We start from the raw sequence: 144179 nt of genomic DNA on the forward strand, positions 1-144179 counted from the left end.
GCTGGAAAGGTAAAAACTAAGTAACCAGCTAAATAACTTACTTTGCATGACTATTGCTGGGGGAAAATTCCCTGTTCATTCAAGTCTGAAGTTCAACTTTTCTTTTTTTCTTTTTTTTTTTGTGGTAGTAGTGATGGAACCCAGGGCTTCGTGCATGCTAAGCATGCATCTACCATTGAGCTACACCACAGCTCTGGTATTCAGCTCTAGAACTGGCTCAGAACTTTGTCTGATTCATTTATTCTTAGAATTCCCCTTCAAAAACAAAGGCAGGTTGCCTGAAGAGGTCACATGTGTAGCATGGATAGAGTTTAGAACACAGCAGGCATTCTCTGTTATGAGAATACTGGTCCTAGCAGGTTCACTGTTCCCAGATGAGTCAGACTTGGGCTCCCAGGCACACCAAAACCTTCCCCCAGCCAGCTGCTTATTTCAGCCCTGATGTCACCAACACACATCCCCCCTGTCTAGCTTCATGCATATATCTTCTTTTGGACTCTTACCTGACATTCTGATGTTAATTTGTGAACTCAGTTAACTCTGTATGTATTCCCTTTAATCTACTTTGTACTTGTTCTTAATCTTTCTAGAGAGAGCTCTGATCACGTTGCTCCTTTGCCTGAGAATTTGTGATTTCCTAATAAACACAGTTCTAAGTCTTCAGAGCTTCTATGATCTGGTCCCATTCTTCCCCTTCAGGGATGTGTTAATATTTGGCAAATTAAACTATTTTCGTTCCCCACCACTCTTCCTCTTAGGCTTAGTGCTGTTTCCTGGAGCTGTGTCCTTCCTTATTTCTGTCTGTACAAATCCTTGTCTTTTCTTGAGAAAGATACAGCTCAAGTGTCAGCTGCTCCATGGTGCCTTCCCTTACCTTCCAGCCAGCTCGCTCCTCCAAATACCCAAAACATGCCTTTTGCTGTTTCTCTCATGGCATCTTATTTGTTATTTTATTTCTCTAATTCTTCTTCAAAAACCATAAGCTTCATAAAGGCCAGAGACTCCACTCATTCAATCATCCCTAGGTCTGGGGACCCTTTGGGACAAAAGACAGTTATGGTCAATTGTCAGGTAACAAAAGTGCAGGGTGTTAAGTGAATGTAAAAATGTGTCCCAATTGAATGGAGGTGGCTCTTGGAGGAGGGTGTCATGGAAAAGTGACTGAAGTATGACTTGATGGATGAGGAAACCAGGAGAAAGTGGTGGGTAGTTGGGGGACCGGCAGACTTGGAAAACACTTTGGGACAACTCTGGCTGGCTGATAGCAGTTGTTCTGAGGATTAAAGTCAATATCCATTCATAATTGCCATAGCCTTATATTTCAGACACTCATTTAAAAATGAGCAAGGTTCTGATGCATTTACTGACAAAGAGAGTTGAGGCAAATCATCAGGCAATGGGATGAAAATAATTCTTGGTATTCTGTCCCAAAGTTCCCTGACAAGTACCTCTAAGCACTGCGGTGAGTTCTAATCTGCCAGCTTCTGCAAAATATGCTACAAATACAAGGCATAACCCCTGACTGTGAGGACTGAGTCAGGTGAGGAAGACACACCAGTGTGCATAATACCAGTCTTTTTTTTTTTTTTGCACCAGAACTAGGGAGCACTCAACCACTGAGCCACACCCCCAACCTTATTTTGTATTTTATTTAGAGACACTTTTGCTGAGGCTGGCTTTGAACTCTCAATCCTTCTGCCTCAGCCTCTGGGGGCTGCTGGAATTATTAGGTGTGCGCCACCCTCGCCGGTAATACCAGCCTCTTGTAATAACAGACAAGACTTACAAAGTAGTTACTATGTATCAGGTTCTGTTGTAAGTACTGTATATATAATTAATTCTCACAACTACCCATGAGGGAGATTTGTAAGACAGTGTGACAGAGAAGTGGTCTGGCAGAGTTAAATATAATTTGTCATGGGAATGGAAAGGAAGGACCCCCCAGTCCCAGACTGATGGAAGGAGGGAGTGGGAAATGAGGACTAAGGGATGGGCTCTCAGAGGGGTGAGGCCTGAGCTCTTTTGAAAGTTCAGGGGAAACAAACTTGGAAGGGGTTCTGAGGGAAAGGGAGGTGGGAGATTCAAAGCAGGGGGATGGCCTGATTAGAATTATTTTAATAGTAATGTGAAAAATGAACTGGAAGAGGACCCAACTTAGGAGAAGGACTAGCAATTGGGAGGCTGTGGTTATTAGGCCAGAAGCAAGAGCTAGAATTAAGTTTGTAGCAATAAGGTTGAAAAAAAAAATGATGGAAAATGTTATGAATGGGGATGGGGAAGATAACCCAGCAAAGATACCAACTAGGCAAGAATACATGGAGCAAACAAACAACAAAAGAAAAAAACAACCAATTCACATCTTCAGAAAAGGGTCATGAGCAGCCAAGTATGGTGGCACATGACTGTAATCCCAGGCAAGTGGGTCACAAATTCAAGGCCAGCTTCAGCAATTTAGTGAGACCTTCTCAAAATAAAAAATAACAAGGACTGGAGATATAGTTAGCAGTTGAGCACCCTTAGGTTCAATCCCCAGTACCACCAAAGAGTCATGAGCAATTGTTTTCACACTGTAAGAAAAAGTTTACAACACTCCTCTTAGAGCACTGGATCCTGGCATAAAAGATATAAAAACATCCACCTGCATAATTTAATTCACATTTCCCTCCCTCAAGGCCTTGTTTCACAAAATGCCAGTGCTCCAAAAGAACTATAATGTTAGAACTGGCAGGGCAAAAATGTTCCTGGCTTCTTTTCCAAATCCCTGTGTTTGGGAGGGAGCGAAGTCCACCCAGATGCAGATTCTGCTCAACACTTCTGAGATGCCAGCCCTGCCTATAATCTCTCAAAATGGATAGAAAGGGCACTGACTCTCTTCGTGGATCATACTAAATTTATTACTTTTTCAGCTTATTTCATTGGGTTTCTGAAGACCAAATTGCTTTATAAACTGTAAAACCTAACAAGGCTTTTCCACTAACTTGGAAGTAGATTTAACAAAGAGCTCTGCTCCTGTAGACACAGGTCTTACTATATAGTGTGTACTGCTGTTTGGATTGCTAAACAGAACATTTTCTGCCTCAGCCCCTAATTTAAAATGAATTCTGGGGATTTTATTTGGTTGTGACCTTTTCTTGTTATGTTCTAAAGCAGTTTTCCCAACAGAGGGTCTTTAGATGGCAAAACCCACCAGAGGCAATTCAAAATTGAGGCAGCCTTATCCTAAGGGTGTGTGTGTATGTGTGTGTGTGTTAGGTACTAAGCCTAAAATTTCTCAGATTCTCTGATAAATGGGACTCATTAAATGACTTCTAGTTAAAAGCATAGAAAAATGTTAATTGTGGGAAAAACTAGGCATGGATAAAAAAGTGGGGGATTTATGCACGGATGGTCTGAAAAATGATTCTAATGCTGTGTTCACAGCCTCTGCCGTTCTACCCCAAAAATGGGTAGATACAAACATTCCAATATTTTTGGTAGGAAAGTTCAAGTAAACCAATTGGAATGTAAGGGAAGGGCAGCAGCATCAACAAAACAAATTTATCTTTGTCTACAAGGGTGTTTAATCAATAGTTTGCTTAAATTTCTTACTAGATTGACTACGCCCTTACCTTTCCCACTTGTATAAAAGTTTACTTATGTTTAAAAAAATTATAGTTTGGGATTTGGTGCAAGTTACCCTTCCTTTAAACTCTTGGTGTGTTTACAGTTATAATATTCCTATCTTTGTCAGTTTAGTACTTAGAATAAACTTTTCTGTTCAAAAGAGAAAAACTCCAATTATTAATTTCTAGTCTACCAACTGAGATACACATCTTCGATTATTACTTTTATTATTATTCACAGAAAGGAACATGCACACCACAAGAATAAAATTATTTTAAATTCTACATTCTACACTATCCTCTGTGGCTCAAGCTACTGAAGAACAAATAGTTTGCTGACCTTGAATGGTCTGATAAACTTGTTAAAAACACTCAATACACTCACTGAATGAAAGAGCATTCCTTAAAATTTACCCTCTTCTCTGAACTTTAACTAAAATGCTCCTGGTTGCTTGAAGTCAATAAAAGAATTGGGGATGTGGCTCAGTAGTAGAACATCTGTTAAGCACGTGTGAGGACCATCCGAGACACCTAAAAAATGAACAAAAAATTATTTGCCTGTTACTGTCAGTATTATAAAAAACTCAACATAAATCTAGTTAGAAAGCCCTTTCTGGGCTGAGGGTGTAGCTCAGTGGTAGAGGCTAACATGTGTGAGGCACTGGACTCGATCCTCAGCACTTCATAAAATAAAAAATAAAGGTATTGTGTCCATCTATAACTAAAAAAGTTAAAAAGAAAGCCCTTCCTTTTGGCTCTCATAGGCTACTTACCTAAGTTATGGGACTGCTTTCCTTGCTATGTACCTATACATCCCTGTTTAACTTATCACTGAAATGACAACAATAGGTCTCTAGTCATTATTAAGTATGAAATATTTCAGAAAAACTCAGAGCAATGTCTATAAGAGGCAATCCATCATTCATTAAATAGCTTTTCACAGGAAGCCGGTTCAAAGCTCCAGGACCTGATGACTTCCTCTAACCAGTGTCCTTGATAGCCCCTCCCAATCTTGGGTTTGGTGTTGTGAAAAATCTGCACTTACAGCTCTTTTCTTACTTGACCAGGAAACTGATGCATGTTGTCCAATATTCTCTATAGTCTACACACACACACACACACACACACACACACACTGGATATTAGGCAGTGAATATTGTTGATTTCCCTCATCCACTTGACCTTAAACAAAACTGCCAATTCTTCCTTCCAGCCAATAATAAATAACAACAGCAGGAAGTCTTATTCCATAAAGCATTAATAAGATATTTTAATGAGGAAAAAAACAAAAACAAAAACAAATCTTACTCTCATATTTCTATGCAAAGACACTCAAAACTGTTTTTTTCCCTGTCCATCCTTTCTAACTGCAACTTTGTTTGTGACCATGTAATAAAGGCCAGTTTGAAGATTTTTTTTTTTTAAGTTTAAACCTTTTTAAAAAAAGATTAAACAATCAGGCTAGCAAAAAGGTACTCAATACATACTTTCCTTATATCAAACAAGCTAATATTTCAGTACAATATAACTATACAGGATATATACAATACACATATGTTCACAAAGCAAACACTATAGGCTCAGAACAGATTTGAAAAACCATGATATTCACATTGATTACAATAACTCTAAAAATGATTGTAACGTTTAAACGGCACTTAGTTTACAAAAGTCACAAAAATATATATATATATATATGTAGTCACCAAGAACTATGGTTCCTGTAAAATACTAATAGCCGGATACTAGTATATAAAATGTGAAGCTCTGACATTGTATACATTTTTAGGAAATGAAATAAAATCCAAAACCATTTTTGTTATTGTCAAAAGTCAAACATGCCAAGTAACTTAGCTATGGCCACTGTCACCAAGTAAAGCCATACTTGAATGAGATGACAACTGGATACAAGCTGGTGAATCAGGGACTGGCACAGTTGAAGAGTTGTACTGGTCCTAGGAGAGGAGTGGAGGACATAAAGACACCATCTATGTAATTAATTCACATTTTCTCCCCAGCATTACCCTTCCTTGAGGGTTTCACAAGATGCCAGTGCCCCCAAAAGAATCATGTTATAGACAGCAGGGTAAAAAGTTTCCCCAAGACTTCCTTGCTGCTGAGTTATAGACAAATATTAAAGCATGCATCAGTTACACAGAGCAATCAGTCACCCTCTGGAAGACTGTGATACAGTCTCTTCCTAGGCTGCTTGCATTAGAAAGGACTCCAGTTTTTAAATGAAGCCAGGTTTATTTGTTGGCCCTGTAATATATTGAGCTACTATAGCAGCAAATATGAAATCACACAAATAAAAACACAGTTTTATTTAAAAATCCATTTCTGTAACAGCAAAGCAACTTCCCCCCTTTAAATCTGTCCCCCTTATGAATTTCTTTTGTCACTGACTCCTGGCCTGTTACCACAAACTTTCTCTTATGCTGCTCTGAAAAAAGACACTTCCTAATCCTGGAAAAACTTAAATTTACTCTTAAAAAGGGGAATACTAGAATTTTAAAGTAAAAAAAAAAAAAAAAGTCTGTTCTAAAAGTATCTTTCACAAATATATATATTTAAATATTAAAATAGGCTACCTAGGATTTTTATAAAATGGCTTTTGAAAAGACAGTAGTGGCACAAAGAAGCCATATACTATCCTCCAAGTCAGACATAAGGTGCCACAAGGGTGCCCTACAAAGAGGCAGGCAATCTCTATCTGATGCCACACGAGGCACCAGTAACAACAGAAAAATTATATATTATTGGGAACTTGAATCAAAATCAAATTTTACTCTACCAGGGGTGGTTGTTTTCCTAAAATATATCTTGAAGTAGAAGAATTAGAAGCCATCACTTGGTACAAGGAAGATAATGAATAGGTTAATGATCTTACTCCTTCCAAATACCTGATGTCATTCATTTCAGGTACTTGAAAGATGAAAAGTAGTGCAACTTTCAAAAATTTAGTGGACTACTCTCAGTATGAGAGACTTTACATAGCATCTGTCAACTTGAAAATTAAATTGATACTTCAAACAAAAAGAAATCTAGAGAACACACTCATAACATAATCATAGGAAAGGTTCCCTCTGGAAAGCAGGTATTTCTAAGATCTGCACAAAAGTCAATAATATCAAGGACTCGACATGTATCTGGAGATGACAGGCTTCTCTTGGAGTAGGAAAGATTTGTCCTTTTGCAGGTGATGGACTTTCATAACCTAAGCTTTCATTTATAAGATGATTTTCAACATGTTTTACTGAATAAAATCTGGGTATGATTAGGCTAGTATTTGGAAAACAAGAACAGTTTAATAAAAGTCATGACACTAGCTCCTCAAATAATTAAGCAGCAACTGTATCAAATCATCACAGCTGAGCGCACGGCTTTCAGCCTGATCAACAAACTTAGTCCATTTAAAAGAGAAAGGAAATAAAGAATTTGATTTTATAAACCAGGCACTTTTAAACTAAAATAAAAAAATTTAAAGTTTTTATTTTTTTAAAAAAGTTTTTGTTTTCAATTCATGGTTTGAACTCTTTAAGTTCTTTGTAAACTACTATGTACACAGGAACCTTGGTATTAGCTGGAATTGGTCTGGGTCCTGTAGAGAGGGAGCTCAAAGTAGCACAAACACTTTAAAGCAGTCTCATTTTTTCAGATACTGCCAAACACAGATTCCAATAACATTGTCTGAAATCATTGCAGAGACTATTTTTAAAAACACAGAACTAATTTTCTATGATAAAAATAAGACCATGATTCTTGATGTAATTGGTATTGTCTTCATTCCCTACCTGACGTAGGGTTTAATTCCCCATAAATACAATAACAAGAATCTCAACATATCTGTAATCTAAGGTCAATAAAGCATTCCTTAGCCAAAGCTGAGGACTGGTTCAATTTCAATTCATTGTTTTATCGTTTTTGGCTAATTTGTCTTGCTGAGGACTTTTCAAATAAAAACACCCTATATCATCACATTCTAACAAGAAAAAAATGACACAAAGATAAAAATGGGTATAAACAAAATACAACTTAAATTTGACAATCTTAAGCCTAAGAATATGCTTATCTATAAATATTCCTCAGACATATTCATAACAGCTTCACTGTTTTGTACTGCTTCAGAAAAGAAAATCTGGTTTCTACATAGTCTCTTCCCAATAACTTTTAAAATCTAAATATATTATAAATAAGGCATCTTATGTCAATAATTTACAGCAAAAACCACATTTATTTCCTTTTAGCAAGTTGGGGTTTGTTCCTTCCAAATGTGAACTTTATTTCAAACTCCTTTCAGTTAAAAATATAAAAATTTTTAGGATTGTTCATTCATCAGGTGATAGCAATTTTCTCTCTGTGGTATACTAGTATAGAATTGCCATTACATCATATCGTAATGTATTTTTCAGTGACTATAAAACTAAAAAATAGTCTAAAACACAATTTGAGAATCTTCTAAGTAAAAGTCACTAAATTAGATAACTGGCCTCTATTTAGACTAAGATAAGAGAATAAAATAAGGAGAGAGAAAAGACTGAAATATTTAATATAGCTTCTAAAGGTTCTCAGGGAACAATGTGTAGACTGGGAGAGTCTGGCTCAGTAGTAAGAGGGTAACTGTGTTACCACTGATTTAAATACAACAGATATGTGAGCTCATTCCATTTGGTAAAATATTTTAACAAAATGAAAGGCTTTTTTTTTTTTTGGTTTGTTTTTAAAACCAAAGGGCATGTGTTATAACATGAAACCTAATTACTGTAAACCAGAATGGTTGTTGAATGAAAAAAAAAAAATGAATGAATGAGGTTAAACATTTTAGTATATGTTTTTTTTTCAGTGAAATTGCAAACTTTAAGAAAAATCCATGTTAAAAATTGTGGATGTTAACCTCCATCTGTACCCATTTGTAGAAAATTTAAAAATGCAAAAATAAAAACAAAAACAAAACAAACCCCCAAAATCTGTATAAGTTGTTTCTGAATTAGAATTTCTGACATGCTAGATGTTGACTATTACCTTCAGAAATGAGAAGAATGAATGTAGGAGCTACTATATCCTTTATCATGAATCTTTCTTTACTTCTAAGTGTATCACATCTATTTGGTAGTTAAAAAATTGAAAATAAAAGCTTATCTTGTATAAAATGCTTGGTTTTAAAAAGGCAAATTATCTTGCACTCTAAAATTTAAGCCCTTAAATATCACAAAGTTACCCTCTTTAGCCTTGAGAAAGACACCTATGCTTAGATATTCTAAACTATAATATTTTATGTTTTGTTATGCTGGTAATTTCTATGGATGAGACAATATAACTGGCTTTCATCTCTTTGCAATAGTTTCCATAAGTTCTCATAAAAACTGTATATTCAGACATTCCTCTCTTAAAATAAATTTTAAATAAATCTAAATACTACTACATATATAATCATCCTTTGCAGCTCTGTTTTCTAAAACAGATTCATAAATGAAACATTCTTAAACCATGTATCAAGAAAAAAGTAGAGCCTTACTGAAGTAGAAAAAGACCTTTGTTATCACTTTGTTAAATAATAAGCAGTTACCTGTATTGGTAAGATTTGGGCAAAAAATAATTAACCAGATGTTTTCACACAGTATATTCAAATTTCAGTAAAACTTTGAAATATATACTATTTGTAATGAGACAATGAAAATTTAAAATTTCCATCTGGGAAAGAATCCTTAGTAATGATAATTCTTTACTGTGAGCACAGTAAGAATACCTTGGAGGGCTGGGGCTCTAGCTCAGTGGTAGTGCATTTGCCTGGCATGTGTGAGGTGCTGGATTTGAGTCTCAGCACTGCATATAAACAAATAAAGGTCTATCAACAACAACAACAACAAAATACAAACAAACCCAAAAAGAATACCTTGGAGCTCCCAGTTTGGCGCAGGGCTCTTTTATGTAGGATTTTCAGGATAGGGGATGTGCTACAATATTTTCAATCAATAAATCGACAAATTTCTTAATTCTTACTTCCTTCCTTTTCTTTTTTATTATGATTCCTGGTCATAATTTTACTTATGTAGGATTCTGAGATTAATTTTAAGATTATTTATTGGTAGGCAGTTTTCAATGACATTAAAAGCTGTTGACCTTTCTAGTTGAGACACAGCACTATCATGTAAGTATCACAGTCTGTGTGGAAAGTAATTCAGATCTATCAGAGTAGAAACATAAATGGTGGAAGCCCATTATAACCTATATATGCTGATTTCATGAAGGTGATACACCTGTGTTTGTGTGCAAATGGGTAAAAGCCAGGTTCATAAGTAAGGTAGAAAACTAGAAATGAGGGCTAGAGGGTGCAGCTCAGTGGTAGAGCATGTGCTTAGCATTCAATCACCAGTACTCTGCACCCTCCAAAAAAAACCCCCAACCCCCCAAAGTCCTGACTGTAATTTGTTTCTTTTTTTCTAATTCAACCAGGTGCTTTCATATTAAACTTTGGACATTTTACATATAGAAAAAAAGCTACACAAAAGTTCATTAGGCATGGACCCATTTCAGATCAGTCAGAGATACTTTAATGGCATCAGATGAAAAGTATACCTCAGCCTAGAGCATTATATAAATTTCACTTTTTAGCAGCAAAAAAGATGATATTCATTATTTAGGGTTTTTAGTTTTTTGTTAAGATTTAATCCCCCTCTCCCCAATTTATGAGTCATACGTCATTATTTTATAGCCTCTTCTCATCTTTTACATTATTGCTTACATTGTGTAAAAACTATAATAATTGCTCTTAATAAACTTGGCAATGTCTAAAAATATTGGAACAAGTAGCATATATCACTTTCATATAGGGCTTTGTAAACACTCTTAGTTGGGTTAAGAACGTAGCCTCAACACAGAATTCTTTATTTTGTCCAAAACAGCACAGTAAAAACATCCCCACCAATACATAAACCTATATATAAAACATAGAATATCTTCAATATTTTTCCTTTATATGGCAGCATACCAGTATATGCAAGAGAAAGTATTGATGATGGGGCAAAGGGAAAATTGATTGGGGCAATGACCTAGTTAGCCGGGCATTAACATTCAAAAACCAGGTAAACATCAATTTTAGTTAGAAAAGCAGTATTAAAATAGTTTCTATGAAGCAGGGATTTACATGCTTCATTCTACATTCCTGATAGCCTGACTTTTCTTAATCATGGTTCTTTACCTTTGGAGTGGTACTATAAAGGTACAGAGAATGCCTACCTAATACCAAATTTTCACCATGAAAAATCATAATAGAAATGACAAAGCTTAAAAAAAAAGTATGCTGGATTTCAAAAGTATTTACCTTAATAATTTTTAAGAAGGCTTACCATAAATATTTCCAAAACAATAGGCTTTACAACTTCCTGTGTATAGGAGCAAACATCTACTTGAGCCATTTGTCAAATTCTGTTTAATAATTACTCAAGTACCCTTTCATCTCAGAAGGATCAACAGTCATCTGATTTCTTCTTTACCTAATGATCCGTTGTCAGCCTACTTTTAACAATGGAAGGAAAAACTGGTATATAGTTTAAGTCAACTGGTTTTCCTTAAGTATCATAGTTCCTATTATGTTTCCACATCATGTTGCTGTGTACTTACAGAAGCAATCTTTCTCTTAGTTATGAAAAATAAAACATTAGTCAAAGGGCTTACAAAGTGAAAAGGGAAGTTCTTTCCCAAACCCTTTCTTGTTTAAAAAATTAAATTAACTTTAAATGTACAAGACCAAGCACAGGCACTTTCCAAAAACCAAAAATGAAGCCAAATCACAAAATTACTCAATAGTTATAGAAGACAGCTCTGATTTTGGGGGGTCATCTCTGGTAGCCTCAGTACAAGCACTGGTCTTTGGCTGCTCTGGCATTTCTTCCTCTTTTTCTGCCAGCCCACCAAGAGACCCCAAGGAAAAAGTGCTTTCACAATTCTGGGTCGAGGAGACCTGTGAAATTACAGGCATTTGAACAGAGGAGTTGCTTTCAAAACCGTGTTCTCCAAGATCATACTGAACAAGGGTCTCTTCTTGCTCCTGGTTTAAGTAGTCCGGTACTAGGAAATCACTAGATAAGAGGCAAAGGATGAAATACAGAGTTAATTTTCAAACCAGTAATAGATAAGCTACAATTAAAGGATGTAATATGTAAAACAAGATAGGGACTTTTCATTTCACTAATTCTTCAATGAAGGTTAAATCTCAGGAACTCTCAACTTATAAATTTTCCTGAATATGAACCAAGGTCATCAGTAGAACCAAAGTGCATCAACTCTCCCTACCAACAATATATAAGATTAATGATCACTTCAGTGACCCTTTGGACACCTAACACAGCCTTTCTTGTTCTATGTAGAGGAGTGTCTGTATACCAACAAATATAAGTAGCTCCTTCTAGAGAAGACCTTAGCTTAAGCAAAGATTATTTGAGTAACTTAAATGCTTAACTTTTCTTGGATTACACTGAGAAGTATATAAAACCATCCTTGTATTGCTAACTGGATACAAGTTAGTTAATAAACTAAGTTCTTATGCATAAGTGACCTTACACATAATCTACTATATAGAGAAACAATTTATCTTGCTATTAGATTTGAAAATGGTAACAAATTACTGTGGAATCAGAATTTGGAAATAAATACCTGTGACTGGTTACAGGTCAGTCCCCAAAAGTTATTTAATTATTAATTTCCACAGGAAATATAGACAGTAAAGTATAATGAAATTTAATCAAAAGTATAAATTTTCCCCAGAAGAGACAAAAGATTTTAAAATTTCTTTATACTTTTCTGTATTTTTTATTATACTCACTTTTTGGTAGTTAAAGAATAAACACTGTGAAGTAATTATTATCTTAGATGCTATGTGTAACTCTTCATTATTGAAACTAAAAAAGTTCAATATACCAGGACTGTCAATAAGTAATACTTTTGATATGGCCATTTTATAATCTCATTGTTCAATATTAGTAGCAAAATAAAAATCTGGTCATTTTCAAAGCAATTTCAAATGTTCTGTATTTTAGTTTCTAAAATGTCTTCAGGATTAGACAAGATGAGTGGAGGACACAGGGGAGATACAAACAGAGGAGTGGTTAGCTCCAACACTATTTTATTTCAGAATGACTGTTTAATATGGTATGTGTAATATAGGTTGTGATATGACAATCACATTTAGAATTAGAAATGATTAAACAAAATCAGTATCTAGTTTGAAGGGGAAAAACAAAATCTATGCAGAAACAGTTTGGAATCTATTGAAAAATAAGGTTTTAAAAACAGAAGTAATTTTAAATAGATTTATATGAGAAACTAAGGATTCCTACAGAGGTACGATTCTTATAAAGTATTAAAAAAAAACACAAATAGAATTTTATTTCTAGAGAAGGCTTTAGAAACCATTCTGTTTACAGCTTACATTTTATCTTTTGCTAAGTTTCAAGTTCTTCATCTGTAAAGTGACATGCTCAATCAACACAATTAGTGGCAGAGCTAGGACTAGAACCTGATTTCCCTGGATACCCTATAAATCAAAAAGGTCACTCTATTATAAATTATTATTATTAAAAGCTGGAGCTCTAAACTGAAAGAAAATAAGAGAGACTTCATTGGATCTAAACAATCATATCCATTATAATTGCCATCAAAGTTTCCTTCTTATTGGTAAATGAACATTCCTTTACTTAGGATTAAAAAAAGGGAAGTGGGTAAGAATTTTACTACTATCCAGAGTCTGAAGTAATGTAATATTACTAAGTATCACCTGACATGGTATATTTTCTAAGATCTATTCCAGATCCACTACAAAAGTACTTTAATTTCATACTTAAAAAAAAAAAAAAAAAAAAATCAAGAGGATAAGTAATCTACATCTGTAGGAATATATAAGTGTGTTTGTGTGTGTGTGTGTGTATATATATATACATTAAAAAATATAACTTTTATTGTTTAGGAATATACTTATAATACCAACTATAAAATATTAATAATTTTATATATTTAGGAGATCCAGCAAAAATTTTATCAGATCAGGAGATCAAAGTATGGATCCTGGGAATTTAAAATGAATGTGATTGATTAGCTGGCAACCTGATTTAAAATAACACAACAGGCTGCCCTAAAAGCAGGAAAAGAGAGTTTAGAAAGCAGTTTTCCTGGTTGGATTTTCGTTGTGCACCTCACCTGCTCTGGAAGTAGTTTGCTAGCTCTGATGCTTCATGGTTCAGACTCCTCAGGTGCACGATTAAATTTCCAGAGTTGGTGAACATGGCGCCACATGTTTTGCACTCGTAAATCCGAGGCTTGCGGATAATGTGCCGGGAAACCCTCATATGGTGTTTATATTCCCCGAAGGAAGTGAAAGTAGCACTACATATCTGGCACCGGAAACAGCGTTTACCTTCATGCTTTAGGCGATGCATCTTTAGCGAGTAAGCCCTGGTGAACTTTTTCCCACAGCGGTCACACTGAAATGGTTTAATTCCTAGAAAATAAAGCAAATCAAAATAACATCTGAGAACAAAATGAACTGAAAAGGTCAAATACCTCACAAATTTCTGAACTATAATTTCGTAGATATAATTTAAAGACAAATGTTATTAGAAAAAAACATTCTAATTCAGTTACGCAGAAAAGGTGCAGAGTATTTGAAGTCATTAGTGCTTAAAAATAAGAATGGAAGAGGGCAAATTAGGTAATGTATACTGAAATTGATCTCTGAATAATCTTCTAAATCATTTCATTTACAGACCTCAAAACACATTTTAACTACTTAGAATTTAGATAGAACCAAAGTTTCCACCAAAGAACATATTCATTTCACTAAAGAGACTTAAACTGAAAATGTCCCCCCGCATCTCAGACAGAAATGAGAAGAAAAAAGGAAAATTCTAGCATTACTGTATGTCATGATCACAACAGAACCATCATTTGATGAAATGGCTTTTTGAGTATTTATTATGCTATTGATAAAAAATGTTGAATTATAAAACATTGTTTCCTTAAATTCATTATCACAGTTTTATGGAGAAAGAAAAACAAACTAAAACATCTTATAAAACACAATCATGGATTTAACAATGTCTCAGAGAACTGGCATTAGGATAGGAACTTTTAAGATCTATCTACAGAATGAGAAGTGAAGTACTAACATAGCTGAAAACAGCAGCAAAAATCTCTTGTCCATCAGAGGGCAGTGTTTTACCCATAAGAATCCTGGTAAATTTATGTCGTCACAAAACTTCATCAAAACCGGATCTACCATTTACGTAAAATCTTATACTATAAAAATATAGCTATACTAATCAGAGCAGAGAGATCAGGATTACATAACAAAATTATATTAATAATTAAATATTAAATCTTTTGAAGCATTTTTTTTGTATTTTCAAATTTACAGTAGTTAACCTAAGAATGATCAAAAAATACATATACACTCTTATAAACCCATTTGCTTTGCCATCTGTGCAATTCTCTATCTTACATATGTAAACATACCAAATAGACCCAATATTTTTTATTATTTTCCCCAGTATCTTTTAATATACATATTACACACTGAATATTGAATCAGAATATGTAATACCTGTCAGAAATGCATTAGACAAATAGTTTCCTGACAATGCACCATTTCAGCAATGAATCTAAGCTAATCTGTTCTCATTTGATTTCCAGAGTTTTTCCCTTTTTTCTTTACTCAAAAGCACCTGTTTTCTATTTTAATTAGGATTCAAAAATAAAATGTTTTAGAACACTCACTCATGAACCAACAGGGAAAATGGCATTACCTGAGTGGATGAGCATGTGCTGTTTTAGGTTCTGAATACGGGTGAATCGCACCCCACAGGTTGGACATTGAAAAGGTCTGTCTGGACCATTTGGACTTGGTCGTTCTGTACTGCTGGTGGAAGGAGCAATGTAGAGTTGGTAGGGATACTGAACACTTTCCAATCTAAAAAAATAAACCGAAAAAGGCAACCAGGCTCTGATTTTTAAGTTGAAAAAACATTTCTGCAGGTCAACTTTAAAAGAACAAAAGAAGAAACACTTAAAGACTTCTTAGAAAACAGTTTGACTGTTAGGAGTTTCACCTAGAACAATATGAAAAACAATGTTACTGACCAGAATATGTAGCATCTTAAATTGAGCATGGACATATAACTACAAAACCTATCATAGACTATTTTATCTTAGATATCATTAATCTCTCTAGTCCCCTTTTGCTACTACTTTAATTTAGGCTTCCTCCATACAAACTTGAATTAATAACTTTGTTTAGCACCACACTCCCTTCTCATGGAATCACAGAACTCTGACTAAGTCAGTCTTCCTTTAAAAGCCTGCAAAAACTTATCTTCACAATACAGTCTCAACCCCTTTAAAAAGCATACAATACTCCTTATATCTGATTTCTGTCTACCCTTTCAGCCTCATTTCTTGTCATACTCTCTAAATATATCCTATACCAAATTATCCCTCCACTGTTCCATAATCTCTGCCAATTCTGTGCTTTTAGACATTTAATCCCTTCTCTAACCTTATTTGTCTAGATACTGCCTAATCATTTTATAAAATGTAGCTGAGGGGGCTGGGGCTGCAGCTCAGTGGCAGAGTGATTGCTTAGCACGTGTGAGGCGCTGGGTTCAATCCTCAGCACCACATAAAAACAAATAAAATAAAAAATGCTATCCATCTACAACTATAAAAGTAAAAATAAATAAATAAATAAAATGTTGCTGAGCTGTCACATCCTCTTCCTTGAAGCTTTCTTTATCAGTAGCTTAGCTGGATATCATCCTAGGCAAAGCAACCCAACTCTCTGCAGATGATTTAATGATGACTTGTTTACTTGTCTATCCTTCAACCTCTCTTTTTCTCTGAAAATGGATGGAGCTCCTTGAGGGAAATGGCTATGCATTTCAACTCCATATGCCTATCATTCAGTACCATATTTAATAAACAACAGAAGAACTGAGTAATATTTGAAATTACGGAATCTGGGCATACTTCTGCTTACTTATCTTTTTATTACTTCATGCAAATGATTCTGGTTGATAATCTCAGCCGGATTTAGCTATCCAAGAACAATAATCCTTACTGGGTTCTTTGAATCCTTTGAATTTTTCATCAAATATAATTTTTAAGATTGTCCTGAAATCTCTATGAGGAGGAATTTAATCATTCAGTGGGGTATATATATTCAGTGGTGAGAGGCAAACAATAATCAACAAAATGATCAAAGCAGAGAATAAAAGTATGAAGATCTAATAGTGATGGGGTGCTGGTTTAGACTGTTTATCAGGAAAGGCCTCTTTGATAACCAACACTGAGACAGTGATCTGAAGGCCCAGAAGGAGCCAACAACATGAATAGAAATAGAAAAGAAAGCATTTCAGGTAAAGGACATAGAGAGGCAAAAATGCTCAGAGGCAGGAAGGAACAAATATGAGGTATTTCAAGAACTGAAAGGGCAATGTGGCTAGAATGTAGTATACAAGAGGGAGAATGATTTCATTGGAGCAGGCAAAAGCTGTATCACACAGTTGTTTTAAAAGGCATAGTGGGCTGTAGAGTACAGCTCAGTTACGGAAAGCTTGCTCAGCAAGTGCAAGGCCCCAGGTTCCCTTCTAGTACCACAAAACAACAAAATACAAAAATGAGCAAGCAATTTTAGGTTTTAAATATGAATGAAGAATAGCAAGTATCCACAGCTTGCAACACAACCTAATCTGATTAAAAAAAAAAAAAAAAAGATGATGATGATTTTGGCTACCACATGGAAAATAAAGTTGTGGAATAATGAAATCAGGGGCAAGTTTGAAAGCTACTGTAGCAGATGAGGCAGAAGACGGTGATGACTTAAACTAGGGTGGTTATGGCATAGAGAGGAAAAATAGACTGGGGCTTGGGGATATATTTTGGAGGTACAGTTGACAGAATGTAAGGATTAAGTATAAGAGAGAAAGTGGAGAGGGAAGCAAAAATCATGAGTAATTTTGAGATTGTGTTTAAAAAAATGGGGGATAAAAATGAAAGAAAGAAGAAAGAGGACTTAGATAGGAAGTAGAAATCAATAGTTCTGTCTTGGTGTTATGTATGAAATCCCCCTTATATGTCTATGTATAAGTAGGAAGGGTAAAGTGAAGACAGTGACTTGGGAACCAGGGTATACAGATCAGAACTGGTACAGTTTTTGTAGCAGGCCAGATAGTAAATATTTTGGCTTTGCATACCATATGATCTCTGTTCCAATCACTTAACTCTGCCACCCACCAATGATATATAAGAAATAATGTGGTTATATTCCTCTAATAGTTAATTTATAGAATAAAGATGGCAGGCTGGAACTGTCCTGTGGTACATAGTTTGCTAACCTCTGATATAGATGCTATTTAAAGCAATGGACTAGATAATTTTGGAAATGCCAGAAAAACAAAAATAAAAATCTATAACTTTTATAGGCAGTCTAATGTGATGATGCTACCTCATTACTCTGAAAAGTATACACGAGGTCCTGATAAATTTCTTATACTCTTTTGAGATAAAACATTTAGAGTTGTAAGCACAACCCTTACAAGAAAACCACATATTACATTAGAACTAACCGATCATCATCATCCGCATGAGCATTAGTGCTAGAAGTGCTTTGAAGTGTAGGCAACCCCTCAGTAACGCCTTCATCTACTGAGCCTGTGAATAAAAGAATGAAAACAGGACAGTTGTCAATACTTTGGTGCAAATAAGCCAATATATTACTTGCAAACCACTTATCCATGCCTCTGACGTGTATTTTCTAGTATTAATATGTTGAGTGATTAACCAAAAGCAGTAGTGTTCTATATTATATTTTTACTTTAATTAAATGTTTACATGATTTTAAAAGAAATATGTAAGACAAACTTTAGATTACTATTTAATTTCTTTAGAAAATTTTCAGAAAACAAGCAGAGTAATTTAAATGCAAAATAGAATTCACATAAAACTAAATGATATTTAACTATTATTTAAGGAAGCACTGGCAATTTTTATTTTATTGTTTTTGGTACCAAGGATTGAACTCAGGGACACTTGAACACTGAGCCACACATCCCCAATCCTATTTTTGTATTTTTTTTTTTTTTGGAGACAGGATCTTACTGAGTTGCTTAGCACCTTGTTGTTGCTGAGGCAAGCTTTGAACTTTCAATCCTCCGGCCTCAGCCTACAGAGCTGCTGGGATTACAGGCGTGAGCAGCTGTGCCTGGCTGCAATTTTTGTTTATTTTAATTTTTTAACCTTTAAAAAAATTTATTTGTTCTAATTAATTATACATGACAGATGCATTTTGATTCATAGTACACAAATGGAGCACAATTTTTCATTTTCTCTGGTTGTACATGTGCAATTTTTATTTTTAAAACTTATCAAATCAAATCACTCACTCTACAAATTTAAAATACAGGGGCTGGGGTTGTAGCTCAGTGGTAGAGCACTTGCCTAGCATCTGTGAAGCCCTGGGTTCAAGTCTCAGTACCACATATAAGTAAAATAAAAGTTCATTTACAACTAAAATAAATATATATTAAAAAATTTCAAATACAAAGCAAACACCTAGGAAACTCCACACAAGTCACAAGATAATACTGCTGGCATTCTAGATGTTCCCATTTATTCTTCCCTAACAACAAACCCTCCTTCACAAGCTTGTCTTATATGGTTATCATTTCCTCCTCCACTCTCTCCTTTAAAAAATACTTTTATCTCAAATACATGCACCCATAAGTTAGGGATTAGTTCTTGCTGGAACACAGCAATGGGCAGTCTAGGGCTACTCTCACATTATGTATAGTGTAGCTGTGGTTGCAAAAAAAGACCCCAGAGCAGTTAAATCTTAACTATCTACTAGCTGGCCTTCAAAGAGGTTTGCCAACTCTTGCCATGAACAATATATTTCAGGGTTGCCTGGTTATAAAACTTGATATAATTATAAAATGAATTACACTGTATGTATTCTTATGGCTTGTTTCCTTCAACACTGTGGCCTCATTCATGTTGACAATTGAAGTTTATTTTCATCATTGCAGAATATTAAGAATTTCTCCATTTTACTTTTTTATTGTGGGAGGCACTGGGGATTGAACCCAGAGGTGCTTTATCACTGAACTATATCTACATCCCCCCTCTTTTTAAAGGTAGGGTTTCACACTAAGTTGCTTAGGACTTCAATAAGTTGTTGAGGCTGGTTCTGAACTTGTGATCCTCCTGCCTCAGTCTCTCAAGCCACTGGGATTACAGGTGTGAACTACCAGGCTTGACTCATCCATTTTGCCTTAAAAAAAAAAAAAAAAAAAAGTATGTGCATGTGTATATATATGTGTGTGTGTGTACATATACATATAGTCAATGGACCTTTATTTATATATGCGGTGCTGAGAATTGAACAAGTGCCTCACAAATGCTAGACAAACGCTCTGCCACTGAGCCACAACCCCAGTCTCTATTTTACTTTTGATGAAGTTTCAAGCTATTATGAACAATGCTGCTGTGACTATTCTTGTACTATTAATACATTTAACTTAAGTGCATGCTTTTTCTCTAGGGTATATACTTAGGAATGGGATTGCTAGGTTACCTTTATTAGAAAATGCTCTTTTTCAATGCTTTAAATTTATATTACTACCAGCATTTAATGACAGTTGTATTGCTCCACATTCACACCAACACTCAGTACTGTTGGATTTGAAAAATTTTGCAAATTTGGTGAATACTTACCACATATTTCATTGTTTTTCATTTTCTTTCTTACAAATGAAGCTGAGAAACATTTCATGTATTTATTGAAACTCTACCTTTGTGAAATGCCAGTCTTGCTACTGAGATGTCTTGCTTTCTCATCATTCTTTTTTTTTTTTTTTTTTTCATATTTTGGATACAAGACCTTTTGTCAGTAACAGACGCTACAATATATTTCTTCATCAATGGCTTATCTTTTTATGGGTCTTCTGATGGCCAAAGATTTTAAATTTTAATTAAATTTATTAATCTTTTCCTTTATGGCTATGGTTTTTGGTCTTATTAAAAAATCTTTTCCTATCTCAAATTATCACAGAAGATTTATGTGTTGCTTTTGATATTTAGGCCTTTTAGAAAAAAATCCATCTGGAGTTGATTTTGTAACCAAATGCATTTATTGAAAAGTCTCTTTCTCTTCTTTGCAGTGTCATCTCTGTAGTATATCAACCATACATAAGTACATCTGTCTGTTTTCAGGTTCTCTTTTAGTTCCATCTGCTGATCTGTCCTTGCATTAAAGCCCATCTTCAGTTATCAGAGCTTCATAATAAATCTTGATCTCAAGTACAGCGAGTCCTCTGAGTCCATTTGCTTCCTGAACATTTTGTTTTTGGACCTTTCATTTTAATATACATTTTAGAATCAGTTTGTTGAATACAAAAGTTAATGGTCATTCCATTTCTCTCTTCTATTAGTTTGGAAATTATATAATATTTTCCTTTTTTTTTTTTTACTATTACCATAGAAATTATACACATTCTGGGTCAGGCCCTGGTTTCCTAAGTTGCAACCATAGTGCAAGAAAAAAAAAATAGGTATGTATTTATTGAAGTCTAAAGTTAATCAAAACCTTTACTTCTTCCTGATAATACAAGGATCTTGGTGGTTTTAACTATTTTCTACCTGTTCCCATTCTGCAATTTAATAATTATTGTCTGATATTTTAGGTGTTTGTTCTGATTAGGGCCCCACGAGGCATTATTGCTCTCTTATATGAGCAATGTTTACTTACATTTATTCACATATTCACCTCTTCCTTTTGCTCTTCACCTCTTATATGAGCAATTCTGTGTTCACTTTTACTTCTGTCTGTTGTCCATCTTTAAGAAGCTTCTTTAGTGATTAGCTGATAATTGTGTTTCTTTAAAAATGTCTTTCACTTTCATTCTTGAAAGATTTCACAGTGTGTAGAAATCTACATCAGCAGTTATTTTCTTTCGGAACACTTGAATATCATTGCACTGTTTTTTGATATTGAAAAGTCAGATATTCTTCTTTTCAAGGTAATTTGTCATTAAAAATTTTTTTCTGAAGAATTTTCTCTATGATGTCTCTAGTTTGTGTTTTCTTTTTATTATTCCTGATTTGTGATTTACTGGCATTTGACTGACTGATATCTTTCATTAATTCTTGAAAATCCTCAGCCACTCTCTTTTCCTTTCAGGACTTTTATCAAATCTACATTTGCATCCTTCACACTTCTTCTCTTCTCCACTGTAATCTCTTCTATTGTGTCTCTCTGTGCAGCATTCAAATAATTTCTTCTAACTTATCCTCTGGTTCTGAATTATCTTTTGCTAAATCCCATCTATTGCCAAAATGTTCACTGAGATTTTTATTTTGGTTATTTTTTCCTTTTCAATAAGTCCCTCCCCCCACTCAAATTTGCTATGTTAACTTTTTAGTTTACTGTTTTCTGCAATTATTAAGATTATTAATTTGTTAAACTGAATAAGTATATTTGTTTTATATGTCTGAAAACCATGCTAATTGACAATGCCAATTTATTTTTGCTGTTTTAAAATTTCCCTGTTAGTGGTTCTCTATTTGCCTTGTTTCTTATGTGCCCTGGTTATTTTTGACAGTGGTTTCTACCCTTTATAATAATTTGTAGGGGATTGATTTGCTTCCAGAGAAGATTTATGTCTGCTTCTGCTAAGCTCCTGGGGAGCTTGACTTAAAAACAAGTCACTCTTTGAGACTCCTTGGCCTAGTCACAATAGGTATAACCAGGATGTAAATGTGCAAGTGGGCTAGTAGTGACCATAATTTCTCAGACATGTCTGCCACTGGCAAGGCAGTCTTCCTATAGTGCACCAGAGACTGAAGGATGGGGAGCAGGTCTAGTTTTAGTTAGTTAGTACCTTTGAGGTCCCTGCTTAATGTATGGTAGCAACTTTCAATCTTCACATGCTGTCTGGACTTTGGCTTTCATTCCCCTTATTCTCTGATGAATCTGCACCTGGCATTTGCTTGGCAAATGTTTTGCAAAGCATTAAACTTGTTTTAATGCTGATAATGTTATCTGTTTGGCTCAAGGTCCCCTCCCCTTCTAATTTAACCTGGCATCTTCTTGACCATCTTTCAGGTTTTCAAATACTTTTAGGGTGGTCTGTTTAAAAAAAAAAAAAATATATATATATATATATATCAACAATCTGTTGTTTGTACTAGGGACAGTGGATCCAAACGACCTACCCTCATCAGGTAATAAACTTTGTCAATTTCTTTACTATTTGCAATCAATTTCTTTACTGTCTGATTTGTTCATCAAATGGACAAATCTGAGCTTCCGAAAAGGTCTATTTTCTTAATTGTAAACAAATTTTGGTTACAATATTTTAATGAAAGTTAAAATGTACTAATTGTAACAGTTTGTATAATATTATATACATGTGAACATTTAATTAATATCATCTGTTAGCATACATAGGATAAAATTTACTCCTGATAAAAATTTACAATCCAATACTTCAGTTTTTCCTTTTGGAACACTTGAATTAGCTGGCATTATTTGGAAACAAGTACATTTTCTATTTAAGTAAGATTTAAAAAAAAAAAACTAACCTAATCCCTCTTAAGGCATCCAAAATTACTTGATCATTTGTGCTGGAAAATTTGTTACAGGGCTACAATTTACCTTGCCTTTTTACATAACACGAAATATAATTTAGTTTTTGTTCTTGATGATTCATGGAAAACCATCAAGGTCACTAGTTATTATACTATATTCTAATACACGGAAATACTCAGAGGCTTTTGAAAGCAGACAGGACTACTTGCTTCTACACTCATTCTGAACTGTATCCCGTTCTACCTTACTGGTGTGTTTAGCATTTCTGTGCATGCCTTTTACTTTTCCTCTTTCCCTTATTATCAAATAACATTTATGTTTGTCCCCTGTGTCTACTTATCCAACTTATCCCTGATCCTTCTGATTTGTTTTCATTCCAGATGGGTAGAGAACCAGATGCTGTCTTTTGTTGAAGAATGAACTGCTTACTTCTCAATCTTTCCATTCTCACTTTTTTTCCTTAAATAAAACAAAGCAAACGAACAAAAAAGAGAACTAAACACTAACATTTCAATTTGTCTTAGGATAAAAACTAGAAAAGTCCCAATAGTTGAACTTTTGTCACCACGAACACAAAAACTTACTTTATATTTGGAACTTAATCAGAGTAAAGACAGTACAGAAGCTTACAGGAAATTGTAGGTATTGTAGTTTATGCCAAAATAAAACAACACCCACCTGGAGGTTGATAAGGGGAGGACAGGAAGACTCTTTTTTTTTTTTTTTTAGAGAGAGAGAGAGAAGTTTAATATTTATTTTTTTTTTAGTTATCGGCGGACACAACGTCTTTGTTTTGTATGTGGTGCTGAGGATCGAACCCGGGCCGCATGCATGCCAGGCGAGCGCGCTACCACTTGAGCCACATTCCCAGCCCCAGGAAGAATCTTAATTGGCATTTTGAAAGCAGACAGGACTACTATCAGGCAGGTTATATTACTTCTAAGAGTGAGTGAAATCTTGGTGAGAGGGAAATAAAGACCACTCTGTTTTTGGATTGATTCTAGAATTGTCAAGGGTTTGTTTAAAAAGCGGGTCAAAAAAGAACTAAATGGGGGTATAAAATACATATAAAACAACAACAAAAAAATCCATTTCAACATGCTTAAAATGTCATCAAAACATTGGCTAATAGATCCCTAATTCAATGGATACTGGGGATGCAAAAATTAAAACAAAAACACTTTCCCCTTACCAAAAGCTAAAAACAAAAATAACATGAAGACACTCCAAGTTAAACTGAGTTAAAACACACGCTTTAGAGTCTACCCATACTGTGAAAGTTATAATATAAAAAAGTGTTATGACTTATGCAACTATCAGAAAAAATAAAATTTTATCAAATCTTTTTCTTGAGATGCCAGTGACAACACAGTAAATTACATGAACTAGAATTTAATTTACACTGATTTAACTGCAGATGTTATTACTTTTCTGAGGTGACAGTGATGCTTCTTAAGTTATTAAAATAAAGTTTCTAGATGTGGGGGGGACGTGATATAGCTCAGTGGTAAAATGCTTGCCTACAATGCATGAGGGCCCTGGATTGAATACACAGCACTACAAAAAGAAAAAGTTTCCTTTCTTCAGGGACAGTGAGAAGGCTAAGAATTCTGAACGGACCCTTTCACCTTGTGAAACAGTAAAGGTGATTTATAATGACAATCAACTTGATATGACAATTTCTGTTGTATCAAACACACACTGCTGCTACCACTGTTTAGGTAGGTACTCAAGATGTTTAAACCCTCTGGTAATGAGAAATAATTATATTGGTTATCTCCTACTGAGCACTAACTATGTGCTAGGCACTGTTCTACATGTTTTCAATAATATCCTACTTGATACTTGAAAAAGAGAAAGTAGCTTCTCACATTCAGGACCTGGCCATTCACTCGCTCAGGAGTTGGCCTGGCACTCAAAACTAGGCGATGTTGTTCTCCTGTTGGACATAAACAGTCTCATGGAACACCAATATCAGACTAGGTTACTCTGTGAGCCTTATTAAGCAAGAACCCCCAAACCCCCAACATTACTGTTCAAACATAGGCAAAACCAAAATCACCATGCAATAACAAAAATACCAACATCCCCTACTTACCAGCTTAGTCACTATTGAATGTTGTTGCACTTTAGTCTGCATTTCTAGGTAATATTTATTAAGACCTTGCTCATAGAATAATCCCTACTTTCTGATATAATAAGTACTAAGAAAACCTGACTTCCTGAAATCCCTCCTAAAATCATCTAACACAAGCTCAAATCCTCTGCTACATCTTTTCTAATACCCTCTCACTAAGAAGCCCTAAAAATCCCATAGTGTGCGATCTCCCTTGCAAATGACAATAAACTCAACTTGCTCAATTATAAGTGACTATTGGCTATAGGGCACTAACAGAAATGGAAGTCTCATCAAGATTCTGCTTAAATTCCTACTGCCTTGCACTAGGACTATTGATAACAGAATATAGATCTGAAATACCTTTTGAAGTGCAACCTGCCCTTGGCTAGAGGATAAATTCAAGCTGAACTCAGCTAAATATTTCAACGAAGTCCTTTACTGTTGAATTTATTTGGTTCTCCTAGAAATAAGGTCTTTGGGATTATTTTGGTTATTCAATCAGATTTGTTGTTCCTTGGTGTTAAGTGTTCCTATGCTGTATCTGCTGAGGAATAAACTATAATGGAGAGCATGAACATGGGCTTGATTAGAACCAGCCCTGCAGGCTGAATTAGATCTGTGACTATCAAAACCATTTCCAAATTTTAAAAAGTACTACAGTACTACATGGATGGACTGAAAAAAACATGGTAAGGACAGAAGCCAGTCAGAAAAGACTACCTACTGCATGATCGCATTTACATAAAGTATCTTGAATAGATAAATCTATTTACAATATATTAATGGCTACCTAGTGATGAGAGAGTGGGGCTGTGAGGGAATAAGAAGGCATTCTTAATGGGTACAAGGTTTCCTTTTAGGGTAATCAAAATATTATAAACTTATACTGTGGGATGGCTACACAATTCTCTGAACATATGCAACACCATTGTGCACTTTAAACAGGTAAAATGTTATGGCATGTTAGTTATACTTCAACAAAGATATTAAAAACCTTATAAGAAATTCTTCATTTTTATCTTTGTATTCCTAACAAATGCTTAACTAATAGTGTCACATGCCCAGAATCAGGAGGTTTTTGGTCTGGCTCCTGGTCCATGACAACTCTGAAACAAAGAGTCAAGCTCTGGAAAGAAAAAGTTACACAGAATTATTCTTATGAATTAATTGTTGTAGCTTTTATGGGTCATCTCAATCCAAAACTACATTTTCCCAGGCCAAATATCTGTTCCCTTCATGTTTTTTTCTCATGTAACAATAACTTGTACATTTATCTCTCAACTGATGCAATTTCACCAAAGATAATTTGAAATCATAAGGGGCCACTTTGGGGGAGCTTTTGATTAAGAACAAGATTATTTGTTAGAGATGCATTAATAGTATTCAAACATTAGAGTGGTAATTTTTAAGAGGAAGTATCAGGGACATTTCTAATATATGATCTTCCTGTTAATTCTGATTTTCTGGAAAAGACAGGAAAAATTTTGTCCTTGTCATGACAAGGCAAGGAACTGACCAAGTTGTTAACAATTGACTCAGCCATGGAACTTCAAGATGTTGGTTACTGGTTTCTTATTTCCCAACCTAAAAGCCATTCATCAGATCTTCCTTACTCCTCTATTATCCATTCCACTGGAAGACGTAAGTTTGTATTTTGACGGATTCACCAGAAGAAACTATCTTAAAAAAAGGATGGCTTCCACCCAAGACAATGAAACTAGATTAATTTATTTGCTGATTTTTCAGTATTTCTGATCCTTTATTTTACTACTAGACCTGCCTATTACAGTTTAATATAAGCTTTCAGAACCATCTTTTTTTTTTTTTTTGGTACCGGGAATTGAACTCAGGGGTACTTGACCTCTGAGCCACACCCTGAGCCCTATTTTGTATTTTATTTAGAGACTGGGTGTCATTCTTTTCTTAGTGCCTTCGTTGCTGAGGCTGGCTTTGAACTAATAAACCTCCTGCCTCAGCCTCCTGAGCTGCTGGGATTATAGGTGTGTGCCACTGGGCCCCGGCTATCCTATCATTTTTTTCTAAGATCTCCTTTTTTGTTTTTTTGGTACCCAGGATCAAACCCAGGATTGCTTTAACCACTGAGTCACATCCTTAGCCCTTTTTATTTTTCATTTTCGAGACAGGATCTTGCTAAATTGCTTAGGGCCTCACTACCTGCTGAGGCTGGCTTTGAACTGTGATTTTCCTGCCTCAGCGTCCTGAGCCTCTGGGATTACAGGCATGTGCCACCACCGTGCCCAGCTTAAGATCTCCTTCTGTGACCAAGGAAAAACAAGACTGTTGTCCCCACCTCTACCCCCCATCACAATTACTGCTCTGAATTTTAACAGATCATTGGCTCTATTATCCCTCATCTGACCTGGCTGACAAAAATTTAATAGCTCTTCCTTAAACATCTCAGAAGGAGATTTCCTTTTATAGGTCCCTCTGGTATTTAAGTTTCCTTCATATCATTATCCTAACCCTCAGTCCTATAAAAATTGGACCTTGATCTCACATCATCAAAATGCTTCTGCTGAAGTCATTATAGTCCCGTCAGCACACATTATCCAAGGGACACTAACGGGGCTATCCAGAAACAGTTCTCCTCAGACACACTTCAATTTTCTCTGTGAGAACTAACTCTACTCAAGGTATCCATCCATCTTAGGGAACATAAAACTGGCTCACTCGTGTTGTAACAGATACTTATCTAAACACTCCCACCATCAGGATGTACTTATGTAGATACCTGGTTATATTTGTCTGAACACTAACTTATTCTATGTTCCTGGGTTATCGATGAAAGATTTTCAGATGTTAAAACTACCACTGCAACTTGTTCAATTGTAGGTGCATTCCTGGTGGTTATTGGCTGGAGGGCACTGACATGATAAATAGGTACAGTAGTTCCCCTTATCAGGTAAGGATACATTCATTCCTTCCAAGGAACTGCGTGAAACCATGAATAGTACTGAAACCTATATATGTACTGTTTTTCCTATACACATCTATGGTGAATTTTAACCAGTCACAGTAAGAGATTGGCAATAAAATAGAACAATTCTAACAATATGTGATAATAAAAGTTGTAAATGTGGTCTCTTGTTCTCTCTCAAAAAGGGTTACTTAAACATAAGTACTGCGATAATGTTCTAATAACCAAAATGGTGACTAAGTTGACTAAAAGGGCTAACTTACACAGCCTATACACACTGGACAATGAGATGACTCACATCCAGACTGGATGGAGAAGGATGGTACAATATTTCCTCACACTATTCAGAAGGGTATAAAATTTAAAACTTAGGAATTATTTATTTCTGGAATTTTCCACTTAATATTTCTGTACTATATTTGACGGAAGGTAACTAAAAATGTGGAAAGTGAAACCATAAGTAGGAGGAGTGATTATATCACTATCTTTACTTTATGGCTAGGGAAACTGGTGGTGTTAAGTAAGTGACTTGCTCAGAGTCACATTATCTATTAAGTGGGAAAAACTGGTAACTTTTAATCATAATATTATATTGCTTTTCCATATAGCATATGCTGAAATTCTACCATTATTCTAGCTTCCCACCTCAACAAATTTATCATTTATTGCTATTAAGAAAAGTCAGGGCTGGGGTTGTAGCTCAGTGGTTGAGCACTTGCCTCAAATGTGAGAGGCACTGGGTTCGATTCTCAGCACCATGTAAACAAATAAATAAATAAAATGAAGATACTGTGTCCACCTACAAGTGAAAAAATATATAAAAAAAGAAAATTCAAATTATTTTTTAATACGTTAACTGACCACCCTAACACAATCATTTAATTTTAATTTTTATAGAACCATGGACTGAATCCAGGGCCTTGTGCATCCTAGACAAGTGCACTATCACTGAGATATTCCCCCAGTCCCAACCACTTTATTGTTAATGGCAGAGACATTTATTTATTTAGGTACTGGGGAATGAAATCCTTCTACCACTGAGCTACATTTCTAGTCTTTTTTATTTTTACTTTGTGACAGGTTCACACTAAGTTGCTGAGGGTCTTATTAAACTCCTGAGGCTAACTTGGAACTTGTAATCCTCCTGCCTTAGCCTCCTGAGTCACTAGGATTATAGGCATATGCCAATGTGGCTGGCTGGCAGAGATTTTTAGATATAAAATTCCTTTGTTAACACAGTAAAGTGCAGACTATCTAGAATTATAGTTCAAAATAAATCATTAAGTCATTCATAAAATGAAGCCCTTTCACTTACATTTTTTTTTCTTAAACTGTATAAAAATTATCTTTCTGAGTAACAAGACCCCACCTACACTTACTACTCACATCCTTTTTTCCCCTTTAAATTTGCTGTATTTATTGCTTCTATTTGCCCTAAGTTGAAGGTGTTAGATTTTACAATGTGGGCTACTGGAAAAAAGGGAAAACTTAACAGGTAAAATTCGACTTGGATTATTTACATAGGTAATCAAATTATTATTATTTTATAATTTCAGGATGAACATATTAAACATCAAAATGGCAAGCCATTTCCTGAATATCTTTTTAAAATGAATTAGTAAATAAATTACTTATACAACTATTCTTATGAAATATAGAAAATAAAGTACTATGCACATCTCCCTTTTCTTCCTCCCAAATTTGTTGACTGCCCACAATACCCCAGGAATTTACTTTTTTTCCTGTGTGGCTTTGTTTTGCATAAATTTGCAGTTAAGATAGGTTTGCTGAGAGTCATTAGTACACTTCTATGGGTAGGAAAAAACCCATTTAGATGATTTGATTACATTATTTTCAGAGCAATTATTACTATGTTCCAATTATAATAGGATTCACAATTATAATAATTCTACTTATGTAACTCCAAGTTTTACTCTACTAGTAATGTCCATAACTTCCATATATAATCATACAGGCAAAATATGAACGTATTAGATATACATGAGAGTGGTAAACATGACTACTTCATTTATTAGCATGACATTTAAGTTAGATTAATATTTTGGTTCCTAAATCCTCAGATTAATGACTAAAATAGTAATTATTCATTAAGCAGTTCATAATTCAGAAGGTACAAACATGTTTTCAAGATTAGAGACTATGGTAATTAAGCAAAAACTTGGTCATATTAACAAGCAATGATCTCCTGCCATTAAATATTTTATTGGATGTGTGTTCACTAAAATTCTTCAAAAGTATCTTGTCCCAAATCAGGAATATAAACTTTAAGTATTGTGGGTGAAACTGCCCCCACAAAAGATACACTGAGGTCTAATCCCCTCTTACCTATGAAGGAAATCTTATTTGTAAATGGGTGTCTCTGCAGATGTAATCAAGTTAAGATGAGCTCATATATGATTAGGGTGGGCCCTATATCCAGTGACTGATGTCTTTTAAAAGGAGAGAGATTTAGAGACAAAGGTAGAGGCACAGACACACTGGAGGTAGAAATTGTAGTCATGTAGCTATAATATAAGAAATGTTGGCAACTACCAGAGCCAGAGGAGGCAGGAAGGATTCTCTCCCCTATAAACCATTAGACTTTTGGCCTCAACTGTAAGAAAATGCATTTCTATTGTTTAACCATCCAGTTTGTGGTACTTTGTTGTAGTAGCCCTAAGAAACTCATTTAATGGATAAAAACATAAGAAATTAACAAAGTTAATATGATCTTTCTGGTTCTTCCATATTTTGGAAAGACCATCTTTATTATTCACTTGACTTTTTAAATCCCTCTTGTTTGAAACCTGGATATAGATATTTCTCAAGGATCAGTCCTTTGGTCTTGGCTCTTACATATTTTCCTACTGAGACTGAATTTGCCACTGCTAAATTTTAAAAGAGAAAAGTCCCAAATATGTAATATTACCAATCCTGCCATTTCAACTGCTTTTGGCATGATATTGCTTAGTCATAATCCAAGTACAATTTACATAGAACTAACCTTGCTGATTACTCTTAAAACTAGGTCCTACTTCCATTGATTTTCATATTGTATTTATTGCATTTAATAGATGCTATAACTATATAATTACCATTATTATTTGTACCACTAAGAAAGGAAAAAGGAACTGTGAAAGATGATCAACTGTAACACATATATGGATTCATAGTAAGTTATAAAAAAATTGTGACTTAGAATCAATGACTATTAAAAAAATGTTATTACTATTTTGTCCCAAGTACTTTGACTCTTTTCCATTCCTTCAGTGTATCTATTCAATATTACCAAGTAGCATAGATTTTTTCCTTTACAAAGTCTAGTAATATCCATTTTCTTTAGGGTTTTACTCTTCATCACACCAACTGGTTTTTGAGCCTCTCTCCACATAGTCAAACTCCTATATGACAATACTAATTTTCCTAAAATATGTGTATATGTGTTTTATTTTCTATTTAAGGTATACTACCTACTACTACAAGGATAAAATCCAAGCTTACTTGGCTTACAATATCCATTCTGCTCTGATTTTGTTCCGGACAATTATATACACAACCAATAATCATTATTTTCCCAGGTTCTTTTGCAACTAGGAAAGATCACGACACAGAATGGCATTAGATTGTGTGTTCTGGCTTTTTTTCCTTCAATGCTGAGAATTAAACCCAGGGCCTTGTGTACCTTAGGCAAGGGCTCTACAACCAAGTTACATACTAGTTTGTGGTATTAGTTTTTAAGGGATTTCTGGGAATATTTGTGCTTTCCTGATAAAAACACTGCCCCATTTTAGAATGCAAAGATAAAGATGAAGTGAGCATCTTATAATCAAAAACAGCAAACATATAGATGAAACTGATAACTAATGATACTAGATTATAAATACACAAGGGGCTTAGGTCCATCATACTAGTCTTGGACTTACCATTTGTGAACATGTTATATGATTTAAAAAAAAAAAAAATCCTGGTTGTTAAAGCAACTGCAGAGGCATTCTGTTGTATTGGAGTAGAAAGCAATCCTAATTGAAACAAGTATCCAAGGCTAAGGCTCTTCACAACCTGCTCCTTTGTGTCTGGTTTCCCATTTGTTCCCCATACTTTCAGGTATCCATACTTTATTCATATCACTCTGCACTGAATTCACTGCTTACCAAATATGCTATGTTCTTCCATGCCTCTATACTTTCCTACAGGTTTTGTGCTTTTATGCATCTTCATTGAAGTGTCATTCCTTAGCCTGCTCCAACTCCTACTTGTTTAAGACCCAGCTTAAATATATGTTAACTTGTTCTTTCCCTTGTTGCAACCATACATGCTCATACCTTTAGTTTCTAGGTTTAACAGTTCATTGTAATCAATTATTTATATAACTGCTTCATCAATTAGACTATTAATTCCTTTGTGGCATGAACTATGTCTTCATGCATCATCAATGTTTATCATATAAGTTCTCAATAAATATTTTAATAAAGAATAAAACACTAACTGGATTTTTAAAAGCTGTTTTCTTTTACACTGAAAGTAATTCACAATTTGTATCTCTGGCTTTGTGCCATCATGTACTGTCAACATTTTTTCCCCCCTTCCCTGATGTGTAACTTGTAAAAAGGAAACTGTAGTGCTAATAACATCTTTAAAAATCCAGTTATGTTTTACTCTTCTTTATATTTCATGTAGGACTGAACACAAAATTTTTAATCTACTAAGAACTTAAAAATGTTTAATTGACTATAGCATTATGAAAAACATAGAAGGTATTATACCTATAGAGGAAGACTGTGGACTAATCAGAAGGTCCTCTTGGACTTGTTCACTTCCTGGCACTGTTTGCTGATCACTCAGTGAACTCTGAGATGCACTGACAGGCTGAGACACTTCTTCATGGACCTCCTCATCACTTAACCTTTCTACTTTGACCCGGACATCTTCTTCGGTACCCAGAGGAAGGGTAGTTTTTGTGCTCTCACAAGTCACATAGTCAGCCATTCTTCTACCTGCCTCAGATGGGCCAGGTAACTCTAAAGTCCGGGTATTTTCTGCTTGCTTAGCCTTTTCAGGTTGAATCCTTCGATCAATTCCAAAAGGAAAAGTCCAGGGAAAAGCTAATGAAGAGTCAACTGGTTGATTTCTATTTTCTGTGTAGGAAGCTGAAGAGTTTAATACTTGGGGTGAACTTGTTTGTGTGCTACACTTTACAGGACTCTCAGGAGACATAACAATGTAACTTTTGCGTTTTCTCCGGGACTCTCGGCAGACAGGAATGGTTCTTTCCACCACACTGCATTCTGAAGACACTGGGGAAATGCTTCCATCTCGAGTAGTAAAATTGCAGGTAGAATTACTTTCTTGTCCAGCATCTAGACCCTTTTCTGGCTGGCTATTGGGTGTATTCCATAAAATACTTGATTTCATGAACTCTGAGCAGGTGCTAGCAACACTAAACATTTGCATATAGCTCGCTGCAGCTAGAACATCAATAATATTTTCTGTGTTAATTGAAAGAGTAGCTGTGTAAGCATATTCTAAAAGGGGTATAAAGCCAGTCACTGTAACATGATGCAGATCCAACACATTCTTGTTCTCATCCTCTGCTTGGCCTACAAGTTTGGTGCGAAAGAAATCACTGCAAGCTGCTAGTACCACCTTATGTGCCCGGAAGATTTTGTCCTGGACACGAATAGTGATATCACAAAAATGTCCATCATTTCGCAGCATGTTTAGTTTTCCAAGCATTTCCTGGCTGTGGGAAGAGGAGCTATGAGTAAATGTTTTCACACCCATCTTTTCCTTCCTCTTCTACAGATGCTCTTCAAGGATGCAAATGAATCACAAATGTCCTAAAAAATACATAAAATAAAATATTAAATGATGGTTTAGTAGCTAAAATAGGCAATTTATACCATTTTCAGGTGGCCACTGTGCCAAGTAAAAGACAAAAAGATGCTAGTGAGAGAGAAACTTAAGGTACACAATGTATTAAAATGTGTTCTCCAAACTCTTCAATCAGGGAAGCATTTCAAATACTGTTTAAATAAGCTCCAGAGTTTTAAATGATATTTGTAAATATTGATATTTAGAACAGTGCCTGGCTTTTATGCCAGACACTATTCTAAATATTTCACATTTGATAAGTTATTGAACATCAAGAGATCTCTGTCAATGGGTATAGTATCATCCCTGTTTCTAAACGTAAACATGCAGTAGGTAATGCCAGTTCAAACATTAAATAATCCATCCTACATAATCATTTCTTTGAATATTCTACTTAGATAAATATATAGGGGAAAAGGAGGAAGAAAGGAAAATAAAGGGGGGAAAAGATTAAAAAAAGATTTCAAGATAATAACAAGAAGCCAAAATGATCAATTTGGGATTGTTCCCTGTTTGATATGATAAAAAGGATAAAAGGCATAAATCCTTTTGATTGATAGAGAAGGCCATTGTAATAATCATCTTGGACCATAATTTTGAAAATAGTTCAAACATAAACCTGCTCCAGGAACACTTATCTCTATTTTATGGATTGAAGGGTTGCCTGATTCAAGAATGGAAAATAAGCCAATTAAGGTTGTTAAAATAAAAACAATAATAAAACTGTTTTACATGTTGTCACAATGAGACATTATGCAGCTAAGACAGGTCTAAACAGACCATCATTTAATATATTTGCTATTTCCTCTCATAGAAACAAGATGAAGAGGTAAAAAATGGGAAGGCTATATAGAAAGTGTTTCATTCATTTGCTATATCCTAGGAAACTGGCTTCTGCTTTTAAAGCTGTGCCATCAAGATTGCTTACTTTGATTGGGATCATGTGGTTGAGGGAGGAAACATGCCTTCAGAACAAGTGACAGTCATAATCCAGGGACCATCTGCATGAATAAAGGTATAAAGTCAAGAAATTAAACAGCATATTTGGAAAATGTACAGTGGGGTATTAAAATGAAACCACTTCAATCTTGGTTTGGTTGGAGGCCCCCAAAATGTACCACATTTAAGTAAGGTGTGAGGGCACATATGCAAAGAGGTGGAAAACTTTTCTAAGATGGTGCTTCTTTCATCTTCTGTGATCTAAAAGTTGAAGATCAGAAGAGGAATTTTGCTGAGAGTAATCGGTGTGTCATGAATTACAAACTCCCTGCTACTCTCCTGGCATGTCTGTCCTTTGTCTCAAGTGAATGGAAATTGTATCACACTTTAAAAGATTCTTTGGCATGAGTCTGACTTAAACATGGTCAGGACTATGAAGTTTGCTTACTATTTTTTCATAGTATATAAAGCCATATAGTGGAGTGTCTTAAGTGCACAGAATCTAGTGCACAGAATTTAGTGTACACAATGCTGGGTTGTCATTTGTGACAACTGTCACAGTTGGTTCAGCTGTGTGAACTTATTAAGTAAGTCACTAAATTCGCTGTACCTAATTACTTAAGCAGTAAAACAGGCAAAATAGAACACAGGCCACACTTCTGAGGATCAATGACCTAATACATATTTAGTGTTTTGAACAGTAACTAACATAATCAATGCTACAAAAATATCAGTAACTGTTATTGCTGCTGCTACTACCATCACAGACCTTTTCTTCTTCCTCAGCCTATCCTAATCCAGGAAGGGCCAAAACCATAGTCAGCAAATGTAGAGGAGTGTAAGAGGGCTCAGTGTGAGAACACAGAAACAGGAAACAAATCAAACCCTACATTTCCACTGCAGGCCTACAGTAAGCCTGAGGTAAGAAAGGACAGTTGATTTTTAACTTTGAATTCAGTTTATTAGTTCTTGAAAAGATTGTTTTTATTTCCTGAAAGTGACTAGAAAAGTTACTAAGACTCGTTCTCCAGGGAGTTGGAAAGAGAACACTACAAAATGAATTTAAATGGCCAGAAGACAAAAATGAAAATGGGTTGAGTACCTCTGCTAAGTCTGTCTTGTCTAAATGTGGTACAAAGTCTAATTCAGTTGGAGTTATGGGATGAGAAGACGAATAATACACTGGGAAATGCTTTCTAAGTTATATATTTATTACATGCATTTTGTAATATGTGTCTATAGAAACTCTGATGTACTATGTAATAAAAAATTCACAAATACATTTTGGATGTACACTGAGGCAAAGGCTTGGAAAGAGATGAAATTAAGAGTATTTGAAAAGAATCATACCTAACATGGAAAATTCAAATGCCAGGAAGTATACCTGAAACTTCTATGAATTAGATAATTCTGTTTAAGAAAACATCTGATTTCTCTCCATTCCATATGTGTAGATGAATATGTATGTATGTAGTTACATATTTAATATGGAACATATTTAAACTTCTTGAACAAACTATTAATTACTGATAAACAATTTAAGTAGCTTTCACAAGTAATAAAAATGTGTCTGTATTAACAGTTTGCAATGTGAACTATTCAGTAATTCAGAAATATTTTCCTTCCTACCCTTTTATTTTAAATAACTGATGGAATACTATATATACATGTTTATGAAAGCAGTAGTTGCTAGAGGACATAAACTTTAAGGTGGAAAAATTAATTTTATCTCAAAGCTGGGTAAAGTTTTTGCAAAGGAAAGCATATAGCTTCGTTGATAAAACAGTGATTTTAAGTTAGTCAAATCTTAGGTTTTGAATTTTAATTTCTCCACTTACCAGTCAGGCATTAAATCTTAGTGAAGTTATTTTGTCTCTAATGCTTCAGTTCTGTCATCCGAAAAATAGAAATCATGAAAATTATACTTCCAAAATAATCAAAAGGGTTAAAGTAGCATAATTCCTGGCATAAAGTAAGCATTCAATAAATATTGGCTGTTTATTTATAATAGAAAAAGCATGAATAAAAATTAAATGTAGAGGCTGGGCATATAGCTCAGTGGTACACTACTTGCATAGCTGGCTCAAAATTCTGGATTCATCCCCAGTACTGCAAAAACAAAACAAAACAACAAAACAAAATTAAACAGAGTTCAAATTTCAGATGCCTATTCTATTTCTTTTTTATATATAATTTTTTTGAGAGAGAGAGAGAGAATTTTTTAAATATTTATTTATTTTTTTTAGTTTTTGGCGGACACAACATCTTTGTTTGTATGTGGTGCTGAGGATCTAACCCGGGCCGCACGCGTGCCAAGCAAGCACGCTACCGCTTGAGCCACATCCCCAGCCCTATTCTATTTCTTATATGATGGGGCATATTTTGAATATGTATATTTTTCATAAAAATTAGGTAATAAAAATGATCAGAAGATTTGAGATTAAATTGGAGTACCTCAGCATATAAAGTGAGGTGAGTACATAAGATGATGGCTAAAGAGAATGCAACGAAAGACAGTTAACACTGAAAATAATTTGAGAGGATGGGAAAAGCTGATATTAATGATAAGAATTTTCCTGTTTAAATATTCAGTTACACTTCAAAACTGGGATGCTAACTTTTAAGATACTAAGAAGTTTCACTTATGTTAAAACAGAACAGAGATCACTTCATTTGCACCCTATATTCTGATTAAAGAAAGAACACAAAAGAAGGTTAAGGAGAGAGATAAAATAGGTTTTGGAAATTTACATATGAAGTTATCTGTACTGGTTGTTAAGATATGCTATCTCACATGAAGTTAGATGATAATGACATGACTTTTATAGATGAGGAAACTTGAGGCTTAGAACATTACTTTGTTCAAGGTCACTTCCATAAGTGTTTCACTATGTTAAAGACCTAGGATCTTGTATGATAAGCATGGGCAGCCACAGTAGTGTAGTTATGCATTTTAAATAGATTATCCTGATGGCAATAAAGAGGGTAGATTTAAGAATTGTAATTGTAATAGTACAAGTACACAAACTAAAACCAAATTAAACTGATCATAGAAAAGACAGAGAAAACACAGCTTAGAAATATTTTCCCATAACTGTGAGAAACATTTGAAGGAAAATCACCCGAGCATGATTTTGTATTAAGGTTGGGGTTGCAGAGTAACCAGGAGAGAAGAATCTGACTCTAGGTTTCTGATTTTGGTGTTTTTATTAAACATCATATGGAAAAAAAGAGGAAGAGATGATTTTTGCAAGGGGTTAAGGATGGAGGAACAGAATATTTTGGTTTTGGACATAATGAGTCTGAAATACTTCTGAGGAAAATCCATGTGTAAATTTATATATATGAAGCTGTCCATTCTGGTTTAGGGAAAAAGTTAGAGCAGGACCTAAATACTGGATTTTTATATGAGTCACTGATTAATTTCATTCTGTTCAATCGTTAGAGCTGAAGACATGTAAAGAATGTATGAGGGAAAGGGATAGAATGGTAAGCTGAGAAAAGTCTGGAGCAGATGGAGCAAAAGGATTCAGTGAAAATATTTTAGGGTGTCTTAATTTATTTTTTGACCCTGTCCAGTGTTTCACATCACACACCTACACAGCAGTGAACTATGTGAATGAATAAATATGAGTCATGAAAATTTTAACTGGTTTTGCTATACATAAATACTTGTATTTATTCATTATCAATGGTTAAAAGTTGAAGGAAAAAATGGCAAATTGAATTTATAGTTTTGAATGTCAATTGAAAGTATCAGTACGAATTGATAGCAGTAAATCTACAAGAATGAATATCCTTAGCATGAGACTGGCTTCTGAATTCTATTTCCCATTAAAAGGAATCAGGGATCCTTAGAGAAATAGCTATTCTACATTTGGGACCATAAACGTTCACCTGGAACATCTAACCAGATAGCAAGGAAGCTACTAAAGTTTACAAGGTGCTTCATTTTATTTTATGGCTGAATAATACAGTATTACAATAAATGGATATGTCAAACTTTGATTATCTATTGGTCAGCTGATGGACAATGGGGTTGTTCCCAAGTTCTAGTTATTATAAATAATGCTGCTATAAGTTAACTGGAGGAGGATCACATTGTCAACAAATGGGACAATAAACTATGTTTAAACTCATAAGCATATGACACAAAAAACAAAGTTAATTTATCTCCTTTACAAGATGCCATTAAACCAAAGAGTTATTTTGAAAATTGATTTTAAAAGGGAGGATAGAAAAAAGCATTTATCCTGTCTTTCCAATACAAATGGTATTTTTGAGCAAACAGAATATAAAAGAGGCTTCTCATTACAAAAAATGCTTTGGTTAATAAGGAAAAAATATTAGAAGAACACCATTTTCTGAACTCTTCCCTCTCATATGAGACATTGAGTCATTGCTCATCAGTGATTTGTATCTTTGCAAAAAACAATTATGAATGATAAAAAAAAAAAAAAAAAGAATGGGCAAAATCCAATCCAGTCCTCTACTGCCAATTCAACAGGAACATGTTGAGTGACACACTGGGATGGAAACGGCAAAATCAAGACTGTGAGAAACTTTATGAAACAAAAGACTCAAATTTTTCAACTAATAAACTGAAATGAGAACACAAACACAGATATAAAGAAAACCAAAATAAGAAATTTACAGGGGCTGGGGTTGTGGCTCAGTAGTAAGCACTCATCTAGAGCTTGCAAGGCCCTGGGTTCGATCCTCAGCACCACATAAAAATGAATAAATTAAACAAAGGTATTGTGTCCAACTACAACTAAAAAATAAATATTAAAAAAAAAAAGAAATTTACAGATGAAGAGACTTAAAGATTTTAGCAGGGTGCCATGGTGCATGTCTGTAATCCCAGTGGCTTGGGAGACTGAGGAAGAAGGATCCCAAGTTCAAAACCAGTCTCAGCAATTTGTTAAGCTCTGAGCAACTTAGTGAGACCCTGTCTTTAAAAAAAAAAAAAAAAAAGAGAAGGGGTGTGCTAGGGATGTGGCTCACTTGTTAAGTACCCCTGACCCCTGGTACAAAAAAGAAAAAAAAAAAGTTTTAAAAACCAACCACAATATGTTTTATTTTGGAAAAAAATCAATGTACAGGGGTTGGGGTAGAGCACTGCCTCCCATGTGCAAAGCCCTGGGTTCAATCCTTAGCACCACATAAAATTAAATAAATAAAATAAAATTATTGTGTCTAACTACAACTACAAAAAACAAATATAAAAAAATCAATGTACAAAAATTTGAGGTAATTAAAAATGCTTTTAACTATCTGATATCAACAATTGACTTTTAATGTTACAATAACATGACAATATATAACTTTATTAAAATTCCAAGATTCTTACACAAATATGTGCAACTATTACTGCAGTCATTTTTAAAACAATTTTATTGCCTCGAAAAGAAATCCTATATACTTTAGCTCTCACATTCTCAACCTACCCTCCAGCTTCTTATGAGCTCTAAGCAATTACTTACCTACTGTGTCCCCCAAATTTCCCTATTCAAGACAGATTTAAGAACAGAATCACATAAAAAGCAAACTTTTTGTGTTTGCTTTACTTACTCAGCGTAACATAGTACTATGTATCAGTACTTCTCTTTATTTTATGGCTGAATAACATAGCTGATGGACACTAGGTTGTCCCAACTTTTGGTTATTATGTTGCCATAAACAATCATTCACTTTTTGGTGTGAATGTATTTTTTCACTTTTCTTAGGTATACATGTAGGAGCAGAAATGTTCAGTTATTTACTGCTTGTTTGGTAACTGCCAGAATGTTTTCCAAAGATACTACACCTTTGTATTGCTACCAACAGTGTATAAAGGTTCTCATTTCTCCACATCCTTGTCAACTCATGTTTTTTTCTGAGTGTTTTTCCCCCATATTAGCCATTCTGGTGCATAGGAAGTGGTATCTCATTCTGTTTTTGATTTGCATTTCCTTGATAATAGGGTTGAGCAATGTTCCATGTGCTCATTGAGATGCTGTGCTCATTTGATTGGATTGTCTTTCTGTTACTGAGTTGTAAGAATTATTTATATATTCTGGATAAATTTTCTTACCAGATAGATGGTTTGCAAATATTTTCTCCCATTCTGTGGGTTGTCTACCAGTTTTCCCCCCAAGATTTTAAATTTTTATTTATTTTTTGGTGCTGAGGATTGAATCTAGGGCACTGTGCATGCCAAACCCAAGTTTTTTTTAAATTCTGAAGTCCAGTATCTTTTTCTTTTGCTGCTCATGTTTTTGTTGTCATATCTATAAACCCGCTGCCAAATACAATGCCATGAGGATTTATACTTAAAACTCCAAGGAGTTTTATGGTTTTAGCTCTTACATTTGGATCTTAAATCCATTTTGAGTTATTTTTTGTATACGGTTTTAAGTGTCCAACCTCAATCTTTTACATAAAGTATCCAGTTGTGCCGGAAGCAGGCTATATTTTCTCGATTGAAAGAACTTGTCGTTCTGGTTGAAAATCATTTGAGCATAAATGAATGAGTTTATATATCTGGACTCTGAGGTCTATTCCACTGACCTATATGTGTCTAACTTTGTGCCAGTATCACAATGCCTTCATTATTATTGTGTGAAGTTTTAAAATCAGGATGTACAATTGTTCTTTTTCATCACTGTATTGTCTGAGTCCCTTGCACTTCCACATGAATTTCAGAAACAGGGGTGTTTTTTCATTTATTTAGATTGTCTATAATGTCTTTTGGCAATGTTTTATAGTTTTCAGAATGTTTCACACTTTTTAAAAAATACTTGGGAACAAATTTAACAAATATTTATTTTTTTAGTTATAGGTGGACACAGTGTCTTTATTTTACTTTATGTGGTGCTGAGGATCGAACCCAGTGCCTCACGCATGCTATGTGTGTGTGTGCTCTACCTCTGAGCCACAACCCCAGCCCCCAAGTATTTTATTATTTTGATATGATTGTGAATGAAATTGTTTTCTGATTTCATTTTGGATGGCTCATTGCAAATGTATAAAAAAGACAACTAATTTTGTATCCTGCAACCTTTCTGAACTCATTAGTTCTAACAGGTTTCTAATGGATTCCTTAGAATTTCCTATATATAAGACCATGTCATCTACCAATAATTTTATTTATTCCTTCCCAATCTGAGTGCCTTTTATTCCTTCATCTTGCCCAATCTCTCTGGCTAGAATTTCCAGTGCAGTGTTAAATAGAAGTGGTGAGACTGCACTGGGCATTCTTATCTTGTTTCTGATTTTTGGAGGAGAGTAGCCAGTCTTTTACCATTAATTAAGATATTAGCTTTTGATGTCCATTTTCAGGTTGAGGAAAGTTTCTTTTTACTCCTGGTTTGCTGTATGTTTTCATGAAAGGGTACTCAATTATGCCAAATCTTTTTCTGTATTTATTGAGGATGATCACATGGATTAAAAATATTGTATTGATACAACATATAAGTGAACAGCATAAATGATGGTGTTCTATAGTTTTCTTGTGATATCTTTAGTTACCTTATCAGAGTAATATTAGCCCCATAAAATGAGATATGTTTTCTATATTTTAAAAGAGCTTGTGAAGAATTGGTATTAGTTTTTTAAATGTTTGGTAGAATTCATAGTAAAGCCATCTGAGCCGGAGCTTTTATTTGTGGAGATATATATATATATATATATATATGTGTGTGTTTTTTTTTTTTTTTTGACTACTGATTCATTCTCTTTACTTGACATATTATTCAGATTGTTCACTTCTTGAGTTTTTTCCTAGGATCTCTACTCATCTGTGTTGCCCAATTTGTTGGCATACAATTGTTCTTAGTATTTATTTGTTATTTTTAGGATTTCCTTCTTTCAGGTTTTGTTTTTTCTCTTTTTCCAATGTCTTTAGAAGGTGAGGTTATTCATTAGTAATATTTTTTTCTGCCTTAATGTAGGCATGAAAAGCTACAAATTGCTCTGTAATCATGCTATAGCCACATTCCACAAGTTTTGGTATGTTGAGTCTTCATTTTTACTTCCCTGTGAATATTTTAATTTTTTGTTTCGTTTATTATTTAGGAATGTGTTATTCAATTTCCACATATTTTTGAATTTCTTAAACTTTCCTGCTATTGATTTCTAATTTTCTTCCAATGATATCAGAACATACTCTGCATTCTTTCAACCTATTAAAATCTATTGACTTTGTTTTATGGCCTAGCATATGGTCTACACTGAAGAATGGTCCATATACTTTCCTTCAGAGGAAAGTATAATCTGTTTTTGTGTGATGTTCTATAGATGCCTGTTAGATATAGATGGTTTATATTTCCTTGCTTATCATCTAATTGTTTTATACATTACTAGAAGTAGTATATTGAAGTTTTCAAACATTAATGTTGAACTGTCATGTATTTTTTATTATTTTGCTTATTAAATTTGCAAAATAAAAATTATTTTGCTTATTTGGTATTTTGTTTCTAAAGTATATATATATGCTTACAATCGGTTACCTTTCTGATGTAATGACTTTTATCATTATAAAAAGTCTCTAACATCTCTGGTTATATAGCATATTTGTTGACTGTTAGTATAATTACAATAGTTTTCTTGTTTCTATTTACATGATGTATCTATTTTCATCATGTTACTTTCCATTTATTTCTTTGAATCTCCTGCATATAGCTAGATAATATTAACCACATTTGACAACTACTTTCTGTTTAATCCATTCACATTTTTATTATTAGTATGGATTTATGCTTGCCATTCTACTTTGCTTCCGTCTTATGCCTTTTTTTGTTCCTCTTCTTCCTTTCCGTCCTTGGTGCTGGGGATTAAACCCAGGGCCTCACATATGCTCAGTAAGTGCTCTATAAACAGAGCTATAACTCATCCCCCCAACCCTGTATTTTAATGGTTTCTTTCACTTTTTCTGAGTTATATTTCTAGTGGTTGCTCTCAGGTTTACCCCATAACCTTTATTTGTCAGAATCAGCTTCAGATTTATATTAGTTTCATTCCAATGATCTGATAAAACATTATTCCTATATAGCTTTATTCTCTTCCCTACTGTATCTATTAATATTTCAAACACAACACCTTGATGTAATTACAACTTCCCATCTGTAGTCATATTTCCTTAGCCCAATAATACAGCTTTATTTCCAATCATTTTTTCTTTGTCCTGTTATCAGCAAATATATTATACACTTATTGCAGTTTGTGTTATACATCAACATTACACTATACATACATATGTATATATAATAACTGCTTTTAAAATCAGCTATGACAAGAAGGAAAATATTCACTAATTGCTGTTTATAATTACATAATTACCTCTGCTGGTATGCTTTGTATGGGTGTAATTAACACTGAGGGTCATTTGCTTTCAGCTTGAAGAAATCCCTTTAGTATTTCCTGCAAGGTAGGTCTGCTAGCAACAAATTCTTTGAATGTTTTATTTGGGAAAGTCCTTATTTTGCCTTCATTTAAAAATAATGAAAGATATAGGATTCTTGGTTGTCAGTACCACACCCACCCTTTGGTGGTAGTGAGGATGAATTCAGGACTCTACCACTGAGCTAAAGCCATGGCTTTTTTTAAATTTTGAAACAGGGTCTTGTTAAGTTGCCTAGGCTGGCTTTGAACTTCTGATTCTCCTGCCTCAGTCTTCAGAAGAACTGGATTAGACAAGTTCCTACTGACAGTTTTTGTCTTTGAGCACTTTGAATGTTTATCCCACTAACTTTTGAACATCATTATTTCTGGTAAGGAACTATTAATCTTACTGTGGGGTAACATTCTGAAGGTTACTGTCTCTTGCTACTTTTCAAGATTTTCTCCTTGTCTTTGACTTCACCATTTTTACCATGTGTCTCTGACCATCTCTTTGTGTTTTTCTTACTTAGGAGTACACAGAGCTTCCTGAATGTGTAAATGAGTTTTTCCAGAAATATAGGAAATTTTCTGCCATTGTTTCTTTGTCCCCCCATCCCATTGCCATCTCTTCTCATTTTTCTCTCCCCTTTGGTACTAGCAGTGGTGCACTGGATTGTGTCCCACATTTTTCTAAGGCTGTGTTTATTTACCTTTGTTCTTTGGTTTGCTTTATCTTTATCGATAATCAAACTCATTAAATCTTTCTTCTGCCAGTTCAAATGTGTTGAACTGCCAGTAAATTTGAAATTCATTATTTTTCAACTTCAGAATTTCTATTTGTTTTTGATAATTTGTTTGCTTACTGATATTCTCCATTTGTGAAAATTATTTACCTTCTTTAATTATGCTTTTTCTGTAGTTCTATGAAGCATACTTATAATGACGATTCCAAATTTTTTTCAGTTAAATCTGACATCTGATCTCTATCTCACAGGCAGTTTATGTTTCTTGCATCTTTCCCCTAGTATTTGGGCTATACTTTCTTGTTTCTGTACAAGCCTCAATTTTTTTGTTGAAAACTGAACATTTTAGTTACTATTCCTTTCCCCTCCTCTTCTTTCCCAGTGCTTGTTACTGTTCTTTGCTTGTTTCTTTTTTTTTTTAATGACTAGCTGGATGATTTTAGTGAAGTCCTTTTTCCCACTTCCCTAAAACCCACAATGCTAAGCTTCTGATGTTGCTCCTCCTCAGGGAGGTGTTTCTTTGGGAATGTCACTCTGGATTTACAGTGATAAATCTAGGACTACCTTTTCTCTTTTTTATCACATCTAGGTATTAAACTCCACTAATTGCTCTACTGTTTCAAACAATGTGTGTGTTTGTGGGGGGAGAGGGGAGACCCCATAATCTGCTTTACAAATTAATCCAATCACTTTACAAATTAATCCAATCACATCCTGGCTCCTTTAAAGGAATACTTTTTGACGTCTGTTTGACATTTGCTCTGGCCACACAACAGGGTTCTTGCCACTTCTTCCCTGGCCTCTCCTAATGACCAGCTGGCATATACTCTAGGCTATACATTCATTAAATCCATTAAACCTCTTCCACAATTACCACTGTTCTTGAGATGGATCTTCATTTTTAAGTTCTACATATTATGTTGCCAATTAAGTCAGTTGCTTTGAGAAGACAATAGAAGCTATTTGCTTTATGGTCTATCTTCCTCCCCACAGGCAAAATTTCTGATCCAGGGTTCAGAAACTAGAGGTGAAGGAAAATAATGGCAAGGTTTTCTCTGAATAAGATCTCTACCGTAGAAGCTGAGTACTACTCGTGATTCAAATGAACAATCTCAAGTTTCTGCTTTAAGAAGCCAGGAAAGAAGAAAATAAAACCAAAGCAAGCATAAGGAAGGAATTACTAAAGAGTAGAGACTGACAAAATAGACAAAAACAGTGAAAACCAAAAAACTCCAAAATGTTTGTTCTTTAAAAATATCAGTAATATTGAAAAAAGATCTAGCAAGAATGACAAAGAAAAGCCAGACGTAGTGGCACATACCTGTTATTCCGCTTACTAGAGAAGCTAAGGTAGAGGATTGCAAGTTTGAAGCCAGACCGGGCAATTTGGCAAGACTTTATCTCAAAATAAAATAAACAGGGCTGGGGATGTAGTTCAGAGGGCCTGTATAGCTATGTGAGGTTCTGGGTCCATCCCCAGTACTGAAAGATAAAAAAAAAAAAAAATGAGAAAAAATCAAATTACTATGAAAGGAAAAAGGCAATATTATGAATATGTAGATGCTACAACCAGAATAAAACGGGCAAATAACTATTACAGAAATTGGATTCATAATGAAATCCTTCTAACCAAGAATTTCTAGGCTCAGATGGTTCCAACAGAGAATTTTACCAAACAGTTAAAGAAGAAATAATACCAATTACATACAACCTATTCTGGTCCTCACTGGGGCAAAAAAGCAAGAAAAAGATATAAAAGATATATAGATTTGAAAAGAAAAAAAAATGAAATGGTCTTTACTCATTACACATGGTTAGTAACATCCAAAAAATCTTTAAAGAACAGAACTAAGTTACCAGATACAAGGTCAATATAAAAAAGTCAACTATAATTGGGAATGGGGGACGGGGTGGCACTAGGGATTGAACTCAGGACCTTGCAAGCATTCTCACTGAGCTACATCTCCAGCCCTCCTTCCCCTTTTTAAAATTTTATTTTTAGATTGGCTCTCTGAGTTTTCTAGGGGGGCCTCAAATTTACAATTCTCCTGCTTCAGCCACCTGATTACATGGTATTACAACTGTGCACCACTGCACCTGGCTCAACTGTATTTTTATATAGTAGCATTTAACAAAAGGTAATCTAAACTTTATAAAACAAAAACTAGTATCATGATTAAAACAGCTCCAGAAAAAAACAAGTATAAATCTAACAAAACACACATAGAACTTACATGCTAAAATATAAAACATGGATAAAAGAAATTAAGGAAGACCTACCTAAAAGGGAACCATTATATTCATGAATTGGAAAACTCAACATAGTAAAAGATGTCAAATTTGCTCAAATTTATCTACAGATTTAACATAATTACAATTAGAATTACAGCAGGACGTTTTTTGTAGCTATAGATGAGCTGATTCTAAAATTTACACAGAAAAGCAAAGACATTAGAATTGACAAAACAATTCTGAAGAAAGTTAGAGGAATCACATTAAAGAATTAATATAATTACTATACAGGAATCCAGACAGTGGTACTAGCAAAAGGACAGAGAGATCAATGAACAAGAGTCTAGAAATATACCCACACAAATATGGTTGACTGATTTTTGGTAAAGGAATTTTTGGTAAGCAATTCAATGGAAAAACAGTTATTTCAATTAGTTGTTGTAACAACTGGACATTCATATGCAAAAATAAAAAACAAACAAAAAATCCACAAAACAAACAAAATCCTTGATGGAAATCTCATACCTTATTCCAAGTTACAAGCTAAAGTATAAAACACAATAAGGGAGAAAATCTTTGTCTTAGGGTTACAGGTTTGGAACTATTAGCCATTAAACCAAAAGCACAAAAGCAAAAAGATAAAACTATATTCCATCAAAATTGCTATGTGAAAATCAAACTTGCTGTGTGAAGAACATTATATTAAGAGAGCAAAGACAAGCTAAAGCCTGTGAGAAATTATTTGCAAATCACTCACCTGTCAAAGAACATGTATCAAGAATACAGGGTATAAAGAATTCTTAAAAATGAACCGATACAAAAACAACTCACCCAATTAGAGGTTAAATGGGAAAGCGGAGACTAGTTGTACTCATGCCTAGCTGTAATGAGGTACACCTATCCTGCTGATGTATATTAGAGAAGACCTAGGGGAAGCTGTGTTTATCCCTGCCCAGTCATAAGAAGGACCCTGAGACAAGTGAAGACTTGTGGGAAATGGTAAAACAAGGTGTTTCTACCTTTTGGGCCAGGGAGGTTCAGCAGAGGTCAAGTGGGGAACATAACCTCCTGACCCAACCCAGCAGTAACCAGGCACCCCCTTCACCTCGCTGCCAGTGTCAACAAATGCCATGTAAGGAACCTGGACTTTTACCCTGACTTGGCAGTAAAGAGACAGTGCCTCCCTTAATGGCATGGTGTCAGAGGATGCTGCTAAAAGATCTAGAGTCCCATAACCTAAACCCCAAAATGTCCAGGATAAAATTTTAAAAATCACTCTTCATACAAGAACCAAAAAAATTTGAACCTGAATAAGAAAAGACAATGTACAGATGATAACACTGAGATGACACAGATACCTCCATTATTTGGCAAAGATTTAAAAGCAGCCATCATAAAAATGCTTTAAGGAGCAATTATTAACATAACCAAAACATATTAAACAATAAAGAACACAATGAAATACAGTAATTGCAATGAGCTATCACTTCATACCCACTGGGATAGTTAGGTGAAGCTAGAGAAACTGGAAGCTCATACAAGGCTGATGGGAATGTAAAGTGGTATAGCCATTTGGGAAAACAGCCTTGGAAGTTGCTCAGAGGTTATACATACAGTGACCTCACGGCCCACTGAGCAACTATTCCTAGATGTATGTCCAAAATAAGTGAAAATGTGTTCACATAGAAACGTGCACATAAGTGTTCACAGCAGCACTGAAGAATGGACAAATAAAATGTGGCTTTATCCAAACAATGAAGTATTATTTGGCAATAATAAAAATGAAGTACTGATATAAGCTACAACATGAATGAATCTAAAAATTATGATAACTGAAAAAGACAGTAATCAAGGAACATATGTTGTACAACTCCATTTATATGAATGTCCAGAATACAAAAGAGACAAAATACAGGGTAAAAAAAAATAGTGGTTGCCTAGAATTGGAGGGATGGAGGTATTAGAATATGATAGCTAAAGGGGGAGTCCACAGATTATTTTGGACTAATGAAAATGTTCAAAATTGACTGTAGTGATGGATGTACAACCCAATGAATATATTAAAAGTCACTGAATTGCACACTTTAAATGGGTGAATTTTATGTAAGCTTATATTAAAGTAAAAAAAAATGTAACTGAAAATAAACCCAATAAATTCAACAGGCCAATGGAGAGGACAGGGGAAAAAAATCAGTGAACTTCAGAATAGCACAATAGAAACCATCAAATTTGAACAAGAAAGAAAACAGACTGAAAAAAGATGAAAAGAGCCTTGAGGGCCTGTGTTACACAGTATAAAAAAGAGAACTAACTTCCATATCCTTCCTAAAGGAGAGAGGGTGAGGCAGAAAAAGTCTCCCCAAAATATAATGACTGAAAACTTCTGAATTCTTGCAAAGAACATAAACCTTGAGATTCAAATGGCTCAGTGAAGCAAAACTGGATTAAAGAAGAAAAAATTCAGGCTGGGGTTGTGGCTCAGAGAGAGAGCTCTCACCTAGTGTGCCTGAGGTACTGGGTTCAATTCTTAGCACCACATAAAAATAAAATAAAGATATTGTGTCCATCTGTAATTAAAAAATAAATATTAAAAAATAAAAAAATTCATGCCCAAACACATCATATTCAAAGGTAACTATAGATGGCAGAAACAAGTAACACAATGTCTTTTTAAGTTCTTCAAGAAAAGACATGTTAACCCAGAATTCTATATCCAGCAAAATATTCATCACGAATAAAGAGAATATTAAGACATCTTCAGACAAAAAAAAAAAAAAAAGGAAAATTTGCTGGGCATGATGGTGGACCCCTTTAATCCCAGTGGTTTGGGAGGCTGACTGACACAGGAGGATTGCACAGGTTCAAAGCTAGCCTCAGCAACTCAGCAAGGCCCTGGGTAATTTAGTGAGACCCTGTCTCAAAATAAAATATAAAAAAGGGGCTGGGGATGTAGGAGTGGTTAAGCACACCTGGGGTTCAATCCCTGGTACCAAACAAAGAACAAACAAACAAACAAAAAAACTGGAAAATTTGTTGCAAACAGGCTTTACCCTAAAAGAAGGGTTAAATAAGTTACTGAAATGGAAGGAAAAACAATGGAAAGAATAAAAAAAACACAAGTGACAGTCTTCCATCTTGAGTTTCCTAACTTACTTTTGACATAATTAAAGCAAAAATTCTCATTTTTCACATGATTCTCAAAGTATATACAGAAATATTTCAGACAATCATAAACAAGGGAAGTGGTAAAGAAATTTGAAAGGGAGGAAAGATTTCTATTCCAAAAACTTAAAATGTTTTAGACTGTGACAAGTTACTTCTGAATAAATGAATACCTAGAACAAATTCAGAATAACCTATACAAAAATTTACACTCAAAACACTATGGATAAATACAAAATTTTAAAAAAGGTACAAGTAACACAAAAGGAAGAAAAAATACAGAAAGAACAGAGGAAACAAACAGATCACGGCAGACCAAAATCTTCACGTATCAATGACACTAAATTTAAGTAGTCCAGGTAAAAGACAGACTGGCCAAAAGAGTCTATAGAGGCACACTATGGTTTCTTCCACAGATTTTAAATTCCCTACTTAATTAATGAAAACAAGGTTTATTTGCAAATTTGAAGAATCTCTAGGTAGAGAAATTTTGGGAAAGCCATATAGTCCCTTTGCCTTCTAACATTTAAATCATTAGAATGAAGTTATCCCAAACAAAATTCTGGCATTTCACCACATTTTCAACTACTTTATGTTTATTTGTAAACATAAATCAATGATATGCTATCCATAAAAAACTTACTTTAAACATGATAGAGATAGACTGAAAGTAAAAGGGGTTTGAGGTTGTCGCTCAGCAGTAGAGTGCTCACCTAGCACCTGTGAGGCACTGGGTTTGATCCTCAGCACCACATAAAAATAAATAATATAAAAGTATTGTGTCCAACTACAACTAAAAAAAAAAAAAAATTAGTGCTCGCTTCGGCAGCACATATACTAAAATTGGAACGATACAGAGAAGATTAACATGGCCCCTGCGCAAGGATGACACGCAAATTCGTGAAGTGTTCCATATTTTTAAAAGCAAGGAAGAAAAGGAGAACAAACAATGCAGGACAGCCTAATTATTCAGGAGGACCTAGAGGCATCAGAAAAATGGCCAAATAAAGAACTCAAGGAATACCTTAGACAGATGGAATGGAACCTTAAAGAGGATATGAAACAGCAAATTCAAACAGTGAAAGAACACATTGAAAATGAATTACATAAACAGATAAAAGAAGCAAATAAGCATCTTTATCAGGAGATAAAGATTATAAAAAAAAATCAAACAATAATTCTAGAAATGCAGGAAACTATAAACCAAATTAAAAACTCAAATGAGAGTATCACTAACAGAGTGGAGCAAGTAGAAGCCAGAACGTCAGATAATGAAGACAAAATATATCATCTTGAAAAGAGTCTAGCCAACTCAGAAAGGCTGGTAAAAAATCACGAGAAAAACATCCAAGAGATATGGGATAACATAAAAAAACAAACTTAAGAGTCATTGGGATAGAGGAAGGTATAGAGGTTCAAACCAAGGGAATGAGCAATCTCCTGAATGAAATAATTATAGAAAACTTTCCAGAAAAAAAAGGAAACGGATATACAAATTGTAGATGCATACAGGACACTGAGCATACAAAATCACAGTAGACCAACGCCAAGACACATTGTTATGAAGACATCCAATATACAGAACAAAGAGAAAATATTAAAAGCTACAAGAGAAAGGAGGCAGATTACATTCAGGGGTAAACCAAAAAGGTTAACTACGGATTTTTCATCACAGACGCTGAAAGCGAGAAGATCCTGGAACAACGTATTTCAAACACTGAAAGACAATGGATGCCAACCAAGAATTTTGTATCCAGCAAAATTAAGCTTCAGGTACGACAACAAAATAAAAATCTTTCATGATAAACAAAAGTTAAAAGAATTTGCAGCCAGAAAACCAGCATTGCAAAGCATCTTGAGCAAAACACTGCACGAGGAACAAATGAAAAACAATAACCAAAACTAACAGTGGGAAGTACCTCAGTAAAGACAGAGGGCGGGGGGAAAGCTAATCATGGAGAAACAAACTAAATTAAAAAAAAAAAGATAAATAATCAAACATGGCTGGAAGTACAAACCATATATCAATAGTAACTCTAAACATTAATGGCTTAAACTCTCCAATAAAGCGACATAGGCTGGTAACATGGATTAAAAAAACAAATCCAACAATATGCTGCCTCCAGGAGACACATATGATTGGAAAAGACATACACAGGCTGAAGGTGAAAGGTTGGGAAAAAATATACCACGCACACCGTCCTCGTAAGCAAGCAGGGGTGGCCATTCTCATATCAAATAAAATCGACTTCAAGACTAAGTTAATCAAAAGGGATAAGGAAGGACATTATATACTGTTAAAAGGAACCATTTACCAACAAGACATAACAATTATCAATATTTATGCACCAAATAATGGTGCTGCGACGTTCATAAAACAAACTCTCCTCAAGTTCAAGAATCAAACAGACCACAACACAATAATTATGGGTGACTTCAACACACCTCTCTCACCATTGGACAGATCCTCCAAACAAAAGTTGAATAAAGAAACTATAGAACTCAATATCACAATCAATAACCTAGACTTACCTGACATATATAGAATATATCAACCATCATCAAGTGGATATACTTTTTTCTCAGCAGCACATGGATCCTTCTCAAAAATAGACCATATATTATGCCATAGGGCAACCCTCAGTAAATATAAAGGGGTGGAGATAATACCATGCATTTTATCTGATCATAATGGAATGAAACTGGAAATCAATGATAAAAGAAGGAAAAATCCTACATCCCATGGAAAATGAACAATATGTTATTGAATGATCATTGGGTTACAGAAGACATAAAGGAGGAAATCAAAAAATTCTTAGAGATAAATGAAAATACAGACACAACATATCGGAATCTATGGGACACAATGAAAGCAGTTTTAAGAGGGAAATTCATCACCTGGAGGTCATTCCTCAAAAAAAGAAAAAAACCAACAAATAAATGAGCTCACACTTCATCTCAAAGCCCTAGAAAAGGAAGAGCAAAACAACAGCAAATGTAGCAGAAGGCAAGAAATAATTAAAATCAGAGCGGAAATCAACGAAATTGAAACAAAAGAAACTATTGAAAAAATTGACAAAACTAAAAGTTGGTTCTTCGAAAAAATAAATAACATCGACAGACCCTTAGCCATGCTAACGAAGAGAAGAAGAGAGAGAACTCAAATTACTAACATACGGGATGAAAAAGGCAATATCACAACAGATACTACAGAAATACAGAAGATAATTAGGAATTATTTTGAAAACCTATATTCCAATAAAATAGAAGATAATGAAGACATCGATAAATTTCTTAAGTCAAATGATTTGCCCAGACTGAGTGAGGAGGATACACACAATCTGAACAGACCAATATCAATGGATGAAATAGAAGAAGCAATCAAAAGACTACCAATCAAGAAAAGCCCAGGACCGGATGGGTATACAGCGGAGTTTTACAAAACCTTTAAAGAAGAATTAATACCAATACTTTTCAAGTTATTTCAGGAAATAGAAAAAGAGGGAGCTCTTCCAAATTCATTCTATGAGGCCAACATCACCCTGATCCCGAAACCAGACAAAGACACCTCAAAGAAAGAAAACTACAGACCAATATCTCTAATGAACCTAGATGCAAAAATCCTCAATAAAATTCTGGCGAATCGGATACAAAAACACATCAAAAAAATTGTGCACCATGATCAAGTAGGATTCATCCCTGGGATGCAAGGATGGTTCAATATACGGAAATCAATAAATGTTATTCACCACATCAATAGACTCAAAGATAAGAACCATATGATCATCTGGATAGACACAGAAAAAGCATTCGACAAAGTACAGCATCCTTTTATGTTCAAAACATTAGAAAAACTAGGGATAACAGGAACTTACCTCAACATTGTAAAAGCTATCTATGCTAAGCCTCAGGCTAGCATCATTCTGAATGGAGAAAAATTGAAGGCATTCCCTCTAAAATCTGGAACAAGACAGGGATGCCCTCTTTCACCACTTCTATTCAATACAGTTCTCGAAACACTGGCCAGAGCAATTAGACAGACAAAAGAAATTAAAGGCATAAAAATAGGAAAAGAAGAACTTAAATTATCACTATTTGTGATGACATGATTCTATACCTAGAAGACCCAAAAGGGTCTACAAAAAAACTACTAGAACTAATAAATGAATTCAGCAAAGTGGCAGGATATAAAATCAACACCCATAAATCAAAGGCATTTCTGTATATCAGTGACAAAACTTCTGAAACGGAAATGAGGAAAAACACCCCATTCACAATATCCTCAAAAAAAAAAAATAAAATACTTGGGAATCAACCTAACAAAAGACGTGAAAGATTTATACAATGAAAACTACAGAACCCTAAAGAGAGAAATAGAAGAACATCTTAGAAGATGGAAAAATATACCCTGTTCATGGATAGGCAGAACTAACATCATCAAAATGGCGATATTACCAAAAGTTCTCTATAGGTTTAATGCAATGCCAATCAAAATCCCAATGGCATTTCTTGTAGAAATAGATAAAGCAATCATGAAATTCATATGGAAAAATAAAAGACCCAGAATAGCAAAAGCAACTCTAAGCAGGAAGTGTGAATCAGGTGGCATAGCGATACCAGATTTCAAACTATACTACAGAGCAATAGTAACAAAAACAGCATGGTACTGGTACCAAAACAGGCGGGTGGACCAATGGTACAGAATAGAGGACACAGAGACTAATCCACAAAGTTACAACTATCTTATATTTGATAAAGGGGCCAAAAGCATGCAATGGAGGAAGGATAGCATCTTCAACAAATGGTGCTGGGAAAACTGGAATTCCATATGCAACAAAATGAAACTGAATCCCCTTCTCTCGCCATGCACAAGAGTTTACTCAAAATGGATCAAGGAGCTTGATATCAAATCAGAGACTCTGCGTCTGATAGAAGAAAAAGTTGGCTCAAATCTACATACTGTGGGGTCAGGCTCCAAATTCCTCAATAGGACGCCCATAGCACAAGAGTTAATAACAAGAATCAACAAATGGGACTTACTTAAACTAAAAAGTTTTTTCTCAGCAAAAGAAACAATAAGAGAGGTAAATAGGGAGCCTACATCCTGGGAACAAATTTTTACTCCTCACACTTCAGATAGAGCCCTAATATCCAGAGTATACAAAGAACTCAAAAAATTAAACAATAAGATAACAAATAACCCAATCAACAAATGGGCCAAGGACCTGAACAGACACTTCTCAGAGGAGGACATACAATCAATCAACAAGTACATGAAAAAATGCTCACCATCTCTAGCAGTCAGAGAAATGCAAATCAAAACCACCCTAAGATACCATCTCACTCCAGTAAGATTGGCAGCCATTATGAAGTCAAACAACAACAAGTGCTGGTGAGGATATGGGGAAAAGTGTACTCTTCTACATTGCTGGTGGGACTGCAAATTGGTGCGGCCAATTTGGAAAGCAGTATGTAGATTCCTGGGAAAGCTGGGAATGGAACCAGCATTTGACCCAGCTATTGCCCTCCTCGGACTATTCCCTGAAGACCTTAAAAGAGCGTACTACAGGGATACTGCCACATTGATGTTCATAGCAGACAATTCACAACAGCTAGACTGTGGAACCGACCCAGATGCCCTTCAATAGATGAATGGATAAAAAAATGTGGCATTTATACACGATGGAGTATTACACAGCACTAAAAAATGACAAAATCATGGAATTTGCAGGGAAATGGATGGCATTAGAGCAGATTATGCTAAGTGAAGCTAACCAATCCCTAAAAAACAAATGCCAAATGTCTTCTTTGATATAATGAGAGCAACTAAGAACAGAGCAGGGAGGAAGAGCAGGAGGAAAAGATTAACATTAAACAGAGACATGAGGTGGGAGGGAAAGGGAGAAAAAAGGGAAATTGCATGGAAATGGAAGGATACCCTCATTGTTATACAAAATTACATATAAGAGGTTGTGAGGGGAATGGGAAAAAAAAAAACAAGGAGAGAAATTAATTACAGTACATGGGGTAGAGACAGAAGATGGGAGGGGAGGGGAGGGGGGATAGTAGGGGATAGGAAAGGTAGCAGAATACAACAGTTACTAATAGGGCATTATGTAAAAATGTGGATGTGTAACCGATGTGATTCTGCAATCTGTATTTGGGGTAAAAATGGGAGTTCATAACCCACTTGAATCTAATGTATGAACTATGATATGTCAAGAGCTTTGTAATGTTTTGAACAACCAATAAAAAAAAAATAAAAAATAAAAAATAAATTTAATGGGGTGAAGGTGGGAGTTCATAACCCACTTGAATCAAAGTGTGGAATATGATATGTCAAGAAATTTGTAATGTTTTGAACAACCAACAATAAAAAATTAAAAAAAAATTTTAAAGAAAAAGTAAAAGGATGAAGAAAATATAGAACTGTGCTGTTTAATGTAGTTGCTACTAGCCATACATGGTTAGTTAAAATCAAATAAAACTGAAAATTCAGTTCTTCAGTTGTACTTTCCAAATTTCCAGTGGAATATTAAATGCAATTTTAAGGGCTAAAGAAATTCCTCAGTAATACAGCTCTTGCCGATCATGCATAAGGCCCTGGGTTTGATCCCCAGTTTCACAAAGATGGGGAAAAGGCTTTTTATTGTATTGATGATATGCCCTTATTATCACTATTTTAAAAATAATGTTCTTCAAAAACACTATACAAACCAAAAAGCTGACATCACCTAAATCACTTAATACACAGCAGTTACTTAGGTTTTTATTGTGGCAAAATACACATAAAAATTTTAAGTCTACAGTTCAGTGACATCCAGTACATTCACACTGTTAGGAAACCATTATCACTATCTATCTCCAGAAGGTTTTCAACATTCCATACTTCAACTCAGTACTCTTGAAGCATTCCTCCTTCTCCCCAGTGTTTAGTAAGCACGGTCCTACTTTGTATACATTTTACAACACTAGATACCTTACCTAAGTGGAATCTGCAATATTGATCCTTTTGTTTGGCATATTCTACTTAGCATAATTTGGGGGAGGGGGATGGGGAATGAATTCAGAGGGACTCAACCACTGAGCCACATCCCCAGTCCTTTTTTGTATTTTATTTAGAGACAGGGTCTCACTGAGTTGCTTAGCACCTTGCTTTTGCTGAGGGTGGCTTTGAACTCTCCTTCCTCCTGCAAAAGCTTCCTGAGCTGCTGGGATTACAGGTAGGTGCCACTACGCCCAGCTATCATCATGTTCTTAAGATTGCTCTATATTGTAGTGTCTGTCAATTTCCTTTCTTTCTAAAAATTAAATAATGGGCTGGTGCTGTAGCTTAGTGGTAGAGCACTTGCCTAGCATAAGGCAAGTGAGGCCCTGGGTCTGATACTCAGCACAAAAATAAATAAATAAACAAATAAATAAATAGAATAAAGGTACTGTGAAAAAAATTCTAAGAAAAAAATTAAATAACATTACAATGCATGTATATATCACATTTTGTTTATCCACTCATCTCTTGATATACACCTGGGTTTCTCCCACAGATTTTAAATCCCTTACTTAACTAATAAAAATAAAGTTTATTTACAAATTCAAAGAATCTCTAGGTAGAGGAATTTTGCAAAGGCCACTAGTCTCACAGCTCTCTAATACTTAAATTATCTGATTGAATTGCATAAAATTTTGGCATTTTACTGTATCTTCACTGTTTTTTTTAATTTTTTTTTAGTTGTTGATAGACCTTTATTTTATTCACTTATTTATATTCGGTGCTGAAAACTGAACCCAGTGCCTCACACATGCTAGGCAAGCACTCTACCACTGAACCACAACCCCAACCTTCTTCACTGCTTTTAACTGTTCACATTGTATTTTATTTAGAAAACATTGGCAACTTTTCCAAGTTGCCAATCTCATTTGTATTTTAATTAATTTCAATATATTCATGTATGTGATATACCTCCACAGGCAAGAAAAAAATTTTAAAATACTATGATAAAATATAAATATATAACAAAACTTGTCATTCTAATCATTTCTAAGGGTACAGTTAAGTGACATAACTACATCTGCACTATTGTGCAACCAGTACCTATTTCCAAAACTTTCTCATCAGCAAGGCCAGACTTTATCAAAACTCCAAAGAATATCAGGGAAGCAAATAACATCACAGACTTCACTGGCATAGCTGTTCTAGAATTATATAAAAATTTTTTATTTTAATATAATGAAAATAATTCAATCTCATTTTTAAAAATTTGAGATTTGACAGCGAGAATGACTCTTGATTTTTTCCTAGTTCTCTACTCTGCAGATATTATTAAAAAGGCAAGCAAATATGTAGGTAAAATTTTCAAAAATTCAAGGAATTTATAGTACCACACTGTATGTGATATACTGCAAACTTTTTCATTCTTGCTTAGTCAATACCAATATGTAGCTTTTATACCTTGCTTATTCATCCTTGTTAAAAATTTATTGATGCATAGGGAAGGAAAGGTAGCTGAGAGGTAGAGTGCTTGCCTAGGCCCAAGGCCCATGGCAAAAAACAAAACAAAAACCAGGGGCAAAATAAAATTGAATTGTAAAAATCACAAACATAATAATAATTCATAATTGCCACAATTATTAACGGTATTATACATTAGTAATGGTTCTTAAAATAGGGTGTGAAACTTAAGCAACTGAATACCAAATTCCTAAAGTTCTCATTAACCACAAAGACATAAAAATCACAAAATCTCTTGTAAGATCTGCTTCTTTGGGGACTCTGTAAGCAGTCATCAATAGGACTTTAACAATGTCAAAAACATTGAGACTTGATAAATCATTATACATTAATTAGAAGAATTAGTTTTTTTTCTATATTATCCAATTTAGATAGTTCTGGAAATCATTAGTATTTACTGCTACAGACAACTACGGAAAAACATTTTGATTTGATATAGTCAAAATAATGTTAAGTTTCTCTTGACCAACCATGTCAGATTGTAGGGTATGACTGACACTGATAGTTTTTATTGTCATACATACTACAGACATTACAATTCATGGCTTGAATGTTATTTTAGAAGCTAAAAAGGTAAAAGATAGAGAAACTGAAAAGAGGTAATATTTTCCCCCACTCAGATGGGTGAAAAAAAGCACACTCAAATAGAATGAAGAAATTTGAATTTCAGAGTTGAAACAGACATTAGACTATTATTTTATAGTTTGGGAAAACAAGGTTAGTTCAGCAAATATTTATCAACTGCCAAATACTTGTGCTAAAGCCCAGAAAGGTTAACCAAGTCAGTAATTTAGCAGAGCTCAGAGTGGAGCTCAGATTACTTGTTCTTGATTTCTACCAAAAAAAACAAAAAACAAAAAAACAACAACAACAAAACAGGACTTGAAACCAGTCTTTGTAAATTATAAATACTCTTTCCATTGACTTGATAATAGTGTAAAAATAATTGTTTCCTCTAGGGAACAACTGTTATTATTAGAATAAAAATCTTATTACTTCTCGAACTTAGTCAATATGGCCAAACCTGTGTATCAACTATCCTAAATAAGAGACAAACTGCTTTCGTACAATTAAAGAAAATTGCTTTGAGAAGTTAGACTTATTAAATACCTTTCTAAATTATCAAAGTGACAGAAAGGCACATTCTATAACAAAATTATGTTTTACAAAAATGAAAGAAATTAACCATTAGGTCAGAACTGGTATGTGTTTACGGTGCTGGAGATGAAACCCTGGGTCTTGTGAATTTTGAACAAGTGCTCTAATACTGAACTACATCCTGAGCCCTGGACCAGAATTTTATTATTTTTTGGTACCAGGAATTTAACCCAGGTGCACTTAACCAATAAACCATATTTGCAGTCCCCTAGTTTGTGACAGGGTCTTGCTAAGTTAAGGCTGGCTTTGAACTCGCCATCCTCTTGTCTGAGTTTCCAGAGTCGCTGGGGTTACAGGCATGTGGCACTGTGCCCGGCTAGACCAGAATCTTAAAAGCTGTCTTAGATGTAGTACTTGCTACCCAACAACTTAAAAAGAAATAAGTGACTGAAAATGCCAGACATTAGCACATTGATTATCTGATGGTCTCAGAAAAATACTTAAAGGTTATTCTTCCATCTGTAAATATATACTTAAAAAAACCCCTAAAATACAACCCTTTGAAAACATCTATTAATTAGAATTTTCTTTTTTCTTTTAAATGGAGTCTTACTATGTTCACCAGGCTAGCCATGAATTCTCCTGGGCTCCAAAGGATCCTCCTGCCTCAGCCTCTGAATATCTAGTACGCCAACTTACCCAGTTTAATTTGAATTTTCTTAGAAACTTACTACCCCAAATCTTCCCAATAAACCATATAAACCTTACATCATTACTACTACTCAATTCCCATTAAGGTTTCTAATCCTAGATCTGCCATAGACATTCCTGGTATCTCTGTTCCTTTGAAACACATAAGATTGCTATAAGAATAAAAACACTGAGACTTGATAAATCATTATGCATTAATTAGAAGAATTAGTTTTTTTCCATATGATCCAAAATGCAATAGATTCCTTCACCTCATGTATAGTCACATTTCACATTTAATTCAATTATCAATGTATTAATGTTGCCTGAAGACAAGAGTGTATACCAGGAAGAGTGATAGCTTTATAATTCAGACAGATCTAGATGTTAATCACTGCTGTATCACTGAGGTAGTTGGATGACCTTAGAAAAGTTCCATGAGCTTTTTGAGGCTTGCTTTAGGAATTAAATAAGTATATGTAAAGTGTCCATTGATTGGCACACAGTATATATGCACAAGATATGATAGCAAGAAACAGAGGAGTTAACATCATGGACAGAAAGCTATTAGTGACTGAATTAATCTCAAATCTTCAACTTTCTTCCTGAACTTCAGTTCTGGGCTTCTAATGATCTTGCTAGATTCCCTTTGACTGTGCATGCCATGTTGCAAATTTGACATCTGAAACTGAACTTGCTTTTTCTCCTTCAGCTAATATTCCACTGCAAAATTTCTTATTTTTTTAATGATTTATACCTTCAATTGCTCAGTCACCCATTGCTTAAAATCTCATATAGTAGAGTAGTCCCCTCTTCTCTGACAATACCTTTTCCAAGATCCCCTTTGGCTGTCTGAAATCAGATGTAGTATTGAACCTTACATATGTTATGTTTTTTCCTATATGTAACATACACATGGATAAAGTTTAGTATTCATTTTTTTATTCACCAGCTTTATCTTCCATCAAAACCTTGAAAGGTACCCTTCACAGAAAAATTCAGGAGAACTATAGATCGTCTCCAAATTATGTTTACTGATAAATCAAAGTCATCTTCCAAAGCCCACTAGCCAGAGATAACATAATCTTGTATAATCATAAGTCTTGGCTCTCTTGTCTTGATTGGTGTGTTCTCTCTATGCGTAAGTTTTGAGGTGCATATTATTAAGTGCAGCATGTTAGGTGAGTACAAAAACAGTAAGAATGCTGAAAGTGCTAATGAACAGAGATATGTGATAATAGTGAAAATAAAATGCAAAGATTAACACATTAGTAAAGACAAACATTAATACAGAGAAAACAAAGCATGCTGCACTGTGATTGGGGTAAATACTCAGTATAAATGACCAAAGTACCCACAACTAATCTTGCAATATATGAAGATTCTAAACCTACACAATAATTGATGATGATCTGCAAAAGACAAGAAAAAAAAAGACTGAAGAAATGGAAAAACTATGGAGTATGTGGTTAGAATGGTATCCATCCTGCACAGCAGATTTCACTTTTAGTCTCAGAACCCCTTTACACTGTTAAAATGTACCGAGAATCCCAAAGAACTTGTTTATGTGCGCTATATACATTTACTGTTTAAAATTAGAAATTAAAAAAATTGATTCATTGAAAAATAATAAATCTGTTAATACAACAGTTTTCAAAAACCTATATTTTTTCAGACTCAAAACGACTAGAATGGGCTGGAATTGTGGCTCATTGGTAGAGCACTTGCCTGGCATGTGTGAGGCCCCAAGTTCTATCCTCAGCACCATGTATAAATAAATAAAAATAAAAGTTCCATTGACAACTAAAAAATATTTTTAAAAAAGCAAGAAAAACTGCAAATCTCTTGGAATTCTAGTTTATTGGAAATTAGCAAATTCTCACATCTGCATTTGCATTCAGTGTGTTGTGATAGCATGTTTCAAGTGCCTCTGAAAAACTTCATCATATATATCTCAGAGAATCTGAAAGAAACAGCAAATATCTTAAAATATTGTTATGAAATTGTTTTGACCTCTGAAAAGTTCTGGGATCCCCAAGAGAGTTACCAGACCACAATAACCACTGCTTTAGGGTCACAAAATAGTGTGATAGTGAAAGTACTCAGTAGGGCCTGTTCTGTCATTTATCACTTAAGATAGTCATAAAAAATAGATGTTGGATTTGTGTATGGGATAAGATACATATCTCAACAGATTTTCATTGTCGATATAAAAGATTTGCTTTAGATAAAAGACAGTGATCAAAAAAATTTTTTTGACCAAGAAAAATATAACCTGCTAGGGATCTTATTGCCACTCTTCCATCCTTCCAAAACAGCCACAAACAAGCTAGCTACGTGTTGTTTTCATCTCTGGAATTAAGGCCTATAATTCAGAATTGTGGGGACCATCTTGTAACCATGGGAAGGCTATAATCTAAGGATGGCAAAGAAAAAGTTGAGAATTGACTTTGATGATGCCATTAGAGTGCCAAATTAACTAACTCTGAAGTTGCCCTACCCTAGCAATTCGTTTGGTGTATGAAATAATGTCTTTAATGTTTAAGCCACTTGACTCAAGGTTTTCTGATATATAAAATGTCACTCCTCATTCAGATATCCCATAGGTACTTCAACAGGTCCAAATGAATTCATCATCATGTCTCACAAATGTACTCTTCTTTTTGAAGTTCTCTGGTCAATGACAGTACCAACTCTAAAAAGAAAAAAGTACAATCACAAATATCCTTAAGAGGAGGCGGCAGAGGGATAGTTGAAATAGAGAAGATGATATAAAAAGGAGAGGTCAAGGGGGTTATGGCAGTGTGCAGAAACTGGAGTGATGAATGATATGGCTATAAGATGAATGCCTGTAGCTGGAAGAAGTAGGAATGGTTTCTGCCTTAGAGCCTTTGGAGGAAATGGATACCTGTCAACATCGTGATTTCAACCCAGAGATACTGATTTAGAATTTCTGGCTTCCAAAAGTCCGAGAAAATAAATTTGTTGCTTTAAGTCATCCAGTTTGTGATAATCATGAAACTAATACAACTTTTTCCTTTTCTTCCCAATATGGACCCAATCACTAAAACCTATCTCAAATCCACCCTCCCCTTCCTTTCTCTAGTGCCCCTGTGCTAGACTACTTAAACAGCATCCTGATTGGACTGCTTACCTTTAGTTTTACCATAGGGAATTAACCCTCCAACATTATTTAGATAGTCTCTAAAATGCAATATCTCAATCCAGATATTTATTAGTTTATGCCCTGGTTACCACGCAGACTTTGTTACATTTCGGCACTTTCATGATGTCACATTTCATATATTTCATAATATTCCATAATGCTGTTATTTAATATTGATTTCAACATACAAAATCCTTGAGATAAGCCTATTATCTCCCACTATACTAATGAGGAAATTAAGCCTCAGAGAAGAAGTGATTTGTCAAAGGTTACAAGGCTCCTAACAACAATGTATCTGTGGCTAAGCTTTCTCACTTTTTATCTTCTCCCTGCTCTATTACACTTTTAGATGCTTTAGGCTCTCTCTCCCTCCCTCCCTTATTCTCCAATATAAACTCTTTGCTTTAAATTGGCTTTGGCTCATCATTCTCTCAATATACTATTATCCACTTCCTCACCTCTGGAATTCTTTCCTTATTACTCTCAACAGGTTAAATTCTACTCTATTTTGTTATTTTTCAACATGAGATATCACCAATGCTTTCCATTTGTTATATTCCTTTCAGATTAAAATGTATTTTCAAATGTATTTTCTTTGGATCTTAAAAGTCTTATGAAATACATTAAAAAAACTAAAGATCAGAGAAAAGAAGCGGCCTAACAGGTACTCAAACTCAGACTTCTGTAATTAAACGCTGGCTTAATATTACTGCTATACCACATTGCCTTTTCCTCCGTGGAACTCCTGTAGTAGTTCTGTCAGTATCATTTGACATACTACCAATTTAAGTTTACTGGAGTACTTGCCCTGTCTCTCCAAGGATAATTCCAACATATTTATGAAATCAACCATACCTGGGTTCCCAGCATATATTCTTTAAAAAGGTCAGGACATATATATCGTCACCATAATCAAAATAGGGAACATTTCTGTGATCCCTATAAGTTTCTTTGTGCTTCTTTGCAATGTCTCCTTTTTGCTCCTCCTCAGAAATCATCAATTTGCTTGTCATTTTGGATTAGCTGGAATTCCCTCCCTCCATCTCTTCCTTTGGCAGCACTGGGGAGGCACTCTGCCACTGAGTTAACATCCCAAGCCATTCCTGGTTGTTTTTTTTTTCTTCTTAATTTTAAGACAGGGTGGGTCTTGCTAAATTGCCAATCTCCTGCCTCAGACTTCCAAGTAGCAGATTACAGTACTGCATTGGTCTAGAACTTTATATACATGGAATCATGCAATACTCATACTTCTTTCACTTGATATTACTATGAGATTCATCCATTTTGCCAACAACATGGGCTGAAGAATTTTTTTTGTTCCTTTCTACTTCTGAGGACTGTTTCACTGAATGGATGTATCACAATCTGTTTGTCATTTAACTGTTGACACACTGTTGTTTCCAGTTTGGGCTACTGCAAATAAAGCTGCTATGAACATTTGTGTATAGGCCCTTGTGAAGACAAACCAGCAGAGGTTCTTAATCATTTGTTTCTAAATCATTTACATGTGTTACTTACCAATAACATTACTTATTACGGTGCAGTGATTCTAAAAAATAATCACTACTCTATCCTCAGTATAATATTTCTGTGTAATAGGTGATCAATGATTTGTTTGCAGATCTTGCTCTCCTCAAAACCCACATTCAACCTGAGGGGAGAGGCTGGGTCCTGCCTGTATTTTGTAACTTCCTACAACAGAGTGGATATTTGTAAAATGCTCAAAAAAGTGTTTGTGGTTTATGGGGCTTACTTTTTTAATGGAGCTTATATTTATTGGAATATAAATATTCCAAAAATAAACACATATTACTTCGTGTTTAATCACATTAATAAATTGAAGTTAAAACTTCATGTTAAAATCCAGGGAAGATGTTATGTAAGTGCATCGAAACCAGCAAATGTTAACTCAATCATACTTTAATTTTCCAGAAAATCAAAATAAGATGTTTCTACTTTTTTCTTTACAATCAAGTTTTATTCTTTACAAATATAGCTGTACTTTATATTTTAAGTTTTGTTCTAATATGTACCCTGTTTTCAATCTAAGTTAAAAAACAAACAAATAAACAAAGAAAGAAACAAACAAAATGGCTCTTTTTCTGTGAAAGAACCACTTTTCAGAATGGATTCACATGAGAACTCATATTTGAGAACATGCCTTTTCTTTATCTAAACATAAATAAAAGTTTAGATCCCAACAGACTGTTTATATCCCAACAGTCTTCCTGAAGTGTTTAAGTTTTCAGGGAGAATTAAGTGGAAAACTTTACCAGAGTTTTAAAGTATCACTTTAGCCACTTTTACTCCTTGTTTTGCGTGCTAGAGATCAAATCTCATGCATGCTAAGCAAACACTATAACATTAAGCTACATTCCCAGCCATAACTAGCCAGTTTTCAATCAAATATTTTAATCTTTTCCCTAATTAAATAAGTTCAGAGCTTTGAGAGAGATTAAGACTTACCTAGAGTTAATAAATTAAATCATCAACATTAGACTAACAGAATTTCCTTTTATTGCATTCCTTAAAAAATAACTAGGTCCAGTGGCACATTCCTGTAATCCCAGCAACTCAGGAGGCTGAGGCAGGAGGATTACAAGTTCAAAACTAACCTCAGCAATTTAGTGAGGTCCTAACGACTTAGCAAAATCATGTCTTAAAAAATATACACACACACACACACACACACACACAGAGCTCAGGATATAGCTCAATAGTTAAGTGACCCAGGCAGGGTTCAATCCCCAGTACCAAATATAAAATTAAAAAAAAAATAGAATTACTATAAGATCTAGCAACTCCACTTGAGTATATGCTCCAAGGAACTGAAAGCAGGAATATGAAATCTTTGTACAATTATATAAAGGCAGCATTATTCATAATAGCCAAAAGTAACTCAAATGTCTGTGAACAGATCCAATGGATAAACAAACATGGAACACACTAATGGACTATTACTCAGCCTTAAAAAGGGAAAAATTCTGATGCTACAAAATGAATAAATCTTGAAGGTATCATGCCAAGTGAAAAGGCAGCTATAAAGGATAAATGTTAACATGATTCCAATTATATAATACACCTAAAGTAAATTCATAAAGATAGTAGTAGTAGATACTTGGGGATGTAGAGAGGACACTAGAATGTTATTGTTTAATGGGGTCATAGTGTTTTTTCTTCTTCCCCTGTGGTACTTAGTGATTAAACCCAGGAGTGATCTATTATAGAGCTACATAACCTATCCCCTTTTATTTATTTTTTCGGTATCAGGTATTGAACCTAGGGGCACTTAACTACTGAGCCACATCCCCAGCTCCTTTATAGTTTATTTAGAGATAAGGTTTCATTAAATTGCTGAGGCTGGCTTTGAACTTGTGATCCTCCTGCCTTGGCATGCCAGGCTGCTGGGAGCCCTTTTTACTTCTGAGACAGGGTTTTCCTAAGTTGCTCAGGCTGTCCTTGAATTTGGGATCCTCATGCCTCAGTGTCCCAAAGATGGGATTACAAGCCTGTATCACTGCACCAGGCTTGAATTATAGTTTTGAAAGATGAAAAGAGTTCTGGAGATGGGTGGTAATGATGGTTGTACAGAAATATAAATGTACTTGAAGCTACTGAACTGTACCCTTAAAAGCTGTTATGGTGGTAAATTTTGTGTGTGTTTCATCACAATTAAAAAAAAGTAACAGTGGTCCAGACTTCTATCTTAAGAAGTTAATAAAAGAACAAAATGAACCTAACATAATAGAAAAAATTAAAGCCAAACCTTGGTTCTCTGAAAAAAATAAGCAAAACTGATAAACCTTTCGCTAAACAGATCAAGGGGTAAAATAAAGGAGGGGGAAAAAAAGGAGGACAGAATAGTGAAAAAGATATACAGAATAAACAAGGATAGTAAGACATTTCAGAAATTAAGGGTGTAAGATGTTTCAAGGGGTGATTGACAGGGTCAAATGTTGATAGGTCAAAGATATAAACCATCAACATATAAAGATATAAAGATATCTGATATAGCCACAAAGGAGTCACTGATGACCTTATAATAGCACACAAGGGAGTAGAAGTAGAGTTAGAAGCAATATTTCAGTTGACAAAGAATACACAGAAATGAAGTGAAAACTGTGGGCCCGAATAATTCAATCTGAAGTACTCTGGTTCTAAAGACAGAGCAACGGGGTTAACTGGAAGCTTAGCTTAGTAGGATTTTAAAATATACTGATATTTGAATAGAAATGATCTTTCATTCTCCCAAACAAATAAAAATACATATATACATATTATTGTGGTAAATATGCAGAGAATATTTTTGATTATTATTAGAATAGACTCAGAAAAGAGGGAAAAATTAAAGATGCAGGGAACATGTGTTACTACATGGTAAAAGGTCCCTCGATAGGTAAAAGAAAATGGGATTCAGAACATGAAATGATTAACCCAAAACAAGAGGATACCTAGTGATGGAGAGAAAAAAGGTTGTGTGTGCAGGCATTACTTTAAGTACTTTTTTACATATTAAATAATTTAATTTTTACATAAAGTTTTGAGATTGGTATCATTTTTCAGCAAGGAAAATGCAACAATGAAACACTTCTTCCCACAGTGAGAAGTAGCAGAAGTTCTTATTTGATAGCATTGTTTCTCTTTGAAGTTAGAGGTAGAAGTGGATAGTTGAGAAGGGAGGACAGAATTAAATTTTGAGGAAAATGAAATCTGAAAAATAATGTGTGGAGGAAAAAAAACAGAAGGATAGCTAGGAGGCACTAAAGACCCAAATGAAATTAGAAATCCAAATTTTTTAGTGGCAATAACCTATAGCTTTTAAGTTGTATTTCAATAAATGGTTGAAAAAGAATCAATGGCTTTGAATTTTTTTTATTAAAAGCAACAATAATAATATTACTGGCTAATACTTACATGGAACTCAATGTGTCAGGCATTGTTTTAAGTACTTTTTACATATTAAACAAATTTTTCACATAATTAATATATATATATATATATATGTATATATATATATATATATATATATATATATATATATATATTTAGATGTAGATGGACACAACACCTTTATTTTATTTATCTATTTTCATGTGGTGCTGAGGATAGAACCCAGTGCTTCACTTGTGTGAGGCAAGCATTCTACTACTGAGCCACCACCTTAGCTCCCACATAACTCTTTTTTAGTTGTAGTTGGACACAATACCTTTATTTTGTTTATTTACTTTTATTAGGCGAGCGCTCTACCGATGAGCCACAACTCCAGGCCGCCCTTCCCGCACCCCCCCACCAATAACCTTTCAGAGATATATGCCATTTTGAGATATTTTACCTGTAAGAAAAATAAACCACAAAAGAGAAGGAACAGCTTGAAGCTAGGCATGGTGGCACATGCCTGTAATTCTAGTGGCTCAGGAGGCTGAGACAGGAGGTTGCGAGTTCAAAGCCAGCTTCAGCAACTTAGCGAGGCCCTAAGCAACTAAGAGAGAACTTGTCTCTCACTAAAATAGAAAAAAGGACTGGGGATGTGGCTTAGAGGTTAAATGCCTCAGAGTTCAATCCCTGGTACCCACCCTACCCCCCCCCCCCCCCAAAAAAAAAAAAGGAAGAGCTCAAGGTCAGACAACTAGTAAGTAACAGATTTAAAGTCAGTATTGAAGCTAGGTTTGCTCAGTTTGTTGTATTACCACTATGCTACATAACTTCTCAAAACAAAGCTAAGTAAACCTAATTAAGGAAAAGTAGAAAGAATTAAGGAAGAAACACCACTAGGTGGGGCAAAAGATAAGAGACAATGGTTCCTGTAAATAAAAATAATTCTCATGGAAGTATGGTTTGTACATAATGTAAAAGGCACCAAAGATAAGAGAAACTGCCTTCATACATTAACGGAAAGTCACAGAAGGGAAATGAGCAATGGGAGGATCCAAAGTAGAAAGGAAGAAAAACAAAAGGGGGGGGGGGACCCAAGTAGCTGAAATATAAAAAGGAGAAAAAATTAAAAGTGGAAGAATGCTTACATGCACATCAATAAATCAATAAATATCACCAGTAAAAAGAAAACAATTGCAATATGTCTAAGTTCCTGGAAACTCTCAGATCTTATTTTCTTTGGGCCAAAGGATATTTCAATTTTATTAATCGAAGAACACAAAATATTTAATAAAATGTATTAAGTATGGTTGCTTGCCAAGAATAAGTGAGGACCAAGATACTTAGGTTAAGATGAAATAATTCAATAAAGAAATTATATAGTTATTTTCAGAAATAAGAGGGTAGTAGTTCCATAAAAAGTTGATTCCAGAGATGCATAGTCTTCTCTAGATGTTACCCAAGATGTGTGATGATGAACGCATCCATAAATTATCATTATCTAATCAACAGCAAATCACTTCAGCATAAAGAAATATATACAATTTAATGTCTGTAAAAGAATAGTAGGGCTGGGGTTGTGGCTCAGAGGTAGAGCGCTCGCCTACCATGCACGAGGCAGTGGGTTCGATCCTCAGCACCACATAAAAATAAAATCAAGGTATTGTTAAAAAAAAAAAAAAAGAATAGCAATATCCTTTGGCTATTAAAATAGTCAAAATACATATAGCAAGACAGCAATATTGTAAAGTAACAGAATTTTAAAAATTTTATTTAAGTACCAGAATATTGAAACTACAAAAAAGGCTGGGTATCAAACTTTTGTAAGCTGCCAATGGAAGTTTAAAATTTAAAATGGAAGAATATTTAATGTGGGGGGAAAAAAAGGGAAATGATACTTTCTAAGAATAATGAGAAACTAAGAATGAGCTTCTATCTACCCATTTTTACTCTTCCAAAACAGTTATCAATATGAGATACCACAACAAGTTAGTAGTTTACTCCAGGATAAGTAAAGTAAAAATGTGCTAGCCAAGAATATTCTAGGCACTAATGATAATGTTAGTGAAGAAATTAATGTAATACTTCATGAAATAAGAGTGCAATATAACTCTAATGTTGCTTTGTATTTCTAAAAGCACATATACAATTGCTCTTTTAGAATATATGAGTAGAAATCTCAAGATTTCCTGCTCATGTCCTAAAATGGGGTGAAGAATAACGAAAAACTAATGTGACTTTCAGCTTAACAGGAGATAAATTTTAAGCAACTGTTCTTAGATGTGACAACTCTGCTTTGTAGTAAATACAGTGGCATTTAAAGCAAAAATATCCCATCGTAAAGCTTAGAGTACACTCTATTTAACAGCAGTCAAAATGTCAGGAAACCACAAGGGAAAATTATTTTCAATACATGTAATATTTATAGAGGTAATAAAAAATTATCATTGGAAGGAGCCTAATTAATTAGGAGTCTCCTAAGTTAATGAGGGAACCCCTTTTACAACAGTCTTTTCAGTGACAAAGTTGTTTTATTCTTTATAAGTCTAGGAAGACTTACTAGGAGTTTCAGAGGATAATTGCTGACAGAATACAGGACATTGACTGTTTTATTTAACAGCTGTCAATATTGTTATGCCTAAACAACCATATCTATATGCTATTATTTACATTCTATTATACCCTACTTGTCTTATCACTCATCTACCCCTTCATCAATTCATCTTGATTTTTGTTACTTTACTTTTTATTTTTTGATACTTTAAAAACATCTATTAAAACGTGATCTAAAATGCAGTTCTTGTAGCAGGGGACCAGGAACTCTCATATATCTTAGAAGGGAAAACATAAATATGTGTAATAGACATGACAAAAGTAAGGTTGATTTCAGTTTTCCTACAGAATATACATCAGTTATGTGGTTCCTATTCATCGTGATTGAAATATATTCAGTTTTACAACTTGTCACATTTAGTGTGAGGTGTAGATAGCAGCCAAGTGCTAACTCTGAAGACAGACTTGAGTTTGAAACATGGGTTGGTTACTTATTAGATGAGATACCCTGGGCAAGTCATTTAATCTACTCAAGGTATCACTTTCCCTACTGGCATGATAAGATACTAGTAGCAATATGGAAGGGTTAATGTGAGATTTAACTGAGATAATGTATAACATGTTTAGCATACCTGGTTTATAGAAAAGGCACAACAAATATAATTATCATCATCACCATATTTTAGTCAACCACAACAGGCTTTTTAGCTTCTGCATGGCTACACACCCTTGTAAATGTTTGTACCGTTTTTAAAATCAACCTTATTTATTCCAACAATCTTGGTGTGTCTATATTACTGAAATTAAAGACAGAATGAGGGTGAATAGGTATAAAGCACATGTATTCTCCATCATCCCATTCTACTCCCTGAAGGAAACAGATGCTCATTCTGGTACTAAAAGCAGTGATGATGAACACAGAATACATTCACACTGTGGGCTTTTCATCAGGTGGTTGACAGGAGGTCAATAAACTATCTGTGTTCTGCCTGCTTCAGACAACCAGTGCTCCCTCTTAAAACCATCCAAACATAGTATCTGAGACCATATAATTGTGATTTCTATCAAATTTGGTTCATTCCAAACAAAATATGTTATCTTCACTGATCACACATCTAAATGCCTTTATTTTTGCAGCTAGCATATGTGTACCAGTTTTGTTGTGTGGCATAAAAGTATATGGATTCATAAAACCTCTACCAATTAACATGTCTCTTTAAAGACCTGATTGCAAAGTAAAAGTTGCAGTTCTACTTTTATGGAATTTTTATTTAAAACATGACATCTGCAAAAGCATGAAATCTATTTCTCTAACTTCTAAAGATTAGTCTTTGTGCTTTCTCTTTGCCAGAAGAATCAGAATCTAATTTAAAAGCACTACTATATGGCTTTAAGTTTTATACCTTGTTTATGGCTCAACCTTCTACAATTAAAATATGCAAGTAGATATTAAAAGGAGTATGGCAAAAGAAAAGAATATTTTACCTTAAAAAACTAATTTGAAGGAGAACAAGGAGGAGGAAGGAAAGAAGGGAAAGGGGTAGAACTATGGAACAAATTAAATAATAGCTTGTTACATACATATATAAATGAACCAAGAAGAATTACCTGTATGTATTCACACACACGCACGCACGCACAAACACGTGTGCAGAAAATACCAATCAAAAATAAATGAGGGAAAGGAAGGTCAGCAGAAGAGAAGAGGGGGAGGGAGGAAGGAAAGGAAAAGGGGGGAGAAATGGGATTGAAATCAAATTCCTTGCATGTACTATTTTGTCAAAATGATCAAAATACTATATATAATTAATGCTCTAAAAAAATAATCTGACAGCTCTTTGATCTAACTTGCTGATGGACTATGCAAGAAATAAATTTTGTATTAAAATCTGAAGAAAAAAAAACTCACCTAATTTGAGTAAATTTTTTAAAAAGTATAACTGGAAACATTATTTTGATTTTTGAGCTGTGTATATATTTTACAAATTCAAAAATAACCCCCCCCCCCAAATATGAAACCAATGAATCATATCAAGTTGGTAGTATGACCAGCGAAAAGTATTTTAAGTGACTTTGGAAATAGTACTGATTACACATCTTTTGTGTAATATATTTCAGGGACAAAAAGAAATGCAAAAAAAATCCCCAACTTCACTCAGAAGCAGTAATACAGGTATTGTAATTTAAAAATGATTTTATGTATACAGTAGAAAGCAAATAAGCATATTAATTTAATTTGGTAGCAAGATTTTAATACAAAAAGACAAAAACAGAATCAAAGAAGAAAAATTCTGCTATGCTAAATTTGAATAGGATATATCATTATGAAATTCTGATTAAACAAACAAGCAGAAAACCATTTCTTAATTCTTTCTTCTCAAAGGGCCTAGAAGAAATGACACCTTAGCAGCAATCTATACGCCAAATACACAGATCTTGGTTTCTATGTGCTATTTCTCACTAAAAAGACCCAAGACACCTTGAATAAACAGCCCTTGCCAGATGTGGAGCAAACAAAGTACAAAAGAAGCATGTGATATCTTGTGCCAGCAGCCAGCTTGAAAGGGTTTCTACTATCAAATTTGGGACAATTTGGTCACCCAAAAGAGAAAGGATTATAATGGTTCTAAAACAATGGGGAAAAAAAACCCCCACAAATCCATAGTAGTATCTTTTCCAAAAATACTAAAGAAAATCTATTTGCCACCATGGGGGTGACTATTTTCTCAGCTCTTTACTCTGAATGCTGAAGTGATGAAAGCAAGCATTTAATATGCATTTTTACAAGAAAATTTAGCTTATTCCCACTTTATGGAGTAAATGTTTCCTACAGAGAAATACCAATAAACTGATTTAAGCAAAAGCAATTAATGGATGCTAAATATTACTAAGCAAAATGTAGTCAGAAATAGGATATTTGCTTGGGGTCACAAAATGACAAACCACACACCTTTACAACAGATTTGGTAGTCACCACTTCAATCAACTGATCACATTTAACATCATTAACAGTGTAGCAATCTGACATTATATATTTCCTATATGATGCAACCTGAGGTACACAGCATTACCTATTAAATACTCTTGCCAAAGAAAGTTTTACTTTAAGCTAATCAAGCTTTTCTTAAGATCAAACTTCCAGTTAACAGAAATTTCAAGGGGAAAGAGGAATAAATGAAATAACACCACTGGGACATGGGCAGTCCAGAATGTGGGTGTATTATACATCTGGTTTGGTCAGGTAGATGTCAGGAAAATGAAAGAGTAAGTATTATACTTTTTACAGAAGGGACTAGTCTTAATCACCAAATACAAAATCTTGAAGGGTTGGGGGGGGGGGCTCAAAGACACTTTGGAACAATTGAGGAAATGTGAATACATTAATTGAATATGCTATTTGATAGGTATTGTTACTGATCAGGGTTAGTAGATGAATATATTCTTAGAAAATGCTGAAGTATTTAAAGGTGGAGACGTTTCCAACTTACTTTGGAATGGTTACACAACACATCACAGGGAAAGAAAGAGAGGGTAACAACACGATAAAAATGTTTATCACTGAATATAGGTTCTGGGGTATTCATGTATTTCCCCCCCCCCAACTTCTATAAAACGGAAAATTTTCATGACAAAGTTAAAAGAAACTATACCTCTACTGAGAGGTACAGAGGAAAGTACACCTACCCTGGAATTATATCTGGGCTTAAATCTTAGCTCTTACTACTTGTGTGACCTAAGGCAAATTACTTAACATTACTAAGTTTCTTTTACATCTGTAAAATTCAAGTAACAAATCTGCATCATTGGGTCGTTCTGAGAATTAAAGATTACATAAGTAAAACCTAGCCCTATTGCACAAATAAGTAAATCCAACTTTCATAATTAATGGATGTAATCATCCTTAAATGTAAGGCTACTGAAAAAAATTAATTACTTTCACATTCCATGAAAAGGGGAAACTACATTAGATAAAATTAAATATCCACTCGAAGTCAAAGTAATGGGAAAAAAATGAAGATTCTTATTTTTTTAAAAAAATTTAATAATTCCACTGAAACCCTAGGAAAAGAAATCGTCAAATCCCTACCAATCCAAACTCTTGGTATCTATTATACTGTATGGTTTGGTTTTGGTATTAGTATTAGCCTATCTTCAAACAAAACACTAAGAAAATAAGTGGAAGTTAAGGAGAGTTTTTTTCCCTAACCTCAACGGATAATCTACTTATATGTTGAAATCGAAAATAAGTATTTTCTTCATTTCTATAAGTTCCAAAAAAGTACACGGTCATTGGCTTTTATACTAAATTCTGGTTAAGGTTCATACAATTTACAAACATGCAAATTGCTTTTCATCAATTTTAACGAACTCATTTCACTTGTAGGTAATCCCTTTTTCTGGTTAGACTGGCAGTAAAATGATCAGATGTAGAGTGATCCTCAGGTAGGGAAGAAAAAGAGGTGTCTGCATTTTTTTTTTCTTTTTTAAATAAGTGCCATATTTTTCTTTCAACTATTAAGAGAAAAAGCAGCAGGGGAGAGGAGCCAACAAACAGGTCTTAGGCTTGCAGGTCGACCAGGTGAGGTGAGAGGGATTAACACCTCCGCCTGCTTTGGGTTTGGTACTGGGCAGATAAGCTTACAAATGAATACCCCTTAAAGATCGGGGTAATTGCTCCTGGACTGCGGGGCTCAAGGCCAGCCTTCTCCCTGAAGGATTAAATGTCACTGGGGGGACCCTGAGGAGTGTCTCCCGGCGCGGATGCGGGTCAGAGACCAGGTTTTCCTTTCCCTCTTGCGCCCAGGTGGGCGACGCGTGGTGGCACTTCCCAGGCGGGAGCACCCCAGTGCACCAGCGGCGCGCAGTGGCTAGTCATCCCCCCGTTCGCCTTCCCTTCCCCATTACCTGCGGGCGGCGGTGCCGGGGCCCGGAGGCCTGCTGCTGCTCCTCCCCGCCAGGCTGAGGCGGCGAGGTGGCGGCGGCGGTGGCGGTGGCGGCGACAGCCCGGGGGGAGGGGGCGGAGCGCGCGGCTGGCTCCCTCTCCTCCCCCGGGAGGCTCAGGGCACCCTATCTCGGGCCGCCGCGCCTAGGCCCGTGAGCAGCCTGTGGCTGGGGCATGGCGGCAGAGCCCACCGGCGTGCCTGCGAGGTGGGAGAGCGCGAGGCGGAGACGAGGAAAGCACCTCCGGCTCCCGGAGGGGCCTAAGGGGAGGAGCGAGGGGGCGCGGGTAGCCGCGCGCGGGCGGCCGTTGGGGCGGTTGGCCGAGGGCAGGCGGCGGTTTGGGGAGCGCGGCGACGGCTCGCGTTTTCCCGGCGGGGCGGGGTGGGGAAGGGGAAGGGGAGTGAGGGAAGGGGAGGGGAAGGTTGGGAGGGAGCCGCCGCCGCGCGCGTGCGGGCCGGCGCCGCCGCCGTTGCCGCTCGGCTCACTCCAGCCTGTTTGGGGGCACTTTGTTTGTGTCCCACAATGCTCTGCGCGAACGGCCGGGCTGGGGAAGTGGGCGGGGCCGCACGATATCGGGGCGGGACCGGGGGCGGTGAGGTTGGGGGAAACCCGCGGTTATTGCGCAAGCGCAGAAAAGGACCTCCAGGTCCCCGGGACTTGAGCTGTGAGGTATTGGTTCTTCTTGCTCGGTGGAGTCAGCCTGACACAGAAACACCTTCAATCTTGACACTGCCTGTACGCTTATGCCTATATGTAAACGTGCAGAATTATATGAAAAAAGCGCCATAATCGCAACCAGTTTGTCCTTTCTTAAAGCCGCCCTTTCATCCGGCTCCCCTCTTACATTGAGAAAAACATTACTTTTTTATTTTGTTAATCTTTGAACTAAGAACGAAAGAAACTCCGGTTTTCTCTGGTGGTTTTCTGTAGCGAGGCCAAAAACTGGTGAACTGGTAGTGTGGCCATTTTTCACAAGTGGAAAACTGAGGCCTGCCAAGGAGCAACCCGGCGCCAAGGGGAGAGGCGCGGAGAACCCGCGAACCTCCCGTGCCCGCTTACCCGGCGGACGGCGACCCCCTTACGGTATCTTCGATTCACTAACTGCCTGGGCTCCTTCAGCATCCTCCTAGCGCCCAAAGGGTGTTCTAACAATTTCCTGATCGACCCGGCAGGAAGTGTAGTCTTGAAATGACTAGGAAAATGGTCTACCAAGTCCTTGTTCCAGGGACACCTAGAGCGGCTGCAAAAGAAAATCAACAAAACCCCACAACCTATTGCTTATTCCCCCCACAATCGTGAATCTATCATTTTATTACACCTTCGCTTACTTCTCTGGCCTTTTGGGGAGGAAATGTGTGGGTCACCTCGAACTGATTGGTATCGCCTACGGTGGGGGGGGGGGCGGTTTCAGAGTTCTTGGTCACCTGCAAAATCAATCGTGTTAATTCCCTAAGCCTGTCAGGTATGTGTTGTGGACCCAAACCCGGAGATTATGGGGGGCCTGGGTAGCAGGTAGCAGCGCGCCCGCCGCGTTTGCTGGGAAGCAGGCAGGGTGCCAGGGTGCGGGCTGGAGCCGAGCTCTTGAGACGTGCTGTTCTGCATTTGCATACTTGGTTCTCTCACACCTCCAGCTTTTAAGCCAAAAGACTTATTTCCAAAGACTTTGTGTAAGGTAGGTTGACGTCCGCTGAAATGAGTGGATTTTTCTTCTGAAACACATGGCAACATCTCACATTAATCCTCTCCAGAGAGACAAGCAGCCAAACACCCAAGCATCCTAATTTTAACCAATGAAATCTGCTTTAGAAATAAATGCAATAAAACCAAGATGTTTATAGTTTGTAGTTTCCAACAAGTATTCAAGTTTATGTTATCTAATTTTTGCTGTAACCCAACTTAGAGGTTTTTAGTATTATTCCCACCATCATTTTTATTATTCCCATTTTACAGATGGGTAAAATCAGAAAGATGTAATTTAGGCTCAGTTCTGCGCTGAGATTTGAAGAAGGGGAAGGGAAAGAAGGCAGAATGCTTACCCACCAAGGTTCAGGAAGGTGCCTGAGGTCCAGGCCCTGATGGAGTTTGGGTGAAAATGGATGTACCAGGTAAACAACTGGGGAAGAATCTGATGGGAATAAAGTAGTCAAATAAATCCAGTCTGCCTCTCCTAGAGCATTTAACAGGACAGTCAATAAAAGACCATTAGGCAAGTCTTCACTAATTGTGTCTCAAGGGACTGAGGTGGCAGTTGCCTTTCACTGCAGTACTAACATTAACACAAAAATTGCTTTCTTAATCTCTTGTCTCTTCTATCTTTCCATCCTTTTTGTGCTTTTACTATTTATCATTTTACATATAAAATTTTTATCATTCTCCCATTCCACACCCAACTCCAAGTCTGAAGACTCTTATTAAACCAACAAATGGTTGTTGGGTCCTTAAGGGCAAAGTGCTAGATGCTTGGAGAGGGTGCGAGAAAAAACACAAAGAAGATTAACTATTGCAGGAGTCCTCTTCTCTATTTTGACTTTGGGCAGAGTCAGTTTCTGTGGCTTCTGCAGCCTCCCACTTTTTTTCTTCCTGAGCTAGCAGAGACTTGTCTTTGGGTTGCTGGAATACATACACCTTTCTTTGACACTAGGTTAAATAACACCTCTGGGAAGATTTAGTGAAATCAGAAGCCTGTACACAGGTGAAACAAACAAACTAGATAGTATGAGGAAAATTTAAATATTAATCTGATGTGGATGATTCTGAGGAATTCAAATTCCAGGGAAATTCCAGGGGTTTCATTTCAGCCACAAGCTGTTTTAGGGACCAGATTCTGGCACAAATGTCACTTTCTTTTGGTAAGACCATTATTGCTGAATGGTTATTATTAGTTATATAGTCCGAAACATTTCAGATCAAGAATGCTTTCTACTCAACAGGAAGATCACTAGTCTGCCTTGAATTATTTCAATGAGGAGAACTCATTATTGTAAAAGTCAGTCTTGCTTCAGTATTATATCCTTTCAAGTACAAAAATTAATCTCCTTCCCTTACTTGCATCTCTTCCCCTTGTTACCATTTCACCATCCCCCCAGTTAGGTAAGTCAGCTTTGCTACTTTACTACTCTATTGCATCTCAATTCCAATCCATCAGCAAACAAATCCTGTTGAATTTGCCCATTCTTATTGTCACCATTCTAAAATAAGACGACAAAAGTGTGTGCACAGAGAATTATAATAACACTTATCTGGTTTCCTAAATAAATTCCCTCTTATCCTCATTATGTATATGGTAATCAGAGTTGTACTGCATAGAAATCATTTCACTTAACAATGGCTTCCTATTGTTTTCTGAATAAAGTCCCAAATCCTTAGCATGGGTTTTGCAATACTCCACAATCTGAGCTTTTCCTAGGTCTTTAGCTTCATCTCTTGATATATTCCTTTAAGGAATATGCCATTCATAGAGTTCCTTTTATCACATCTAAAATGCCATGCTCTTTCTTGCATTGCATATATTGGTCCCTCTGTGTAGAAATACTCCATACCTTGGCCAATTTCCCCTCTTTCCTCAGATATCTTCTTTTTTAAAAATATATATTAGTACCTGTAATATGTTATGCATAGTACACATATCTATATAGTTTATAATGTATACACAATATACATATGCCAGCTTTATTGAGATATAATTCACATACAATAAATTCACCCACTTAAGATACACAATTCAATGGTTATTCGTATATTCACAGGGAGTTGTAAAACGATCACTGTAGTCAAATTTTTAACATTCTCATCCCCCTCAAAGCAACCATACCCATTAGCAGTTACTACCTATTTTTCCCCAACTCCTTAAGCAATCACTAACCTATTTGCTTTCTGTCTGTATATTATTATTTTAGTTTTACTGTATATATTTATTGTATATTATTATTTTAGTTTGTTGGGGAGCTATAGTATGGCTTGGATGATGTATCTTTTAAGACCTATATGTTTTTTCTTCTCTTTTCCCCCCAGTCACTTTTTAGGGACCAGGTTTTTGTCCTGTAGTATTTGCCACAATCTAGATTTTGTTGGCTGCATCCCTACAGTGTATTTAACATATTCTCTTATCCTTTGCATTTTTGTAAATAGTTAGTGGGATCTAGATGTTTTGTCAGATTTGATTTTAATTCTTAGCAAGATTACTTCATAGGTGGTAGAGTACTTTTCCATTAGAAGAGATAAAATGTGTCTCTCTTTTTTCTTTTTGTAATTTTAGAAATCACCCACGAGTAATGCCTAGATCCATTCATACACTAGGAGATTTTTTAAAGGATTTTTTTTAAGATGGGCACAATATCTTTACTTTATTTTATTTATTTTTATGTGGTGCTGAGGATTGAACCCAGTGCCTCATGTGTGTGAGGCAAGCGCTCTACCGCTGAGCAATAATCCTAGCCCATACATAAGGAGTTTTTAAATGGTGATATAGTTCTATCATTCTTCATTTATTAGCGACAATGATTCTTCAATGGGAATTTTCTCCTTTTCAATTATTTGCTTACTTAGTGGTACTATGAATACAGAAAAGCAGGATAAATGATTGACTCTTTCCCTATTACCAAATCTCTAACTCTGTTCACCTCTCTCTTGTCCAACACTACCACCCTGATCCAAAGTCCTCAACCTGACTTCCAAGAACTTAATTCTTCAGATGCTTTCCATCTTGCAAGGTCCTGTATGATGTGGTCCGTGTGTAACTCTCCAGACTCATGTCAGGGAACTTCATTTCTTCCTCTCTCACTGTAACTCAGCCATATTGGCCCATTTTTATTTCCTAAGTCACCAAGTTCTTTCCCATTTCAGAGTCTTTGCACTTGAGCCCTCTGCCCAAAAATCTTTCTCCAACTTCCCCAAACTCATACGTACCTTTCAATTATTGCTTTCTTAAGGAAGACTAGATTGATATTCTCCTCTCATGCCACCCTCTACTTGTAATTCATAGCATTTCTTGTGGTTCATATTTATACTTATTTGTGTGATTATTCATTGCCTTCTCACTAAACTATAAATTCTATGAAGACAAGGATCACGTTTTGGCATCATTTTTCTCCTAAGCTTAACTTGATACTTGGAATATAGTAAGCAATTCAAAAAGAAATATTGAGTTGAATTGAATAAAATTGAATTGGAGTTAGATTTGGGAAAAATAAAATGCTTTTGTCTCAATTTGTAAATAGTAAAAATAGCTACATTTAAGGACTATGATGTACTGTTCTATGTTTTTCTAATATTCTAATATGAAATAGTAAAGTTATATCTATTTGACAGATATGAAAACTGAAGAGGGATTAAGACTTCCCCCAAATCACAAAATTGTAAATGTCAAAGCCAGTATTTGTTTTTTGAGGTGCTGGGGATTAAACACAGGGATTTGTGCATGCAAGGCAAGCACTCTACCAACTAAGCTATATCCCCAGCCCCCCAAACCAGGATTTAAGTAATTTATCTCTAGAACTTCAGATACCAGGTCAAAATTCTAACATACTGAAATTCATATGGATAGTTAGTTATTTATAACTAAAAAAATTTTTAAAAGATAGAATAAGGGAGGAAACTAGAGCTGAGATCTCTAAATCAAGCCAGGACTTTGGTAAAGCTACCCTTCAGTAAAAGGGGGAACTAGAAAATTATCTGGTAAGTTACAAAGAATTGTATTTTTGGCCCATGTTCAGATTTTTAAAATCTCAATTAACCTTATATTTGTTAATTTGAGGAGGATATATTAGTTTAAAAGCTGATTCTAGACAATGAAATCCTTTTTATTCCTGGAAGATGCAAATATATAGCCACTGTGTAGCATACTCTCATTACCCAGCAGATCGACAAGGGAAAACCAACACTTCCTAAAGATGAGCTCATAGACTACATTCCAAACTACATGGTAAAATGAACAACTATACAAAGAATCATCACAACACAGTATAATTAGAATTCTAAAACATTGATATTTTAATAGAATGATTATAAAAATATTATAAAATCAGTAGTTTAAAAATAAGTAAAGAGATAAAAGAAGCTATAGAAATCATAAGAGCAAGACTTTGTTAAGCTAGGCCAGGAAGATTTGAAAAAGAACTAAATAGAACTTGTAGAAATGAAAAACATTTTTGGGCTGGGGCTGTAGCTCAGTGGGTAGAGCACTTGCATACCATGTATGAGGCACTGGGTTCGATTCCCAGCACCACATAAAAAATAAACAAAATAAAGGCATTCTGTTCATCTAAAATGACAAAATTTTTTAAAATGAAAAACATTTTTTACTAAAGATAAAATCAAGTAAATGGATTAAATTATAGATTAATACAATTTAATGAATGATTAGTGAACTGGAACACAGCTATGATGTAACTGTCCAAAGGAACATGCAAAAAGAAGAGAGAGAAAATAAGAAGGAAAACTTGAAACTTGAATTTTTGTATTCAACACACATATAATAGGATTCCCCAGGAGAAGAAATTTTTAAAAAATGGGGCAAAGGCAACAAATAACAATAAATATAGTCAAAATGATGGCTGGACATTTTTCAAGAATTATAAAAGGCTTAATTGCTCAAAGTATAAAAAGCTGATTTCTGAGCAGAACAAATCAATAGCAACACTTATGTGAACACATTATAGAAAAATTCAAGGATACTAGAGACAAAAAGTTTACCTAAAGAGGAAAAAATATGTAAATTGGTATCTCATCAGCAAGAAGAGAAGCCAAGCCAGGTTCCATGGCTTGGGATGCTGAGGCAGAAGGATCACAAGTTCAAAGCTAGGCTCAGCAACTTAGTGAGGTGCTAAGCAACTCAGTAAGACCCTGTCTCTAAATACAAAATAGGGCTGGGGTTGTGTTTGAGTGGTCACTGGTTGAGTGCCCCTGTGTTCAATCCCTAGTACCCAAAGAGAAGCCAAAAACAATGGGATAAGATTTAATTTTTCAAAAAACTTTGTTCTTTTTGGATATATATGACAGTAGAGTATATTTTGACAAAGTATACATACATGGAGTATAAGTTCCCATTCTTGTGGTTGTATATGATGTGGAGTTTCATTGGTTGTGTATTCATATATGAACATAGGAAAAGTATGTCTGATTTATTCCACTGTCTTTCCTATTCCCATCCTTCTCCCTTTCCCTTCATTCCCCTTTGTCTAATCCATGAACTTCTATTCTCCTCCTCCACCATTGTGTATTAGCACCTTCATATTAGAGAGAACTTTGGTTCTCTCTTGGATTTTTTTGGGGGGAGGGATTGGCTTATTTCACTTAGCCTCCAGTTCCATCCATTTACCAGCAAATGCATAATTTCATTCTTTTTATGTCTGAGTTATATTCCTGTGTGTGTGTGTGTGTGTGTGTGTGTGTGTGTGTGTGTTACATTTTCTTTATCCATTCATCTGTTGAAGGACACCTGGGTTGGTTCCACAGCTTAGCTATTGTGAATTGAGCTACTATAAACAGCATATTACAGTAACACTGTAATATGCTGATTTTAAGTCCTTTGGATATATGCTGAGGAGTGGGATAACAGGGTCAAATGGCGGTTCCATTCCAATTTCTGAGAAATCTCCATACTGCTTTCCAGAGTGGTTGCACCAATTTGAAATTCCACCAGCAATGTATGGGTGTACCATTTACCCCACATCCTCACCAACATCTATTGTTACTTGTGTTCTTGATAATTGCCATTCAAATTGGAATGAGATGGAATCTCAGTGTGGTTTTAAGTTTCATGGAATAAGATTCTTAAGATTCTAAGAGGAAATAACGAGCACAAAAGAATTCTATACTCAGCTAAACTATTATACAATATTGAGGCTATGATACATTTTCAGATAGTTAAAAGTCTTAGTGTTTTATCACTCAGAGACTCTTTCTGAAAGCATTATTAAATGGAACATTTCAATAAGAAGAAATTTGGAAGCAGAAGGAATAGATGGATTGCATGAAACAGTGTTGTTCAATGAGCAAAGAAGCTCTACTAGGAAAAAAAAGTGAGCCACATGGAGGTTTGGAAAGTTGTAGACAGAGATTAACATATTAAGGCTTACTATTTTGTGTTGTTAAATTCCATGTAATGTTGGGTCTGAATGGTCCAAGTGGAGTGAGTGGAGTGAAGGCTACTTAATCCCAGAAAGCGAAAAAGCTTCAAAGCTAAGATATTGGAAGGATCATCCATTGTGTCAACTATTCTCCTCTGCTGTATCCCAGACATATTCTTTGTTCTTCTCCCAGTACTTCTTTGAACATTCAGAGATTGACTCTTATAAATTATATTGATACCAGATTTCCTTGTTAGTTGGCTTTACGTTGGATTTGGCTAATTGTAATTACTGGCCAAAGATCAAAGTGGAAGAGAGAGTACCAGAATATTTATTTCCCACTCTCTGTGATTCAATTGCTTCTATAGTAGCAACTCTATTTCTCTGACCCTGCACAGTAGTCTCTTTTCCATGGCTCCAGTTCTTGCGGGGCTTCAATAACTCTATTTCTTTAGTTCATCATTATGGCCCTATGAATGGTAAGAGAATTTTACCACCATTGGTTTTTAGGTCCTGTTAAGAGTGAGTTCTCCATGGGTCTCTTATGTTTCTGCATATCTTATGAGAAAGGCACTAATATATTTTCAAGGATGTTTATATAATGAGTAGCCTTGGAAAGTAAAGATAGTATCTCTCTCTGGAGCAAAGGGAAGAGATGTTTAGTGCCCATTATAAAATATTGGGTTCCCTAAACTCAGGGTCTTCTCTCAATCCCACTTCATGTGAAGATATTTGGGGCTTGGGAAATTATAACAAAATATGCTGAGGTTCTGGTTATTGTTATTATTAGGAGAAATAAACTGTCCCTCATCTTTGACCCAGGAGTGTTATGTCTTCTGCCAGCTCCCATGAAACTGTAGTAGGTGATTCCAAAACCAGATAAAGACACTTCAAAGAAAGAAAACTTCAGACCAATATCCCTAATGAATTTAGATGCAAAAATCCTCAATAAAATTCTGGCAAATCGGATACAAAAACATATCAAAAAGATTGTGCACCATGACCAAGTGGGATTCATCCCTGGGAGGCAAGGCTGGTTCAATATACGGAAATCAATAAATGTAATGCACCACATCAATAGACTTAAAGATAAGAACCATATGATCATCTCGATAGATGCTGAAAAAGCATTCGACAAAATACAGCATCCCTTTATGTTCAAAACTCTAGAAAAATTAGGGATAATAGGAAATTACCTCAACATGGTAAAAGCTATATACGCTAAGCCTCAGGCCAGCATCATTTTAAATGGAGAAAAATTGAAGGCATTCCCTTTAAAATCTGAAACAAGACAGGGATGCCCTCTCTCACCACTTCTATTCAACATAGTTCTTGAAACACAAGCCAGAGCAATTAGATAGATGAAAGAAATTAAAGGAATAAATATAGGAAAAGAAGAACTTAAATTAGCACTATTTGCCGATGACATGATCCTATACCTAGCAGACCCAAAAACTTCAACCAAGAAACTTCTAGAACTAGTAAATGAATTCAGCAAAGTGGCAGGATATAAAATCAATACCAATAAATCAAAGGCATTCCTGTATATCAGTGACAAATTCTCTGAAATGGAAATGAGGACAACTACTCCATTCACAATATCCTCAAAAAAATATAAAATAACTGGGAATCAACTTAACAAAAGAGGTGAAAGAGCTATACATTGAAAACTACAGAACCCTGAAGAAAGAAATAGAAGAAGACCTTAGAAGATGGAAGGATTTACCTTGCTCATGGATTGGTAGAATTAATATTATTAAGATGGCCTTATTACCAAAAACACTTTACAGATTCAATGCAATTCCCATCAAAATCCCAATGACATTCCTTGCAGAAATAGAAAAAGCAATCATGAAATTCATCTGGAAAAATAAGAGACCCAGAATAGCTAAAGTAATTCTAAGCAGGAAGAGTGAAATTGGTGGTATCGCGATTCCAGATTTTAAACTATACTATAGAGCAATAGTAACAAAAACAGCATGATACTGGCACCAAAACAGGCTGGTAGACCAATGGTACAAAATAGAGGACACAGAGACAAATCCACAAAAGTACAACTATCTTATTTAGACAAAGGTGCTAAAACCATGCAATGGAGAAAGGATAGCATCTTCAACAAATGGTGCTGGGAGAACTGGAAATCCATTTGCAACAAAATGAAATTGAATCCCTTTCTCTCACCGTGCACAAAAGTCAACTCAAAATGGATCAAGGAGCTAGGAATCAGACCAGAGACTCTGCATCTAATAGAAGATAAAATTGGCCCTAATCTTCATCACGTGGGAGCAGGCCCCAAATTTCTTAATAAGACACCTATAGCACAAGAGTTAAAACCAAGAATCAACAAAGGGGACGAATTCAAACTAAAAAGTTTTTTCTCAGCAAGATAAATAATATGTGAGGTGAATAGGGAGCCTACATCCTGGGAACAAATTTTTTACCCCTCAAACATCAGATAGAGCTCTAATCTCTAGAGTATACAAAGAACTCAAAAAGTTAAACAAACAAACAAACAAAAAAAGCAAATAACCCAATCAACAAATGGGCCAAGGACTTGAACAGAAACTTCTGAGAAGAGGATATACAATCAATCAACAAATACATGAAAAAATGCTCACCATCTCTAGCAATCAGAGAAATGCAAATTAAAACTACTCTAAGATACCATCTCACTCCAATAAGAATGGCAGCCATTATGAAGTCAAACAACAATAAGTGCTGGCGAGGATGGGGGGGGTGGAGGTACACTCATACATTGCTGGAGGGACTGCAAATTGGTGCAGCCGATATGGAAAGCAGTATGGAGATTCTTTGGACAGCTGGGAATGGAACCACCATTTGACCCAGCTATTCCCCTTCTCGGACTATACCCAAAAGACCTAAAAAGAGCATACTACAGGGACACAGCCACATCAATGTTTATAGCAGCACAATTCACAATAGCTAGAATGTGGAACCAACCTAGATGTCCTTCAATAGATGAATAGATTTAAAAAAATGTGGCATTTATACACAATGGAATATTACTCAGCACTAAAAAATAACAAGATCATGGCATTTGCAGGCAAATGGATGGCATTAGAGCACATTATGCTAAGTGAAGTTAGCCAATCCCTAAAAAACAAATGCTGAATGTCTTCTCTGATATAAGGGGGGTGACTCAAAATGGGATAGAGAGGAGGAGCATGAGAAGAAGACTACCACTAAATAAGGAAGAGAGGTGGGAAGGAAAAAGAGGGAGAAGGGGAGTTGCATGGAAGATGGAAGGAGAACCTCATTGTTATACAGAATACATATACGATGTTGTGAGGAGAAAAAGAAAAAAAAGTGTGTCACATTAGATTGGATAGAGAGAAAGGATGGGAGAGGAGGGGAGGAGTAGGGAGGATAGGAAGGGCAGCAGAATAGAATAGACAAGATGATTGATGTATGTACATTCCATGTATGTATTATATGTCAAAATACATTCTGCTGTCATGTATGACTAAAAAAAATAAAAATAAATTGTATGGTAAAAAAAAAGAAACTGTAGTAGGTTATCTTGTTAGCTTTAAAATAGAATAAAATATTACGACTTTCATATTTTTTGACAGGTAACTTCACGTTGCTTATGTGTTCCCTTAAACCTGACTACTCCTCTAAAAATAGTCCTTCATAATATCCATCTCAGTGAATTCTGCTTCCTGCTGGACTCTTGTCTGAATATGGAAATAGTTTAAAGACTCAAGGAATATTTAATGGTTATTTTTTTTTTTGTTTCAACATAGCTAGGCTAGTATGCCCAATTGTTTGGTCAAATGCCAGTGTATATATTGCTATGAAGATTTTTTTAGATATGGTTAACATTTATAATCTTATTTTTATATACTTTGATTAAACACATTACCCCTTACCCCATAGTGTGTGTGATTCTCCAATTAGTTGAAGGTCTTAAGAAAAAATACAGGTATCTCAAGGAAGAAGAAATTCTTCAAGATTAAAACATAAAAAAACCCTGCCTGAGTTTACAGCCTGTTGGCCAGCCCTATAGATTTGAGACTTGACAGCCTCCACAATTATGTGAGCCAAATTTTTAATAGAAATTCTCTCTGTGTACACATATATCCTATTGGTTCTGTTTCTCTGCAGAACTCTTGAGTAATATAGGCTGCTACAGAATGTAGAGAGGAGCCTAGAATAGTGTCAAAATCCCAAATAATGAGTAGCAGAACATAGGAGACATTGATAAGATTAAAAAAAAATAACAGTCATGTGTTACTTAACAATGAGAATATGTTCTGAGAAATGCACCATTAGGTGATTTCATTGTTATGCATAGCTCATAGGGTTCACTTATACAAACTAAGATAACTACATCACTAGATGATATGAGCTGATAGGGATTCACTGTGTAAACATTCTTTTGTTGACAGATTGTCACTATGTAGCACTTGACTGCATTTACTGAGAGAGTAATATTTCCACAGTCTCAGTGGAGAATGAGGAGAAGTCCTTAATGGTACCTCTAGGCAACAGATTAGACAGAATGCATATGATCTGGCCTCTGCCTGTGCATCAGATCTTGCCATCCATTTCTGTCACTCATGTATCTGAATGATGTACCAAGAATGACTTGGAGCTCCTGGAACCCAATTGCATCTTATGCATTCCTGACTTTGGTCTTATAGTTCCTTTACTAGGAAGACCCTCTGTCTATTTCCCATGTCCCTAGGCCCCTTTAATTTCTCCTACTTCTTACCACCTTTCTCTCTTGGCAAATTCATTTTCCTCCTTCAAGTCTCAGTAATGGTCTTCTAAAATCAGAGTTATACACACCATCTTCCTCACACCTACATTTTCACTCTGTAATTCTGTGTTTGTATATCTGCCTTCTCAACTGGTTTGTGAACAAGATGTATGCATTTTTATCTCAGTATTATGTGTACATAGGACAGGATACATTGTAAGGAATGTGCTCTGTGTTTGTTGCATGCATGAATGAGTAAGTGAATTAACAAATTTGTCAATGACCGTGGACATGATGAATAGGATTTAAATTTAGGATTGTCTTACTCTGAAGCCCAGTCTTCTTTCATATATGATGTAATCCAGTTCCATATGAATTCTGCATAGAATCTACCAGCAAGGAAGAAGGATTTTTATCAGCAGAAGGAAAGGACAGGGAAAACTGATGATGAATGTCCATTTTTTTTTTAAAAAAAAAGAATAGAGTGCACTTGTACTTGTTTTGGTTTTATCACATTTTATTTGATTAGCTATTCCTTTCTGGTTGTTGAAAAGATTTCCAAAAGATTGATCTCTAATATAAAAAGAGATTAAGGATTTTGATTCACCACAGGCAAGATATACATACATATATATGTATATATATTTAAAATATATACATATATTTTAAAGAAATATCTCTTTGCTTCAGAGTTAAAACCAGTTTGGAAAGCTTCCAGGCTTATCCTTAGTGTATTTATTCTCATAAGCTTTATTACATGCAAAGTTGAGCGGACAACTGCCCATATGGTTTGATTTTGATGTCATAAAAAGAACTGTTTCATTCCTTAAATTAGCCTGCAGTAGGAGAAGTATACTTACTCTAATTGTGAGATTCTACATTTAGACATAAATTCTTTTAACTTAGGCAAATCCAGTGAACTCTTCAATCTCTATCTGTCCATCATGCCTTTCCCAAACTCCATGTCTAAATGGCCATCTATTACTACCTCACCATTGCTTCCAATATATTTACAAACAGAACTTATATCTCTTGCCCCAGACCTATTTCTTCTTCTGAATTTCTCATTTCAGTGAGTTGTCTCACATTCACTAATTTCCCCAAGCTAGAAACCCAAGTCTTCTCATCACCCACATCCAACCAGTCTTCAGTCTTCCCAGTCTTTATCATTAGCATTTTTCCAACTCTGTTAGTCTCCCTGGCCATCTCCTCCACCTCAGTTCAGGCTTTTCATCAATTCTCACTTGTATGCCTGGGGAGCTGAGCACCTCTCTGTTGATTCTTACCAAGTAGTTAGGGAGTCTATTTTAAAGACATGGCAGACTTCTCTTTCTGAAGTCTTATGCAGTGGGTACTTGTTGCCTAAAGGATAAAGTACAAACTCCTATATCATATAAGAAACTAAATTTCTCTGTGAGCATTCATCTTCCTCTCCCTATCCATTCCCCCCAGTGTCATATAACATCATATTCTTTTCAATCTCCTCAGGTCTCTTTACTGTCTGTGCCTTTTCATGTGTTGCTCCTTTTATCTGAGGAGCTCCTTTCCCCTTATACCTGGCTACATCATAGTTGTTTTCTTTAAGATTTAGTCCGGTCACTAGCATCCTCTCAAAAGTATTTCTATATATTTCTTGCTTGACCTAAATGCTCCTACCTACATGCTTCCTAAAGTTCTTATTCTTACCAGATCATGGTACTTATCACACGGTATTGTCTGCTAGTTTAAAGTCTATGCTTTCCCAAGCAGATTTTAAAGTTTTTTTTTTTTTTTAAATGACAGAGACTATTTGATGTGTTTTTGAAGCTGAAGACCTTCATGACAATGGACATTTTTTTAGTACTTAATAAATTTTGGCTGAATGAAGGAAAAAAGTTAAATGATAATAGGTGGTTTGAGAGGGCTATAAAAATATTTTAGCTCCAACATAGTTAAAAATTTTTATTGTGGCCAGGTGTGGTGGCGCATGCCTATAATCCCAGTGACTTGAGAGGCTGAGACAGGGGGATTACAAAGTAGAGGCTAGCTTTAGCAATTTAGTGAGGACTTCAGTAAATTAGCAAGACCCTGTCTCAAAATAAAAAATAAAAAAGGGCTGGGATGTAGCTCAATGGTAAAGTGCCCCTGGGTTCAATCCCTTACAAAATTTTTTTTTTAAAAATGTATAATGAAATTTACCATTTTAACTATTTTTTATAGTACAAATTGATGTACTAAATACCTTCTAATTGTCCAACCATTACTGCTAATCCTTTCCAGAAATTTTCATCATCCCAAACAGAAACTATGTATCCATTAAACAATATTTCTCCATTTCATCCTAAGCACCTGATATCCTTTATTTTGTTTCTATGAATGTGCTTATTTTAAAAAACTCATATAAGTGGAATCATAAAATTTTAGCTATAATGTGTCTGATTTATTTCACTTTTGCATAATATTTTTATGGTTAATCCAGGTTTAACATATACCAAAATTGCATTCCTTTTTAAGTTTGAATGTATTTCATTATATGTGCATACTACATTTTGTTTACCCATTCATCTGATGGATAACTGGATGGCTTCCTCCTTTTGGCTATTGCAAATAATGCTGCTATGATGTACAAGTATCTATTTGAGTCCTTGCTTTTTAAAATTATAATTATTAACACATTAATATCACAAATTAATTGAATTCACTGTGATATTTCCATATACACATATACCATGCATTCATCACATCCATCAGGCCTTTTTCTATTCCCTCCCCCTCTTCCCTGCTCTGGCTCTCTTTTCAGTCCCCAGTAGTCCCTCTTCTGTATTCTACTTTCAGATCCTCCTCCCAACCCCTGCCCAGGTTCCACACATGAGAGAAAATATATGATATTTGTCTCTGTGTTTGACTTATTTACATGATGTCCTCCAGTTCTTTTTTTCTTTTTCTTTTTTGCAAATTACAGGGTTACATTATTCTCTATAGCCAAATAATACTCCATTGTGTATATGTAGCATATTTTCTTTCTCTAGTCATCTGTTGATGGGAAACCAGGAGATTCCATATCTTGGCTTCAATAAACATAGGTATGCAAGGATCTCTTTTGTATGCTGTGAGTCCTTGCTTTCAATTATTTTGTGTATATACCTATATTCCTTTAGTTCTTGGCCCATGTTTTCCTCTAGACTCTAGACTTAGAGGTAAACATCATATTTAAGTTTTTGTCTAGTATGTCTGATGTCTGGGTTTCCTTGGAGATGACCTTTTCCAATTTATTTTCTTCCCTTTAGTGAGCCATGTTTTCCTCTTTATTTGTACATCTTGTGATTTTTTTTTGTCATTGAGTATTAGGCATTTGAGCTGGGCATGGTGGCACAGTTCTGTCATCCCAGTAGCTCAGTAGGCTGAGACAGGAGATTGCAGGTTCAAAGCCAGCTTCAGCAACATATTGAGGCCCTAAGCAACTTAGCGAGACCTTGTAAGTGTTGGCATGTGATGCTCAGTGGTGAAACATCCCTGGGTTCAATCCCTGGTACCAAAAAAAAAAAAAGAAAGCAAAATTGGTCATTGGCATTTAACTTATAATATGGTAACTTTGGAAATCCCAGTTTTCTCCTTCCCCAAGGTTTGCAATTTTTTTTTTTTTTTTTTTGTGTGTGTGTGTGTGTGTTAAAGTCTATAGCAGTCTATTAGTTTAGAGTTTTCTTAACTATTTTTGCAGAAGTTGTTCCTGTTGTGTTGGGTCACAGAATTCTCTGTTTCTTTAGTTCATGATTAGTTATTTTTTGGTGGGGGGACTGGGTACTAGGGATTGAATGCAGTGGTGCTTAACCACTGAGCCACATCCACATTACTGGCCCTTTTTAAAAAATAGTTTATTAGAGACAAGTTCTCACTGAGTTGCTTAGTGCCTTACTAAGTTGCTGAGGCTGACGTTGAACTCGTGATCCTTCCGCCTCAGCCTCCAATGATGCTGGGATCGCAGGTGTGCACTACCATACCTGACTTTAGTTAATGTTTTGACAAAGATTTCTTTAAATTTCAGGAGTTTCTCTCATGTTTGAAGATTGAATCTGTGTTAGGGCATTCCTTTAACAATTATCTATGCTTGTTTTGTGCCTGGGGATCAGCCCGAGGTGAAAGTTTAAGGTCTTCTTAGGTCTTTCCTGAGTGTGCATCTTGCCTGTGTGTAGTTGTGGCTTCCTAAATCCCCTTCTATACATGGCTGCTTTTGTATGTCCTAACTTCCCAGACACACTAAAACTTGTCCTCTGGACCTTAGATGATCTATGGTATGTCTCTACTTATAATCCTTTGCCTCAGGATCCTGTGGATCTGTAATCATCTTGGAGGTTTTATATATAGTGCCTGCCAGTTTTCCTGCCTGAATTCTGAGTTAGGCAAAACAGAAACAAGCTCTTTGTTTCAGTCGTCTTTTCAGTTCTCCACCTGACAGTTTAGAGCAGACATACAAAATAATTTCTAAGTCCTGCTTTGGTCCTGCAAGCTGCTGCTACTTCAAGACCAAAACCACTGCCATGCTGGGGATGGTGGAATAAGGGTGAGTAAAAATTCTACAAAACTTTCCTGCTATTTTCAAGATTATTTTTCTTGATTGGGCATTTTATTGATGACCATAAACTATGACTGTTTTTCAGAGCTCTGATAAGGTTAATTCAAATAGTTTCTGCTTAAAAAAATTTTTTCCCCATATGTTTCTGTAGGGGAATGAGAGCTTGAAATTTTCTAGTCTGACTTTTACTGATGTTTCCCCTCTTTGACATAATTTTGTGTTCACTTGGATTTTCACCAAAGGGCACCAAAAGACTTGCCATTTAATCGTAAATGAAAGTATGAAGGTATGTAAAATCACAAAATCACGGTGGGAACAAAGGCAATTTTAGCCATTGTAAAGCACCTTGGAATAAGAACTTAGTTGGAGAATTAAAATTTTATGGACAAGGAATCTACAAGGGTATCAATGACAGTTGAGAACAGATAAGCTTATAAAATGAAATTCGTCCAGGTAGTAAATTGCTCAGGGAGCTGGCACTTGCTGACAATATAGAACAGCTGCAATTACATGCTTTGAATGGTTGGGTCTCATTTCTGGATGCAAATTTAATTCCAGCTCGTGAATGGTCTTGAGCAATGCCAAAAATGACCAAGTAGAAGAATATGTGAAAAGAATGAGCTGACTGGTTCTGGCACTAAATTCCCCTCAGGGTTCTGAGAACCTGTTGAATTCATTTTATTTTGAATGGTACTTTTTGAATCAGTGTGTCCCAACCATGTCTCTGGTTTACAGCTGTGTCTCAGAAGTTACCTAGGGTGGAAGGCCTTTGAATTATCACCATCCCTCCATTGATTCACTTTTCTCCCCTTCAGTAGGATGCCCTGCTTCTGCTCTCAGATTTCTTCTCCTTTTATGTATTCTCTTTGGCCTCCTACTTTCTCAGTGAAAATATGCTTCAAGGAAATAATCTACTAAGGTATCCACTAAGGTGGACATGGCCAATAAAACTTGAGGATAACCTTCCCAGGAGCTATTTGCATTTAAACTGAAGTTTGTATTTCAAACCAAAATAAAAAATTCTAATTTAATGTTAATCATTCCACAGGAAAGAGAATTTTTAGAAGATCTGGTTCCAACTCAGAATATTTTTGTTTTCCAGGTATAATCCAATCCAGATTGTATTATGAGGAAATTCTCAATCAAAGAAGGGCTTTAGAAAGCCAAATTTTCCCTTCCAATATGAAAAGAAACTCTGGGACTGATTTGAGTTTTATTTCTTTGGAACAATGACCTTTCACACCTTCTCAGCCAAGGGGGATAAAGCCATGACCTTGACCATACTGAGAAGCCAGGTCAGGGGATTTTCACATTGCTACAAGAAAAGAAAGGCTAAAGGGCAGGAACAGAACAGATTCAATTCAGGATTTTGGCTAGTTTTGAAGAAAATAAGCAGTTTCTATACCTTTATATGGCATTTCTTCCTTGTCATCCTAGGAAATCTTCTTGAGAATACAGTGGGGAGCTGCCAATTTTAGGAGAAAGGGTACCAGAAAATAAAAGCTAAGAGTGGTCAATACCTTATCACTGAGATTGGACTAAACTCATCCAACCCATCTATTTCTTCATCTGTAATGTGGGAACAATAATACCTATTAAAGGAAATTACACTCTTTTGACTGCAAATTACAAAGAAGCTGCATTGAACTAGGTTAAGCAAAAGCAAAACAACTAACCAAACAAAAACAACCAAACAAAAATGGAATTTATAAACTTTATTCCTGAATGTCCAAGGAGCATTATCTTTTGGGGAAGGCTGAATCCAGAGACCCAAAGGAAGCCATCAGAACTGTCTGGTTCTTCAATTCTTGACTTTTCTTATTTTCATTTGGTTTTATTCTCACATACTTTAATTTTTGTATTAGTTATGAAAACCTAAAGTCTCCTAGCCTAACAATTACAACAGAAAATGTCTTTTCTCTCTCATTTAAATATCCAATAATCTTCCAAGAAAGATTATATTACCTTGCTCAGACCAGACTCCAACCCTGTCCAATCACTGAGTGGTGGGATTTTTCCACTGATCAGCTTAGATCGTAGTAAGTCCTGTGGTTTGGCCAGAATACTGTAATTGACTTCGCTAAGATCATATCACATAGAAGAATTCCCTCAAGGATTCAAGAGGAAGTGAATGGGAATGGATGCTGAGCATAAAAATATTATAGATATTTCAACCTAGCAAATTTATCATAATGAGCTAAACAAATTTAATGTTTCTATATATCAGTTAAAAACAAAGAAAAACAAAATAAAGACGACGCCTCCCCTCAAAAAAGAGGACCAAATGACCGTTATAGGGAAGCTGTTTATAAACTGCAAGTATAATTCAAACTTATCCTTCTAATAATGATAAATGCCATGGCCATTAAAAAGAAAGCTGAGTCATATTAAACGATAGACAACTTGGGGGGACAGTTGGTTAGGCTTCTGATTAAAATTTTAAAGTAGGAACCACTGTCTCACCATATACCAAGATATGATCCAAGTGGATTAAAGATTTAGATGTAACCATGAAGCCATGATGTATTAGAAGAAACATGGAAGAACTCTTTAATAATCTTGGAATGGGGAAGAGCATCCTAATTATCATTCAAGACTAAACCCATAAAAATATGATTGATAAATGCAAATACATCAACATCAAGCTTTCTATGGTGAAAAACACAACTTGAAAGAAAGTTAAAAGGCAAATGACAAACTGGGGGGACAAGGTAGCATTAGAGCTGGCCTGCACTACCTCCTATGAATTAATATGTTTTTAGAAATGTGGAGGTTGGTTGTCAAACATAGCTATTATTGAAAATTAAAATTATATAAATTTTATAATGAAAGTATATTACAAATGCAGGTAATAAATACTCAAAATGCACCTCTTCTTAATTATTAAACTACCTTTCACTATCATGAGGGTTTTGAGGTTATTTACATCTATTATATTTGTATTGTAGATATTATATAATTATATGCCACTACACATTTCTTTACAACTCCATATGCAGTGATATCATTTTAGTGGGTTGAAATTGGCTGCAGCATATATATTTACCCTATAGAAATTAGAAAATGCTATAAAGCAGGGTTTATTTTCTCCAGAAAGCTATTGTTAAACATTTGTCAATGTATCACTATAAAAAGCGTTTACAACTTGTGCATTACAGAAAAGTGGCCAATCTCTCTCTCTATATAATATGCACTTATGAGCCAAGTAGCAAAAGGACCATTATCCTAATGAAAACATAAGAAAAGTATGAACAGTCCATTCACAGAAATAAAGGGGTCCATTCATAAAGAGTTGCTCTACCTCAAAACAAGAGAAGTGCAAGACAAAACCATCCTGAGATATTATTTTTAAATATATGATTAACAAAAATTCGAGTTAGATAAAACTCTGTTGACAAGAATTTGGGGAAACAAGCATACTTATACATTGCTGGTGAGGCTATAAGTTTGTATAACACCTTTAGAAGGCAGTTTGGATGGGTGTGTGTGTGTGTGTGTGTGTGTAAAATTACCAGTGCATATATTCTTTGTCTCAGCAATTCAATTTTTGGGAATTTATTATGCGATGTATAGCATTTTTGTTTTTTAATAGCAAGAATTAGAAATAACACAAATATACATTCTCATGAACTGGCTTAATAAATTAGGGAACATCCACACAGCAGAATTGACTGGAACTGTTAAAAATAATAGTAGATAGTCTCCAAGTTGAAGACAGAATAAGTTACATTAAGTGAAAAAAAACCAGATTAATATAAATGTTATCTTTTGCAAAGTAAAATGAATATATTTTGATTCTATTTGCATAAATAAAACCTGGAAAGATAAATAGGAAACTAACAAATGGTTATGGTTGCTATGCAGGATGTAGAAACAGAATGAGTAGAGTGGGGTGAGACCAATACTTTCTATCATCATTTTATACTAAAATGTTGAATGAACTATGTCAATATATTACCTTTTTTTTAATTCACTCTAGTTTAAATTTTTATTTTTCTTAGAATGTCATTAAATTGTGAATAAAAAACAATATAACTTGTTAAGGATGACCATTAAAAAAAAGAAAAAGCTTTACATTTTAGTAACTTCAATGGCACTGTTTTTCTCAGCATTTTAAACAAGGGGCTTCATGCTTTAATTTTGTACTAGGTCTCCCCAATTTTTTTATTGTTCAAAACATTACAATGCTCTTGACATATATCATATTTCATACATTTGATTCAAGTGGGTTATGAACTCCCATTTTTACCACGTGTACAGATTGCAGAATCACATTGGTTACACATGCACGTTTATACATACTGCCATACTAGTGTCTGTTGTATTTTGCTGCCTTTCCTATCCCCTTCCTATCCCCCCTCCCCTCCCCTCCCCTCCCTTCTTCTCTCTCTACCCCATCTACTGTAATTCATTTCTCTCTCTTGTTCCCCCCCCCCTTTCCCCTCACCTCCTCTTATATGTAATTTTGTATACCAATGCAGGTCTCCTTCCATTTCCATGCAATTCCCCTTCTCTCTCCCTTTCAATATATTACCTTTTTATAAAATTAAATGAAAAGAAATAAAAGAAAGTTTCATTAAAGAACACCTAACTGTGCAATTCACTGGATATTCAAAAATGATCAAGCATCTTCCATGTGGCAGGCACTCTTCTAGGAACTATACTCCCCAAATAGGCACCATATCACATAAGTCATGATCTATAGCAAAAGAATGTATCTCTTTAATCATATAAGTCACCCTTCAAAACCCATATCTTCTTAATAAGCCCACCCATCAGTTTTCTCTCATCTCATCTAGTTTCCTGTTTATGACCTCAACATGGTAACAATATCCTCTGATGCCATTTTAGGTCTAGTAATAACTTAATATTTGTCTTCTCTCTGTGTGTACTCTGTTTATGTTTTCACACTTTGGTTGTCTTTTACACTGTGTTGTTTAATCTGGTTGGTAGAAGATGATATTAAAAGGTCAGGACTTTAATTTTATGAACCGTTCAGCTTCATTGGAATGAGAATAAAGCTCCCATGACTAGAGGTTTACCCATCAATCGGAGCCAGAGGCTTAGCAAATGTCGGCTGTGTCCTTGGACACTGGAGTTCAGAGGAAAGACCATAGATGGTTTGTTCCATTCAAACCGTTTATCATTAACATTAGTAGGCACAAACTTTAGGTAGTTTGGCAGCAGTTTCTGTTCACAAATAGGGGTAAGTATGGGTCTGTGTCTTTGAGTGTAGTTTTGCAATTTCCTCAAGGGCAGTAGAAACAATGCTGCTATGAACCTATAGGCAGAATCCCAGATACAAACAAGTCTTGTACAGTCACATATTTGTGCTCAAATATTATCTTTCCAGAAAGCTTTTTTTTTTTTTTTTTTTTGGTGGCGCTAGGGATTGAACCCAGGGCCTTGTGCATGCAAGGCAAGCACTCTACCAACTGAGATATATCCTCAGTCCCAGAAAGCTTCTTAATGCCTATCACTAGAATGTAAACTTACTGGGATTTTTGTCTATTTTGTCAACTCTTGGGCTCTCTTTGATCCCAGTTCCTACTGCATTTTTTCATTTTTGGACGTTGTTTACTAGATGAGAAGTTCCTTAGAGGGAAATACTATACATATTTCCTCCATAACCCTGGCATCTAACAAACTGCCTAACGTTTAGAAATCTCTGAATAAGTATTTGTGGAGTGACTGGTGAAGACATGCTCTTTGAAAAAAGAAACTGGATATCATTGTAGATATCTCTTTGGTTTGGGAGAATTGGAATCCAAAAGGCATGCTTTGTTTCCCAGTTGGGTGGGTTGGTATACTGCTGGGTATTTGGGGTACACATTGATATTTTCTCCTGCCCAGTTAGCCTGCATCTGCATACATATACAAGGCAGCTGGTTCTCCACAGTGGACTGTGATAGTTCTTAGCTCCCTGCCAGCCAGTTAGACTCTTGCATTAATCTGACCCAGAATCTCCCACACCCTCTGATCTGACAGTAACTTAATCCCCTTAGATTTCTCTGATCACCCGCCTGTGTTCTCCTCTGTCCCTTGCTGTTTGAGCTGCTCAAACTTCAGCAGCCATGTGGGACTAAAGCAAAAGTGAGTTCATCCACAGAGCATGTACTTGGGTAGCCAAGTCCTCCAGGTTTGAATAAAATGACCCAATCCTTTTGGTATTCACTGGGCAGTCACACAGGGACATGTCCATTCTGGGACATCCCTCATTAGGCCCAGAAGCTGCCTCAGCCAGATTTGCCTAAGGTCCTTGACAGGGACTCCTAGTGAGAGGCATGGGAGGTTGAACTCCACCTTCCACTTCCTTGGCAACTAAACCCCTCATTCTACTTACCACTGGTTTTGCCTTAATAATGAATTTCAACATGACTTCCCAACTCCAGTTCTGTTTGGGTTCTTCCCAAATTAAAATTGGAATTCTTACCTGTCTATACTGGCATATTTAAGAGACTCAAAATAAATGCAGCTTTCACAGGCAATGGACTATTTTAGTTTGAGAGGGTAAAAAATTAACACTGGCCAAACAAATAAACAACAATTAAAAAAAGAAGAAAATAAAGATAAAAAGAGAATTGATACTGTATATTCCAATGGACAATACCCTCTAATTGTGTATTATATATTAGCAAGCTGAACTTAAAAGAGAGGATTGCATAATGTTTTCCCATAATTGTCTCAGCTGCAGTGTTAAGAATAATTGTCTCAGCTGCAGTGTTGCATACAAGTCAAGCCTGTCATTCTCCTATCCAACTGCTTTCATTGTTGTGTTGCCCTTTAATGGCAACCTTTCTCAGAGTCTGTGGAGCAAAGGCAGAGACCTACCTAAATGTCAGCTCCTTCTCACTCTGGGAGAAAAGGATCCATTTAGATGGAAAAGCTTTGAGTTTCTTATTGCACCCCAGGCCCCCAAGTGGTAATGCCTCAGCAATTTCCATTATTCATCAACTAAATATTGGGCCATGGGATTGCTTCTTCCTAAAAAAGTTAGGAAATATATTAGACATGAAAAAGGCTCTCATGACTCCCTAGTAAGCTGGACACTGAAATAAAAGAAATGCTATAAAAATTATTGTCAAGATCCTTTTGAGAGCAAGTAACAGAAAAATCTAATCTAAATTGTCTTGATCAAAAATTTTTATTGGCTCACATAACCGAAAAATCCTGAGATAGAATTGCTTTAGCATGTCTAGATTCCAGAACTTCAAAATATTTTCAAGACTTGCGCTTCTGTTCTCATATCTCTGCTCTTCTTTCTTCCGTAATCATGAATTTTACAGTCCTTCTTGCCCTCTTGGCAGCAGTTCAGCTCCAAGACCAGTGGAAATCCCAAGATTTAATCTCATTGGACCAATTTGGGTCATCTTCCTCATTCTGAACCAATCAGAGGGCCACGTAGAATTGAGACTGCTGATTGGTCAGGCCTGGGTCACTTTCACCCAGAACTTGGAAGACAGCCTTACATAGATTAAGGAGAAGCATGTGAACGAGGTGGTAGTGATTCTCTTAAGATAATTCAGGTACTGTGACTAGAAAAATGGGACGCAGATGCCGAACAAACAAGAAAAACAAAAAAGGGGCCTCCCCCTTAACTTTAGGAATAAATGTCTTTCTAGGTTGCTAATTTGTCTTCTCTCGGACATAATAAGTCGATCATTTACTGAGTGACAGCCTTGTACTAAGTGCAAGATTTTATATACATCTTCTCATTCAGTCTTCATTATTACCCTATCATGGAGGAATGATCAACTCCCTTTTCTAAATAAAAACGAAAGAGACACAGTAAGGTTAAGTGACTTGCTCAAAGCCATACAAATGTTAGGAGTGAATCATTTTATAAAACTAGTCTTACTCCAAAGCCCATGTTTATTCTCTTTTCTTGTGTTTTCCAAACTTGACCATTTACAAGACTCTCTGGGGGTGTTTATTAAAAATACAAGTTGTCTGCCTGTCATGTTGGTGCATGCCTGTAATCTCAGTGACTCCAGAGTCTGAGGCAGGATTGCAAGTTCAGCAATTTAGTAAGACCCTCAGCAACTTAGCAAGACCATGTCTCAAAAAAAAAAAAAAAAAAAAAAAAAAAGTCTGGTTATGTAGCTCAGTGGTAAATGCCCCTGAGTTCAATCCCCAGTATCAAGAAACAAACAAACCAAAACAAAACCAAAAAAACTAACAAAAACCCCTACATGCACAAAAAGCAAAAAACAACAAACATAAACAAAAATCCTGCAAAACTATGTATATATATAATTAGAAAAAAATTCTCAGGCACTCTTCCTGGGAGATTTTTATTTGATAAATCTGGACTAAAGTCTGGGAATCTTTTTTGTTAACAAGTGTGCCCAGTAATCCTTATGGTCAGACAAGAGGCTGCCTTGCTATCTTAGTCAGTTAGTTGTTGCTATGAGCGAAATACCCAATAAGACCAACTTAGAGGAGGAAAAGTTTATTTTGGCTCATGGTTTCAAGAGCTTCAGTCAATGGATAGCCAACTTCATCGCTCTAGGACCAAAGTGAGACAGAACATCATGGCTGAAGTGGTGGTAGACAAAGCAGCTCAGCCCATGGCAGCAGGGATGCAGGGGGAAGGGCCACTGGAAAGATGTACCCTTCTAAAACATGCCCCCAGGGGCCCACCTCCCTTAGTCATGTCCCACCTGCCTACAGTTACCACCCAGTTAGTTCATTCAGACTAGTATGGACTGATTAGGTCACAGATCTCAGAATCCAATCATTTCATCTCCAAACATTCCTGCATGAGCATAGGAGCTTTTGGGGGACATCTCACATCCAAACCATAACATTCCCACAGTTTAACAGCTCCCAAAATGGCCTCTACCCAAACCTAGATCCTCTTTTTTTCCTCTTCCCCTCCCCACAGAGGGAATCACTTTAGCTGCAGATCATGCTTAGTCCACTCTTTAGAGCAGTAGTTTCTGCCCTCAGAGTAACTCCAGTGGGTTTTCATCCTTTATATCTCAGATGTTAGACAGGGTCTGCACTGTTCTAGCTCCAAGAGGTGCCATGAAAGAGCAAAGGGTGAAGAATACTGATTCCATTTGAAAAAAAGATGGTAGGACTTATTCTATGAAATACAAAGATTTATTTTAAAACTATAGAAGTTAGAACTCAGTGGAATGGTGTAAGGATTAGAAAATAATTTATGGAATAGGACATGAAGGCCAGAAATACATTCACACCTATCTGGACACTTGATATATGATAAAGGTAGAATTATAAATCAGTGGGAAAATAATCAATTTTTCATAAATGGTGACTAGTGAAAATTGTTTATTCATATTGGAAAACACAAAATTGAATCCCTGTCTTATATCACAGGTGGGCTGAAATCCTATAGGTGAAAAGCAAAACTTTGAAATGTTAGAAGAAAATATATGACAAAGAATGCCTTTATGACCTTGAGATATAGAAGGGTTTTTATACCATATACCAAAAAACTCAAACTGAAGGAAAAATAAAGATAAAATTTTATTACAGTAACAAAATGTATCATAAATAAAGAAAAAAGACCAATTATAGACATTTGGGAAAAAGATAAAGTATAAAATCTAACAAAGAAATAATATAGAAAAAAGAAATAAAATGTAGAAAGAACTCCTATACACCAATGATGGTGGTAGTTCAGTGCTACTATTCTGAGCCCTTGATATATATATCAACTCGTTTAATATTTCCTACATTCTTATGAGATAGGTGTTTATTATCCCTATTTTACAGATGAAGAAACAGGCAGAGAAAGGTTTTGATAACTTGTTGAAGATTACATAGCTAGTAAATCGTGAAGCTGAGTTTAAAACCTAGGAGTCTGACCCCAGTTCTTATGATCTTGAACGATATGTTTGCTCTCAAATTCAATACAAAAATCAACCCAAGTAGCTAACACATACATAAGAAAAATCTCAACTTCACTAGCAATCAGGGATGTGCATATTAAAATACCAAGAAAGAGTCATCTACACCCCTGAGTTGAACCATTTTCAAGTGAGGATATAGATATATGGGAATTTTTATACACTGGAAGCATATGTTTGCAAGACCATTTGGAGAGTAATTTGGAAATATCTAGTGAATTTAAGACGCTCATACCTAATGAGTCAACAGTTTCCCATCTAGAAATATATTCTAGAGAAACTCAATATTCCCTCTAAAGGCATGCCTGCCATGACCTAACTTCCTCCCACTGAGCCTCATCTCTTAAAAGTTACACCACCTCCCAATAGCATCATTGGCTTGGGACCAACCTATAAACACATGGGCTTTTGGAGACTATTTCAGCTTCAAATGATAACAATTAGCTTTTGGACAACTTGTTTTTAAGGAAGTAAAAATTGCTTTTAACATGCGTGATTTTAAGCCTCTAATAAAATAATTGATTCAGGCAGTATTCATTTAAGAAGTCTAAAACTGTTAGCTGAAATGTCAATGGGGAATATCAGGGAGACTCTCTAAGAATACTTAGGGTCATGTCAAAACAACACAGGAAGTTCTTTGAAGGGGCTTCCAGGGGTTTAAGTGGGGGCAATTTGTGAATCAAAAAGAATAATAAAACAATGGATTAAAACCTATCAAATATATAAAGGTTGTGATTTCATAATGATACTTAAAAAAAAAATCCCCTAAACAACCTAATGGCTTACCACTGAAGGTTGGTAGGGTAATAATTTATTTTTTCTGAAAATGAATAAATACTGAAAAAGTATTTTTTTTACCTTTCCTATGCCATCAATATTTTAGGATAACTGAATAGTTGATAAAAGTAGTTCCTCCTATATAGAAGAATTGCAGTTACTATAAATGCAAAGGAAATGGTAAATTTAAAAAAAAATGCATCATTTTAAATCTCTAATGAAATTCTTGATTCAGGCAATATTCATTAAGGAATCTAAAACTATTAACTGGAATGTCAATGAGAATCATTGCAATAAAAAATTCAGACTGACCCCCACATCCCATTTTCAGTCAGCCTCCTTAAAAGTTGGACAGACCAAACACTGTGTACCTCATGGTGTGATACAACAGAAACTTCACTTGTTTTCTTGCCTCAGAAATTATACCTGATTGCATCATATCTTTAACATTTGCTGTTAGTTTATATATAAAAGAACAACTTTAATGACAAGAATAGAATCAGCTAAATCCACAATGTGGGACCTTGCATTGGAAAAACAACCCAGTGTCTTCAACAAATATACCTTATTCTTAGTCAAAATAACATTAGAGAAAAATGAGGGGGTCAATTATTATAGGATAAAATATATTGAGAAGGGGTAACACTGTGATGTTGAAATTCTGGATCCTGATTTGAACAAATCAATAATAAAAAGACATATTTGAAAAAAATCAAGGGCACATACCAAGTATTGATATACAAATGAAGGATATTAAGGAATTAATGTCACTTTTGTTAAGCATGATGAGTGCATGGTAATTATGTTTAAAGTATGTCTTTCCTGACAAGATAAGGACACTTTGGATAGAATGTAACATGGTAAAATGACTTTCTATTAGTCTTTTACTCCAACTTTCAGGGAACTTTAATTGTATTGGTCAACTTTGTGTCACTGTGACACAAATACATGAGATAAATAACTTAAAAGGAGGAAAACATTTTTTGGCTCAAGTTTCAGTCTATGGTTACTTGGCTTATTTGCTTTTGGGTCTGTGGTGAGGCAGCATATCATGATAGAAGCACATAGTGGAGAAAGTTGCTCATGGTGACTAAGAAAAACAGAAAGAGGAGAGAGAAGGAGAAAGAGAAGGAGAAGGAGAAATAGAAAAAAGAAGAAAGAAAGGGCCAGGGTTCTAATTCCCCCGATAACTTACTGCCTCCAACTAGGCCAAACCTCCTAAAATCTCTACTACCTCCTAATAGCACCATGAACTGGTGATTAAACCTTGAACACCTAAGCTTTTGAGGGACATTCCAGATCCATGCATTCTACTCTGAATCCTAAAGGCTCATGTCTATCTAATTAAAAATGCATCAGTCCATCTCTAAGAGGCCCCAAAGTCTGAACTGTTTCAGCATTGCTAACAAGTCCAAGTTCAAAGTCTTCTCTGAGACTCAGGGTGCAAACTCTTATCTGTGACCTCCTATAAAAATAAACAGCAACAACAAAACAAATTACATACTTCTAACACACAATGGTACAGGGTAAACATTACCATTCCAAAATAGAGGAATAGAGAAACAGAAAAAGAAGGATTGGTTCAAACCAAGACTTTAACCCAGTGAGGCAAATATTAAATCCTGTAGCTGTATGTCTGGCATTTGAAACACAGTTGCATGATGTGAATCTCAAAGGGAAGCACTGCCCCTATGGCCTTGCTGATTGCAGCCCACTTGGCCTCTTTCTTGGGAGGCTGTACTTGCTGCCTGTGACTTTCTGTGGCAGATGATTCATGTATCTGGCATTGCTAATTTCCTGGGGTCTCAAATGCAGCTTAGACTCCACTGTTTTTGGTAGTGAAGTGGGGAGAGGGGTTTAAATTTTATTATTCTGAAAAAGAAATAGTTGTTTATTTTACTTTTTTCTTGGAGAAGAGTAAGGCAAAGATTATACTTAATTACTGGTAATCTACCTTTCTTTCTTTTACTCTCTCTCTCTCTTTCTTGCTTTGTCAGTGCTGGGGATCAAATCCATGGCCTCACACCTGCTAGCAAGCACTTTACCACTGGGTTACATCCTCAGCCCCTTTGCTTCATTCTTACAGCTTTTTTTTTTTTTTTTTTGGTGCTGAGGATTGAACCCAGGGCCTTGTGCATATGAGGCAAGTACGTTACCAACAGAGCTATAACCCCAGCCCCATTATTACAGATTTACACATCACCCTCTCAGGAGATGCTGTGAGGGACTTTGACCTTGTTATACAGGGCCAGGCCTCCCAGGCTTTCCTTTTAATTCTTGATGAAAGCCCTGTGACCCCATAACTCTTACATTCTATATGCCTGAAAAATTAGCATTATGTAGATGACTCCAAGGTCTGCTGTCAGCAGGAGCAGTAGCTGGGCCCCCGTTGGACCATAGCTGCAGCAATCTCTGAGCGCCTGAACAACTGAATATGGAAAAAGGAATCCTTGGGAAATAATTCTCTAGGTTGCTATGTGGGAGCAAGGCACTCCAAAGACTCTCAAAGTCTTTGAACCAAGTTTCCATTGAGCTTTCAATGGGCAGGGGTCTTCCTGATTGCAGGTATGTCCTTAAGGCATCTTTCCTTGAGCTTCAGTGCAAAGCATTTAGCTTATTTTCAATGGTGCTAATCTCTTTAACTGCCACACCCTCCTTGGCCTCAACTTTACACATGCTTCTTTTCTGGACAAACTACAAGTTTTTCAGATCTTTCCATTCTGTTTTTTGCTTCCAAACCTCACTGTAAATCTGGCTAAAAGCATACAGCAATATTCATGCTATAACTTGAATGCTGTATTGCCTTGAAATGTCCTTTTCTTTAAACTCAATCCCCCACAATGTCACAGGGAATAGTGAAAATGTAGATAAGATCTTTGCCAGAGTATAATGTGAATGTCCTCTAGTCCAATTCCCAGTAGAGTTCTCATTTCCATCTGAAATCTCATGAGCCTGTCTGTGCTTTACTCTCCACATTCCTATCAGCATTCTGGTCTTTTGAGCTCCCATTAGAATCACCCATAAGCCCTTCTGAGAGCATTCTAGGCTTTCTCTAGCCCATTTCACTAAACTTATCCAATGTCTTTCAACAAACCAATTCTAAAGGCTTCTGAACCACATCTTCAAATATAGTTACAACAATAACCCTATTTTAAGTACCAATTTTCTATGTTAGCTTTGCATCACTGTGAAAAAATGCCTGATTTAATGAATTTAAAAGGAGGAAAACTTTATTTTGGTTCATGATTTCAGAGGTCTCAGTCTGTGGTTTCTTGGTCCAGTTGCTTTTGGTCCTTTGATGAGGCAGTATATCGTGGCAGAAGCACATGACAAAGGAAAGCTGCTTACCTCATGGAAGCCAGAAAGCAGAGAAAGGAGAGAGGAGAGGGAAGGGGCCAGGGTCCCAATATACCCTTCAAAGGCATGCTCTCAATAACTTAGTTCCTCCAACTAGGCCCCACTAAAGTTATTGATACCTCCCAGTAGTACCATCAGCTAGAGACCAAACCTTCAATACATGAGCTCCAGATTCAAATTAAAACATTAATGAACTACAGAAACCAGCCAGATAATTCACTCAAGGGTCTATATAATATGAATATCTAATTTTATTCTGCTTGGTGCCCCAGAAAGAGAATGTAATATAGTTGGCCCTCCATATCTGCAGGTTCCACGGCCATGGATTCAACTAACCATAGATAAAAGATTTTTGAAAAAAAAAAAGTTGTGTCTGTAAAGAATATGTATAGACTTTTTTTCCTTATTATTGTCTAAAAAATATAGTACAATGACTTTTACATAACATTTGTATTATATCGAGTATTATAAGTAATTTAAAGATGATTTAAAGTATAGGGAGGATGTGCGTAGGTAATAGGCAAACACTATGCCATTTTATATAAGGGTCTTGAGCATCCATGGATTTGTCTATCTGTGGGAAATCATGGAACCATTCCCTCATGGATACCAAGGGTCGACTGTAAAAACTGGAGGGAGCAATTTTCTTGTCTTTCAGTAAAGCCAGTGCGGAACAGAGCACTGGAGCCCCACATCAGTGTCTGTGGGGCCCAAAGTAGGGTCATCAGCTGGGTGGGTGCAACCTAGAAAAGGGTATAGTACCTTGGGCCTTTGGGAAAGGGATTAACCACTGGATTCCCAGGGGCTCCTGGAACCAGAAAGGCAGAGAATGAGAAAGGCTCCTACTGGTGAAGGTTGAGCCACATGGCTTCTTTGTCATGGTGCCCACCCAGAATGATGTGACTTGAGGAATTTTGGTCTACACTCATACTGTGGATTTGGAATTTTACAGACAAGCACAACAGTCCTAACCCTGGGTCCCCTAATTTTACAGTTTGGGAGACAAAAGCACAAAGCCATTTAGCTTGTAACCCCTTAAAAAGGCTGGGCAAGAACCACCTTCTGTTCAGGCTGCTCTCTAACCACCACTAGCCCTAAAGTTTTCTTCCTCTAACATGCAGAAAGACTATGAAAAGAGTTGCAGGGCTCAGCCCAAGAGGTGTTAATAGCTACTATCTACTTCCTGAACTCTTATCAGGAACTAATGTTCTCACAAATCAAACTGTGAGAACATTTGCCAGAGATTTCCTTGCAATGGGCTTAGATCTCCTGGACGTATCAGCATTAACATGTTTAGCAGTTGCACTTCTCGGGGACTGGGGCCACTCTCAAGCCCAGGTCAATTCTTCCCTAGAAGCTGACCCTCTGCACTTTTGATTTGGTGCCTGCTTCTCAGTGCAGGCTGAGGGGCAGGGGTGGGCAATGTTTCTGTGGCAAAAGGATGAAGCTTGCCCTGAAAATTTCCATCTGTAGGGTCTGAACTAAATCTGGGAATCCATCTACCAAAGAGGTCCTGGCATTGAGACTGGAAAGGAGAGGGACACTCACAGGCAGCTATTTTTCTATCTCTGCTTCTTGACAGTAGCACCTGTGGTGGATCTGTTTCTTACATACCCCACACTGTGGATGCTTCTTTTGATAAAATCCCCTCTTAATTTAGTCTATGTAGGCCTTGTTTATCATGAGAGGACATCTTCCTATTATAAGTAAATGTTCATTCATAGCCTCTATGAAGGCATTGAACTAAGAAGAGGTTCATAAGAAGAGGATGAATAGAAGAAATAGAGTAGTTTTTCTAATCTTGATGTCAATCCCATGGTATATGTTGTCAAATACTGAAGAAAACAGAAGCCAGTTTTGAGTAGAATGGTCTAAAATGGAGAGCTCTAAATTGGGAGGCTGGCAGCATGACTCTTAGGAGAAATTTAGTCTACCTTGGCTTCAGTTACCTCATCTGTAAAGTGAGGATAATTATAACTAGCCTAAATCAAGGCAAAGGTTCAATCTGATAACTGTCTGGTGTGACTTTCCTCTTTCTTAAATCTGGGCCACACTGGCAATCTAATCATCCATTCAATCACTTACTAGTTTTTTATACACTCATTCATTCATACATTGTTCACTCAACAAATAACAAATATTCATCAAAGACATATTATATGAAGTTAAAATGTATGATACCATGAGGGCTCAGGCAAAACCTGCCACTCTCAGGGATTTCTATTTTATTTGGAGAGGAAGACAAACAAACAGAATGCTAACATGCAGAGTGTTCTAGCTATAGCGAAAAAGGTACCAGGTGCCAGGAGAATTCAGAAAAAAAGAGAAATTGCTTCCCTGAGGAAGTTTCGGGGAAGACTCAATGAAGGAGGAAGAGGTTGAACTGAGGTTCGAATAATTAAATAAAATTTAGAGAGACAGATGAGGGGCAAATGTTCCATTCCATAGACATAGGAAAGGAATGAGCAGAGACTTCAAGATGGGAATGTGTGGATATGTTTGGAAAACTGTAAATCATCTAAACAAAACAGGGGAATGTGGAAGATATTTGAGTGGGCAACCAATGAGGAGACAACTGCCACAGTTCAGAGATAGTAAGCATCTGAACTTGAGGGCCAGGAATAGGAGGGGAAGTAAGAACTGGTCAGGAAGTATGAAAGTAGGGTGAACGGGAAGGGGTGAGGTGAAGGAAGGTGGATGAAGATGCCTCACATTTGCCTCTTTTCAGTAAGATTGGTGGCTGCTTCCCAAAGGCCTAACTGCTTCTCTACTCTGTTTTGAAGAGCACTGGTTTTAATATCTTGTTGTGGGAATTAGGAGCCATGTTAATGTTGGGGAGAGGGCATTGTGTTTCTCAGCTCTTGTACCCTTGCAAGAGAAAATTTCAAGCAAGGCATGGAACATAGTAAAAGTATAGCAAACTTTATTTGAAAACAAAGGAAAACACCCTCAAGGGAGAGAGAGGATGAGTCACGTCAAAGAGGATAGTGATGCCATGCCCCCTTTATTTCCTAGTTTTATTGGGGTCTCAGGGAAGTTTCTAGAGAGTCCTGCCCAGGTACCTCCTCTTAACTCTTGACTGACATTGGTATCACATCATATTTTTATGTCCCTACTCTGCATGATCCCCATGGGGTGAGGATCTTTTTATTATAATGAGATTAAAATGTCATACTAAAGATCCAAAAGCAACTCTCTGTCACTTTGGCCCACAATGACTCGTTCTAATTGGAACTTGTTTTTACAGGTTTTTATGGTTGATCGGCTTTTCTCTTAATTATCCTGTCTTCCTGAGTCTTGGAATCTTTGGTCTGTGTAAAGGTCACAAAGGTCTCCTTTCAGAGTAACTTGTCTTCTTATTGGTAGGGAGGATTCTTTGGACATAAATTCCCTGGCCCTCAAAACAGCCCTGTAGATAACAGGTTGTTTGTCAAGGAATGTAACATATCCTATTGCAGTAAGCCAGAGCAGGACCAGAATGGCCTTGGGTAGATTGCTTTTTAAAAGAAAACACATGAGGGCCAACATGTAGGCCCAGTTTATAGAACTGTCCCCTTAACTTCATGTTTCTTCTGCTTGTCTTATCTTCTACCTATTGATCTGTTCGGAGCATGTCAGTGGTTGACCAAACAAGGTAGTTTCCCTTTATCTATAGTTCTGCTTTATGCAATTTTAGTTACCCATGGTCAATTATTGTCCAAAAATGTTAAGTAAAAACTTTCAGAAATATACACTTTATAAGTTCAAAATTGCACAGATTCTGAGTAATATGATGAAATCTCCACTGTCCCACTCTGATACTCTGACCTGCCTGGGACATGAATTGTCCCTTTTTCCAGCATGTCCACCCTGTATACACCCATTAGCACTCAGTAGCCATCTTGGTCATCAGATTGACTGCTATGGTATTATGGAGCTTGTGTCCAAGTAGTTCTTATGTAGTAGCCTAACACTATGTTGTAGTCCCTGTACTATTCATGTATCATGTCACATCATCACAAGAAGAAAGGTGAGATAGATAGATAGATAGATAGAGAGAGAGAGAACTCATATAACTTTAATACAGTGTATTGTTAAAATTGTTTGGTTTTATTATAGTTATTGTTAATATCTTACTGTACCTAATTTATACACTAAACTTTATCATAGGTATGTATGTAAAAACAGTATATACAGTTTGGTAGTATTTGAGGTTTCAGGCATCTACTTGGGGTCTTGGCATATATCTCCTATGGATAAAGGGGCTAATATATTGATATCATGATTTTCACTTTGGGTGGTATTTGTGTTTTTGAAGTGTATCACCTTGCTCTAAAAGGTGAAAGAGTCAGCAACATTTATTAAAAAACCACTGAGGTTTTACAATTTGTGTTTATTTTCAACAGTTTATCGGAATATCTCTGATGTTTAAGGTGATGTGGGGAGAGGAGGGATATAACTAGTGGGGAGAAGGCTGTATGTGTGAATAATTAGATAAAACAGGATATTCAAAAAGTGCCATGGGATTAGAAAAAGTTTAAAAGGAAGCACTCAGTTCTAGTAATCTGAGAAAGCATTAGGAAGGAAGTGGCCAAGAAAATAAAACATGGGTCTACTTCTAAATGCTCAAGGGCAAGGGATAGAGCAATGGGAATCTAGTGGGTGTGGAATGAAAGGCATGGGTAAAAGAGTTTTGTCAGTAAGCAGGATACCAGTGTTCCTTATATGGGCCTCCAAACTCAGTTTTGCACGTTCCACATAACTGACCAGTGCTTTATGCTTTCCTCTGGGTTGAAACTGTCTTAGTCTCTGGAGAAGGGCTATGGCTGATGAATGAGAGAATAAAGTTAGTGTAAAAACTAGATGGTCTCCAAGGGTGGTATTTTGACAAGTTTGACCATGAAGTTGTTATGAAGGCAGGGCCCTCATGTTGCCATTCCATCTCTTGAAACTGGTATGGCTTATTAAAAATCCCACCTCCTACTCTACCAAGACCAGCTCTCCACACTGTGGAGATGGATTTCTTTTGTGGTCTCTTAGGCTACTGTGTGGTTCCCCTACTGGATTCCTTTTTGTGGTTGGAGGTCAAACCTTTTCTTGCCTGCTGCTTCCAGGAATGTGTGGCGTGTGTATCAACGTGCTACGCAGGAGGGTTTTATTTTACCTCCCTTGAATGGAATGGCAGTCATCCAGCAGGCTGGGTGCGTGTATAAATAGAGGAACACGTAAGCGTACATTTAATATCCAGAACATAAACCAGCCACCACTGTTACACTACACTGTCATGCTTTGATTAAAGGCTGCTGACAGCCCTGCGGACCATGCCATGGGGCCCAACAAACCACCTAATCCCAGGCATGGAGTGGGCAGGTTTCACTGCCAGGAACAACTTCTTTCCAGCCACTAGTACCTCTGAGTTTGTTTTGCCTTTACTGCTTCAACTATCCATTGTGGGTGACCCATGGTCAAAGAGGCCAGCATGAATATGGAAGAGGGCAGCATGAACATGGAAGACTGAAATGTACAGCTAATCCCCAAGTTATTGTCTTTCTTTTTTTTAAGGCAGAAGATTTAGACTCACTGCCATGTGATCCCTTTGACCACAGAGCTAATGTCCAAATGGCCTGTGAAAGTTCTGCATTTCTGTATCTCTTGACCAGCTTTCTATGTTGTGCGACCTGATATGCCACACTGTATAGATCACTTTCTGGTCTATGTAGGATAAAGTGTGAATCCCTGATGCTGTCACTTAAATTTCCCATCATCTGGTCCCAAACTACCTTTTTTATTTTTATATCTACTGTATCAGTACATTAACTTCTATGTAAATAGATTGATCTATTTTTTTGTTGTCCAAGGCCATATGTCATTATAGTGGTCTCTTCCCTAGATCAGTGAAAGTCTTTCTATCCATTAAGGCTGAGTTTAATTCTAGGTTACCATGACCATTCCCATATATTCTTTTTTTTAACATTTTTTAAAAAAACTTTATTATTTATTTATTATTTGTATGTGGTGCTGAGGATCGAACCCAGGGCCTTGTGCATGTGAGGTGAGTGCTCTACCGCTGACCACAACCCCAGCCTACCCTCCCCATATATTATTTATCCATCTTATATACTGATTCCAATAGACAGATTTTAGGTTGAAATTCTAGATTTCCCCCTAAACTGGAAATCCCATGAGGTCAAGGCTCTGTGTTATTTCCTTTGTAATTTCTGCTTCGATGATTATTGTATTCTATGCATAAGGGGCCAGGAAGTGCTTGTGGATTAAATGAATAATGATCCACTCTTGAAAAACCAGAGTTGATAATTTCTGTTAGTGAATCCAGTGAACTTTCAAGGACATTCTTTGGCTAAGCGTTAGAAAATTGGAATGTGAAGCAATAATCAAAGTTATTCTCAGGTTCAGGAGGAAACCCAGAGAATATTGCTCCACTAAAATCTCCTGGAGCCAACCAGAATGTCAGGTTAACTGAGCTTCTAGGTTCAATTGCTTCTTCCAAAGTTTTAAGTCTCTTGGGATTCTATTCTATGGATTCAGAACCTAATTGTCATCCCTCAATAGCCTTCACATTAAATACATACTTAATGAAACAATGGTCTAACTTTCTATTATATATTATAGAGAATTTCTAGGATATTTGTTGAAAATGTAAGTGCTCTTTATACAAGATTTAGTTCTTTTAGTTTTCAGTGCCGGGGATCAAACCCAGGGACTCATGCATACTAGGCAACATCTCTACCACTGAGTTATACCCACAGCCCACCAGATTTAATTTTTGAACAGTGTCTTTGGAATTCTCTAAATATTTAGAACATATAGTCAGTAATAACAAAATTTTTCTTTAAGCAATGGATTTGACTCTTGTAAATATCTTAATATCATTTTTAGCTACATCAGATTAATAAAATGGAGACTCACATATGGCATTATCATTTTAGCATAAAACAAAGAATACAGAAACACCAAAAAAATCTGTGATTTTTGCATATGGTTTATGAAAGGGCTTTGAAGGTAAATCCAAAAGAGAGTTTTGAGATATGTATTAAATTCTAGAAGTATTCCTGTAACAATCATTTCCACTAACTTAATGTTTGTTGTGAGACATTAAATATTCAGTATTCAAAAAATCTCAATTCTAAAAGCAACCCCATGCAGAGACATTTTATGAGCTCCATTTTAAAGGCATGAAAGCTAAAGGTTATAATGGTTAATCAGAATTTGAACTCAAGATTTCTTGGACTGCACAGTTAGGAAGCCCATCTTGCAGGATAAATAGCCCAATGCATTCTGCTTAATATGTTTGAGTCTGCTTAGGGTTGTTCCTTGCACAACCCTGGGAGTGTCATTCATATGTCACTCATATTTGGATTATGACATATTTCTAGCAGATGGCAGAAAGGTATCTTGAGGAAAGGGGATTTGTAATTTGCAATTGCTCAACAATTGGTATTAGTCTATGATAACATGCGTAATATAGGGCCCCCAAACTGGAGGAATTCAAAATCTTGAGAAGTTTCTAGATAAGCACTGAGAATCCATATGATTTAGGACTAGATGCGATGCCTCACTTGGCTATTGTCATGGTTCTGATGTTCTGTTTTTTTGGAGTGAATTGCATTTTCTTCTAATTTTAGGTATTAATTTAGTTTAAGGTAACAAACAATGACTTTACTATATGAGAGATGCTATAACTGGTCCTTGACAGGAGGAAATTATGGAGAATAGTGGGGTGAAGAGTGGAGGTGGGAATTCAAAAGGCAGATGCAAAAGTAAGATGTGGGCTTGATCTCAACTTACAAACTGGAGGAGACAGAATAAAAACCTCATTTGTGTTATAATAGTGGGGGTGAGGAGAGGGTATAGGTGCATGGGGAGAGAAGCATTAATTCTGTCTGGGAGAGCTAGATGGAGGAGGTGACATTTAAGCTAATGCCTGAAGTACGGACAAAGGAGAAGTGAGGACTAGTAGCAGGAAAAATGTGAGGTGCAAGTGGTCTAATGGGTAAGATGAGTGTATACTTACATGTTATTTAGATGGTAAGAAGGAAGGGAGGGATTGTGGCAGGAGAGATGATGAATTTTGAATGTCCTCTTAAAAACTTCAGATTGTATATTGACAATGGAGAGTCACAGAGGTTTTTGAGCAGGGGAGTAGCATTTTTTGATTTTTTGATTTTTTTCAGAGTTGGCTATTTTTGCAAATATTTGGCAGCATTGGCTAAACTATGTGATTTGACCTTTTAACTTGACCTTTCCAGGGGATCTCTCTCCAGGAAAAGGAACTTACTGTGCTTTTATCCCCATTTGCCTAGGCTTCACCTGATGTTCTGTCATTCCTCCTCTCTTTCCTTAGACATTTTGGCAAGGAAAGGAAATGTGATAGCATTGCTTCTTCCTGTTGACCTCTGGGTGAAGTATTTGATTCATACTACCGTACAACTATTCCTTTTAGTGTATCAGAAGTGTCAGAGAGTAAGTTGTGATGTAGTCCATGGGTTGAAAACCCAAGAAAGTTTAGGATTCAGAAAAAGAGAGATACAGAGAGATGGGACATGCGTCAAAGCACAGGATAGCACACCATGAATTGAGAGAGATCTCAAAATAGAAGGTGCTTCTCTTGGGATTCACACTATGGGCCCTTGGCAGGCAGCCCACCCTTATCACCATTAATTTCCAGAGTTTTGAATTGGGCACCACACCCTGGTGTTAAGCTGTTAACCTCCACCATCAAGGATATAGCCACAGTAGAGAATTCCTCTCTGTCAAGCTGTGGCTCATCGGAGTCTTCATCTGGGCATGCCACAAAAGGTAAATGTTCCATCTAGTCCCATGATTCTGGGATTCTATATATACCTTAGTGCCTCCCACTTCTTTATTCTAGGACACATACACGTAGAGCAGAGTCTTCCTGTAGTTGACCAACATGCCACAATTGCAGTGTGTGTGTGTGTGTGTGTGTTTGTGTGTGTGTGTGTGTGTGTGTATTGGAGCATACTTTTCCATACGCACACAGAAGTGTATGATCTTTTAATGCATAGGACATCAGCCTTCTTCCAGACCTTTTTACTTCTATTACCTGGAAAAATAAAATCTGAAATAATGTCAAGAATGAAAGGAAAGTGACCACAACACTCCAAGTGACCAAGAGATCTTTATTGCAGCAGTGCAAAAGAGGAGAAAGGCGGGGGGGGGGGGGGGCGAGAGAAGAAAGAGAGAGCAAGAGAGAGCGAAAGCAAGAGCAAGAGCAAGAGAGAGAGAGACAGAGCAAGAGCTAGAGAGAGGGGCCTGGCAGGAGGGAGTTTTTATAGCCCACATCTAATGAGGTCCCTGGGTCCGTAAGCTGTCTTGTTGGCGTACAGTGATTGGATCATACAGTAGTTGCTAAGGGTGTCATCTTCTGCCTTCAGGCAGATGGGGCAGGGGTCAGATGTGGGTTTCTGTTGCACCAGACCGGTGGGGGTCCAGTGTTCAGCCTTGAGTGGGGTTGAGTGTTCAGACTTGACACAAACAGGTGATAAAGGACCAGACAAAGGGGGGTTTGAGTGCGTGGGTTATCCTGCAGTTAACGTTTGTTCAGACTGCCCTGTAGACAACTCAGCCTGTCCTGTACCTAACAAAGAACATTTCTAGTGCCTGGCTTTTCATAGCAAAATTCAACCACAGGTCTAGACAGGTTATAGCTCTCGAATTTAGGAATTCTTCAGAGTTCATTCACTTTTTCTTGCTCTGTGCTGTGAAGTTACAGCCAAGCCATCAGCAGAGGGCTCCCTCAACCTTAGAAGCTGGTAGCAATGTTTGGAAGGCAAACCAATGTAAATGGAAGAATTGTGGATATGATTGTGAATTTAAAACCCAACATAGCATATGAATCTTAGGATTACTTTTTTCTACTTCAGTGAAAAATCACTTTTTTTCCCCATGGTACTGGGTATTGAACCATGAGTACCCATCACTGAACTACACCCCCAGCTCTTTTTATGTTTTGCGACAGGGTCTGGTTAGGTTGCTAACTCTGGTCTCAAGCTTGTGAATGTTGTGCTTTAGCCTTCCAAATTGCTGGGATTACAGGTGTTTACCACTGTGCCCTCCATAACATCGGTATTTTGATAGGGATTGCATTAAAACTGTAGATCACTTTGAGTACTCTGGACATTTTAATAATAGTAATTCTCCCAACCCATGAATACAGAATGTTTTTCCATTTAGTTGTGTCCCCTTTAATTTCTTTCATCAATGCTTTATAGTTTTCATTCTAGGGCTCTTTTACCTTCTAGGTTAAATTACTAAGTGTTTTCTTTTTAGTAGCTATTTTAAGTGGTATTGCCTTTTAAATTTCTTTTTTGATAGTTTGCTATTGGTCTGTAGACATGCTACTGATTTTTGTATGCTGATTTTGTATCCTACAACTTTACTGAATTCATTCTAATAGTTTCTTTTTAGCAGAGACTTTAGGATTATATATATATATATATATATATATATATATATATATATATATATATATATATATTATCATATCATTTGCAAATAAGGACAATTTGAATTTCTTTTTTTCCAGTTTGGACAACTTTTCCCTCTTTTCCTTTTTTTGTACCGGGTATTGAACCCACAGGTGCTTAACCACTGAGCCACATCCCTAGCCCTTTTTAATATTTTATTTAGATACAGGGTTTCATTGAGTTGCTTAGCACCTCACTTTTGCTGAGGCTGGCTTTGAACTTGCGGTCCTCCTGCCTCAGCCTACTGAACCCCTGGGATTACAAGTATGTACCACTGTGTCCAGCCTGGAGATTTTTTATTTTTCTTTCTTGCCCTAGCTAGGACTTCAAGTGCTATGTTGGACAGAAGTGATGAAAGTGGGCATCCTTGTCCTGTTCTAGATCTTGGGGATCATACTGTTAAGTGAAATAAGCCAGGCACAGAAAGACACATACCATATGATTTCACTCATATGTGGAATCTAAAAAAGCTGAGCTCAGAGAAGTGTAGAGCAGAGTAGTGCTTACCAGAGACAGAGGAGTGTGGGTGGGGAACTGGGGAGAGATTGCTTAACAGTGCAAGTCACAGCCAGATAGGAAGAATAAGTTCTGATGTTCCATTACACAGAAGGGTGACTCTAGTCAACAATAGTGTATCATGTAATTCAAAAAGGCTAGAAGAGAGGATTTTTAAATGTTCTCATCACAAAGAAATGATAAATGTTTGAGATGATGGGTAACCTAAATATCCTGAGCTGTTCATTACACAATGCATAAAAAGTACTGAAACATCACACTGTACCCCATAAAGTTGTACAGTCATTATCTGTCAATTAAAAGTAGTCCAGTTCCCCAAAGTACTTTCATAGAGAAGAAACTCTAACCAATCCTGAAAACAGACCACTTCAGCAAGAAGGTATTTGTTAGCGTTTACATGAAATGACACTGTTTAAATTCCTGGATCAAGGTCAGCATAATGTTTATGCTCAGAGTAACACATAGCTGAGTTATCCTTTAAAGAAACTAAGAAGCAGGGCAACTCCCTGACCAACTGTTTAATTGTTTCTGGACTGGTGGCTTGGCAGTTCCTAACTATCAAGTCACAGAACCATCAATCAGTATTGGTCCCAGGTCTGGACCAAAGCTTTGCAGATGCCAGATCTTTTGTTGGCACTGCCAAGGTTAAACATAGAGCATTTGCCTGTTAAGTGTAGACCTCCTAGCTGGGTGCAGTGGCATGCACCTGTAATCCTAATGACTTGGGAGGCTGAGGCAGAAGGATCGCGAGTTCAAAGCCAGCCTTAGCAACTTAGCAAGGCCCTAAGCAACTCAGCGTGACCCTGTCTCTAATAAAATACACACACACACACACACACACACACAAAGGTCTGGGGATGTTGCTTAGTGGTTGAATGCTATCTCCAATAGCAAAAAAAAAAAAAAAAAATTAGAGCACCTGATTGCCCACTTTTCTTGGGTGATCACAGCTGGCTAACTGCTCTGAATTAAAATTGAGAAGCCCATCTGATGAAAATACAGTCAGAAAAAGGAAACTGAGTATCACCAAAATGCTATTTACGTAAAGTTATCATCTTTTGGGGGATATTCTGGTTTTCTACTCTGAAGTCACTGTGATCTAGGATCCAATTCCAGGTATTAGAATGAATATGCTCTCTCCTGTGGAATTTGTTAGACAACCACAGGTTTTCGTTCCCCCCAGTTTAAGGCAGATAATCACACTCCTTTATTATAATAGCTGAGATGTGTTACAGTGAATGGTGCCACTGCTTGGTTGACCTTGAGGGAGGTATTGTGAGGACTACATTGGGGAGGTACATTGGGGAGGTATTGTGGTCTTTTATTTGGGGGCAGTGAGGACATAGACGGTTAGGGGATGAGGCTTTCTGATCTTTTTAAATTTCAGGGAAAATAAAGCACAATACTGTGACAAAAGTCTATCTCCCACCTGTCTTCCATCAAAAATATCCAATGAGACCAAATAACCATTGGGCAGACCGGGGCACAGAAGTGAGGCAGGGACTGGAGGGAAAGTGGGATTCTTGAGATAAGAATCCAATTGCATGTTCTGGATAGGTTTTCAGGAAGGAGCATGTGTCTTCCTTGTGTTACAAAGATCAAGACATACAAGTAGAAATTTTGGGGAAGCTACTGCAGCCTATGGCAGTGGGAAATTTGATGATTTCTGTTTGTCCTGGCTTCTTTCATTCAGATGTTTCTCATCAGCCACATTCAGATTGATTCCATTTGCAAAGCTCTCCTGGCAGTCTCGGTGGATGAGGCTTGGTGGCAAAATCTCTGGCATTTCTGATCCTGTCCAGGCCCTGTCTTCTTGTGTAGTTTCTTGGCGCTTTGGCTCCTCAGCAGAAATTGGCTAAGTGGAGGTTGCTGCTGAACAAAGCCAAATGTAAAACAGAACATTGGAAAGCTGAACGAAGTGAATTTTCTGGTTCAGGTTGGGGGAGGGAATGCAGTGGAGAATGGTGAGGGATCAGGAAAGGGAGGAGCTTCCTTAGAATGGGACTGAATCATGAACTGGTGAAGGTTTGTCTGTGTCCCCCCAGCATCCTCACTAATTGTGCAAATCCAAAGGTTACTTCCTCTTTATGCTCCAGTCTCACTAATGAATGCCATATAAAATATCTGGGTCTTACTCAGTGCCAGCCTCTCCTTTTCTGGTCCTCATGAAAGTGTGTAATCCAGGAGACCCCAACACCACTTATTTCTTCTCATGAGCCTTCAGCTCTGACTTGCAGTCTCTCTTGGCAAACATATCCCGAGCCCCCCTGTTCCACATACATGCTCTAGCTTTTACTCCTCTACTTGATGCTAACTTGTCTTTGTATTGTTTGGGAAAATCCTCATTGTCCCATTATTCCCATTGCTACAGTAGGAAGAGGCTATCTGCTTGGAGCAACTGCCATCACCTCTCTTCCCACTGTTGGGAGTGGAAAGGGACATGCTGTCCACAAACCTTTGGCTCTCTTTCCTCTGGACTGGCAACATGTGTTCTGTTGCTCTGATCCTTCATTTTGCTGTTTAGGTTTTATGCCCCCTGTGCAGGTCATAGAATCTGAACTTTGGGGAAAGACCTGATTCTTAATAAGCAGGAAGCCCATTGTTTTTAGGTCCAAGATGTTATCCAAATCCAATAATAAAACTAACACAGAGGCACATGTATGAATGTGAGCATGAACACATATATACACATGCACATACAGAATAATGCAGTCTTATGGCCACACAATTCACAATCCAAAAGGTACAAAAGAACAGTTTCCCTCACTGTTGTTCTCCATCTTCTTAGTGGCTCTCTTTAGAGGCAACCAGTGTTTAAGTATCTTCACTGTCCTGGACTTATTTTCTATATACACAAAGAAATACAAGCATACAAGTGCTCACACATTTTTTCCACCATCAGTAGCACACATATATTTCATTCAGTACCTTGTTTTTCACATTTCTAAATGGCTGCACAGCATTTCACTGGATGAGTTTCCATGGTTTAACTAGTGCTATAAAGATGGGCATGAGGTTATTTCTAGTCTTTTGCTATTATAAAAATTAAGTGTCATTTTGATACCAAGATTTCATGTTTATTTCCCAAAGGCTCAGCACACCCAGGAGAAAGGAGTGTGGGGTATCATTTACATCTCTGGCAAGCCTGGTGCTGGATTCAAAGAGTACATCTTGTGTCAGATACAAGATGCAGATATGCAGATCTGCCATTTTGATACCCCTAATTCTCTCCAATTTGCTATCATGTGCAGAATTATACTACCAATTCTTGTATTCACTGAGTTAGGTGATTTTATCCTTTTATTTATCCTTGTTTATCTACATCCTCCTCCAACCCAGAGATTTGGCTGTAATCAAAATACTGTTTTGACAAGTGGTGCCCCCAGTCTCCTTAGGACTTATGGTATTGAATTCCCTATATTCATGTTGCATGCTGTATTTTGCAAAGCACTTTTTACATACCATTTTTGTGTGTGTGTGTGTGTGTGTGTGTGTGTGTGTGTGTGTTGCTGGGGATTAAACCCAGGGCCTTGCTTATGCAAGGCAAGCACTCTATTAACTGAGCTATATTCCTAGTCCACATTCTTTCATTTGATGTAAGACAAGGGGAAGGGCTAGGTAGATTAAGCAAGGACAAACCAGCCCAGGCAGGTAGTCCCCTCATCCTCTTCTTATCAGGAATTCCAGATGACCCTGAGCTCAGGACCACAGGAGACAAACAACCCAGGAAATTAAAATTGTCCAAGCATCTTGAGGTTCCAAGGCATGAACCAAGCATCAAACCCCAGGATCCAATCACATAATGCCAAGACCCCTACACACAAGTCCCATAAAAGCAGTACAGTTGGCTCTAGCAGGTGGCATTCTTGCCTCTCCCAGATACCATCGGGAGCTCTGAGCTCTCTCTTTTTTCATTTTCTTTTAAAATAAAATCCTGCTCTCTTGCTTACCTTGGCTTTGTGGTGTTCATTCTGTGACTCTGGAATATGAACCCAATCCCGACTCCTGCAGGTAACATTGGGACATTTTCTAGGTGAAGCAAATGAGGCTCAGAGGGTCTGAGTGTCTGGTTTGTCATCTAGTTGATAAATAGTAGAGCAAACTCGACATCAGACCATTTAACTCTCTATCTACTGCTTTTCTTTTTGCCATGTAGGTGACATCATATTTCCATTTGGAATATAGTGGGAGGCTGAAGTTCTAGCAAAGTCTTCCCCAGATTTCATTTGTATCAACAGATAGAATGAGGCTACTCAGACAAGAGGAATCATGGACCAATTCATCCATAATAGTGTACAGCATAATTAGGGCAGGAAGCAGAAGGTGAAGGAGGGCCAGGCTGGTAGCCTGTGACCTGAAAGCTCATGTCTAATGTGGAAGCAGGGCATGAGTTGGGGATCAGGAGGAGAAGGAAAGAACGTACACATGGAGAATATGCTACTTGCCACATGTACTCATTAATCACTTGCAGAACTTGAGAAGGACACTTAGCTAAGAGCTAAGACAAAGCTGTGCTAGTTCACAGAAGGCCTTGTGATGCTCTGCCTAGTGGATAAGGGCAATTTCCAAGGGCAGACAGAAGACCTTGGAAGTAGTGATGCACAGGACTGAGTGATAGATTTTCTGTTCTTTTCAGAACGACCTCTTCTCTCCAGGGCTCATGTCAATTTCCCTGTGTGTGGTTCTTTCCTCCCCCAGAATGGGGTTCCTCTCCAGCAGCTTCTTAGCTACTGGAGCACAAGTTTCTGGCAGTTTTGCCACATCTGTTTACTGCACATCCTTCGATGCGCTAACCCTGCTGCAGCCATTTGTGCTTTGAGAAAGCTGCTAACAAGGCTTAGCTCCAAACTGCTGCAGAGAGCAGAGAAGCCCTGAAGGAGGCTGGTGGTATTAAAGAAGACAGAACACTGGGCATGTTCCTGAAGGAGAAAGCCATGTTTGCAAGTCCAAGGGAGACCCCAGAGAGAGAGGCACAGGCACAGGAGCAAGTTATCATGGGTTCAAATGTTAAGCTAAGGACTTTGGGGTGTATTCTATAGGTGATGGGAATTTCTGAGGAACTTTGAGGAAAGGAGTGACAGGTTTACATATGAGTTTTAGAAATACTTCTCATTTGGATCCCCAGCATGGCAAAAAAAAAAAAAAAATACCTTTCACCTTCAATTCACTCATTTGCTCTCTGAATACTGATAGTCCATGCTATGAACCAAATTGTGCCCCCACCCCAAATCTAGCTTATATGTTGAAAGCCTAACTCCCAGTATCATGGTACAGTTGTCTCCTTATATCTGCCAGGGTGTGGATCCAGCACCTTCTCCTCCCCTGTAGATACTGAAATTCCTGAATGTTCAGTCTCATATAAAATGGTCAAGTATTTGCATATAACTTATAGATGTCCTCCTCTACTTCCAATCATCTCAGGGGAAGAATTCCTGAGGCTGTGACCATCAATCTAAGACTAAAAGGGTAAGTTGGGGGAAGACAGAAAATGGCCAGGGAAAAGAGGATCCCAGGCTTAGGATAGCACGTATGAAGCCCATAGGTAAGAAATGGCTTGGCAAAAAGCTGACAAGAGAAAAGTGTCACCAGAAGGAGAGTGATGTAAAATAAGATTTGTAGCTGGCAGGCAACAGTTCACATAGGAACTTGTTCTTGTTAAGGCATTGAATTTTTATTCTTGGTGTATTAGGCAAGCAATTAAAGGGTTTAAGTAGAGAAGTGAAATGATCTAATTTTTGTGTTTAAAATATCACTCTGAATAATGTGAGGATGGGATTAGTACAGTGTCAAGTGAAGTAGAATGGGGTTGTTGAAGCCAGGCTGGATTAAGAAGACCCAGAAATTCCATGAAGGTGGCTGTAAGGGGAATGGAAAAAAGTGTGACATTGGAGGGCCAGTTAGATAGAGAGAATGGGGAAAGATCCAGAGGTGGAGGGTAATTTGACTGAGCTCATTGAATCTGGTAGGAAGTTGGAAAGGAGTTAACACAGCAGAATTGGCTCTGCTGTTCTCAGAATCACCTGCCAGCCAGGTGGCCATTGGCTGCTGTCTGGTTAATGATAAAATGGAGGTCCCCATGGTAGTGTTATGCAAATGATATGCTGAATGCCTGCTTTTCTTCTAAGAGTCTAAAATTTTGATAGTACTAAGCAGAAAGGCCAACGTGGACAGCCACTGGGTAAGAACTTAGGCACTGAGTCAGTGATGGACTTCCTCAGTAAGAAACATCACATATTGCTGTGTTTTTGTGGCAAGGGGAGAGTGAGCCTGTGTGGCACTTTATGGGAAGGAGGTAGCACAAGGAAGACTGCACTTAGATTCTTCCAGACTCTGCTTGTTTCTCTGCCTCTTATAATTCAGCTGTAATGTCCCACCTCTACCACTGTAACAGATCTTATCTAGAGCACAACTACATGATGAGTTCCTTGAGTCTTTCTGGAGAATCTCCAGGTTATGGAATGTTCTTAAGGGCCCCTGATGCCTCTCAGGTTTGAAATTTGGGAGTCAACAGCATATAGAAAAAACAGAAACCACAGGAGAAAATGAGATCAACCAGGAAGGGTACATAGAACCCCAAGGAACACCACAACTGAGGGATAATGAGAAGGTCACAATGTACAAAGGAGGGCCCAAACTCAGGCCATAGGATTGAAGAACATCTGCTGGATTTAGCTACCCTGGGCAGTTGTGGGGAGAGCTCGCTCATGAGTAGTCATGAAGAGGGGAGAGATTCTCTCAAGTCTGATTGTGGAGAGAGCAGAGAAGTGCAGAGGTATGTGGGGGATGTGTACACATGTTTTTTAAGATGGAAGAAAAGGTGATCATTTGTTTTCTCTGCTGTTTGACAGGCTCTAAGCTAGACTCAGTAATGCAAATGAATGTGAGATGTAGTCTGCTACTCATGGAGTGTATGGTGCTACAACAAAGACAGGAAGGAATCCAACATACTGAGTGTTTGAAAAGTGAATCGCACAGCCCCATGGGGGTGGTGTTTAACCTAACCTGAAGGTTTATTTGAGGATGATAATGAACTTTAATTTGGAACTTGAGGTATAAGCAGGAGTGTGTTGAAATGGGGAGAAGAGAAAGAGGAAAGGAACATTTTGAGAGGAGGGAAGAATTTATGTATTTGGGGAGAGAAAAGAGTGCTTGGTTAGGAGGAAAATGAGGGATAGTGGAGGGAGATGGGAGAGAGAATGCAGCACCTGCAAATGCTGATGGGAGTAGTCAGCGGAGAGGGAGAGACTAAGTCCTTAGGAAAGCTAGGGACATTGGTGGTCTGAACACCTTGAAAATGTGGCTGTGGTACCTAGAAGGCAAAGGCTTTTTTCAGGGGGTGGGGTACTGGGTATTGAACTCAGGGGTACAAGACCACTGAGTCACATCCCCAGCCTTCTGTTATATTTTAGGTAGAGACAGTGTCTCACTGAGTACCTTAGCACCTTGCTTTTGCTGGCTGGGTTTGAACTCTCTATCCTCCTACCTCAGCCTCCTGAGCTGCTGGGATTTTAGGAGTATACCACAGTGCCCAGTATAGAAGGCAATATTTTGATAGTAGGAAAAATATCTCACTACAAAACAGAAAGAGAAGGGAAAAGGGTAGACTTTTTTAAAAGGATGGATATGACTACAGGTAAGACTTGGTGGCAAGAAATGGACAGAGTTCTTGCATGATGATTTTTATTACCTCATGGGGCAGGTGTTTTTCTTTTTCCTCCTTTTCCTTTTTTTTTTTCCTATTTGGCACATTTGTAGGGTAGGAAAACAGAAGGGGGTCTTTAGAAATACAACCCAAGATGGAGAAGAGGGAGATATCCTTTCAGAACTGCAGTGTGCCAGAGATAAGCTCTCAGGAGGCAAAGGTCAGCACTGCAGAAAGTCTATCCTTCAAGATACGTTGTCCTTTCTCCTGTCCCTGTGAAGGCTTTCTGCATTTCCTCCTTCATCCCTAGGATCTGAATAGCCATCTCCATCTAGCAATGAATCTGTATAGGAGTGAATGTCTGGTAAATAATGTCAGAAGCCAAGTGCAGACTCAGAGCAAATGGTGGAGAATAGAGTGGTCAAGGAGGATCATGGTTGGAGGAACTGGGCCATGGTGGAGACCTGGAGGTTGAGACCCCAGGAACTGTGCCCATCAGCAGACCTAAGGGATCAATTGAACAGGGTAGAGGAATAATCTTTTGGACTTTCACCCTTTTATGGACTTGACAGAGATTGGAATATGCTTCCTGAATCCAAAATAAGGTAGAATTATGTTCTTCTGAATTGGTGTCTACACTGGATGTGTTAACAGTGACTGTGACCCTTATGTCTTCTATGATTAGAGATATGCTATTGGGTCCACTAAGTATTAGAGGTGAAGTCATATATCCTCGGTTAAATGTGGCAGCATCATGAACTTAAGGAGAGTGGAGAAAATGGAAAATGGTTTATGTGAGAGTTAGAGAGAGAGCTCCTTGTTTGGGTTGCTGCATAGAGTTTCCACTGGACATCATAACTTAATAGTGACATATCTGAGCTCCATGATATGATTTTTTCAGTGGTATGAATTCTTCTCATTAGCATAATAATAATGAGTATGAGGAGAGAGTGGAATGTGCCCAAAGTGGGGCTCTGCTGTTGAGTGGCAGAGAAAGTCAATGGGATGGGTGCCCTGGGATGGGTTTGTCCTAAGAGAGGGGCATATGCCTTGGAAAATGTTGGGGTAATAGTGGCATCTGAATAGCTCTTCCTAGCCTTTGAAAATGCAGGGGAGAGGGTGTAAATCTTATGCTGGGTTGTGTGCATATATGCAGCAGGTCTCTAAGGAGAACAGCCTTTGGCATGTTGGAATCTTGTAGGTATGGGGAGTCAGCAACTTTGGGATAAGGATCAATTCTAAAGACTGGACCAGTCAAGTTGGGGTTGAGGTTTTGGGGAGAAAGTCAACAGAGCAAGGACACTAAGAGAATTGGCAATATTCAGGTTGCTGGAACTTGGAGGCTAAGCAACCCAGGGAAAAAAGTAGAGACAGAAGAGAAGTAAAGGTGAATGGGGAAAAGTACATATGTGGGGTAGTCAAGGACCTAGGGACCTGATGATGAAGGATGTTTAGTGGGAGCTAGTGAAAGATCTGGAAAGATGGGAAGTTGTGGTCGGGGAGTAGGCTATTTGAATTTATGACATCAGAGGTGGAGAAGTTCTGAGTAATCAGTAAGCCAGGAAGTGGTCTCGGGAGGGGCATTGTTGACCCTTGTCATCACTGAGACCCTCTCTTTGATCCAACATTCACATGGCTTTTCTCTCTCCTTTCAGCATCTGATGTACCTCACTTCCCAGCTCCCCTTTTCTCACTTTCTGGTCCAGCAAGAGAAACTCACAGCATCTTTTCTTACTTCCGGAGAAATTTATTCCACATGTGTCTGATTCATTTGCGTTTACAGAAACTTGAAATCTCCACTGTCCAAAAATCCTTTCAACTATTTTTTTTCTTCCCTTTCTTAGAAACAGGAAGTTGTATTTGGCTGAGGACAAACTCTTTCAGTGCCCCTAGGACTTACAAGACATTTGGAATGAGGAACAGTGAGGTCTGGGGAAGGCTTCTTTGCTTTCTTCTTTCGTGGGGACAATTGCTCATCTGTCAGGGTAGGCTGGGCAGCCCATGGGGATGAAAGACCAGCCAGAAATTTCTTGTCTCTCCTTGATGAGTCGGTTCTACAACAGACAGGTGGATTTCTCTCTCCTTGCTTTAGTGTTGCAGTTTGGAATGTAATTGTACATTGGGTATTGTCCCTCTTTTCCCAATAGTTGAGCAGTGGCTATGAGAAGTCCCTTTATTATATATTTTTTTTTTCCTGGGGAGTGTTGGTTGGCCAGCATTCAATTTTGAGCAAGGTCAGCTACTTCTTAAGTGGAATGTTAGTGAATCTCCCTACCTGAAGAAGAAGAACCTGGGAAACATGGCATATTACAACGGGGCACACCTATTTTGATAAACTTGGTCAGGCCATTCTGAAGTGTTAACCTATAAAGTGGACAGATGCCTGGGAGGGACCAACATGGTACAGGCAAAATATGGAGTCCCAACTCAACCACTTTGCTCACTCAACATTCCAACTTCTAATTCTCTTTGTATTGTTTAGAAGTTTCTTTCTTTCTCCCTGCCCCCTTCCCTTCACTCCTTCTTCAACTCTTCCTCCTCCTCCTCCTTACTCATGTACTGGTGGGGATGGACCCATGGCCTTGCTTATGGTAGGCACACACTCTACCACTGAGCTACACTCTCAGTCCCCTAAAATATTTTCCTATGTAAGGTAAATATGACCATGGTATTTATTCCTTTAATGCTTACCCAAAATGAACCAGCAAAAAATGTCAGCTTAAATGGGGGACTTCTTTCTCTTTCATGTCCCACATGCTGCTTTCCCAAAGCTGCAGGCTCAGCTGGAGGAGCGCAGATGGGAAACGTGCTGTGCTGGAGGAGAGCTTTCATCATAAAGACATACTGTCCTCCAGCCACAGGCCACCAAAGGAGAGCAAACCCCTGTTTATATTTCTCAAGGATAGGAGTGATGTCTCTTGCTTCCTCTGCTTACTGTCCTAGCACCCTAGACCGTGTGTGCCTCAGGGACTTGGGGTAGTTGACAGTCTTGGAGCAAGGGGTGGTGATTGCTGGGCAGAGATATGCTTCTCATTGCTTGGGGGAATTCTCTTCCCAAATTCTCAAAATCCTCTGGTCAGCTATAGGGGGATAAAAGGCAGAGAACAAATGCCAGACAAGGATTTACTTATCTTAAGGATGAACAATTTGAAATGAATTTTGATGCTAATGTATCACCTTTGGAATATTTCTGGCAGCTGCTTGGAGGATCCAGATTAATGACCAAGTTACCTGCTGAGTCAGGGCCTTAGGGGCTTCCATTAGAAGGCATCAGTACCAGTTTCTATCAGGAGCAATGGTTGGAGAATGCAAATACTAGAGGAAATATAGTCTTTCCTTCTGTGGGCTAAAAGGATGGTTGTGGTTGGCCAGGGCAAACAATGGTGTGGTCTCCCTTTGCAGCTCTATTTTCTGAGTCCCTGAGCTGCAGCTGTTGAATTTCCAGACACAAACAAGTATGTATTCTGTGAGCCTTGCCGAGCCCACACAGCAAGGGAGAGCCAAGCTGGATTCCATTCTGCTTTGCACATCAGCAGCTCTGCTGCCAGCTGAACTTCAGGGCAAAACCTGTGCCTGGTAATAATGCAGGCAGTAAGGATGGCACAGCTGGCTTGACAAGGGCAGTTAATGGGGGTCACACTTGCCCTTGATTACTTGGGGAAGAATGATAAACAGAAGGAGATAAAGACTTACAGAAACATCTATCAGCCTCAACAAAACTGGTTCACAGCAAGGAAAAATCTGCTTTTAGTAGTCATCAACAACATGCCTCTCTGTGTGTGCTTGTTTATGTTTAGGTAAGCCCGGCCTCCCACTCACTAAACAGACTGGGCAGAGAGGGAAAAGCAATATCTCTGTCAACTGCCACCATGTAGAGACCAGCTAAAGGGGGACAGTTGGGGCTGAAACTGCATTGGCCTTGTCTTGGGCCCCAAGGGTCTGAGAACTCATTCACACTGTGGCTCCATCAGCATCCTTTCTGCCTGTGTCCCCATGTCTTGAGAGAAACCCAAAGGGAAGGACAAAGGGGCCAAAAGAAGATCTCTTCCTTCTGTTTTTAGAATGTCATTACTTTCTTTCTTTATTTTAAAATTTTTAGTTGTAGATGGACATAATACCTTTATTTTATTTATTTTATGTGGTGCTGAGGATCAAACGCAGTGCCTCACTTGTGCTAGGCAAGCGCTCTGCCACTGAACTGTCGTTTCTTAATGTTGTCCATTTCTTCTCACCCATTCACAACCAAGGACTAAGTTACTTATATGGAAGACTGAGCCAGAGAGTGCTTCTGAGCCATGAGAGAGAAGAGAAAATATGGGCAGGAAAGGGGATATTGGAGGCTCTCAGGTAGATATGGGGTACCTGGTGGGGAATGCCATCCTGGATAAAAGGGCTTATGGGGGAGATATAAGTTTCTTGGGCCAAAAGAATTATGAGATGTGGATGAAATTTGGCATATCATCTGGAAAACAGATGCTGAAGTCACTGGGATGTTACCTAGGTACAGGTTTAGAATTCCTGAGATCTTAGAAAGATTGTGTATTTTTCACTTAAATAAAATGAAGCAGAATAGCATGTAAGATGGGGCAGCTTGAAGAGTAAAATGGGATACTCTTTCTCAAGAATAATGAGCCCAAGAGGTACCACATAACCATGGTGATCTCCCAGTTTCCTTCTTATTAAAGGTCAGAAGAGACAAGCCAGATGCTAGCTGCTCTGTGTGTGCTTGAGGTGAGCTGACCTAGTTTTACCTTCATCGTGGGGCTTTGGGCCCCCTGCCCTTTCTAAAGAATGAACCAGACTATACCACTTCATTGGCACAAGATCACACTTTAGTTCAGAGACACATTTGCATAAATACTTGAAATGGGTCCACCCTGGCAGGTGGCAGCCTGAGAACATGTGGCTCTCCACAACCCTGTGACCAACACTGTGGCCCTTTAGATGGTGAATTTTAACACTGAAGATAGTCATGGTCATTTCCAAAGACAGCTTGGGGCACAGCTACAGAGTTTGCTTTGACATTTGTCACTGACTCCCTGCCCCATGCCTCTCTTGTACTAATATATTTTCCCCTCTGAGGTAGATTATTTATCGGGGAAACCAAATAGAAAAAAAAAAAACAACTTTAAATCTAACTTTGCTAGTCCTTTGCAAATAGGCTGGCTCTGAGTCTCCCATTGAAGTCAATAAGTGCACTTTTGCCTTTTAACCTATGCCCTCTATTTGAACCTGAGCAAGGTTCAGTCCACTAGACAGCTGACTTAGGATCTGTCATCCCCATCCCTTCTTCTCCTCCCCCTTATGAATTCAGGCAGTACTCAAGGGGCTGCGGCAAGGGAAGGCCTGGGCAGGCCATGCCACCTTGATATACAGGGTCACCAGAGGGGACCCTTGTCCACACCCCAGCACCCCAAGTCCATGAGCACAAGACCCTTTCCCACCACATGATCACAGGGGACATGGCTGACTTCCGCAGGGCTTTGCATCCTCAGGTTTCAGAGCCTTACTACAGGTGGTGGAGGCCTGGCCTGTGGGATCCCTGCACTCCACAGTCCGCCGCTGCCAACCACCTCCACAGGTACTGGAACACTCAGACCAGTCCCCTAGCACCCACTGCACATGGAGCAGTGGCTGGATGATGTTGGTGGTTGCTCTCTCTTTGCTGTTTTGTATGCTGAAATCCACATCATTTGGAACAAAGAAGGTGTATTTGACTTTCGGTGGGAAGATCTCACCAGGGACAGTCAGGAGCTGCACTGTCAGAGGCTCAGGTAGGGGCCGGAAGCTCTGTAGCCTCTCCAGGGTGGCAATGGAACCACTGTACTTCAGGATGGTCCCCTTCACCAAGATGTCCTGCTCTATGGCAGAGATGGACAGGTTGCCATTGAGCAGGTACCGCCCATCAGTGGTCTTTAATGCTAGGTAGCTGCCATCATTCTGGACCCCTGGGTGGCTCCGTTGTTTCACATCAATGTTTGTGGCACCAGCTGGGATGGTGACAATGTCATTGTAGCCATAACTACAATAGGAACAGAGAGACACTGTTAGGACTGGTGGCAGCCTAGGTCCTTAGGGTGTCTTTGAGACTGAAGTGAACACCCCTGGTGTTTGGGAGTGAGCAGACAAAAACAATTACTCAATAATAAAGGAATTGCCCCATAGTTCTAAATAAATTAGCTATTGAAGCAGAAAAAAATGTCTTGTACTTAGGATTTTTAAGAGTTTTGCTTCATCTGTCAGCTCTATTGTAGGTGTTTGGGTTAAGGAGTTGGGATGGATGGATCTTAAAAACAACATAGAGGGAGAGCCCAAAGGGGTTTGAAAAGCTGCACTGGTGCAGACAAATCTGGCACTTCATGACTCAAGTGAGATCTCAAATATATCTAGTTCCTTGTGCTGGTGTAAAACTAGGCTTGGCCATCTCCACACCCAGACTTCAAACCCATGTGGAAAAATCTGATCTTGTCACCTGTTCCAGAACTGACCTGGGTGGAAGTCCCATACCACCTCTTTGAGTCAGTCAGCATCTATGGTTATTATGGACTTAGGGCAGGATTTCAGGATGGTGGATAGTTAAAGCTTACTTCTTTGGAATCACCTTTTGAGTGTGCCCAGCCATGAGTACCAAGCAGTGAGAGGAAGCTATTTAGGGAAAATGGTTCGTCCATTATAGGCATGGGGCTTTATGCAGGATGAAGAAAATTTAGTTCTTTTGTCCTCCTCTGGGGATCTGGGTTAAAGAGGCTGGGGAGAAAGGGAAGAGTATTGAGGAGGACAGTCCAGTTCTTTGCTATTCTTGTCATGTGCCCAGCCAGGACTAGCTGTTTAGTCTAAGGCTATAACAGTATCCAAGGCCCATATGTCCAGTGCCTAAGAGGAAGTTGCTAAAAGACCAACAATCTGAAGAACTTATGGTTTTCCACCCTATATCCTTTGAGCTTAAAATTGAATACTACCAAGTTGTCTACTATGAGACACAAATATATGCATATGTGTGTGTGTGTGTATATATATATATATATATATATATATATATATATATATATATAGAGAGAGAGAGAGAGAGAGAGAGAGAGAGAGAGAGAGAGAGAGGCGGGAGAAAAATAAATGAATATGAGGCAGGGTAGAGCAAACATCACTAGGTAAGTAAACACTTTTCAAAGTCTCTGAGGAATTTCAGATGGAGTAGTGGGAGGAGGCTTGGATGATTACCTAGCTGCCAGAAAAATATATATGTACTAGTGCCAGAGTAGCAGAGTGTAGTCCCTACCATGTGACCATGCCCTTATTCTTTAGGAAGTGCATGGAATGGCAGGAAAAAATAATCCCCAAGGACTTAAGAAATCCAGGTTCTCTTTCTGGTCATCATTAACTCTCCGCGTGATCTTAGAAGAGTCACTTAATCATTTTCTGCCTTAGTTTCTTTGTCTGTAACATAAAGAGTAATAGTATTTGCCTTGTCTACCTCATAACTTGTTTTAGGAATCAAATGAGGCTGTTGAAGTAAAGGACTTTGAAAAATTCTAGGAGCTACATGAATGTGGGGCACGTGGATGTTAGAAAACTGTTCTGAGTTCTCAGATTTGTGAGGCTGCTGAGCCACTCTTTTGTACCCTCTTTTCTGAGGATTCATCTAGAAGAGAACAAAGTTCACCAGGCTTAGGGTGAGATGTCCTTCCTAAAGCAGAGGCCTGGAGGAACTGTTTTCTGGCAAAGGGCCAGGTTACTCAGCCCAGCCCTCCAGCAGATTGAGTCAGAGCTGATACATTGTATCCAGGTGGCCTCCCTCTAATAAAAATATTAAAGAAAAAGCAGCTGCCCTGAGTTCCATCCTTTCTATGGCTTGACCCTGTGCCAAGGGCTCCACTCATTCCATCGCATGAAATCCTTACAGTGACTCTCAGATGGCTGATGTTCTACAGAGAAACTGCAGCTCAGAGAGTTTAAATAACTTGCCCAGTCTACAGAGCCATTAAGGAGCAGCTGCAGTTCAAACTTGGGCTGATTAGAGTCCAAAGTCTGATATGCTCTTCTGCCAGTGTACAATTTCTGGGGAAGCTCACCTGGAAGGGGTAAAGGAACCGGAGACCTTCCTGCATGAGTTTCCTTTGCCCCCACACACACCACATTTATCCAGCTTCCTAGGTGAGTCCACCACATGGTCACAGCCAGCCTTGACGCACTGGCCTCGGATGCAGATGGCCAGAGTCTCTGGACCACATAGAGTTCCATCGATTACCTGGGAAAGGAAAGGATGATTGAGTATATGGTACATAGAAACAGCCTGCAGGAGGGGTGTGCCATAGGTGCCTTCTTCCCCATCTGATCTGAGTACAGTAGGATTCTCACCTTGGCTTCAAACACTTTGAATTCACTCCTCCCCCGGGCTCTGCAGAACAACTTACAGCGGTCCCGGGGGGACACCCCTGAATATTTGGGGACCCACTGCAGGAGATTTCCGTCGATATCAGTGTAATTGTAAGCATTATATTTCTCACACTGCTGCTCTCTGAAGCTTTTCCCTAAAAAGAGTAAAAAATGGTGTGACTGTAATATACCTATTGAAGTCAGGAGAACGTAGGTGGAGAAATTCCTTGACTCAAGGACCATTTCTTGGTCTAGGTTTTGGACTCAACTCAAGGATGCAGTACCAGTGTTATCTGGGCCCAATGTTTCTAGACACAGCCTGACCTAGATGCACATGTGATCCTTACTCAAAGGGGTGAGGAAAGGAACCATCTAGCTTCCTGCTGGCTTTCTGGGATAAATATCCTTTCCTTTTGGAAAGACATTGATTTTATTTTACAGATGGGAATAGGGAAAAATTTAGCAAATGCGGAAGGTACAGAATGATGCATGAAGCTATATTTTTGGAACTCTGCTAATAGTACTCTATCTTGATTTCCTCAGTGACACTGGGCATGTGGCCAATGGCTCTTCCACTGTACATCTAGTTTTGGTCTTACCCATCCATATACCCCACTTCCTGTAACTCTGGGTGCTTATGGGGGAGCTCTATTTGCATGTACTACTCTTTCCTCTAGCTCAGCAATGCCAAGTACCATTTGGTCCTTCCACTAACTGGTTTGATTTTCACTTGATGACACTACCATATTTCAGTCTTGAGACTAGCATCCTTGACCCTCCTGTACATTTGAGCATCTCTATCCACGATTTCCAATCTGTCATGAAGTACTCCCCTATATTTAGGAAAATTTGTGATCCAAAATGGCTTCATGTTACTTTCACCATCCCCATCAGACCTCAGGGCTTCCACTGGGACCCAGTGACCAGCCTCTTACAGGTACCTGCCTCTACTCACTCTTGCTCCACATTGCTTACAGATTGATCCATATGAAATAAGTTCTGGGTGTTTCCCCCAACACATCCTGAAATTAGACCTGGTCTTCCTACCATAATTCTTCACCCTAGCTGTGAATCTGAATGACCCATGGAAACTTCCAGACACAGATGTGGTGCTCCACCCTGAGGTTCTGAGTCACTACAGTAGAGGGGGTCTGGGCTGTGTTTGAGAAGCTTCCAGGTGACCTGATAGGACAGCCTTTACACTCTGATTCAGACTTCAGTTGGCCTTGATGTACTGGCAAATTCTGCAAATGATGGCACTTCTCACACCTTTTCCTTATCTTGAAATGTTCCCTCATAACTTGCTGCCATCTCCATTCTCTGGGCCTTCCTTGGTTCAAACTCCCCTCAAAGCATCTCCTTTCTCTGACCTCCTTCAATGCTTAGGGTCTGTGTCTCACAGGTTAAATTGTAATTGCTAGATGAAGGGGTTTTTGGTTCTTTAATCAGAGTACATTTTTATATCATTTATAACAACCATTATATTTCTAGACACACAAGAGTCCTAAAAAATTCTTGATTGAAATGGCTGACCTTGGTGTATCTGAAATCATGTTACCTAGTGCCTGTTATCTACTGTGTACCTTATATTCATCCTCTTCGTTTTTCAGGAACATCTCAGCCCATATGCCAGGCAAACTCTCACAATTCCAGAACAAAATTTCTAGAGCCTCATGCCATTGCTGATTCTTGCAAAACTGCAGCGCCTACAGATTCTCCCATTAGATGTCAAGCAAATGCCAGGGTGTCTTGGCACTTGGATGAGCTGGTCCTAAACCTCTGCTTGTCTTTATGTCTGCCAACCCTTCTTGGAGCTGTCCAAAGGGGAGTTGGATGGGTTGGTTGGGGGAAAAACTTCTAATGATTCCCTTTCATAAGTTTCCTGTGGCCCCTTACTGCCTCTAAGTTACTGTGTGTGCTTCTAGCACATTCCAAGGAAGAGGAATATGCCAGGGAAAGGTGTAGGTAGTGTTGCTTCCTGGGACTGTTCTGTCAGGCAGTTGTTATGGCCCCAGGGAAAGACAGGCAACTCTTCTCAGCAGGAATGTACACAGGAATCGGATTCAGAAATCCTCCCTCCTCCTGAGGCCAAGTGCTGGCTGGAGAGACCTTGGAGGTTTGGCTCTGCACTTGCTTTGGAAAACACTTCCATTCTGTGCATAGATGAGGGTTCAGATGCCTCCAGGAGGATTATTATCCTAGACACTAGCCCCTCTGCAAAAGCCCTTCCTCAATAAGTTTGGTTAGGAGTGACACACTCTGTCTCCACATCTTGGAAGATCAGGGCAAAATTTCTCCTTGACTTTGCCAGCATTTCCCAACATAGTAAGAACTGTCCTGGGTCCCCGAGAGCCACCCCCAAGTTTGCAGAGCCCATTTAAAATGGATTACAGTTCAACTCTGCATCCTGGGAGAACCACCCTTGTCCTCCCCTGGCAATCTGTTGCAGCAGAAATAGCAGCTGCCCTAGCAGGTGTGGCGGTAAATGGCTGTTACCATCAGATGGGCATTCCTCCGTGTGGCATGACTGGTACTTGGATCTGCGACCCAGGCAGTATCTTCCTCCATTCTGAGGCTCTGGGTCCTTACACTCACGGTGTGAAAACTGTACTCCTCCTCCGCAGGTCCGGGAACATTCTCCCCAGGGCCCCCATGAGGACCAGCCTCCATCCACCACAACCTGCAATATACAGTGCCACTGGATCAGAAGTAAAGAGGTGGAGGGACTGGGCCTGACTTTGTCATCTAGCTATTCTCATCTTGGTGCACAAAGTTCTGTATCTGCTTCAGTTATTTGATAATTGACTGTGTGGCCTGCCTAGCTGCAGCTTTGTGAACCCTGAAGCTGTGCTGGGCTCATTCACAGTTGACTGCCTGGTATATAAGACAGTACCTTGCCTTATTCAGGTGCACAACAGAATAACTGCTGAATAAATGAAAGAGAGCCTTTCATAGGGATGTGGCTGGGTTTGACACCATGGTTCTCTATGGCAGCACATTTTATTCTACACCGGACACTTAGCAATGTGCGCAAATACCGTGGTTGTCCCAGCTGGGGAGGGTTTATGCTACTGGCATCTAGAAGGATGAGCCCAAGGATGCTGCTAAATCCCTAAGAGTGCACAGCACCAAATGTCACTAGCACCAAGGTTGGAAAACCCATGTCTAAAGGAAGAGTCTCTGAGGGGTGCTGCCACTAGTCTACCAGCTACTGATTCCAATGCTAGGGTAATACATGGGACATACACAATTGCTTCCAAGTGTACAATTAATTTATGAGAAGAAAGCTTTGTCCCTAGGCTCAAAATGTTATAAAATGCATGTACATATAAAAAATGAAAAAATATGGAAGAGTGTGAAAAAGGAAAGGAATACCCTTTAAAAATACTACTACCCAGAGAAAACCATTGTTATGATCTTCATCAATATCCTTTCATATTTTTGCTCCAAATATATAATCATAAAGATGCGATATTTTCATTTTACAGACAATTCTGTGTATATAAATTATTTTATGATCTGCCCTTTCTCCATAAAAATAAGGGAAATATCATATCACTCTTTCCCTGCATTTAGCTTGATTCTGCTTCTGGAGGTGGGTGGACTGACCTCTCTCTCCTCCCTTCAATAACGTGGAAAGAGAATGAATGAGGGGACTGGGAGGTTGCTGAGATGAATCCATGAATCCTGCACTGATGCAGGCTTAGGAAGAGAGTGTGTGGCTTATGTGGCCCAAAAGGCTGCTGAAGCCTAGTACAAAAGACGGGCCATGGAGGATGGCCCCATGGAGTGAGTTCGGGCCACCCTGGTGATTCTGTGCTGGGTGGGGATCAAGCTGTGAAACAAAGTGGATGCTGTTTCATAGTGATGGCTCCGTGACTCGCAGTAAGGGAAATGTGATCGGCCTTGCAGTTTGGATGTATTAAGAGCAGTGCAAAGAAGTGAATCATTTAAAAAACCCTCACTGGCATTGCCTTGGTTTTTCATGCAAGTTTCCTCTGCACTGGGCCAAGATTTCTCTGCCTGGTCAGAGGCAGCTCCAATTCCTTCTCTCCTCCTCTTCTTTGAGTATGGAATTCCACAATGACTCTCATTCCCCTCATCTCTAATTAGGAATTCAGCTTAAATATGGGGAGGCTATGAACACTTGTCACTCAATCCTTGATAAAATGTTCCTATCCATGTCACTCTTTTCATTTATAATGGAATTTGGAAAGGCTGTCTTTTATTTTGTGCCCATCTTTGGCCTTCACACCTCTCATCAATCTGTATAAAAGCTCTCTATTCAGTCTCAAAGCAATTCAAAGGGTGAGTTGCTGAAATTCCCAGAGCAACAGCAGCATCCCATAGACCATGAGTACAGCCTCTAAGGGCTCCTTGCTTGTATGGATAAATATGCTTCAGTTTGTTTGTTATGAGTGATTTTACTTAGAAGTCAGAAGTTACAGTCTAGCCTGAAGTCTCATAATTCCTGACTTTCAAGTGTGGTTCCACCTTTGAAAACAGCCTTCACCTTCTTTTACTCCCTCTCCTCCTTCCTCACCTTGGGCCTATCCACTTCCTCCTCTGGCAGACAGCTGCCATCCAAGCAGATGTGCCCAGGTCCACAGGGGGTGCCATCGGCCCAGGGCAGGCTCCCATTCTTTGTATGACAAAGGGGCTCAGAGTCATCTGTGTGGCACCAGAGCTGGGTGCAGATGTCCTGCACAGAGGTGTTGGGGCAATGGCGGAAACCAGGTCCAAAGATCTGCTTGCACTGTTGGTCCAGCTGATAGAGGGCTCTGCGGCCTGGGAGGTCTGTGGGCAGGGGCAGGGCTGAGGTGGGGGCATCGAGGAGACAGTCGCCTGAGAAGAGAGGAAGCAGAGAAGTAAGAACAAGGGGCAGGGTCTCCTCAGTTTGCATGGCCCCACATTACAATCAAATTTCATATGATGTAGTTTAAAGTCTAGACATCATAGTTTCCTTGACCTTGATCTAAACACTATCAATACCCAATCATCTAAGACTGTTTTTAATTTTTTTTGACTAACAATAGCAAGAAGTTTTGTAGGACTGACTTTCTCTTTTATTATCAGAACATCTAGGATGCATTTCCCATGACTCCCAGTGTGGACTTAGTGATAACCATCTAGCCATACCCTTAACCTACATCACAATAATTGGGAATGTGAATATCCTCTTAAAAACCATGACATGATATTCTATCTTAGTTATGGTCAAATTAGTTCACCCATCCTTGTCTTTCAAACTTGGAGAGCGACCCAAGTATTGCTGTTTGGATAATATACTATATTTGTACTACTTGTCTCCCTGCCTCTTTCAAAGAAAAGAATATATTGTGTCACTGCTTTATCCAACAATTCAAGCTGTTTTAACCAGGCATTCCTGATCCCCCACTTCTTGCTCTCACACAACCTGATTACTGCCTCCTTGCCTTTTCTAAGCTATCATAGGAGAAACCACTCCAGCCTGGAACATTATCTTCTCTCCTCTTTACCATAAACATTCTTCCATTCCTTTAAGCTCTGCTCAGACTCACTTCTTCCAGACAAACTTCTTAAACTAACTCCACCTGCTTCGATGAATAAATCTAAATTAGCCCAGAGCTCAGGCTACAGGAAGTTGGGCAAGGAGGAGCTCTCTGGGGAAATTCTTAGAATGCCTTTCAAAGAATGACACACCTCTGACGTCTCTCCCCACCCTAAGAGCATTCTGAGAAAGCACAGGTCTTGGGATTCCCCAAGTCAGTGCAGGTGCCAAGAGCTGTCAAAGAGGCCCTCTGGCCAGGTGGACCGGGAGAAGCAGAGAGGAAGCCAAGTGGGGCCTACCGTGGCCATCGTCCAGGAGCTCTGTGAGGTACATGGCACTGCATGGAGACCAGGGCAGCGTCTTGTTCAAGTGGACGAAGAGCGGTGCCATCATGTGGTGCTTGCCCATAGGCCCAAACAGCCGTGCACAGGTCTTAGAGTCATCATGGGGCATGCTGAGAACGTGCCCTGAGGGAGCAGAGAGACCGTGGTCTATTCCACATGGCCAGCTGTGGTGATGGTTTTGGCAGTGCTACCAATCACCAGCTCCTTGTGAGTCAAGCCACACCTTGACTACCTAAAGATTTTTGTTTTTAGCCTTATCTATTCCAGAAAGTGTTCTCAGATGACTGAGGAACACTAGTACCCCTTTATTTTTTTGTCTCTACCTGTCTGATTTTCACATTTACCTCTTCTAATTGCTGTCCAACATGGTACCCCACATCCTACTGCTCAGTTATGTATGGCATCATGGCTCTACCTGGACATTTGTTTCATGTTTTGGCACTCTTCAGGTGACTTTGATGATGCCTCAGGACACTGTTGTGGTGTTTTGTTCTTATGCTCAGGATGGGAATGGAGTTTACAATAGCATGCACAATGTCTATTGTACATAACCCACTCTGTCAGAATGAGATATGATGGCCAATTGCGATAGCTGACTATTGAACCCGGAAGAAGTAGTTCCCTCCTATATGTGGTAATGTGGCTTTGACACGGCAAATCTTACCTAGCTCATGGGCCAGGGTGTAGGCCGCCTGGAGCCCTTCATCCTCGATCACGGAGCAGCTCTTGTTGGGGTCACAGATTGTGCCGATGTCTGCCACACCCAGGGTGTCACACAACCCCTCCTTCCCACAGAAGTTCTGCTTGGTGAAGAGAGCCATCAGTGATTGTGGCATGTGTACAGCAGGTATAGGATCACAGGAAGGCACCAGGTACACGCGAATCTCCCCACCGGCCATTACATGGGATACTCAACTGCTGGCTTAAGCATCACCTGTGTTAACTGAGTTTTGTAAAGGTCTAGGTAGCAGCAGTAGGGTTCTATGTGTCTTGATATCCAACCTTGTGGCCCTTCATTATTGTTTTTTTTCTATCTTAGTTATGGTCAAATTAGTTCACCTATCCTTGTCTTTCGAACTTGGAGAGCGACCCATGAAAATCACTTTTGTCAAAAAACGAAGCAGGGTATAGTGGTGCATGCCTATTAATGCTAGCTACTCAAAAGGCTGAGGCAAGAGGATCCCACGTTTGAAGCCAGGCTGGGCAACTTAGCAAGATCTTATCCCAAAAATGAAAAATAAAAGGGTTGGGGATGTAGCCCAGTGGTGCTTGCTTAGCATGTGTGAGGCCGTGGGTTCCATTCTCAGTACTGCAAACATCAACAACATCAACAACATCAACAACACACACAAAGCTATCTGAAGGGCCCCGTGTCCTCCCATGGGCCACTCACATAAGAAAGCCTGTTCCCTATTTTATGACGGCAGCATCCTAGGGCTACTAGGACTTCATAGGCTCATTTTGAGAGGCAGAACAGCACAGTGGTTCAGAGAAAGACCCCACAGAAAGCCTGACTGGGCTCAACTATGGGAATTGCCACTGTGTGGCAAGAGAGCTGTGTAGCCTCTCTGTGCCCCAGTTTCCTCAATTATAAAATGGGGATAGCACCATCCTTGACCCTGGGACTGTTGTGAGTCCTGAAGGACCTGACAGGGCCTGGCACACAATACCACACTCCCTTGTCTTCAGAAAGCTGTTTAAATCAAGCCTGATGGGTAAGCAGCCCTCCTGCCATGGGAAATCTTGAAGGACTGCCTGGTTACCTGCTTCTATGTTTAACAACCCCTGAAGACAGAACCCTTGTCCCACTTCCAACTCCAGCTCTCCCACTGAGTGGCTTGAGCTTGTTTCCTCTTGTTATGACCTCAGCAGACAGCTGGTCATGAACTTTTGGAAAAGAGCCCTTACAAGATTCTTCTCCTTCCCTTGCAAATACCTCACACTTGTCCTCATGACCTCCTCCTCATCATTCCAAGCACTAGGCTTCTGGCGTCCAGCTGAGGCCAGCAGGGAGACAGTTCCCATGTTTGGGCAGGCCTAGTGGCCCTCCTTTTGATCCACCCAGCCTGTCCCCCTTCAGGCCCAGGATTTCTGGAGCCAGCCCACACACCTGTCTGGTGAGCAGGATGGCCGTGTCATAGTGCTCCGGGTGGCGGTCACTGGGATGGTTGAAACGCCGCTGCCAGTTGCAGAAGTTGCGCAGTGTAAGCCCACCATTGTCTGACACCTCTGGGCCCCATTTTTCATCTTCCACTATTAACACTTTGACCACCATGAGATTGATGGAGTTCCTGATGCTGGGGTGCTTGTAGATGCGGGCTGCCACTGACATCAGGGTCAGCATGTGGTTCTGTCAGGAAGGAAGAACAATGGGAAGGGGGAAGTATTCAATCTCATGGCCCTTGGCCTGCCCTCTGCCATCATGGCTTGTGACAGGGCATTTACCTTGTTCCTTCCAGGCTCTGGGTTGAGCATTGGGTATATAATATCTTGCCGTGACTCACAAAACCCTTGTGGGCTTGGTGTTATTTCCCTTCATTTGCCACGGTAGTAAACTGAGGCTCAGTAATTGGTCCAAAAATCATAGGGTGAATGAGTGGATGATCTGAATTTAAACCCAAATGCTGGCCCCAAAGCTTGTGCATTTAACATCCAGACAAGCCACACATGGCTATCTAAATCCTAGGTAATTAAAATTTCATAAAATTAGAAGACAGTTCTTCCATCACACAGCTATATTTTAAGCACATAAATAGCCATATATAGCTCCTGGCTATTGTGTTGGAGCTGCAGATAGATAGTTCTTCTGGGCTGCATGGTTTATTCTGCCTTAATCTGGACACCAACTGTCTTCCTGCCAACCTCCTCCCCTTCCCTGGCCTCAGCCTGGAAGCAAAGATCTGAGTGCTGAAGGTTAGAGTTTCTCTTTTGGAATTCAGCCAAGCATTTTCCTAACGTCTGTTGGGGTAATTTCTACTCCTCAGAATGGGAACTGTTAACCTCAAACTTTGCTCATTATAATAAATACTCCTAGCAATAGCTACTCTGCACCAGCCACTGGCCACACTAGACACACATCACCTCATCAAATTCTCACAATAACTCTATGAAGCAGACACAGAGGAAGTGGAGAGTCACACAAGTTCAATAACTTGTTGAAGGTCACACCACTCCTAAAGCCAGGATGCCAGCCCAGGTATGTCTGTCTCTGACATTCCTACTTTTCTCATTTAGTTTCCCAGGGTTTGGCTTGTTGATGTTTGCTTGGACAGCCCTGAAGGATTTATTCCCTTCTGCTTGGGACTTGAGAGAATCCAGAAGGCCTAATGAGACCCATGTGCTTAGGATCCCACCTGCTCTCAGTTCCACCCAAGCCAGATGAAGGAACCTACATCATTGCTTGGCCTCTATCCTGTCCTTGGGCTGCCAACAGCTCCCCTGATGAATTCCAAGGCTTTGAGAGGAGGCCAGATGGGAGCTGATTCTCCTGCCACAGGGGCTTCTTG

General features: G+C 37.5%; 2 protein-coding genes and 1 non-coding gene across 11 annotated transcripts in view; 1 reads left to right on the top strand and 2 right to left on the bottom strand.

The window, feature by feature from the left end:
• Positions 1 to 10452: 10452 nt before the first annotated feature.
• Positions 10453 to 76938, bottom strand: Zbtb44 (zinc finger and BTB domain containing 44). Of its 9 annotated transcripts, none has more exons than XM_027945499.2 (9): positions 76396 to 76938; positions 37173 to 37211; positions 36941 to 36991; positions 35092 to 35164; positions 33056 to 34129; positions 18215 to 18299; positions 15398 to 15507; positions 13794 to 14094; positions 10453 to 11680 (listed from the first exon to the last, which is right to left on the bottom strand). In XM_027945499.2, exons 5-9 carry the CDS (start codon positions 34071 to 34073, stop codon positions 11398 to 11400), a joined length of 1797 nt encoding a protein of 598 aa, XP_027801300.1. In that variant the 5' UTR covers positions 34074 to 34129; positions 35092 to 35164; positions 36941 to 36991; positions 37173 to 37211; positions 76396 to 76938; the 3' UTR covers positions 10453 to 11397. The 9 variants fall into 9 exon arrangements, with proteins under 9 accessions (XP_027801300.1, XP_071472977.1, XP_071472974.1 ...); XM_071616876.1 differs by having other exon boundaries at positions 15398 to 15510; XM_071616873.1 differs by having other exon boundaries at positions 15398 to 15561.
• LOC114100749 (U6 spliceosomal RNA) lies at positions 51416 to 51522 on the top strand. The gene has a single exon (XR_003584131.1). It is a non-coding gene; the product is annotated as a U6 spliceosomal RNA (small nuclear RNA).
• A 54942-nt stretch (positions 76939 to 131880) lies between the features above and the next one.
• Positions 131881 to 144179, bottom strand: part of Adamts8 (ADAM metallopeptidase with thrombospondin type 1 motif 8) — a 20069-nt gene continuing 7770 nt past the window's right edge. The window contains exons 2-9 of the mRNA XM_027945418.2: positions 142784 to 143023; positions 141338 to 141473; positions 140629 to 140796; positions 139343 to 139644; positions 137296 to 137479; positions 134782 to 134954; positions 134496 to 134671; positions 131881 to 132451 (exon numbers count right to left, since the gene is read on the bottom strand). Of these exons, the coding sequence (XP_027801219.1) occupies positions 131881 to 132451; positions 134496 to 134671; positions 134782 to 134954; positions 137296 to 137479; positions 139343 to 139644; positions 140629 to 140796; positions 141338 to 141473; positions 142784 to 143023 (1950 nt within the window). The remainder of the gene's footprint in view (positions 132452 to 134495; positions 134672 to 134781; positions 134955 to 137295; positions 137480 to 139342; positions 139645 to 140628; positions 140797 to 141337; positions 141474 to 142783; positions 143024 to 144179) is intronic.

The sequence above is a fragment of the Marmota flaviventris genome, chromosome 9 (genome assembly GCF_047511675.1).
Source record: "Marmota flaviventris isolate mMarFla1 chromosome 9, mMarFla1.hap1, whole genome shotgun sequence".
Lineage (NCBI taxonomy): Eukaryota > Metazoa > Chordata > Mammalia > Rodentia > Sciuridae > Marmota > Marmota flaviventris.

What these genes read in the sequence shown, in the direction of transcription:
- Zbtb44 (XM_027945497.2), bottom strand. Translation starts at nt 34,073, where the DNA reads ATGGGTGTGAAAACATTTACTCATAGCTCCTCTTCCCACAGCCAGGAA. An exon ending in TCCACAGTCTTCCTCTATAG is followed by an intron (nt 18,300 to 33,055) that starts GTATAATACCTT and finishes TTTTATTCACAG; the next exon opens with GCTCAGTAGATGAAGGCGTT. An exon ending in GCACATGCTCATCCACTCAG is followed by an intron (nt 14,095 to 15,397) that starts GTAATGCCATTT and finishes TTTATTTTCTAG; the next exon opens with GAATTAAACCATTTCAGTGT.